This window comes from Camellia sinensis, chromosome 3 (assembly GCF_055761805.1).
Source record: "Camellia sinensis isolate YWXY chromosome 3, ASM5576180v1, whole genome shotgun sequence".
Taxonomy (NCBI): domain Eukaryota; kingdom Viridiplantae; phylum Streptophyta; class Magnoliopsida; order Ericales; family Theaceae; genus Camellia; species Camellia sinensis.
In genome coordinates this window covers 162297931-162442109 of record NC_138963.1, presented here as the reverse complement: position 1 = coordinate 162442109, position 144179 = coordinate 162297931, and positions in this window count along the sequence as shown.

The window sequence follows — 144179 nt, the reverse complement described above, 5'->3', positions numbered from 1 at the left end:
TATGGCTGAACTTCAAGATGAAGTTGCCTACGTATCCCAAAGATGGAAATCAAGCCTTACGTAGTTCAGGCTCGGGTTCACTCGAGTATTTTCACTCTCCTTTTACGCTCTAACTTTTGCCAAGGCCGCCCTTTGCGGGTTTTCAACCATGCGAGCTCAGTTTTTGTAATTTCAAATTTTTCATGCTCTAACTTTTGCCTAGGTCCCCCTTTCGCGTTTTTGGCCTAGTGAGCCACTCAGGGGTAATATTTCTTCAACTTGTCCATGTTGATCGACTGTGAGAACTCTAGGGCATCTAGGTCCATCAAAGCGACAGCTCCGCCCGACCAAATAGAATTAATGATGTAAGGACCAGTCCAATTGGGTTTGAACTTGCCCCTAGGGTCATGAATGGGAGCTCAGTTGTCTTTCAGCACCAAATCTCCTTCTTTCAAATTTCTGGACTTAACTTTCTTGTTGAAAGCCCTAGCAATTCTGCGCTGATAACCCTGAACATGGTACAGTGCTTTCAGTCTTCTTTCATCAAAGAGCATGAGTTCTTCGAATCTGCTCTGCTGCCAATCTACTTCGGCTATCTGACACTCGGCCAATACTCGCAATGACGAAACCTCAATCTCGATAGGTAGAACGGCCTCCATCCCATAAACCAACGAATACAGAGTCGCTCTAGTAGAAGTACTGATTGAAGTCCGGTAGCCCCATAGAGCAAATGGCAGCTTATCTGGCCAGTCCCGGTAGGTTTCCACCATCTTCTGCAATATGTGTTTGATATTCTTGTTGGCGGCCTCGACTGCTCTATTTGTTTGCGGTCGATAGGTGGATGACTTATGAAAAGCCACATTGCATTTTTCCAACAAATCAATCACTTCCTTCTTGAAGTGGGAACCATTATCTGAAATAATCTCGTTTGGGACCCCGTAGCGACAGATGATGTTGTTCCTGATGAACTTTGCAACGTGAACCGAATAAGATTGGGCCTCGATCCACTTCGTGAAATAATCTATCACGACCAGAATAAACTCATGCCCATTAGACCCCTTCAGAGTCACGGCCCCGATCACATCGATTCCCCAAACTGAAAATGGCAATGGGGAAGTCATATTGTACAGCTTCGACGGCGGGATGTTCATGCGGTTTTCATGGATCTGACATTTGTGGCATCGCCGAACAAAGCCAATACAATCCTCCTCCATGGTGGACTAGTAGTAACCCTGTCTGAGGATCTTCCGAGCTAACATTACCCCATTCATATGCGCACCGCATTCTCCTCCATGGATGGCCTACATTAGGTGCTTTGATTCTTCAGCTTTGACACACAGCTTGTGCATTCCCAGATGACCTCTTTTGTATAATTTACCCCCACAGATGATGAACTGAATGACCATTCTTCTGATTGCCCTTTTGTCCTTGGCATTTGCCCCTGGTGGATACGCCTCTTTTTCCAAGAAATTCCAGATATCGTAATACCAAGGGTTCTCATCTTGAACTTCATCTATAGCAGCAATCGACTCGTAGGCAGGCACGAATTTCTGGTCAATGATGATCGGATGCATCCGGACTTTAAAAGGAATGTCTATCATCGAAGATAGAGTTGCTAGTGCATCTGCGAACCTGTTGTTCTCTCTTACCAGATGAGCAAAGTTTAGTTTCTCAAACCGAGGAATTAACAAGTCCAAGGTCTGGTGATACATTATCATCTTTTCTTCTTTGACTTTCCAATCTCCTTTCGCTTGAGATACAACAAGGTTCGAGTCCCCGATGACGTCCAACCTTTTTGCCCCTAGTTCCAAGGCTTCTTCCAAACCAGCATTGCATGCTTCATATTCTGCTTCGTTGTTCGAGACTTTGAACCGGAGTTTGAAGGCTAGAGGGATATGGGAATTGTCGGGTGCTATCAACAGCACTCCTATCCCATACCTGTATTGATTTGACGCTCCGTCAAAGTATATCGTCCAAGTTTCGTCTTTGATATGCAAAATGGCCTCTTCTGGGAATAAGTACTCAACTGCTTCACCTTCTTTCACTGAATGATCGGCTAAGAACTCTGCTACCTCTCTGTGTAATCAGAAACCCCAGTATTTTCCCTGCTGTAACACCGAACGTACACTTCTGAGGGTTTAGCCGCAACCAAAATTCTCTAATCCTTTGGAAGAACTTTTGCAAGGCGGTGTAGTGGCCCTCTCTTTCTTTGGACTTGACAATCATGTCGTCCACATACACCTCAACCTCTTTGTGGATCATGTCGTGCAATATTGTGGTCGCGCCCCGTTGATACGTAGCTCCAGCGTTCTTCAACCCAAATGGCATCACCGTGTAACAGTAAGTCCCCCATGGGGTGGTGAAAGCAGTCTTCTCCCGGTCTTCAGGCGCCATCACTATCTGATTATAGCCCGAAAATCCATCCATGAACGAAAGCAAAGCATGCCCCGCTGTGAAGTCCACTAACTCATCAATATGCGACAAGGGAAAGTCATCCTTCGGACTGGCTCTGTTTAAGTCCCTGAAATCCATGCATACTCGGATCTTGCCATCCTTTTTCGGCACCAGAACAATATTGGCCAACCAAGTCGGGTATTCGGATACCAGCAGCAACCCTGCGTCGATTTGTTTAGCGACCTCTTCTTTAATCTTGAGGGCCCAGTCCGGGGGGATCCTTCTCAGTTTCTGTTTAACGGGTCGGGCCTCTGGGTCAAGAGGGATCCGGTGCTATACAATCTCAGGATCGATTCCAAGCATGTCTTCGTAGGACCACGCGAAAACATTTTAGAAATCTTTTAATAAAGCGACTAAGCGCTCGCGTTCCTCCGAAGACAACGTGAACCCGATCTGGACCAGCCGCGGGTCCTCCTCAGTACGCACATTAACAGTAGTGATTTCATTAACTATAGGCTTAACAAATTTTTCCTGCTCTTGATCAATTAAGTGTTGCAAAACCAGAGGAATTTCTTCCTCGTCGTTTTCATCAAAATTTTGAAAGTCCTGATTAATATAATAAATCAAGGGCAAAGAAAAGTACTCAGAAACCACATTCATTTCATTCTCATTAAGCATTTCCAAATTGTCCGATTCCTCGGATACAACAGACTCAAAAGAGAAAGAAAAAGACGACCTAGACAGGACTGTGGCATCCAGGTTATCACCCCCAGGAATACCGGACTCAAACTCAGTCGAGCTGGAACCTGATTTCGACTCAACAGATTCGTTGGAATCAGATTCCGGCTCACTTCCTGACCCGGTGCTGCTTGACAAAAATCCCTCCTCGTACTGCCAAATGAGAGAGGGTGCGATGGATGCATCCAAAATGTTTGACGGTAGGCCCGCAGCCGTTTCATTCCCAATCATGGACACCGAAAAGTTATCCCTCAAGCACTTCCGGTCGATCAGAGGATCTGAAAGCAGACAAGCCAGTGCTACCCCCATTTCAACTTCGGTGTCCTCAGAATTCCCTTTTCCACACTGGTCAACCTCGCTGATGGGTCTGTCTGCTCCTCGGCAACATCATCCCCAGATAACTGCAGGTCGAAAAAGATCTCAAAACCTAGCACGTGCTTGCTCTACGCGTTCAACCATGGCTCTGGGAAGCCACAAAATGGAAAATCCTCCCCCTCCCGGACAAAGCGTCCATTTAGGGTACCCTGAATGGGTCGGTGCATTAACTCAAAAGGCCTCCCTGCCTGCTTTGCCCTGGCTCTCCCAGTCATTTCCTTGCCTTTCCTTACCCAGTCCTCTTTGGTGGGAAGATAACCCAAACCAAAGATATGCGGGTTGTGCGGCACTTCGGCCGATACTGCGGTGCCTTTCCGGCCACTCTTTCCCAATCCCATCCCGGGGATGTGTTGAAGCTTATTCATGAGGTATATTTATTGGGCGTTAACATAAACGCCCTCATCAACAACCAAAATATTCTGCATGACCCGGGCCTCAGCCAAAGTAAACCCTGATAAGAACACATCCTCGGTGTCGTGCTCGATTTCCAAGACTGGTGCAGACACCTCCGGTAGCGAATGGATTGACGAATTTCCAAAAACTATGGCCACCCCCTTCCCGTGACGGTATTTCAACATCTAATGCAAGGTGGAAGAGACTGCCTTTACTTGGTGAAGCCACGGCCGCCCCAAGAGTAGGTTAAAGGTTACGGGAACGTCCAAGACATGGAAATCAATCTCGTGTTGTCCCGGACCAACCTGGGTCTGAATTTTCATTGTCCCCATCACCTTCCTGCTTGTGTTATCATATGCCTGAATCACCTGGGCAGTTGGCACGAAGTCCGCGGGCTTTAATTCGATTGCATGTTGTGGACGTCCCCGAACGCCCTGGGAGGGAAACTCCCGTTCTGTTCATTTGGGTTCACTACAGTTCAGGACTCAATGTCACGGTTCTGTATCTAATCTCGCGGAGTGCAATGCAAGACCAATGAATCATCAAAGAGTCCAAATTCGGCAAATCATTTTGAAAACATAATTTTTTTGAAAGAAGTGCCAGACGTGGACTGCTTTGCCAAATACAGAGTCGCCACCTAAATATTTTTTATGGGGGAATTTAGGAAACCCTGACTCATTTTCCTAAGGCCACGTGTCCGTCATCACCAAAGTTGCCTCGGCTCGGGAACTTGGGTACGATTGGGGAAGGTCAGGTATGAGCACCCCCTCTCACCCGATCTGAAGATCGGCCTCTACTAACCCTGATATCTAGTTTTGAAAACGTTATGCGTTCATATTTTGATTAATTAGCTAATCTTACTATGTGATGCGCACAACACAAAAGTATAGACTAGATCGCCTAATTTGGAACAAAGCATCGCATATCCGTTTGCTTGGAAATTGGTTTGAAATTTGCTACTCGCAAGTAGGCTAAAACATGGATTTTGACGAGTTGTTCCAACTCAAACAATCCAACCTTCATCCACAGGCATTCAGGCAGTTTACATCACATAAGCATATAGCCACATTGTAAGCATGTTGTCATGTTAACACTCACATACATGCAAGATGCTAAAGCATAAATACTTACATCATACTCTAAGCCAAAACAAGGAACTTGTTAGCAATCAAATGTATGATCCAAATCCATGTTAAATGGCTAATGCATCGCATATAAATGCAACTAGAATAGGCTCGACTAATCTAGCGATGGCATGTGAAATGCAACAGATAACACGTATTCAAGTTAGATTTGAGATACTATGCAATTAGTATGATGTACCAAGCCCGTTGCATGTAATACAAATGAATGAATGCACGCATGCATAACATAAGGATGCTAAATTAAATATGCCCCAATACTAACCATCAAAAGCAGGTAAGTAAAAGGGAGAAAGAAGTGGGGGTTGGAAGACATGCACACACGCACCCACACTTATTACAAATTCGCCCTCACTCGGAGGGGCCAAAAGAATAATACAATTTAATTAACCTACAAGCTAATTAATTATTACAAACCACTTAACTAGTTAAGCAAATTAACTAAGCTAAGAAAGCAATAAAATAGCCTCAGGAAGAGGGTCCAATGCATGCGTGCTCGGGTTTGCTCGGAAATCCGTCACCATGCACAAGCTGCCTCTGTTTACCCTGCTTTGCTCTTCTGAAAATTGCACAAGTCCCAAGGAACACTCTCTGAACACTGTGGAGCATCACTGACCATGGTAGAAGGGTCATCGACCAAATATTCAGCTCTCGGTCTTCCATCATTGGTCGATCGGCACTTTGTGCAGCCGAACGGCCATATTTATCTGTAGAATCCGGTTTTGACAGCAGCAAATGGCAAACATGGCATGGCAATGCATTTCAAGCAAATGTTTGCACAAACACCCTCCTTATCATGTTCATGACTCAAAGGAGGATGGCCCTCGACCCTCGGGCCACCAATCGCGCATTTCAATGCGTGATGGCCAAATGAGTCAAGTTGTGCATTTGGATTTCAAATGTAATGCAAAACCAAACAAACACATAAGGCCCAACCTCTATCATGGTGATTTCAAGAGGCAAGACATGCATGCTCAATGCAACGCAACCTAGACATGTGAGCTAAGTATGCAATCATAAGCATGAAAGCAAGTAATGTGTACTAAGCACACAACCTAAACAAACAAACGTGCAAGGCATGTAACAACATGTGCAAGCTAATAAACATGTGCAAGCACACAACCTAAACAAACAAACGTGCAAGGCATGTAACAATGCGAACATGCAAACATGCAAGACACGTAACATGTTAAGCAACCAAGACAAAAGGAAAAAAACATGCTAAATGCAATGTGATTCAAGCATGCAACACATGCGATAGGCCAAGTATGCAACAACACACAAGGCTAGCATGCAACAACATGTAAAGGAGGGACTTACACCAAGATGGACGGCTCTCTACTAGGTCCAAAACAGTGGTCAAATAATAAGGAAATGAAGGCCAAAATACATACAAACATGCATGCACACATGGCCCAACTCTTAAGCATAAAGAAGCAACTTTTAAGCACACTTAAAAGAGGATAAACATGGACTAATGGCAAGCATAGCAAGCTCTGAAAATACATGAGGAATGATGCCAAATCAACCTATCAATGCAAGCAAGGTATGCAACTATGTCCAAAACTCAAGGTAAGCTAAGGGGCTTAAACCATAGCTATATGAAGCAAGTCCCAAAGGGCCATGGGGACTCAAAACCACCCCAAGGCAGACCAAAACAAGGTCAAAGGCACAACTAGATGGCATCTAAATGGCCGAAGTCTAAAGGCATGCAAAAGGGTCCAAACATGGAGCATGAAACACCAACCTTTTAAAGCATTAAAGGAGCATCAAATGCAAGCATACAAGCATGCCACAAGGACTGAAATGATGCTATAAGTGGTGCTGAACCACTGAAACAAGCCAAGTAATGCATGCTCAACACTCACACACCCAAGGCTAACAAGCCAAAATGCAAGGTGGCTATGCAAAGCATGTTATGGATGGCCAAAATAACTCCAAACAGACCTTAAGTATACTAAGACATGCATAAAAGCTTCACAAAGCTAAGCCAAAACAAGTAAGCATAATGGTCTAGATGCTAAGTACATGTTAAGGCAAATAATGGCATTACAAGACAAGTATGCAAGGCAAGCATGGTGTGTCTAAACCAACTTAAAACAGTGCTATATCATGGAAAAATAAGCACAAATACTAGCTAAGACATGGCTAACATGAACTCGACAATGGTGCTCACACATGAGACTAAAATGACAACTTTCAAAGACAGCAAGGAGAGGGGATGACCCTCTCCTTCTTAGGACCTTAAAGCACCATCCCCACCACTGAAATCCCTCTGGATTTCAGTGGTGAGGAGACCCAAACAAGGTGGTCCCAGAGCTCACCAAAATAGCACAAAATGGGGGCCAAACAAGGCCTAAGAGGGGTCAAACAACCCAAAATGCCAAAACAACCTTAAACAACTATTTTAAGCACATAAAATTAGAACTTTTATATGTTATAAGTTAAACTTAAAAACAGATGCAAGGATGGCTAAAAGCCAATGCAAAAATGGGGGATAAAGGGGTAAAGTTCTTACCCTTGAAGACCTTCTTCACAAGGACCATTCCAGCCCCTTCTCCAAGCTTAGATCAACTCAAGAACTCTGAAAATCACTCCTTAGTACCTCAGTAGCTAAAGGAAAGTGTAACTCTAGGTGTTTGTGTGCAAAACTATGAACAAAACACCTTAATACACACACAAAGAGCAAAAGAGAGGGAGATATAGAGATAGATAGATACACAAGACCTAACCCTAATTCAGACCTTTGGAACTCTTTTTTGTAACCCTTGAGGAGGGAGGAGAAGGCCTCCCTTTATAGAGGATCACTCTTGCAAAGCTTACAAAACAAGCTAAGCAAGAGTGAAATCCCTCCATACACGTGTATGGAGGGGGTGCAAAGTGGGTGCCAGCTAACACAGTTGGCACAAAATATCTGCCAAAAGCAGATGCACAGTGGCCGGCCAGCCAAAAATGACAATTTGACCAAAACAATGATCGGTCGGCCACAAAGAGTGCCGGCCGGCCAAACATTTGGCCGATGGCAACAAAACAATGGCCGGTGGCCTCAAGCCATGGCCGGTGAGGTGTGGGGATGGCCAATAAGCCATTCCCTGCTCCTCAAAAGCAAAACACAAATGTTTGGTGCAAAACCAAACACAAAACAGGCAAGTCTAGAGGTCTTGAGGCAAGGCGCGTGGCCGAGACCTCCGAGAACTCAAGACGAACACGAACATGGATGATCACCGAGTGTTCAAACGGTGACGTCCAAGTCTTGAGGATGGTCAAAGATGGGGTGTCTACACATATGCCGTCCTTGACGGGCACACATTAATGGCAGATCCAGTGTCGATAAGAACTACTGGTATCTATTTGTTTCAACACTCCACAGAGATGTAGAGTGGCTTGTTATGGTTCGCACCCTCAGGTGGTAGTTCCTTTTCGGAAAAGTTCAACATCAGGGGAGCCCCTCCCGAGAAAACCATTCCCACCAGCTGTTCAGGCGTGGTGTCTATTGAGAGCTTGGCCTTATCCGTTGCCATTAAGACAGCTTGTCTATGAACACGTGAAGCCATAAGCAGTCCCCAAATGGAGATGTCTACTTGTATCTTTTTCAACTGTTTTAACACGGCCTCTTCTTCGAGTTGCTTCTCTTTCTGTTTCTCCACCTCCTTATCCTTCCCCGACGTTTCTGGCTGATCCAGGTGCGGGGGCTTGAAATGTCGCCCGCTCCTGGTCATATGATCGACTTCGCCGATGTACCAGGTGTCGTCTGGTTGATTGCTCCCCCAATCCTCATCCGTGTGGGCAAGACATAGATCATCGTCCTTCCACCACATTCCATCGACAGCCGACAAACACCTGTCCGGCACCGTTACAAAAATCTCCGTGCTCGCAGCACCTTGCTTTCCTGTACTCACAGTACATTCTGTTTTTATGCACACAGCACTCTCAATCCCCACAGGAGCTTTAGCCTTTCTAGCCCTTTCGAAATCTTCAATCCCTTCTTGTTCTAACTGCTTCAACACAGCCTGCTCAATATTTTTTGCATTCACAATGCCCAAGTCCTGATCGAAATTCTTAGCACCGACGCTCTTCGTCGATGCACTCTGATCTCCGGCCCTTCCAGCCACAACTGATGTCCTTGCCCCTGACGGGCCCTGTTTCAGCTGAGCTTCTTCAACAACGTCTGGTTGATCATCAAGCCACCCGATAACCTCTGCTAATTCCTCAAAATCAAGCCAGTTGACTGCCATGTCCCCTGGATCTTGTTCATTGAAAAATTGGAGGTTAGCAAAGTCCTCTTCCACAGCTGCCAAGTCATCTATCCCTTGGTCACATCCATCTCCCTGTATGACACAAAACTCTGCCCCTGCTGGCAATTCAAAGTTTGGCCTAGCCTGGCCCACTGATGTGATGTAGCCACTTGGATTGTATACCCCCTCAGCGAAGCTCTTAGATTCCTCAAACTCTGACTCAACTGTCTCATTCTCCTCTGAAATCTTCCCCGTTCTGTCTTCGACAGTCACCACCATTGGTTCGGGTTGGGCTCGGGAGATGTCCATCATGCACAAGTCAGTGCTGTCGAGAATGAACACCTCCAGCTTAGGTAGGTGAGAAGGAGTGATATAGATGCTAGGATCATAAAACATGACCCCAGTTTGGATAAAATTGATGCGTTTGGGAGGTGGAGCTTGGTTGTGTGGAGAGAGAGGGTTGGTTGTGACATTGGGTTTCTCTGGAGGCATAATCACCTGTTTGTCAATGAGATCTTGAATCTCATGACGCAACGTGAAACACTGGTCAGTGTCATGACCATGTTGTTGGTGATATGCGCAATATTTGGCTGGGTTATGTGAGGGGGAAGTGGATTTGGCAATGGCCTTGGCTCCAAGGGCTTCAAATGCCCCTTCTTAACTAAAACCCCCAGAGCCTTGGACAGGGGCATATATAAAGGCGTGAAGGTTCTTTGGCCTCGAGGTTGGAACTTGGTTGTTTGTGGGTTGCTTCCGAACGCACCGGAGAAAGGGGTAGCTGCAAGGGCTCTTGGAGTGGTGGTGGTGACCATGCTTACTTCCGAAGCTCTAGCAGTTACAGCACTGCTTGTGCCTGCATTGTTGTTTCGGTTGAAGGTTCTCCGGGGTTGCTCTTTATCGTTGTCAATCAAGCCCCGCTTCAAGGCATCCTCAATCTGTACTCCCATCTCATGCACATCTGAAAAGGTAGGGAAGGGGAGCACGATCATTTTCTGCATCAGTTTGGGTTGGAGGTTGCGCACAACCATCCGTATTTGATCCTTATCTGTTGGCCTTATGGTCATCATTGGGGCCTTGGCCCTCCACCGGGTTACGAATTCAGAAAAACTCTCCTAAGGCTCCTGCCTTGTTGTCTCAAGATCACGGGTTGTAATCTCGATTTGCGTATTATAGGAGTACTGTGCAATGAAAGCCTCGGCCATCTCATCCCAGTTCCTGTTGACATCGTCTTCTAATTTTGCGTACTAGATGGCCGCCACACCCAATAGGGTCCGGCCAAACAATGAAAGCTTCTGTAGTCTTGTGAGGCCCATTGGCCTTAGTATGTCTGAAAACAAACGTAGATGCACCATGGGATCCCCGGACCCATCAAAGCGGTCGATTTGTGGCATCTTGAATCGATCGGGCAGCGTCACAGCCGCGTCGGTATACCCATCCTCAATGTCTGGGATAGACTTTACCCCTTGAGATTTCTTGAATAGCTTCTCAAGTGTGCTCAACTTCAATGCCGTAGGGTCGACCTCGAACTGAAAGGGAGAGTCCGGCAGGTTGATAGGCGTGGGTGCTTTGGATAGTTGAGGTGGAATTGGGGGCGGAGGCGGCCTCGTCGGAATGTCCGTGTCTGCCTGGACATTTGGTGTCTCCCCGGGTGCTGGAACTCCTGGTGGGGGAGGAACCTGGTATGAAGCAGATGCTCCGGTTTGTTGTTGCAACCTGGCGATCAACTCCGTCTGCTGAGCCATGATCTCGGCTTGTCGCTTGGCAAATTCATCTCGACGAACAGCGTCCTGCTGCATAGCCCTCATACTTTTTTCAAGTTGGCGTATCATGTCCTCCATTCCTGCCATAGTACCCTGATCTAGCTGAACTACCAGTATATGTTTCCTCTCTGCAGGGGAAAAAGGACTCTGATCCCTACCAAACTCAGGTAGGGTAGACAGGGCCCTCTGAACTGACTGCTGAACTGATATTCTCTGCTTGGTTGCCCTCCTTCTGGTAACCGGGGGTAGAGAATGAAACACAGGCTGTCTGTCGACCAGATTTGCAGATCGATTGAGTCGGCGACCGCTTGTCCAGATTGCTTGGGGAATATCTATTTGGTTAGAAGCAATTGTGCTATACTACCTAGCAAAAAGATAAATAAAGCAATAATAAGGAAAGAAACAACCAGACAAACGGACAGCATAACAGCGTAAATAAACACACACTACACAGTTGGGCATCGCAACACACAGTTGATAAGCTGCATAAACCGTTCTCCAACACTAATCATTGCTCCCAAATCACTGCCTCCAAAACTGAATCTGATACTCGCAGAAAATTGATTCCCAAAATACTGAACTGGTGCCCGCAGGCCTGAAACCTAAACTTGTAGACTGATACATGCCTTCCTGTCGAGACGCACTCTAAAGCACATAGCAAACAAGTGAGAGCCAAAACACCCCTATGTTGGGGTAAGGTTTCCCTGTCCTATTTTGTCAGGAGCTAGGGTTTCACTATACACGCAGCGGTTTCAAACAACCTATAATCGGGTAAGCAACCTGTCCTAGTTTGGAATGGTCACTATGGATTCCGAATATGCACTAGGTCGAATCATCAAAAAAGGTGCCCCGGTAAAAATCGGGGTTTGTGTTCCCATCATGGCAGAGCCCATAACTGGTCAGCCTTATGGCACGCAGCCTCTGGCAAACCGTTTAGGAATAGCAGATGGCAAACACGGTGTCCTTGGCGCACCAATGCACATGGAATGCAAAGAAACACATAAGTGAAAACAAAACAAGATATCATGAGTTCGAGTCAAGTTCTCTAAGTCCCCAGCGGAGTCGCCAGAAATTGTAGACGTCCCCGAACGTCCCGGGAAGGAATCCTGCTTTGTTCATGTGGGCTCACTACGGTTCAAGACTCAATGTCACGGTCTATTATCTAATCTCGCAGAGTGCAATGCAAGACCGATGAATCATCAAAGAGTCCAAATCCGGCAAATCGTTTTGAAAACAGATTTTTTTGAAAGAAGTGTCAAACATGGACTGCTTTGCCAAATACAGAGTCGCCACCTAAATATTTTATTTTGGGGAATTTAGGAAACCCTGACTCGCTTGCCTAAGGCCACATGTCCGTCATCACCAAAGTTGCCTCGGCTAGGGAACTTTAGTACGATTGGTGAAGGTCACTTCATGAGCACCCCCGCTCGCCTGATCAAAGATCGGCCACTACTAAACATGATATCGAGTTTTGAAAACATATGTGCTCTTATTCTGGTTATTAGCCTAGAATTACTATGTGATGCGCACAGTATACAAGTATAGACTGGGTTGCCTGAATTGGAACAAAACATCTCATGTTCGTTTTGAAAAACGGTTTCGAGGTGCTACTCGCAAGTAGGCTAAGATGTGAATTTTGTCACCCTCGGGTGGACTTAGAAAACATGATTTTGCCACTCTCAAGTGGGCTTAAAACTCTCAATTGGTGAATTGTTCCAATTCAAATAACCCAACCTTCACCCACAGGCATTCAGGCAGTTATATCACATAAGCAAATAGCCTCATGGTAAGCATGCTATCATGGCAGTCACTCGCACACATGCAAGGATGCTAAAGCATAAATACATACCGAGTACTCCAAGTCAAAGAAAGAAGCTAATTAGAAATCATGCATGAATCCTACTTATGCTGAGAATGCCTAATGTAACATATGCAAAAATGCAACTACGATAGGCTCAGCTATGCTAAGATGGCATATGAGATGCAACAATCGATACATGTATTCAACTTGGAATTGAAATATAATGCAGTTAGCATGATACGCCAAGCCCAGTGCATACAAGACATATGAATGGATGCAAACATGCGAGGATAAGTATGCTAATTGAAACATGCCCTAAATCACACACACGCACACTTATTACAATTGTGCCCTCGCTCGGAGGATTTGAATAAATAATACAGTCTGAAGTCTGTCAATAATTTTCATCGGCTTCTCCTCGTAGCCTAAATCGTCATTAACCATAATCCCGGAATAATCAATTACATGCATTGGATCCCGAATATACTTCCTCAACATCAAAATGTGGAACACATTGTGGACTTGACTTAGTTCTGGTGGTAAAGCAAGTCTATAGGCAGCTCGGTTAACTTTCTCAAGTATTTCAAACGGCCCGATGTAACGAGGTGCTAACTTACCTTTCTTCCCAAATCTAGAAACTCCTTTCATTGGTGAAACCTTCAGGAATACATGATCCCCAACTTCAAATTCCAACTCCCTTCTTCTCTGGTTGGCATAACTCTTCTGTCGACTCTGAGCAGTTTTGATCCCTTGTCGAATGAGCTTAATCTTCTCGGTTGTAACTTGAACTAGCTCAGGACCAATCAAAGCTTTATCTCCCACTTCCGTCCAACATATCGGCGATCTGCACTTCCTTCCATACAAAGCTTTGTACGGTGCCATGCCAATGCTAGCTTGGTAACTGTTGTTGTAAGCGAATTCTACTAGCGGTAGATGTACTTCCCAACTTCCCTTGAAATCTAACGCACATAGTCTGAGCATATCTTTGAGCGTCTGAATCGTTCTTTCGGTTTGTCCATCGGTCTGGCGGTGAAAAGCTGTGCTAAACTTCAACTCGGTTCCCAAGGCTCTTTGTAAACTCTGCCAAAATCTAGAAACAAACTTCGGATCTCGGTCTAACACAATGGACATCGGTACTCCATGAAGTCTCACAATCTCATTCATATACAATACAGCAAGTCGGTCAGCATTGAATGTGGTTTGAACAGGTAAGAAGTGTGCTGACTTAGTTAATCTGTCAACGATAACCCAAATCGAATTCATACCCTTCTGCGTCCTTGGCAAGCTAACAACAAAATCCATGGAGATGTGCTCCCATTTCCACTCAGGGATTGGCAAAGGTTGAAGAAATCCTGCTGGTCTTTGATGTTCTTCTTTCACTTGCTGGCAATGCAGACATTAGAATACAAACTCTGCTACCTCTCTCTTCATGTTTGGCCACCAAAAAGTCTACTTCATGTCTTGGTACATTTTGGTGCTCCCTGGATGAACGGCGAACTTGGAACCATGGGCTCCCTGCAAAATCTTATTTTTCAACTCCGGGACGTTGGCCACGCACAATCTTCCTTCAAACTTGAGTACCTGATTTTCAATGGCATACCCTGACCTCGGCTTAGAGATAATCTCATCAATTACTTTCCTGAAGAATCTGTCTTCTATCTGTCTGGTCTTTATTTCCTCGATGATGGTCGGCTCCACTGAAATCATTGACAAACATGTTGAATTCCCAACTACCTTTCTGCTCAACGCGTCGGCCACTGAGTTTGCTTTACCTGGATGATATTGAATCTGCATGTCGTAATCTTTTAGTAATTCAGGCCATCTCCTCTGCCTCATATTTAGTTCCTTCTGGGTGAACAGGTACTTCAAACTCTTGTGATCTGTGAAAACTTGACAAGAAGCCCCGTACAAGTAATGACGCCAAATCTTCAAAGCAAAGACCACGGCTGCTAGTTCTAGATCATGGGTAGGATAATTCTTTTCGTGAGGTTTCAACTGACGAGATGCGTACGCTATAACCTTACCGCCTTGCATTAATACACAACCCAAACCCTTATGTGAAGCATCACTATTGATCTGAAATTCCTCGTTACCTGATGGTAGGACAAGAACTGGTGCTGTGACTAACCTCGTCTTTAATCCTTGGAAAGCTAACTCTCTATCCTCGGTCCATTCATACGCCGTTCCCTTCTTAGTTAGTTGTGTCAATGGAATTGCAATACTTGAGAAATCCTTCACGAACTTTCTGTAATAACCTGCCAAACCCAGAAAACTACGAACCTCAGACACATTGGTCGGCGTCGGCCAATTCACAACGGCTTCAATCTTGCTGGGATCAACTGAGATGCCCTCCTCATTAATTACATGCCCCAAAAATGAAATGCTGAAAAGCCAGAACTCACACTTGCTCAACTTAGCATACAACTTTCTGTCTCTCAAGATTTGTAGGGCAAGTCTCAGATGATTCTTGTGCTCATTTGTACTCTTGGAATAGATCAATATGTCGCCAATAAAAACAATCACGAACTCATCTAGATACGGCTTAAAGACTCTTTTCATCAAATCCATGAATGTTGCAGGCGCATTATTCACTCCAAAAGGCATTACCAGGAATTCATAGTGACCATATCTTGTCCGAAAAGCAGTCTTCTCAACATCCTCGGCTTTAACCTTAAATTGAAGGTAGCCCGACCTAAGGTCAATTTTTGAAAAGACTCGTGCTCCTTGTAGTTGATCAAGCAAATCATCAATCCTAGGCAACGGGTACTTATTCTTAATGGTCACCTTGTTAAGTTCTCTATAATCAATGCAAAGGCGAAGTGTGTCATCCTTCTTCTTCACAAATAGAACGGGTGCTCCCCATGGTGAAGTGCTCGGCCTAATGAATCCCTTATCCAACAATTCTTGTAATTGTAGTTTCAGTTCCTTAAGTTCAGCTGGGGCCATTGTATAAGGTGTTTTGGAGATAGGCTGCGTTCCCGACATGATGTCAACGGAAAATTCTATTTCTCTATCGACTAAGTGGCCAGGCAAGTCATTTGGAAAGACGTCAGGGAATTCTCTAACCATGGGGATGTCGGCTAACTCAACATTTCCATTCAAATTACTTAATATACTACACAGATATCCTTGGCACCCCTTTTGGATCAACTTATAGGCTTTCACGGATGAGATCAAGTAAGGTGGGGATACTACTCCTTTACCTTGGAAAATAACCTCGGCTTGGTTTGGGGGTTTCAGTGTGACACTCTTAGAAACACAATTTTATGGATGCATGGTTTGCTATTAACCAATCCATTCCGAAAATGACATCGAAGTGAGTTATGTTCAACGACATCAAATCAACTAATAATTCTACATCCTCAATCACAACAGCACACGCCCTATAAATGGATGCAACAATCATAGTTCTCCCCGTTGGAGTAGACACATATAACACATAATCAAGGGGTTCTTGTTCTCTATTTAACTTCTCGGCAAAGTTAACAGATACGAATGAATGTGTAGAGCCCGAGTCAATCAATATGTATGCATCGTGAGAGCAGATTGGGAGTATACCTGACACGACTGTCTCAGCATTCTGAGTGTCTCCTGGTACCAATGCAAAAACTCTGCCCTGTCTCGTCTGGGGCCTCACGATGTTATTTCTCTGTGCAGAGCCCGAGGAATTCCCATTCTTCTTACCATCATCAGTCCTTGCCTTCGGACAGTCTTTCACGCGATGACCCATTTCGCCACATTCGAAACAGGCTCCTGATGCCCAACGGCAAACTCCGGAATGCGGTTTCCCACAACTTGCACACGTCGGCTTAGCATTACCTTCCTGGTTCGAGTTGCTGGAGCTGCCCACATTCGCTTTCTTCTTGGCGTTAAACGGAACTCGGCGAGTGTCATAGCTCTGTCTCTTCCTCTGGCTCTCTCCTGAATTCTGATATCAGTTCAAATTAGCTTCTGCAAGGATGGCCTTATCCAATACTCCGGCGTAGGTCAGCATGTTGAGCATGTTAACTCGATCTTGTATCGGCCCACGAAGCCCGCTTTCAAACTTCCTGGCTTTTCTATATTCATCATCGACCATGTGAGGCGCATATCTCACCAACTCGGTAAAAGCACAGTCGTATTCTGCCACTGTCTTCTTGCCTTATGTCAGAGTCTGGAACTCTGTGGTCTTGCGATCTCGGACACTAAGGGGGAAATGCCTGTTGTAGAACAATTCCAAAAATCTAGCCCAAGTCAACCCTGGGTTACCTTCCCTGGTCATCATCCACCATCTTCATGCGTCGTCGTCTAACGTGAATGCTGCTAATGACACCTTCTGGGCGTCGGTGCTGGAAAAAATCTCAAATAACTTCTTTATTTCCAAAACCCATGCTTCGGCTTTCATCGGTTCAATAACCCCAGAGAATCTCGGCAGTTTCATTTTCTTAAACTCTCGGATCAGGGCTATGGTGCCGTCCCCATATAAAGCTTGCTGTGGAGGCACTTGCGGCGCTGGAGGAGGTGGAGGTGGAAGTGGAGCTGCATGTCGGCCGTTTGTCTGCTCGGCCTGGGTAGAAGTAGTACTAGTGTCTTGAGGTCTAGATTGTCTCAACTCGTGGACCAAACCTTCGACCAATCTCTCTAATCTATCCAACTTATCTTCGGAATGATCTCGGCCAACTGGTGGTCTCCCCCTTCTCATGATGCTAAGAGTATGCAAATATAACTTTTAAAACAAAACGATCAAATAGACATTTATGCAAGTAACAAACAGTCAAGCCGAGATGATGCACACTTTGTCAAATAGCAAGTAACATGATGCAATCCTAATATCTTTCTAAGGGAAATCCTATGCTCTTGAGGACTCAAAGTGTGTAAATAACGTACTTTAAGGTACTTGTGCTCTGATACCAATCTGTCACGACCCCATTCCGCCCCTAGTAAAATGGTGCCATTATGGCCAGTAATCCAAGATTACCAAAGGCCAACTTTCAAAATTCACACACAATCAGAGTATTACACATGGGGCTTACAAATGCGGAAGTAATAAATTAAAATCCAAGTGGTCCATAAGAGCTGTGCATAGATCAAATGAAATGACATACATAATATGGTTTTAGAATCGATCGATTAATAAACAAAATACATCTTGACCAAAAGGCTTCTCAAGCCATCATATACAAAACACAATGAAATGCGAGCTAAGAAGCATGATCTTCAAGATGCCACAAAATGCGAATCCAAAACAAGTTGCAAGGCACATCGAGGCGTCACTGCCGTCCTGCTCATCACCTACATATATATAGAGAGTGTGAGCTTGGATACTCAGTGAATGGTACAAGTAATAAAGGGTTTGCATGAATGGTATCCGAGATCTTTTAACAAAGAATACATCATCATAGCTTGAAACAAAACATGGGATGAATCAAGTTCATTTAACAAATCTTTCGAGTTTCAAGGGATGACATTAACAAAGGATGCTACAAAAGCTTAGAGTCCTCTAGCACGTAAGGACTTCCAAAGGTTGTGCTACAAATGCTTATAGTCCCCTAGCACGTACGGACTTTCAAAGATTGTGCTACAAATGCTTATAGTCCCCTAGCACGTACGGACTTTCAAAGATTGTGCTACAAATGCTTATAGTCCCCTAGCACGTACGGACTTCCAAAGATTGTGCTACAAATGCTTATAGTCCCCTACCACGTACAGACTTTCAAAGATTGTGCTACAAATGCTTATAGTCCCCTAACACGTACGGACTTTCAAAGATTGTTATCAAAACCAAAGCTAATACTCGATACACCAAAATGGGGATAGTCATTCATGCTTAACAAATACTTTCCAAAACAATGCAACACAAAGTTTATCAAACATTATAACATAGCTTTATTAAAAATACCACTCACATAGTTTTTCAAACGTCGGGGTCAAGCGAGAGTCCAAGTCCTACAAACACATGGCAAGGTCTATTGAATGCACTATCAAACAAGCTTTACATGAATGCAGATGATCTCAGCATTCTTTCGAAGCCAAGGCAAACCAAAACAAAACACTGTTTCTCATCTCGGGAGGACATGCTGGGCACCAACCAGGTCTTGGCCGAGGTCCCACACCTCCTGATCGAGGTGTGGTCCTATGGGCTGCATTCAAGGGAATGAAGTCGGGAAAATCTGGGTTTCCCTTTCTTGAAGAACATGACGAACAAGAAGAACATGAACATGACGAAGATGAATGCAAGGATCATAACCCGCTATTACAAAATCTGAGATTTCATGCTATGAGTTCGAAAACATGGACCTGGGTACCCATGCTTGAAGATCTTATGAGAACAAACACAAAAACATGGTTCTTGATATAAACTTTCAAATCAAAACAAGGCTTTTCTTCAGGAACATATGAACACTATTTTCTCTTTCTAAAACCAACTTTAAATCAATGCATGGCGTGCAGAACAGGTTCAATCGTGCAATGCAGCTAGATGATCAATAAGAACAACAAGAGTAGTTTAAGATTCTAACCTTAAAACTCGAATCTAACGGTTCAAACTCCAAAGATCAAGCTTGGAAGTCCACTCCCTCCCTCAAGAACTTCTTCTTCTTCCTAGAGGCTCTCTCTCCAAAAGACAAAGATGTGATACAAAAATGATGTGTTTTCTCGACAATCACTGACTTAACCCTCTGCTGGGACACGTGGCATCGGCTGATTGGCTCACTTCAAAAAGGTGACTAATTGAAAAGACAAGACTATGACAAAGTGTGTTCAACAAGCTAGCTAGCAAAACACTCCGGCAGGTAATGATCTCGGCTAAGGACAAAGGCTTCAGTAAGTAAGGTCTCAATGATCTCGGCTAAGAAGGATAACACTTGGCCAAGCTGTGCCACACCTTGGCCTAGATGTGCCACACCTCGGTCTAGGTCATTCCAGTCCCGGAACAAGATCACTAGGTGCAAGGATTAAGGATCTCGGACGCCTAGATGATAACATCTCAGCTAATACGCCTAAGTGATGGTGGAGGTCAACCAAAGAGATTCCAAGATGGTCCTAGACACAAGAGGTTCAAGGGTGCGACTTAGGCTTAAGATGACCTCGGCCAAACTCACACCAAGCAAGGTACAAAACATGCAAGAAACACTTAAGCAAAACAAATCATGGTTCACAAAATGCAACATATCAAGACAAGATCATGTAATATATGCAAGCATGACTAGAGTAGAGTGAGGGTTGTTACACAGCGAATGTATGTATCATTTATGAAGTATGGAAGTGTTTTGATGTGGTATTGATACAGCAAGTATGTGTATCTATTGTGAATTATAGAAGTGTTTTGATATGAGTTATAGTCTCATTAAATTATTGGCCAGGTTCTGAGCCTTATTCATAAATTGAGAACTAGATGAGTAATGGAAAATGGAATAAAACATGGACATATTTGTCATGGAATTGAAATGTGTTATAAGTTGGTATACATGAGTTAAACATTTATCGAATGCTAATGTTTTAGTTATTGCTCATATTATGTTTAGCATATCTTTACTGGGCGTTGGCTCACCCTATATGAGACATCATTTTTCAGGTTCAGGTATTATGCCGCCTCCGAGGTCTTAGCTTGGATGGTTGTGGGAGTTAAAGGCTCTTGTTTATTTTGTGTATTACATGTAAATCAAGCCAAGGGCTTATTTTGTGCTTTGAGTTAGTACTCTTTTTTTGTAACCAAGTGTTGACTTGGAAAGTTGTAAGCCCGTAGGACATTTACTTTTGATATCAACATGTAATACTTTTGTAATGAATACTCTGATAAATAGAATTATGCTTTGTTCTCTTAAGTATATGGATGTCTCGAATGTATGATTTATGGGTTTATTTTGAGGGCGTTACAATAAAAGCCACTCCCTCTCTAAAGTTTTGTAACAATCTCTACATCTTTGTCTTTTTTCCCAAGAATTACAATGGATCAGAAAGTTCTTTTTTCTCAATAACCACCACAATCCAAAAAATACTCAAAATTTTCTCGATTTCTATAGCGATCCCGATTTTTCCTTCCTTATTTACTGTATTTCGGACTCGGTTTCGTTAATAGTTGTGGTTTTCTGTATTTCATTCCTGTCCTTTAATGCTTTGGATTGGAGTTTAGAAATGTCTTGGGCGTGTTTCGAACAGGTTGGTTGAGCTTTAGTCCCATTCCCTGTTACCCCGATTTTTGGTGGTCCGCTCGAACGGACTCATTCACGCTCGAGCGGAGTTTGCACACTTCAGTAGTTTGTCCATCTGACAAAATATTGCAGATGTGTTTTTCACGCTCGAGCGGGTCACGCTCGAGCAGACCTTTTTGCGCTCAAGCGGGTGTTCTTTGTCTGTAAAAGTACTGGAAGAGTGTAATCTACGCTCGAGCGGGTTTCCCTTTGCGCTCGAGCGGGTGTGTTTTGCAGTTGTGTCTTGACGCTCGAGCGGGTATTCTTGCGCTCAAGCGGGTCCAGTTTTTGTGCTTGATGCTCGAGTGTCCTATTCTCTGCTCGAGCGAACTAGTCGTATATCAGATGGCAGTTGGGTGATTTTAAATCACTTTTTCAACTCTCACTCTCTCTCTTACTTTTCAAAACCTATTTTGAGAGCTTCTCTCACTACATTTCACCTTCTCTCTAAGGTTTGATCTAGTTCTAGTGTGTTTCTAGGCTAGTCCCTTTGTAAAAAAGGTTGTGCTTGGTGTGAGCTTTACTTTGATATGAAAATCTCTTGGTTTGGAGCACTTCGAGTTTTCTTCAACTTCTCCATTTGGACTCATCTTTTGAGGTAGTGATAACTACTCATTTTTATGAGCTTTAACCAAAATGTTGAGTTTTTTGTATAAATGGTTTGGTTTGGGAAGTTAGGGTTTGAGATGTGTTATATTTGAAAGAGGGGTTTTATTCTTTTCATTCAAACATTTGTGTTTTGGGTCTAAAAAGGAGGCTATTGATGTAGTTGATAATATTAAGACCTTTGGATCAATGTTGAGAAAAGGAGGAAAATGCCATGGTTGGGTATATGTGGGTCATTAGTGTAATTAATGACATTTATTATGGGAATATGAAATTGAGTAGAGAATAATGAAATTGTCTCGTTATTTAGTAGAATGGTGGAGTTGGACTTAATAATCACTCACCTTTGAGAATTATTGATAATTTATCTGTTAGTGCATTTATTATCTGTTTAGAAATAGCTGCTTTGGGCTATCGATGGAGGATAGTCTTGATTGTTGTAGACACTGCATGATGATTAGGTGAATTAAAACTAATCAATTTGAGTATGTAATTGAGTATGACGGTTGGAATAATACAACGAATTTGTGTATTGATTGATCGTTGTATATGATGAGTATTTGTATACATGGGTGCTGAATCCCGCGGATGAAATTTTCGTAAAATGGCAATTCGAAAATAATTATACATGGGTGCCGAATCCCGCGGATGAAATTTCCGTAAAATGGCAATTCGATAATATCTATACATGGGTGCCGAGTCCCGTGGATAAAATTTTCGTAAAATGGCCATAAGAAAATAATTACACATGGGTGCCGAATCCCGCGGACGCAATTTCTGTAAAATGGCAGTTTGGAGTATTGTTGGCATGAGATGTAGTCTCATCTAAGTTGTTTGGCCGGGTTCTGAGTCGTGTTTATAAGTTGAGAATTGGAAAAGTAAAGGATTATGGAACTGGATTGTACTGTATGTTGGTTTATATGGGTTAAATGTTTATCAAGTGCTAATGTTTTAGTTACTGGTCATATTATGTTTAGCATATCTCTACTGGAAGTTGGCTTACCCTATTTGGGACATCATTTTCAGGTGCAGGTGACATGCCACCTCCAAGGACATAGCTTGGGAGGCTTAGTGGCTGAGGGCCCTTTTTGTTTACTTTTTGTATTACATGTATATCAAGCCAAGGGCTTATTTTGTGTAGAGTTAGTACTCTCCTTCTTGTAACCAAGTGTTGACTTGCAAAGTTGTAAGCCCGTACGGCATTTACTTTTGTTGTCAACATGTAATACATTCTGTAAGAATACTCTGATTTATGAAATGCGATATCTCTTTCTTGTATCATGGATGTTTGTTTTAGGGTTTATTTTGAGGGCGTTACAGTTTCTACGAACCATTTCCGGCAGCTGAGGCGGGATTTCGATCCAACACGTGGCCATCGCGAATTCTTCCACAGATTTGACCATAATTTATATGGATTTGTACTTATCTTTAATAAATATTTATGATAATTACACTTTGGCCCAGTTTTCTAATATAACTATATGAATAAATTAATCCCTAATTGAATTACACTATATCATATACTAACAGAAAATTAATTATTTATTTTACTACCACACCGATTATTATTATTATTATTATTATTATTATTATTATTATTATTATTATTATTATTATTATTCTTGATGTTGTTGTTGTTGTTGTTGTTGTTGATGATGATGTTGTTGTTGTTGTTATCAATATTGTTATTTAATTACTCATACTTTTATATTTATTTATTTACTGTCTTTAACTTTAGTTTGGCCCAACTAGTATTATAATTCCATATTTCTATTAATTTGGCCCCGAATAATAATCCCAAATTAATCCCATATTTGATAATCCAATGCCAAATGTGATTCTGTATTTATTTTATTTATTTCATAATATATCATACAATACAACCATAATACAAGTACAAAATTTAAGGGACAACTTAAATTTTCAGGTTGTTACACCTGTAAAAATTTGGCTCTATGAATTGCTTGCTTTTCTATGGAGAGTTACTAGTGAAGGAAATGAAGTTGAAATGGAAATGTCAAAACTTTCCACATTGATACCCCAACTTTATATAGAAAAAATGAACCTACCTTTCCAGGTAAACGCCAAGAATATTGAAAAATTGAACCTATCTTTCACAATAAAAGCCAATCCCTCTCTAAAGCTATGTAACAATCTCCACATCTCTGTCTTTTTTCTCAAGAATTATAATGGAACAGAAAGTTCTTTTTTCTCAACAACCACCACAATCCAAAAAATCCTCAAAATTTTCTCAGTTTCTTCGATCCATTTTCGGTAGCTAAGGCGGGATTTCGATCCAACACGTGGCCAGCGCGAATCCTTCCACAGATTTGATCATAATTTATATGGATTTATACTTATCTTTAATAAATATTTAAGATAATGACACTTTGGCCTAGTTTTCTAATATAACTATATAAATAAATCAATCCCTAATTAAATTACACTCTATTGTATGCCAACAAAAAATTAATTATTTATTTTACTACCACACCCATTATTATTATTATTCTTATTATTATTATTATTATTATTCTTATTATTATTATTATTATTATTATTATTATTATTATTATTATTATTATTATTATTATTATTATTATTATTTCTATTTATTTACTCATACTTTTATATTTATTTATTTACTATCTTTAACTTTCATTTTGGCCCAACTAATATTATAATTTCATATTTCTATTAATTTGGCACCAAATAATAATCCCTAATTAATTCCATATTTGATAATCGAATGCCAAATTAGATTATGTATTTATTATTATATATTTAATAATATATCATCACATACAACCATAATACTAGTATAAAATTTAAGGGATAACTTAAATTTTCGAGTTGTTAAAACTGTAAGGATTAGGCTCTATGAATTGCTTGCTTTTCTATGGAGAGTTACTAGTGAAGGAAATGAAATTGAAATGGAAATGTCAAAATTTTCCACATTGATACCCCAACTTTATATGGAAAGAATGAACCTAACTTTCAGGTTAAACGCCAAGAATATGGAAAAAATGAACCTCCCTTTCACGATAAAAGCCACTCCCTCTCTAAATTTTTTTAACAATCTCAACATCTCTGTCTTTTTTTCCAAGAATTACAATGGATCAGAAAGTTTTTTTTTTCTCAACAACCACCACAATCCAAAAAATCCTAAAAATTTTCTCGGTTTCCTCGATCCATTTTCGGTAGCTAAGGCGGGATTTCGATCCAACACGTGGCCAGCGCGAATTCTTCCATAGATTTGATCATAATTTATATGGATTTATATTTATCTTCAACAAATATTTAAAATAATTACACTTTGGCCCAGTTTTCTAATATAACTATATAAATAAATTAATTCCTAATTATATTACAGTCTATCGTGTACCAACAGAAAATTAATTATTTATTTTACTACCACGCCCATTATTATTATTATTATTATTATTATTATTATTATTTAATTACTCATACTGTTATATTTATTTATTTGCTATCTTTAACTTTAATTTGGCCCAACTAGTATTATAATTCCATATTTCTATTAATTTGGCCACAAATAATAATCCCTAATTAATCCCATATTTGATAATCCAATGCCAAATTTGGTCCTGTATTTGTTATTATTTATTTAATAATATATCATCACATACAACCATAGTACTAGTATAAAATTTAAGGGACAACTTAAATTTTCGAGTTGTTACAGCTCTGAAGATTAGGCTCTATGAATTGCTTGCTTTTCTATGGAGAGTTGCTAGTGAAAGAAATGAAGTTGAAATGGAAATGTCAAAACTTTCCACATTGATACCCCAACTTTATATGGAAAAAATGAACCTATGTTTTAGGGTAAACGCCAAGAATATGGAAAAAATGAACCAACCTTTCACGATAAAAGCCACTCTCCCTCTAAAATTGTGTAACAATCTCTACATCTCTGTCTTCTTTTCCAAAAATTACAATGGATCAGAAAGATCTTTTTTGTCAATAACCACCACAATCCAAAAAATCCTCAAAATTTTCTCGGTTTCTTCAATCCATTTTAGGTAGCTGAGGAAGGATTTCGATCCAACACGTGGCCAGCGCGAATCCTCCCACATATTTGATCATAACTTACATGGATTTGTACCTATTTTTATTAAGTATTTAAGATAATTACACTTTGGCCCAGTTTTCTAATATAACTATATAAATACATTAATCCCTAATTAAATTGCACTCAATCGTATACCAACAGAAAATTAATTATTTATTTTATTACAACACCCATTATTATTATTATTATTGTTATTGTTGTTGTTGTTGTTGTTGTTGTTGTTGTTGTTGTTGTTGTTTATTTAGTCATACTTTTATATTTATCTATTTACTATCTTTAACTTTAATTTGGCCCAACTAATATTATAATTCCATATTTCTATTAATTTGGCCCCAAGTAATAATCCTTAATTAATCCTATATTTTATAATCCAACGCAAAATTAGATTCTGTATTTATTGTTATTTATTATTTATTTAATAATATATCATCACATACATCCATAATAGTGGTATAAAATTTATGGGACAACTTAAATTTTCGGGTTGTTACAGCTGTAAAGATTAGGCTCTATGAATTTAATACTTTTCTATGGAGAGTTACTAGTGAAGGAAATGAAATTGAAATGGAATTATCTAAACTTTCCACATTGATACCCCAACTTTATATGAAAAAATTGAACCTACCTTTCAGGGTAAACACCAAGAATATGGAAAAAATGAACCTACCTTTCCCGATAAAAGCCACTCCCTCTCTAAAGTTGTGTAACAATCTCTACATCTCTGTCTCTTTTCCCAAGAATTACAACGGATTAGAAAGTTTTTTTTTCTGAACAACCACCACAATCCAAAAAATATTCAAAATTTTCTCGGTTTCTTCGATCCATTTTCGGCAGCAGAGGCGGGATTTCGATCCAACATGTGGCCAGCTCGAATTCTCCCACAGATTTTATCATAATTTATATGGATTTGTACTTATCTTTAATAAATATTTATGATAATTACACTTTGTCCCAGTTTTCTAATATAACTATATAAATAAATTAATCCCTAATTAAATTACACTTTATCGTATACCAACAGAAAATTAATTATTTATTTTGCTACCACACCCATTATTATTATTATTGTTGTTGTTGTTGTTGTTGTTGTTGTTGTTGTTGTTGTTGTTGTTATCAATATTATTATTTATTTACTCTTACTTTTATATTTATTTGTTTATTATCTTTAACTTTAATTTGGCCCAACCAGTATTATAATTCCATATATCTATTAATTTGTCCCCAAATAATAATCCCTAATTAATCCCATATTTGATAATCCAGTGCCAAATTAGATTATGTATTGATTATTATCTATTTAATAATATATCATCACATACAACCATAATACTAGTATAAAATTTAAGGGACAACTTAAATTTTCGAGTTGTTACAACTGTAAAGATTAGGCTCTATGAATTGCTTGCTTTTCTATGGAGATTTACTAGTGAAGGAAATGAAGTTGAAATGGAAATGTCAAAACTTTCCACATTGATACCCCAACTTTATATGGAAAAAATGAACCTACCTTTCAGGGTAAATGCCAAGAATATGGAAAAAATGAACCTACCTTTCACGATAGAAGCCACTCCCTCTCTAAAGTTGTGTAACAATCTCTACATCTTTGTCTTTTTTCCCAAGAATTATAATGGATCAGAAAGTTCTTTTTTACCAACAACCACCACAATCCAAAAAATCCTCAAAATTTTCTCGGTTTCTTCGATCCATTTTCGGCAGCTGAGGCGGGATTTCGATCCAGCACGTGGCCAGTGCAAATCCTCCCACAGATTTGATCATAATTTGTATGGATTTATACTTATCTTTAATAAATATTTAAGATAATTACACTTTGGCCCAGTTTTCTAATATAACTATATAAATAAATTAATCCCTAATTAAATTACACTCTATCGTATATCAATAGAATATTAATTATTTATTTTACTACCACACCCATTATTATTATTATTATTATTATTATTATTATTATTATTATTATTATTATTATTATTATTTATTTACTCATACTTTTTATTTATTTATTTACTATTTTTAACTTTAATTTGGCCCAACTTATATTATAATTCCATATTTCTATTAATTTGGCCCCAAATAATAATCCATAATTAATCCCATATTTGATAATCCAATGCCAAATTTGATTCTGTATTTATTTTTATTTATTTAATAATATATCATCACATAAAACCATAATACTAGTATAAAATTTAAGGGACAACTAAAATTTTCGGGTTGTTACAGCTCTAAAGATTAGGCTCTATGAATTGCTTTCTTTTCTATGGAGAGTTACTAGTGAAGGAAATGATGTTTAAATGGAAATGTCAAAACTTTCTGTAATGCCCTCAAAATAATACATATAAACCATTCATTCAAGACATCCATTGCCGTAAGAGAATAACACATATTTCCATTTATCAGAGTATTTAGTACAAAAGTATTACATGTTGACAACAAAAGTAAATGCCCTACGGGCTTACAACTTTTCAAGTCAACACTTGGGTTCGACAAAAGAGAGTTCTAACTCTAAACATATTAAGCCCTTGGCTTGAATTACATGTAATACAAAAGATAATCACAAAAGTAAGCCTTCAGCTTCTACAACCTCCCAAGCTATATCCTTGGTGGCGGCATATCACCTGCACCTGAAAATGATGTCCTATATAGGGTGAGCCAAAGCCCAGTAGAGATACGCTAAACCAAATATGAGCAATAACTAAAACATTAGCATTTGATAAATGTTTAACTCATATAAACAAACGTACAATCTTTCATAACCAATCCATATTCACAAATATATTTCAATCCTCCTTCTGTTTCATTGTCCAAACCAATTCATAGATATGGTTCTCTGTTCATCAGGATCGTTTATAATGAGACTACAACTCATATTAACAATGCTTCGATCATGATCACTTAATATGAGACTACAACTCACATTATTAACAACACTTCAATTCATATTCAAACATTTCAAATGAGACTACAACTTATATTATTAACATTTCAATGCTTCAATTCAGCTACGTTATGCAAACGCAATTGGGATTTCGGGACTTTCACCCTGGACACTCCGGCCAACTTAGTTATCAATGGAGTCCATCCCCTATCTCCTCCCAAACAGGTTTGAGAGTACATCCCCTATCTCCTCTCAAACCATGGAGTACATCCCCTATCTCCTCCCAAACAAGATACATATACAATGTATTTAAACACTATATCATATACAATGATTAATTCAGGTACATATTCAATGTGTTGATTCAACCGTCATATTCAATGACATAACTCATTTGATTAGTTTCAGTTTTTCCAAATCAACATACAGTGTCTACAACAATCAAGACTATCCTCCACCGATAGCCCAAAACAATTATTTCTAAATAGATAATAAATTCATCAAACATATAAATTATCAACAATTTCATAGGTGAGTGATTAACTAATCCAACTACACCATTCAATCTCATAACTTCCCAATTTCATAACTTTCAACCCAATTTCATACTTCCATATTCCCCAAAGTAATTATACAAATTAATCTATCACATTGAATTAGGGCGTTTTTCCCATTTTCTCAAATATTGATCCTAAGACCAAATTCCACCAATTCGACTCACAAACCCTCATTCCCAAGGCCTTATATGCACATGGAGCTTTAAAACACAAAACCCTTATTTATATAGTTTCAATACAAACCCTAACTTCGCAAATTAGCAAAACTTCACCATTCATACAAAATGACTAAAATTTAGGTCAAAACTCATAGTAAAGAGTAGATCATCCCTACCTCAAAAGAAAAGACTCAAAGGAGATGTAGGTGAAAACCTAAGATGCTCTAAACCCAATGTTTTTCGGATCAAAGCGAAGCCCACACCAAGCTCAATCTTTTCTTCAAAGAGACTGGGTTAGAGACAGCCAAGAACCAAGTGTTTTTCCAGAGAGAAGATGTATTATAGAGAGAGAGACAACTGATCTAAGGTTTGAGAAGAAAAGGAAATCAAAAGTGAGATAGAAGACTGGTGCTGCGATCTGATATATTCGAGCCTCGCTCGAGCGAAGGAGTGGTCGCTCTAGCGACCAGACACAAAGAAACCTCACTCGAGCGCACAAAGCCTCGCTCGAGCGAACAACATGAAGCTTCAGGTCTGTAACCCAGAAGCACGCTCGAGTGAAGAAAAGCTCGCTTGAGCGAAGAAACGCAAAACAGAGTCCTCGCTTACTCGAGCGAAGGAAAGCTCGCTCGAGCTAAGAAACACAACCTTCAATTCCAAACTAGACGCAAACGCACGCTCGAGTGCAAGAATGCTCGCTCGAGCCAACAAACTGGAGACCTACACGGTCGACCATACAAGGCCTCAAACAGTGCCATACCAATACTGGATTGAAAACTATTGTTGTAGGCAAACTCCACCAAGGGAAACTGTCCCTCCCACGACCCACTAAAGTCAAGGACACAACCTCGAAGCATATCCTGAAGGATCTGAATAGTTCGCTCGGACTGCCCGTCAGTGTGAGGGTGATAAGCCGTGATAAAGGTGAATCTAGTGCCCAAGGCACTCTGCAAACTCTGCCACAACCTAGCAATGAAATGCGGATCTCTATCTGAGACGATCGTCACTAGGACCCCGTGCAAGCTCACTATGTCCCGAATATACAAGTCGGCAAGATGATCTACCGAATCTCTCATGCGGATAGGAATGAAGTGCGTCGACTTAGTCAACCGGTCTACAATCACCCAAATAGCATCACTACCCCGCTGAGTCCTCGGAAGACCTACAACGAAGTCCATAGTGACATACTCCCACTTCCACTCGGCAATAGGCAAGAGTTGCAACAAACCCGCTGGCCTCTGATGTTCGGCCTTTACTTGTTGACAAGTAAGGCACTTAGACACAAAAACTGCCACATCTCTCTTCATACCCCGCCACTAAAACTGGCGACCCAGATCACGATACATCTTAGTGCCTCCAGGATGCACTGCAAGGCGCGAATGGTGAAACTCTCGGAGTACTTCCTCTCGGCAAGATTCCGGCACAAACAGACGGTCTCGGTATCTCACACTCAGGTTGGGATACACAGTCAAACCCTTCTCAGCCTTCCCGTTGGAGATCTTCTCTCGGAGGGATTCTACCTCAAGGTCACTTCCCTGTGCCTCTAACACTCGATTGTTACACAGCTTTAGAGAGGGATTGCCTTTTATCATAAAAGGTAGGTTCATTTTTTCCATATTCTTGGCGTTTACCCTGCAAGGTGGATTCATTTTTTCCATATAAAGTTGGGATATCAATGTGGGAAGTTTTGACATTTCCATTTCAATTTCATTTCCTTCACTAGTAACTCACCATAGAAAATCAAGCAATTCAGAGAGCCTAATCATTGCAGCTGTAACAACCCGAAAATTTAAGTTGTCCCTTAAATTTTATACTAGTATTATGGTTGTATGTGATGATATATTTTGAAATAAATAATAATAAATACAGAATCAAATTTGGCATTGGATTATCAAATATGGGATTAATTAGGAATTATTATTTGGGGCCAAATTAAAGTTAAAGATAGTAAATAAATAAATATAAAAGTATGAGTAAATAAATAATAATATTGATAACAACAACAACAACCACAATAATAATAATAATAATAATAATAATAATAATAATAATAATAATAAAGAGTGTGATAGTAAAATAAATAATTAATTTTCTGTTGGTATACGATTGTGTGTAATTTAATTAGTATAGTGAACCCAGTTTTCCCTCTCATGTTTACTGTATTCCGGACGCGGTTCCGTGGATAGTTGTTGTTGTCTGTATTTCATTTTCGTCCTTTAACTCTTTGTATTGGAGTTTAGAATTGTCTCAGGCGTGTTTCAAACAGGTTGGTTGAGCTTTTGTCCCAATTCTTGTTGCCCAGATTTTTATTGATTCGCTCGAGCGGGTCTTCTTGCACTTGAGCGGAGTTTGCACACTTTCAGTAGTTTGTCCGTCTACAAAAGTACTGCAGATGTGTTTTTCACGCTCGAGCGGGTCGCGCTCGAGCGGACCCTTTTGCACTCGAGCTGGTGTTCAATGTCTGTAAAAATTCTGGGAGAGGGTAATCTACGCTCGAGTGGGTTTCTCTTTGTGCTCGAGCGGGTGTGTTTTACAGTTGTGTCTTGGCGCTCGAGCGGGTCTAGTTTTTGTGTTTGAAGCTCGAGCATCCTATTCTCCGCTTGAGCGGGTCATACGTATATCAGATCGTAGCTGGGTCATTTTAAATCACTTTTTCAACTTTCTCTCTCTCTCTAACTTTTCAAAACCCTAATTTTGGCAGCCTCTCTCTCTACTCTCTCTACTCTCTCTACTCTCTCTACTCTCTCTCTCTCTCTCTCTAAGAATCCATCTAGCTCTAGTGTGTTTCTAGCCTAGTCTCTTTGTAAAAAAGGTTGTGCTTGGTGTGAGCTTCACTTTGATCCGAAAATCTCTTGGTTTGGAGCACTTCGAGTTTTCTTCAACTTCTCCATTTGGTCTCATCATTTGAGGTAGGGATAACTACTCATTTTTATGAGCTTTAACCTAAATGTTGAGCTTTTTGTATAAATGGTTTGATTTGGGAAGTTAGGGTGGAGATGTGTTATATTGGAAAGAGGGGTTTTGTTCTTTGGGGCCAATACATGTGTACTTGGGTTCTAAAATGGGATTGTAGTTGTTTAAGGTTAATATTTGGACCTTTGGGTCAATATTGGAAAAAAGGAAAAAATGTCATGTTTGGGTATATTTGGGTCATTAGTGTAATTAATGACATTTGTTATGGAAATATGAAATTGAGCTAGGAATAACGAAATTGGCTCATTATGTAGTAGAATAGTGGAGTTGGACTTAATAATCACTCACCTTTGAGAATTATTGATAATTTATCTATTGGTGTATTTATTATCTATTTAGAAATAACTGCTTTGGGCTATCGGTGGAGGATAGTCTTGATTGTTGTAGACACTGCATGATGATTAGGTGAATTAAAACTAATCAATTTGAGTATGTCATTGAGTATGACGGTTGGAATAATACAACGAATTTGTGTATTAATTGGTCATTGTATATGATGAGTATTTGAATACATGGGTGCCAAATCCCGCGGATGAAATTTCCGTAAAAAGGCAATTCGAATATAATTATACATGTGTGCCTGGTCCCGCAGATGAAATTTCCATAAAATGGCTATAAGAAAATAATTACACATGGGTGCCGAATCCCGCGAACGCAATTTTCGTAAAATGGCAGTTTGAAGTATTATTGGCATGAGATGTAGTCCCATTTAAGTTTTTTGGCCAGGTTTGGAGCCATGTTTACAAGTTGAGATTTTGTTAAGTAAAGGATTCTGGAATTGGATTGTACTGTATGTTGGTTTATATGAGTTAAACATTTATCAAGGGCTAATGTTTTAGTTATTGCTAATATTATGTTTAGCATATCTCTACTGGCCGTTGGCTCATCCTATTTGGGACATCATTTTCAGGTGCAAGTGACATGCCACCTCCAAAGACGTAACTTGGGAGGCTTAGTGGCTGAGTATAGCGATCCCGGTTGCCCCTTTTCGGTTCTGTTGTATTCCGGACTCGGTTCCGTGAAGTTGGTAGTGGTATCTATCTTGTTGCCGTCCTTTGATTCCACTTGATTGAGTTTTAGGATGTTTTGGGTAGGTTTGTTACAGGTTGGTTAGGCCTTGGTTTCAATTCCTTGTTGTTCAGTTTTTAGGCGATCCGCTCGAGCAGGTCTTCTTGCACTCGAGCGGGGATTGCACTCCTCCAGTATTTCGTGTTCCTACAAAACTTCTGCATATGTGATTTTTACGCTCGAGTGGGTTTGTTTACGCTCGAGCGGTGGCGCTCGAGCGGGTAGTACCTTCTGGATATAAGTTCTGGGAGGGGGAAATCTACGCTCGAGCGGACTGGTTTTCGCGCTCGAGCGGAAGTGCTTTATTCTTGTGTCTTAGCGCTCGAGCGGGCATTATTGCGCTCGAGCGTGTTCAAATTTTTGTTTTTGGCGCTCGAGCGTTGTGTTCTCTGCTCGAGCGGGTCATACGTATATGAGTTATCCGCTGGGTGATTTTAAATCACTTTTTGCTTTTCTTTCTCACTCCTACTTTTTCTAAAAACCATTTTTGAGAGCCTCTCTCTCTAGAAACTCCCTTATCTCTAGGGTTTGATCTAGTTAGAGTGTCCTCCTTCTCTTCGGCCTTTGTAAAAGTTCTGTTGATCGTCGAGGGCGTCGTTTTGATCCGAGAATCTTGGTCTTTGAAGCACTTCGGTTTTGGTCTCTTCCCCATCCGAGCTTTAACTTTGAGGTAGGGATAACCTACTCCTTAATATGAGCTTTGTCATTAAATTTTAGTATTTTGAGATGTTGGGGTTGGTTTGGTAATTTTGTGAAAGTTTGGGACTTTTGTGTAAATTTACAAAAAGTTGGGGTTTTAGCTATATAAAACCTAGATGCACGTTTGGCATGAAAAAGTGAAGTTAATGTTGAAACATTAATGAAAATGGAACCTAAGGGTTGTAATGTTGATTATGGAAAATGGCCAAATTACATTGGTTAATTAATTTGCACAATTAATTATGGGAAATGAGGAATTGATTTGGAAAGATATGGGATTAAAGGGTGTAGTTGGATTATTTATCACTCACCTAGTTAGAATGTTGATTATATATCCATCATTGTATTTATTTTCTGTATAGAAATAACTGCTTTGGGCTATCAGTGGAGGGTAGTGTTGATTGTTGTAGACAATGCATGATGATTAGGCAAACTGAAACTAATCACTGGAATGCGTCATTGAGCATGACGGTTGAAAGAATACATTAAATTTATGTGTTGTGGGATGATGTGTATAATTATTATTTATATGCATTGTGTTGTTTTGGAGGAGATAGGGGATGTACTCCACGGTTCAGAGGAAGATAAGGAATGGACCTCTAAACCGGATGTTGTTGGGAGGAGATAGGGGATGGACTCCATAGATAGAGCTCATATGCTTATCTATTAATGTGTTGACAGAGCTCATATGCTTGTCATTGGAAGTGTGATAGTGCTCTTATGCATATCTATGGAAGTGATGATATAGCTTGTATGCTTATCTGTTGGTGTGTGATATAGCTAATATGCTTATCTATTATGAAATGGGAAAGTGTTTAATATGAGTTACTGTCTCATATGAATTGTTTGGCCAGGTTCTGAGCCATGGTTATAAATTGAGAATTGAAAGGAATTGGAAAATGGGTTATAACATGGACTTGTATGTCATGAAATCATAAAGTGTGTTAAGGGAAAGTATCAGTGTTGGCCATCTATCAACTGCTAATCTTTTAGTCATTGTTCATATTTGGTTTAGTGTATTTCTACTGGGCTGTGGCTCACTCTATATGGGAATATCATTTTCAGGTACAGGTAGCATGCCACCTCCAAGGACATAGCTTGGGAGGCTAGAGGCAAGCGGACTTTTGTTGTTTTATTTCTTTGACGTATTACATGTATATTTAAGCGAAGGGCTTAATGTGTAAATGAGTTAGCACTCTTTTGTTGTAACCAAGTGTTAACTTGGAAAGCTGTAAGCCCTTAGGGCATTTGCTTTTGTTGTTAACATGTAATACTTTTGTAATGAAGTACTCTGATGAATAGAATAATGTGAAGCTTTTGTATATCAATGCATGTCTGTATTAATGGGTTTAATGTTGTTATTTTGAGGGCGTTACAACTTGGTATCAGAGCGTACCGGGTTCGAATACTTTGGGTACGTGGGAAGTGATTAGGATCACAATGGGTTTGTCTCGCTTGATAGAGACTTAGATGTAGTGTCATATGCTATGTGCTTAATTGATAACATGCTTATGTGACTATGTGGGTATGGGATTTAATTTGTAGGATGTTGGTTGGATCATTGGGTTTCTGTGAGTCTTGTTGGAAAGGCACTTGATCAATGCTGTTTCTAACTGGAACTCAAGTAACGCCTCGGGACTATCATTATCCGGAAATGAAATTTGTAAGTGCTTATGTGTTTATGTGCTTACGGGGAATGAATTACAGTTGTCCATGCATTAGGACGTGAGTGTTTAGTTTCAGCACATTTATGAATGTGCTAACGTTATGAGTTACCTTTATTAGGATGTCAGGACGAGGGCGTGGCAGGCGTGGTAGGCAGGAGATGCCGTTACCGGAGGAGGTTCCGGCAGTGCAGGAGGGAATTGGTCAGGCCAATGTGGCCGAGCCAGCGGGTCAGCAAGCTATGAGTGCTTTGGCACGAGAGATAGCAGGAGCTTTGGGTATTCTCAGAGCTGGGAATCAGATAGCTGAAGCAGGGCCTTCTTTCTTGAAGAGGGAGTTCTTCCGGTCTAATCCGGACGAGTTTGTTGGAGATCCAAAGGAACCACTGAAGGCTGACGAGTGGTTAGAACAAATGAGTAAGACGTTTGAGATGCTTGGCAATGAGGACGAAGCTTTGAAAGTGACCTTGGCATCCTTCCAGCTGAAGGGAGATGCGGGTCAATGGTGGAAATACGAGAAGGCTCGTGTGGGTGGTACTTGGGAGGCGTTTGTGAATGCTTTCCAAGAGAGGTTCTTATCTGTAGTTGCTAGGGAGAAGTTGAAGGATCAGTTTAGCCGGCTTAATCAGCAGGGTATGTCTGTGGCAGAGTTTGAGGCCACTTTCACTAGTTTGTCCAGGTTTGCACCTGAGTTGGTGGCGTTCGAAGAACGCCGTTGCTATGAGTTTGAGTGGAAGTTGAGGCGGGGCCTCAAGTTGAGGGTTGGTGGGTCTTACATCCGAAAGTATAGACATTTAGTGGATGCTGCAGCTCATATGGAGCTTATGATGCAGGAGGAAGACGAAGAGAAGCATAGAGGCTCCAAGCGGGGCCAGGAGGGTCAGGGTGATGGCAGGAGACAGAGGGGTTATAACCCTCAGCAGTCCCAGGGTGGAGTTGTTAGATCGACCTTTCCGGTGCCGAGTGCAGGCTCGGGAAGAGGCAGTCAGAGAGGCTTGACTTGTTTTGCGTGTGGCCAGCTGGGTCACAAGTCTTCGGTTTGCCCGTAGAAGGGCGGAGGTCAGAGAGCTGCTTCTTCTTCAGCTAGACCCCAGAGTCAAAGTTCGGGGAGGGGGCAGCCCTTATCTTGCTATCAGTGTGGGCAGCCTGGGCACCTGAAGAGGTTTTGCCCACAGTTGAGTGCCACTTCAGGAGCGTCTGGTTCTAGACAAACGCAGGGATTTCAGCCAGCTCAGTCTGTGCAGGCCTCGAGGGCCAATTTGGGGGCTTCGTCGTCCTAGTCTGTGCAACAGTCGTATGCTCCGAGAGGAGAGTAGGTGGATCAGGGGCCTACAGGGCGCGTGTATGCTGTTACAGCGCAGGACCTAGTACCGGCTCCATCAGTAGTAAGAGGTACTTTTCTGTTTTGCAACTCGGTTGCTAATGTGTTGATTGACACGGGTGCATCTCAATCTTTTGTATATGCTGCATTTGCATCTGTTTTGGAGTTGGAGTTAGCACAGTTAGCATCTCCTATTTGTGTAGTGTCACCTCTTGGGGGTGAACTGATCTTGAAACAAGGTGTTAGAGGTTGTGATATAGAGGTCGCCGACCATAGGTTTCCTTTTCCGTTTGTTGTCATGCCCATGAAGGGTTTTGATGTTATTTTGGGTATGGACTGGCTATCGTCATATCGGGCTGTTATAAATTGCTACCGCCAGAGGGTCACGTTATGTACTTTGAGCGGGGAGTGGTTCCATTTCTTGGGAGACCAGGTTGGTAGTGTTTTGCCACCGGGGTATGATTCGCGAGGGCGAAGTGAGCTCAGTGGTCTACTTGCTAGCTTTGAGAGCGGTGAGTGTGATGAGACCCAGCTTGTGTTGCCGAGGGTGGTTTGTGAGTATTCGAATGTTTTTCCCGAGGACCTTGTTAGTTTGCCACCTCACCGAGAGATAGAGTTCTATATTGATTTAGTGCCCGGCATGGCGCCGATTTCTATGGCACCTTACCGTTTTGCTCCAGCAGAGTTGGTTGAGTTGAAAGTTCAGCTCCAGGAATTTGCTAGATAAGGGTTTTGTCCGCCCTAGTGTGTCGCCGTGGGGAGCACCGGCCCTCTTTGCTAAAAAGAAAGATGGTGCCTTGAGATTGTGTATCGACTATCGAAAGTTGAATGAGGCTACGGTCAAGAATAAGTACCCTATGCCCCGTATAGAAGATTTGTTTGACCAGTTGAAGGGTTCCCGTTGTTTCTCTAAGATAGACTTGAGATCGGGTTACCACCTGTTGAGGGTCAGGGAAGAGGATATTCCTAAGACGGCATTCCGTACGCGGTATGGCCACTATGAGTTTCTGGTGATGCCATTCGGGCTTACCAATGCACCGGCAGTTTTTATGGACTTGATGAACCGGATCTTCCGGGAATTCTTGGATCGATTTGTAGTCGTTTTCGTGGACGACATTCTTATCTATTCGTCTTCAGAGGAGGAGCACGAGGAACACTTGAGAGTGGTGCTTGAGTTGCTTAGAGCCTATAGGCTGTATGCCAAGTTTGGGAAGTGTGAGTTCTGGCTAGAAGATGTGAAGTTCTTAGGCCATGTGGTATCCAGGGAAGGGGTGTCTGTTGATACATCCATGATTGAGGCAGTGCAAGATTGGGCACAGCTTAAGAGTGTGTTTGAGATCCGCAGTTTTCTGGGATTAGCTGGGTATTACTGTCGGTTTGTGAAAGATTTCTCCAGGCTAGCTTCGCCGTTGACTAGATTGACGCAGAAAGGGGTCAAGTTTGTATGGAGTGAGACTTGTGAAAAGTCGTTCCAAGAGTTGAAGGTTAGATTGACCACCGCTCCGATTTTGATTATTCCGGAGAGAGGATCGGGTTACGCAGTTTATTGTGATGCCTCACGAGAGGGTTTGGGTTGTGTATTGATGCAAGAGGGGAAAGTGGTAGCTATGGCTCACGTCAGTTGAAAATACACGAGAAGAATTACCCTACACACAACCTAGAGTTAGCAGCGGTGATCTTTGCCTTGAAGATGTGGAGGCACTACATGTATGGTGAGAAGTTCGAGGTGTTCTCGGACCACAAGAGTTTGAAGTATCTGTTTACACAGAGAGACTTGAATTTGAGGCAGAGGAGATGGATGGAGTTCATTGAGGACTATGATTTTGAGTTGCACTATCACTCGGGGAAGGCCAATGTTGTGGCCGATGCCCTTAGTAGGAAATCCATTAGTGATGTAGCTTGTGTAGCCATCCGGGAATGGGGGATGTTGGGTGTACTTGGTGAGTTTGATTTGCATTTGGGCGAATCTGTTGAGGCTGCGGCCTTGTTTTCTGTTGTTGCGCAGCCTACACTCGTGACTAGAGTGCTAGAGGCACAGAGAGGTGACCTTGAGGTAGAGTCCTTCCGAGGGAAGATCTCCAGTGGGAAGGCTGAGAAGGGTTTGACGGTGTATCCCGACCTGAGTGTGAGATACTGAGACGGTTTGTTTGTGCCAGAGTCTTGCCGAGAGGAAGTACTCCGAGAGTTCCATCATTCGCGCCTTACGGTGCATCCGGGAGGCACTAAGATGTATCGGGATTTGGGTCGCCAGTTTTGGTGGCGGGGTATGAAGAGAGATATGGCTGTTTTCGTATCTAAGTGCCTTACTTGCCAGCAAGTGAAGGCCAAGCATCAGAGGCCAGCGGGTTTGTTGCAACCCTTGCCTACTGCCAAGTGGAAGTGGGAGCATGTCACTATGGACTTCGTTGTAGGTCTTCCGAGGACTTAGCGGGGTAGTGATGCTATTTGGGTGGTTGTAGACCGGTTGACTAAGTCGGCGCACTTCATTCCCATGCGTGTGAGAGATTCGGTAGATCATCTCGCAGACTTGTATATTCGGGACATAGTGAGATTGCACGGGGTCCCAGTGACGATCGTCTCAGATAGAGATCCTCGTTTTACTGCTAAGTTGTGGCAGAGTTTGCAGAGTGCCTTGGGTACTAAGTTGACCTTTAGTACGACTTATCATCCTCAGACTGACGGGCAGTCCGAGCGTACTATTCAGATCCTTGAGGATATGCTTCGAGGTTGTGTCCTTGACTTTAGTGGGACGTGGGAGAGGCACTTACCATTGGTGGAGTTTGCCTACAACAACAGCTTTCAGTCTAGTATCGGTATGGCACCGTTTGAGGCCTTGTATGGCCGACCGTGTAGGTCTCCAGTTTGTTGGGCCGAGGTGGGTGACGCACCTTTGTTGGGTCCGGAGTTGGTTAGGGAGACAACGGAGAAAGTTGAGCTTATCCGTAGGAGGCTTGTTACAGCCTAGAGTCGTCAGAAATCTTATGTCGACCGTAGGAGGAGGCCTTTGGCGTTCGAGGTAGGTGATCATGTCTTCTTGAAAATATCACCTAGGCGAGGTTTGATGAGGTTTGGCAAGAGTGGGAAGTTATCCCCTCGGTTTATTAGGCCTTTTGAGATCCTTGAGAGGATTGGCGAGGTTGCTTATCGTTTGGCGTTGTCGCCACAGTTGTCCGGTGTTCATGACGTGTTTCATGTGAGTATGCTTCGGAAGTATGAGCCGGATCCATTGCATGTATTATATTGGACCGACTTAGAGGTAGATGAGGATGCCTCGTATGAGGAGAGACCGGTTCGGGTCTTGGATAGGCGGGATCAAGTCCTGCGTGGCAAGACCATCCCTTTGGTTAAGGTTTTGTGGAAACATCACGGAGTGGAGGAAGCCACTTGGGAACGTGAGTTGGAGGTCCGAGAGAAATATCTGGACTTGTTTATTGATGAATAATCTTGTATTTAGATTTTGTAATGTTGTTGGACTTAAGAGCTTTACATATGTCTTAAGTTGTAAAACATCGGTATTGTTTTGGTATTAATGGAAGTATGTTGTAGAACTTACCTTGATATGGGAGTTTATTATGATATTGCATATGTTGGCTATATTGTAGAATTGGAGTTGTATCATGTATATTGATTATGATATGAACTATGAACCATGTACATTGGAAATGGTTGGAAATGGAAGAAAATTGCATGTTGATAATGCACTTGCAATATATGTTGTGAAATGCCTCTTGAAAAGAGATGGAATTGACCGGTAAATGCTTAACATTTTGTCGTAATATTGTTGAGAATGGAGAAAACCTGTTTTTGAAAAACTTGTGTTTAATTTCGGGGACGAAATTCTTTAAGGAGGGGAGGTTATGGCGATCCCGGTTGCCCCTTTTTTGTTCTATTATATTCCGGACTCGGTTCCTTGAAGTTGGTAGTGGTATCTATCTTGTTGCCGTCCTTTAATTCCACTTGATTGAGTTTTAGGATGTTTTGGGCATGTTTGTTACAGGTTGGTTAGGCCTTGGTTTCAATTCTTTGTTGTTCAGTTTTTAGGCGATCTGCCCGAGCAGGTCTTCTTGCGCTCGAGCGGGGATTGCACTCCTCCAGTATTTCGTGTTCCTACAAAACTTCTGCAGATGTGATTTTTACGCTCGAGCGGGTTTGTTTACGCTCGAGCGGTGGCGCTCGAGCGGGTAGTACCTTCTGGATATAAGTTCTGGGAGGGGAAATCTACGCTCGAGCGGACTGGTTTTCGCGCTCGAGCGGAAGTGCTTTATTCTTGTGTCTTAGCGCTCGAGCGGGCATTATTGCGTTCAAGCGTGTTCAAATTTTTGTTCTTGGCGCTCAAGCGTTGTGTTCTCCGCTCGAGCGGGTCATACGTATATGAGTTATCTGCTGGGTGATTTTAAATCACTTTTTGCTTTTCTTTCTCTCTCCTACTTTTTCTAAAAACCATTTTTGAGAGCCTCTCTCTCTAGAAACTCCCTTCTCTCTAGGGTTTGATCTAGTTAGAGTGTCCTCCTTCTCTTCGGCCTTTGTAAAAGTTGTGTTGATCGTCGAGGGCGTCATTTTGATCCGAGAATCTTGGTCTTTGAAGCACTTTGGTTTTGGTCTCTTCCCCATCCGAGCTCTAACTTTGAGGTAGGGATAACCTACTACTTAATATGAGCTTTGTCTTCAAATTTTAGTATTTTGAGATGTTGGGGTTGGTTTGGTAATTTTGTGAAAGTTTGGGACTTTTGTGTAAATTTACAAAAAGTTGGGGTTTTAGCTATATAAAACCTAGATGCACGTTTGGCATGAAAAAGTGAAGTTAATGTTGAAACATTAATGAAAATGGAACCTAAGGGTTGTAATGTTGATTATGGAAAATGCCCTAATTACATTGGTTAATTAATTTGCACAATTAATTATGGGAAATGAGGAATTGATTTGGAAAGATATGGGATTAAAGGGTGTAGTTGGATTATTTATCACTCACCTAGTTGGAATGTTGATTATATATCCATCGTTGCATTTATTTTCTGTATAGAAATTATTGCTTTGGGCTATCGGTAGAGGGTAGTCTTGATTGTTGTAGACAATGAATGATGATTAGGCAAACTGAAACTAATCACTGGAATGCGTCATTGAGCATGACGGTTGAAAGAATACATTAAATTTATGTGTTGTGGGATGATGTGTATAATTATTATTTATATGCATTGTGTTGTTTTGGAGGAGATAGGGGATGTACTCCACGGTTCAGGGGAAGATAAGGGATGGACCTCTAAACCGGATGTTGTTGGGAGGAGATAGGGGATGGACTCCATAGATAGAGCTCATATGCTTATCTATTAATGTGTTGACAGAGCTCATATGCTTGTCATTGGAAGTGTGATAGTGCTCTTATGCATATCTATGGAAGTGATGATATAGCTTGTATGCTTATCTGTTGGTGTGTGATATAGCTAATATGCTTATCTATTATGAAATGGGAAAGTGTTTAATATGAGTTACTGTCTCATATGAATTGTTTGGCCAGGTTCTGAGCCATGGTTATAAATTGAGAATTGAAAGGAATTGGAAAATGGGTTATAACATGGACTTGTATGTCATGAAATCGTAAAGTGTGTTAAGGGAAAGTATCAGTGTTGGCCATCTATCAACTGCTAATCTTTTAGTCATTGTTCATATTTGGTTTAGTGTATTTCTACTAGGTTGTGGCTCACCCTATATGGGAATATCATTTTCAGGTACAGGTAGCATGCCACCTCCAAGGACGTAGCTTGGGAGGCTAGAGGCAGGCGGACTTTTGTTGTTTTATTTCTTTGACGTATTACATGTATATTCAAGCCAATGGCTTAATGTGTAAATGAGTTAGCACTCTTTTGTTGTAACCAAGTGTTAACTTGGAAAGCTGTAAGCCCTTAGGGCATTTGCTTTTGTTGTTAACATGTAATACTTTTGTAATGAAGTACTCTGATGAATAGAAGAATGTGAAGCTTTTGTATATCAATGCATGTCTGTATTAATGGGTTTAATGTTGTTATTTTGAGGGCGTTACACTGAGAGACCTTTTTGATTACTTTTTGTAGTACATGTATATCAAGCCAAGGGCTTATTTTGTGTAGAGTTAGTACTCACCTTTTTGTAACCAAGTGTTGACTTGAAAAGTTGTAAGCCCGTAGGGCATTTACTTTTGTTGTCAACATGTAATACATTCTGTAAGAATACTCTGATGTATGAAATGTGATATCTCTTTCTCGTATCATGGACGTCTGTTTGTGGGTTTATTTTGAGGGCGTTACAATTAGGGATTAATTTATTTATATAGTTATATTAGGAAACTGGGCCCAAGTGTAATTACCTTAAATATTTATTAAAGATAAGTATAAATTCATATAAATTATGATCAAATCTGTGGGTGGATTCGCGCTGGCCACGTGTTGGATTGAAATCCCGCCTCGACAGCCGAAAATGGATCGAAGAAATCAAGAAAATTTTGAGAATTTTTTGGATTGTGGTGGTTGTTGAGAAAAAAGAACTTTCTGATCCATTGTAATTTTTGGGAAAAAAGACGGAGATGTAGAGATTGTTACAAAACTTTAGAGAGGGAGTGGCTTTCATTGTGAAAGGTAGGTTCATTTTTTCTATATTCTTGGCATTTACCCTGAAAGTAGGTTCATTTTTTTCATATAAAGTTGCGTTATGAATGTGGAAAGTTTCGACATTTCCATTTCTATTTCATTTCCTTCACTAGTAACTCTCCATAGAAAAGCAAGCAATTCGTAGAGCCAAATCTTTACAGCTGTAACAACTCGAAAATTTAAGTTGTCCCGTAAATTTTATACTAGTATTATGGTTGTATGTGATGATATATTATTAAATAAATAATAATAAATACAAAATCTAATTTTGCCTTGGATTATAAAATATAGGATTAATTAGGGATTATTATTTGGCGCCAAATTAATAGAAATATGGAACTATAATATTAGTTGGGTCAAATTAATGTTAAAGATAGTAAATAAAAAAATATAAAAGTATGTGTAAATAAATAATAATATTGATAACAACAACAATAATAATAATGGGTGTGGTAGTAAAATAAATAATTAATTTTCTGTTGGTATACGATAGAGTGTAATTTAATGAGGGATTAATTTATTTATATAGTTATCATAGAAAACTGGGCCAAATTGTAATTATCTTAAATATTTATTAAAGATAAGTATAAATCCATTTAAATTATGATCAAATCTGTAGGAGGATTCGCGCTGGCCACGTGTTGAATTGAAATCCCGCCTCAGCTGCTGAAAATGGATCAAAGAAACCGAGAAAATTTTGATTTTTTTTTTGGATTTTGGTGGTTGTTAAGAAAAAAGAACTTTCTGATCTATTGTAATTCTTGGGAAAAAAGATATAGATGTAGAGATTGTTACAAAACTTTAGAGAGGGAGTGGCCTTTATCGTGAAAGGTAGATTCATTTTTTTCCATATTCTTGGCGTTTACCCTGAAAGGAAGGTTCATTTTTTTCGTATAAACTTGGGGTATCAATGGGGAAAGTTTAGACATTTCCATTTTAATTTCATTTCCTTAACTAGTATCTCTATGTAGAAAAGCAAGCAATTCATAGAGCCTAATCTTTACAGTTGTAACAATCCAAAAATTTAAGTTGTCCCTTAAAATTAATACTAGTATTATGGTTGTATGTGATGATATATTATTAATTAAATAATAATAAATACAGAATCTCATCTTAAGGAATTATAATATTAGTTGGGCCCAATTAATGTTAAAGATAGTAAATAAATAAATACAAAAGTTTGAGTAAATAAATAATAATAATAATAATAATAATAATAATAATAATAGTAATAATAATAATAATGGGTGTGGTAGCAAAATAAATAATTAATTTCTGTTGTTATACAATAGAGTGTAATTTAATTAGTGATTAATTTATTTATATAGTTATATTAGAAAACTAGGCCAAAGTATTGTTATCTTAAATATTTGTTAAAGATAAGTATAAATCCATATAAATAATGATCAAATCTGTGGGAGGATTCGCGCTGGCCACGTGTTGTATCGAAATCCCGTCTTAGATACCGAAAATGGATCGAACAAACTAAGAAAATTTTGACGATTTTTGGGGTTGTGGTGGTTGTTGAGAAAAAAGAACTTTCTGATCCATTGTAATATTTGGGAAAAAAGACAGAGATGTAGAGATTGTTACATTGTTTTAAAGAGGCAGTGGCTTTTATCATGAAAGGTAGGTTCAGTTTTTCCATATTCTTGGCGTTTGCCCTGAAAGGTAGGTTCATTTTTTCCATATAAAGTTGAGGTATCAATGTGGAAAGTGTTGACATTTAAATTTCAACTTCATTTCCTGCACTAGGAACTCTCCGTAGAAAGGCAAGCAATTCATAGAGCCTAATCTTTAGAGCTGTAACAACCCGAAAATTTAAGTTGTCCCTTAAATTTTATACTAGTATTATGGTTGTATGTGATGATATATTATGAAATAAATAATAATAAATACAGAATCAAATTTGGCATTGTATTATCAAATATGGGATTAGTTAGGGATTATTATTTGGGGCCAAATTAATAGAAATATTGAATTATAATACCAGTTGGACCAAATTAAAGTTAAAGATATTAAATAAATAAATATAAAAGTATTAGTAAAATAATAATATTGATAAAAACAACAACAACAACAATAATAATTATAATAATAATAATGGGTGTGGTAATAAAATAAAAAATTAATTTTCTGTTGGTGTACGATTGAGTGTAATTTAATTAGTGATTAATTTATTTATATAGTTCTATTAAAAAAGTGGGCCAAAGTTTAATTATCTTAAATATTTATTAAAGCTAAGTATAAATCCATATAAACTATGATCAAATCTGTGGGAGGATTCGCGATGGCCACGTGTTGGATCGAAATCCCGCCTCTGCTGCTGAAAATGTATCGAAGAAACAGAGAAAATTTTTAGAATTTTTTGGATTGTGTTGGTCGTTGAGAAAAAAGAACTTTATGATCCATTGTAATTCTTGGGATAAATGACAGAGATGTAGAGATTGTTACAAAACTTTAGAGAGGGAGTGGTTTTATCGTGAAAGGTAGGATCATTTTTTCCATATTCTTGGCGTTTACCATGAAAGGTAGGTTCATTTTTTCCATGTAAAGTTGGGGTATCAATGTTGAAAGTTTTGACATTTCCATTTCAACTTCATTTCCTTAACTAGTAACTCTCCCTACAAAAGCAAACAATTCATGGAGCCTAATCTTTAAAGCTGTAACAACTCGAAAATTTAAGTTGTCCCTTAAATTTTATACTAGTATTACGGTTGTATGTGATGATATATTATTAAATAAATAATAACAAATACAGAATCTAATTTGGCATTGGATTATCAAATACGGTACTAATTAGGGAATATTATTTGGGGCCAAATTAATAGAAATATGGAATTATAATACTAGTTGGGTCAAATTAAAGTTAAAGATAGTAAATAAATTAATATAAAAGTATGAGTAAATAAATAAATAAATAAATAATAATAATAATAATAATAATAATAATAATAATAATAATAATAATAATAATAATAATAATAATAATAATAATAATGGGTGTGGCAGTAAAAAAAATAATTAATTTGTTGTTGGTATACGATAGAGTGTAATTTAATTAGGGATTAATTTATTTATATAGTTATATCAGAAAACTAGGCCAAAGTATAATTATCTTAAATATTTATTAAAGATATGTATAAATCCATATAAATTATGATCAAATCTGTGGGAGGATTCGCGCTGGCCATGTGTTGGATCGAAATCCCGCCTCAGCTTCCGAAAATGGATCGAAGAAACAGAGAAAATTTTGAGGATTTTTTGGATTGTGGTGGTCGTTGAGAAAAAAGAACTTTCGGATCCATTGTAATTCTTGGGATAAAAGACCGAGATGTAGAGATTGTTACAAAACTTTAGAGACGGAATGGCTTTTATCGTGAAAGGTAGGTTCATTTTTTCTATATTCTTGGCGTTTACCATGAAAGGTCGGTTCATTTTTTCCATGTAAAGTTGGGGTATCAATGTTGAAAGTTTTGACATTTCCATTTCAACTTCATTTCCTTTACTAGTAACTCTCCCTAGAAAAGCAAACAATTCATGGAGCCTAATCTTTAAAGCTGTATCAACTCGAAAATTTAAGTTGTTCCTTAAATTTTATACAAGTATTACGGTTGTATGTGATGATATATTATTAAATAAATAATAATAAATAAAAAATCTAATTTTCCAATGGATTATCAAAGATGGGATTAATTAGAGATTATTATTTGGGGCCAAATTAATTGAAATATGGAATTATGATACTAGTTGTATCAAATTAAAGTTAAAGATAGTAAATAAATAAATATAAAAATATGACCAAATAAATAAATAATAATAATAATAATAATAATAATAATAATAATAATAATAATAATAATAATAATAATAATAATAATAATAATAATAATAATAATAATAATAATGGGTGTGGTAGTAAAATAAATAATTAATTTTCTGTTGGCATACGATAGAGTGTAATTTAATTAGGGATTAATTTATTTATATAGTTATATTAGAAAACTGGGTCAAAATGTAATTATCTCAAATATTTATTAAAGATATAAATCCATATAAATTATGATCAAATCTGTGAGATGATTCGCGTTGGCCACCTGTTGGATGGAAATGCCGCCTTAGCTGCCGAAAATGGATCGAAGAAACCGAGAGAATTTTGAGGATTTTTTGGATTGTGGTGGTTGTTGAGAAAAAAGAATTTTCTGATCCATTGTAATTCTTGGGAAAAAAGACAGAGACGTAGAGATTGTTGCAAAACTTTAGAGAGAGAGTGGCTTTTATCGTGAAAGGTAAGTTCATTTTTTCCATATTCTTGGCTTTTACCCTGAAAGGTAGGTTAATTTTTTCCATATAAAGTTTGGGTATCAATGTGGAAAGTTTTGACATTTTCATTTCAATTTCATTTGCTTCACTACGAACTCTCCACAGAAAAGCAAGCAATTCATAGAGCCTAATCTTTAGAGCTGTAACAACCCGAAAATTTGAGTTGTCCCTTAAATTTTATACTAGTATTCTGGTTGTATGTGAAGATATATTATTAAATAAATAATAATTAATACATAATCGAATTTGGTATTGGATTATCAAATATGTGATTAATTTGGGATTATTATTTGGGGCCAAATTAAAGTTAAAGATAGTAAATAAATAAATATAAAAGTATGAGTAAATAAATAATAATATTTATAACAACAACAACAACAACAATAACAACAACAACAACAACAACAACAACAAGAATAATAATAATAATAATAATAATAATAATAATAATAATAATAATAATAATAATAATAATAATAATAATAATAATAATAATAGGTGTGGTAGTAAAATAAATAATTCATTTTCTGTTGGTATACGATAGAGTGTAATTTAATTGGGGACTAATTTATTTATATAGTTATATTAGAAGACTGGGCCGAAGTTTAATTATCTTAAATATTTTATGAAAGATAAGTATATATCCCTATAAATTATGATCAAATCTGTGGAAGGATTCGCGCTTGCCACGTGTTGGATCGAAATCCTACCTCAGCTGTCGAAAATGGATTGAAGAAACCGAGAAAATTATCAGGATATTTTGGATTGTGGTGGTTGTTAAAAAAAAAGAACTTTCTGATCCATTGTAATTCTTTGGAAAAAAGACAGAGATGTAGAGATTGTTACACAACTTTAGAGAGGGAGTGGCTTTTATCATGAAAGGTAGGCCATTTTTTCCATATAAAGTTGGGGTATCAATGTGGAAATTTTTAACATTTCCATTTCAATTTCATTTTCTTCACTAGTAACTCTCCATAGAAAAGCAAGCAATTCATTGACCCTAATCTTTACAGCTGTAACAACCCGAAAACTTAAGTAGTCCCTTAAATTTTATACTAGTATTATGGTGGTATGTGATGATATATTATTAAATAAATAATAATAAATACAAAATCTAATTTTGTATTGGATTATCAAATATGGGATTAATTAGGGATTATTATTTGGGGCCAATTTAACCGAAATATGGAATTATAATATTAGCTGGGCCAAATTAAAGTTAAAGATAGTATAGCGATCCGGGGTTTACCCTTGTTGTACAGTGATCCGGACATGTGTCCGTGGATGTTGGTAGTTGTTTATTATCTTGTTTACATCCTTTTTACTTTGTATTTGAGTTTTGGGATGTGTTGGGCAGGTTTGTTATAGGTTGGTTGAGTTTAGAAACCAAAACTAGTTGCCCAGATTTTGACCTGTCCGCTCGAGCCGGGGTTTGGGCGCTCGAGCGGGAATTGCACCTATCCAGTATTTCCTGTGCAGTGTTGGACGCTCGAGCGTGTAGTTGGCCGCTCGAGCGGGGTTGTGTGAGTGCCGCTCGAGCGGGGAGTTGGAAGCTCGAGCGGAGACCTGGTTCGGTAAAAGTTCTGGGAGTGTGTATCCGCCGCTCGGGCGGGATTGTTGACGCTCGAGCGGGAGTCTGTGAGTGACGCTCGAGCGGGGTGTTTGACGCTCGAGCGGGGCGACTGGGTTTAAGTTCCGAGTTTTGACTTTTCAAATCACTTTTTCACTTTCTCTTCTCTCTCCTACTTTTCCAAAAACACCATTGTTGAGCCTCTCACTCTAGAACTCTACCTTCTCTCTAGGTTTTGATCTAGTAGGAGTGATTTGCTCATCTTTGGCCTTTACAAAAAAGTTGTTGATCGTCGAGAGCTACATCTTTGGCCTTTACACGTTGGGTTTTGTCATCTTCTCCCTTGGAGCTCCGAATTTGAGGTAGGGATATCCTACTCCTCTCTATGGATTTTGTCTTTAAATTTTGGTATTTTGAGATGTTGGGGTTGGTTTGGTAAGTTTGTGAAGGTTTGGGGCTTTTGTGTTATTTTACAAAGGTTGGGGTTTTATTTATAATAAACCTAGATGCATGCTTGGTATAGAGAAATGGAATAAATGTTGAATCATTTATGAAATGGGACCTAAGGGTTGTAATGGTAATTATGGAAAATGACCTAATTACATTGTTTGATTAATTGAGATAATTAATTGTGAGAAATGAGGAAATGAAATGGAATTGTTGAGATTGGGAATGTATGGGGTAAAAGGGTGTAGTTGAATTATTTATCACTCACCGAATTGAAATGTCGATTGAATATCCATTGTGCATTTATTTTCTGTTTAGAGATAACTGCTTTGGGCTATCGGTGGAGGATAGTCGTGATTGTTGTAGACAATGCATGATGATTAGGCAAATGAAAACTAATCAATGGAATGTATCATGGAATTTGACGGTTGATAGAATACATTAACTGTATGTATTGAGTGATTGTATATAGAACCAATGTGTTTGTATACGTTATGTGTAGAGCAGGAGATGGGGGATGTACTCCGCGGTTTAGGGGAAGATGGGGGATGTACCTCTAAACCGGATAGTATTGGGAGAAGATAGGGGATGAACTCCGTAGATACAACTCATATGCTTGTCTAGAGAAGTGAAGATAGAGCTCATATGCTTATCTTTGTGAAGTGTGGATATAGCTTATATGCTTATCTGTGAATATGGGATATTGTTGTTATACATATCTGTTGGGAAGTGTGGATATAGCTTATATGCTTATCTGTGAATGTGGGATATAGTTTTTATACATATCTATTGAGATGATGATAGAGCTAATATGCTTTATCTGTTGAAAATGAGAAAATGAAAGTAACTTGGACTCATAAGTCGTATGACATAAATATGTGATTTATGTGAATGTATCAGTGTTGGCCATCTATCAATTGCTAATCTTTTAGTCATTGTTCATGGTTGGTTTAGTGTATTTCTACTGGGCTGTGGCTCACCCTATATGGGAATATCATTTTCAGGTACAGGTAGCATGCCACCTCCAAGGACATAGCTTGGGAGGCTAGAGGCGGACATACTTTTGTCGTTTTACTTTTGATGTATTACATGTAAATTCAAGCCAAGGGCTTAATATGTAAATGAGTTAGTACTCTTTTGTTGTAACCAAGTGTTAACTTGGAAAGCTGTAAGCCCGTAGGGCATTTTGCTTTTGTTGTTAACATGTAATACTTTTGTAATGAAACTCTGAAGAATAGAAGAACGTGGAACTTTTATATATCAATGCATGTTTATTTGATGGTTTGATGTTATTATTTTGAGGGCGTTACAGATAGTAAATAAATAAATATAAAAGTATGAGTAAATTAATAATAATAATAATAATAATAATAATGGGTGTGATAGTAAAATAAATAATTAATTTTCTGTTGGTATACGATAGAGCGTAATTTAATTAGGGATTAATTTATTTATATTGTTGTATTAGAAAACTGGGCCAAAGTGAAATTATCTTAAATATTTATTAAAGATAAGTATAAATCCATATGAATTATGATCAAATCTGTGGGAGGATTCGCGCCGGCCATGTGTTGGATCGAAATCCGGCCTCAACTGCCGAAAATGGATTGAAGAAATCGAGAAAATTTTGAGGATATTTTGGATTGTGGTGGTCGTTGAGAAAAAAGAACTATCTAATCCATTGTAACTCTTAGGAAAAAAGTCAGAGATGTAGAGATTGTTACACAACTTTAGAGAGGGAGTGGCTTCTATCTTGAAAGGTAGGTTCATTTTTTCCATATTCTTGGCGTTTTCCCTGAAAGGTATGTTCATTTTTTCCATATAAAGTTGGGGTATCTGTCACGCCCTCAAAACGATAACATTAAACCCATCAATAGAAACATACATTTATATACAAAAGATCCACATTCCCTCAATTAATCAGAGTACTTCATTACAAAAGTATTACATGTTAACAACAAAAGTAAATGCCCTACGGGCTTACAGCTTTCCAAGTTATCACTTGGTTACAAAAGAGAGTATTAACTCAGTTACACATTATGCCCTTGGCTTGAATTTACACGTAATACATCATAAGGAAAAATAAGGCAACAAAAGTATGTCTTGCCCCTAGCCTCCCAAGCTATGTCCTTAGAGGCGGCATGCTACCTGTACCTGAAAATGATGTTCCCATATAGGGTGAGCCACAGCCCAGCAGAGATATACTAAACCAACTATGAACAATGATTAAAAGATTAGCAACTGATAGATGGTCGATACTTACACTTCCATTTACATCTTATTTCAATTCCATGACAACCAAACCTATGTTACAATTCACTTTTCATTTCTTATTCAACTTTGAGTTTGAAAACAGGGTTCAGTACTCTGGCCAAAACATTTTGATGAGATTATAGTTCATCATTAGAACATTTTCAAAATTTGCGGTGGATACACATTTTGGTGTTGTATCAATAACACATAAACTACATCCATACTTTACAAACGATGATGATATACATTTTAGTGCTATATCAATCAAACAAACTTTTCAATAGATAAGCATATGAGCTATAACAACATTCCAATAGATAAGCATGTTACACATCAACAGATAAGCATATTAGCTGTATCCACACTTCACTAGACAAGCCTATGAGCTATATCTACACTTCACTAGACAAGCATATGAGCTGTATCTACACTTCACAAAGATAAGCATATGAGCTGTATCTTCACTTCTCTAGACAAGCGTATGAGCTGTATCTACGGAGTTCATCCCCCATCTCCTCCCAATCCTATCCGGTTTAGAGGTACATCCCCCATCTTCTCCTAAACCGCGGAGTACATCCTCCATCTCCTCCTCTATACACAATGCATATAAACACAAGGGTTCTATACACAATCAATCAATACATAAAATTAATGTATTCTATCAACCGTCATACTCTATGACACATCCGATTGATTAGTTTTAGTTTGCCTAATCATCATGCATTGTCTACAACAATCATCACTACCCTCCACCGGTAGCCCAAAGCAATTATTTCTAAGCAGGAAATAAATGCACAAATGGATAACATATCAACATTACAACTAGATGAGCAATAAAAGATTCGTCTACACTCTTTAATCCCATACATCCCCAATTTCAACATTCTCAATTCAATTCCTCGCTTTCTTCAATTAATTATACGCATTAATTCATTAAACCAATTAGGGCAAATTACCATAATTCACAAAACAACCCTAAGGTTCCATTTCCATCAATGTCCCAACATTAATCTCATTTCTCTATGCCTAACATGCATATAGGTCTATATATATTTAAAACTCCAACTCTTGTAGAATTACACAAAGGCCCAAACTTTCTCAAAGTTACCCAACAACCCCCAACATATCAAAATGCTAAAATTCAAAGACAAAGCTCATAAAGAGGAGTAGGATATCCCTACCTCGAATGATGGGGCTCAACGAAGGAGACGAAGAAACGAAAATGCTCTAAATCCCGAAATTTTCAGATTAGAGAATAGCCCTCGACGATCAACACAACTTTTGTGAAGGCCCAAGGTGAGAAAACAACTCCTACTAGATCAATCCTAAGAGAGAAGTTAGGGTTTTAGAGTGAGGTGCTCTCCAATGGAGGTTTTGAAAAAGTAAGAGAGAGAAAGGAAATCAAAAAGTGATCAAAAAGGTGATTTTACGGACTGATATAAAAACAGGCCCGCTCGAGCGTACAACACCCCGCTCGAGCGTCAGACACAGGTTCACGCTCGAGCGTCCCAAGATCCGCTCGAGCGCCGGATGCACTCTCCCAGAATTTTCTGCAGATGTCCAAAATACTGAGAGAAGGAGATTCACGCTCGAGCGTCCAAACTGCCGCTCGAGCGGAGAGGCAACAACAAAATCCCGCTCGAGCGTCAAATCGCCGCTCGAGCGGAGAGACCAAAACCTGGGCAAAATTTCTAAGTTTTAAAACACGACCCACTTATTCCCAACTTGCCCAACACAACCCAAAACTCTAATTAAAAGAGTAAGGGATAGAAATGAGGATAAGATAACAACGAATCTACGGAACCGAGTTCGGATTATAGTTAAACAACAACAGGAAATACCGGGACTGCTATAGTATCAATGTGAAAAGTTTCAACATTTCCATTTCAATTTCGTTTCCTTCACTAGTTACTCTCAATAGAAAAGCAAGCAATTCATAGAGCGAAAATCTTTACAGTTGTAAAAAACCGAAAATTTAAGTTGTGCCTTAAATTTTATACTAGTATTATGGTTGTATGTAATGATATATTATTAAATAATTAATAATAAATACAGAATCTACTTTGGCATTGGATTTCCAAATATGGTATTAATTAGGGATTGTTATTTGGGGCCTAATTAATATATATATATATATATGGAATTATAATACTAGTGGACCAAATTAAAGTCAAAGATAGTAAATAAATAAATATAAAAGTATGAGTAAATAAATTATAATATTGATAACAACAACAATAATAATAAGAATATTAATAATAATAATAATAATAATAATAACAACAATATTGGGTGTGGTAGTAAAATAAATAATTAATTTTCTGTTGGTATACGATAGAGTGTAATTTAATTAGGGATTAATTTATTTATATAGTTATATTAGAAAACTGGGTCAAAATGTAATTATCTCAAATATTTATTAAAGATATAAATCCATATAAATTATGATCAAATCTGTGGGATGATTCGAGCTGGCCACCTATTGGATGGAAATCCCGCCTTAGCTGCCGAAAATGGATCAAAGAAACCGAGAGAATTTTGGGGATTTTTTGGATTGTGGTGGTTGTTGAGAAAAAAGAATTTTCTGATCCATTGTAATTCTTGGGAAAAAAGACAGAGATGTAGAGACTATTGCAAAACTTTAGAGAGGGAGTGGCTTTTATCGTGAAAGGTAAGTTCATTTTTTCCATATTCTTGGCTTTTACCCTGAAAGGTAGGTTAATTTTTTCCATATAAAGTTCGGGTATCAATGTGGAAAGTTTTGACATTTCCATTTCAATTTCATTTCCTTCACTACGAACTCTCCATAGAAAAGCAAGCAATTCATAGAGCCTAATCTTTAGAGCTGTAACAACCCGAAAATTTGAGTTGTCCCTTAAATTTTATACTAGTATTCTGGTTGTATGCGATTAATTTGGGATTATTATTTGGGGCCAAATTAATAAAAATATGGAATTATAATATTAGTTGGGCCAAATTAAAGTTAAAGATAGTAAATAAATAAATATAAAAGTATGAGTAAATAAATAATAATATTTATAACAACAACAACAACAAAAACAACAACAACAACAATAAAGACAAGAACATAGTCTCGGAGTATATCCTCAAGGATTTGAATAGTACATTCGGACTGCCCGTCAGTCTGAGAGTGGTAAGCTATGCTAAAGGTCAACTTAGTGCCCAAGGCACTCTGCAAACTTGCCACAATCTAGTAGTAAAACACAGATCTCTATCTGAGACAATCGACACTGGGACCCCGTGTAACCTCACTATGTTCCGAATATATAAGTCAGCAAGTTGATCTACCGAATCTCTCACGCACATAGGAATGAAGTGCGCTGACTTAGTCAGTTGATCAACTACCACCCAAATGGCATCACTACCCCATTGAGTCCTCAGAAGACCTACAACGAAGTCCATCGTGACATGCTCCCATTTCCATTCGGCTATAGGCAAGGGTTGTAACAAACCCGCTGGGCTCTGATGCTCGGCCTTCACTTGTTGATAAGTAAGGCACTTTGACACAAACACCACCACATCCTTCTTCATACCCCTCCACCAAAACTGGCGACTCAGATCATGACACATCTTTTTGCCTCCCGGATGCACCGCAAGGCGTGAATGGTGAAACTCTCGAAGTACTTCCTCTCGGCATGATTCTGGTACAAACAGACGGTCTCGGTACCTCACACTCAGGTTGGGATACACAATCAAACCCTTCTCTACCTTCCCACTAGATATCTTTCCCCAGAGGGATTTTACCTCAAAGTTACCCTTCTGCGCCTCTAATACTCGGTTCATAAGTGTAGGTTGTGTAACAACAGAAAACAAGGCTACAGACTCCACGGACTCGCCCAGATGCAAGTCAAACTCGCCAAGAGCACCCAACATCTCCCATTCTCAGATAGCAATACAAGCTACATCACTAATGGACTTCCTACTTAGGGCATCGGCCACAACATTGGCCTTCCCCGGATGATAATGCAACTCGAAGTCATAATCCTCTATGAACTCCATCCACCTTCTCTGCGTCAAATTTAAGTCTTTCTATGTAAACAGATATTTCAGACTCTTGTGATCCGAGAACACCTCGAACCTCTCACCATAAAGATAGTGCCTCCAAATCTTCAAGGCAAATATCATAGCTGCTAACTCTAGGTCATGAGTAGGGTAATTCCTCTCGTGTGTTTTTAACTGCCGCGAGCCATAGGCTACTACTTTCCCCTCTTGCATCAATACACAACCCAAACCCTCTCGTGAGGCATCACAATACACTGTATAACCCAAACCTCTCACCGGAATAATCAAGACTGGAGCGGTGATAAGTCTAATCTTAAGCTCCTGGAATAACTTTTCACAAGTCTCAGTCCAAACAAATTTTACTCCTTTTCGCGTCAATCTAGTCAATGGCGAAGCTAGTCTGGAAAAATCCTTCACAAACTGACGGAAATACCCAGCTAAACCTAGAAAACTACGAATCTCAAAGGCATTCTTAGGTTGTGTCCAATCTTGCACTGCCTCTATCTTGGACGAATCTACACTCACCCATTCCTCGGAAACTACATTGCCTAAGAATTTAACCTCTCTTAGCCAGAGCTCACACTTCCCTAATTTAGCATACAGCTTATGGGCTCTAAGAACCTTAAGAACCACTCGCAAATGTTCCTCGTGCTCCTTCTTAGAAGGTGAATAAATCAAGATGTTGTCGACGAAGACAACCACAAAACGATCTAAGAACTCCTGGAAAATCTGGTTCATCAAGTCCATAAACACAGCTGGGGCATTGGTGAGCCCAAAAGGCATCACCAAAAATTCGTAATGGCCATACCGCGTACGGAATGCCATCTTCGGAATATGTTCCTCCCTAACTCTCAACTGATGGTAACTCAATCTCAAGTCTATCTTAGAGAAACAACAGGATCCTTTCAACTGATCAAACGGATCGTCTATACGAGGCATAGGGTATTTGTTCTTAACCGTAACCCGGTTCAATTTTCGATAGTCAATGCAAAGTCTCAAAGCCCCATCTTTCTTTTTAGCAAAGAGGGCCAGTGCTCCCCACGGTGAAGTACTAGGGCGAATAAACCCTTATCTAGCAACTCCTGGAGTTGAATCTTCAACTCACTCAACTCGGCTGGGGCAAAATGATACGGTGCCATGGACATCGGTGCCGCGCCAGGCACTAAGTTAATAGAGAACTCGATCTCTCGATGGGGTGGTAAACTAACAAGGTCCTCAAAAAAGACATCCGAGTACTCACAAACCACTCTGGGCAATTCAGTCCTGGTCTCATCACACTCACTACTCAGAAGGCTAGCGAGAAGACAACTAAGCTCACTCCACCCTCGCGGATCATACACCGGTGGTAAAACCCTACCAACCCGATCTCCCAAGAAATGAAAACAATCCCCATTCAAGGTACATACAGTAAACCCTCTGACGGTAGCAATCTATAACAGCCCGGTATGACAATAACCAGTCTATATCCAAAATTACATCAAACCCAGAAAACAACTCACCCCAACAGGTGATACTACACAAATAGGAGAAGCTAACTATGCCAATTCCAATCCCAAAATAGATGCAAAAGCAGCAGATATAAAGGAGTGGGATGCACCCCTATCAATCAACACATTAGCAACCAAGTTATAAAACAAAAAGGTACCTCTCACAACAGACGGATTCGGTACAAGATCCTGCACTGCAACGGCATACACACGCCCTGTAGGTCTCCGATCTACTTGCCCGCACTGATAACAAGTGAGCGGCTGTGTAACAACCCTCACCTTACTCTTGCCATACTTGCATACATTCTTGCATGGTCTTGCTTGTTATGTTGATTTGAAGGTTTTGCCTTGTCTTGATTTGCTTAAAGTTGTTTACATGATTTTGTTCCTTGCTTAGTGTGTGTGTGTGCGTAGCCGAGATCATCTTGAGCTTAGTCCGCCTTTGACCCCTTGTACTTGAAACTATCTTGAGATCTTGTTCAACCCCATCTTCACCTCGGGCATCCTTTGCCGAGATGTTTTACACTTGAACCTTGTCCGCAGGCAGGTATGACCTAGGCCGAGATGTGGCACACCCCGGCCAAGGTGTGGCACAGCTTAGTCAAGTGTCGTCCTCCCTAGCCGATGTTTTGTTATCCTGTTGCCGGATCCTTGTTTTGAGCCGATGTCATCTTGTTGCCGATATGTCTTACCCGAGCTTGCTGCATAAGCTTTGTCAGAGACTTGTCTTGTCCATCAATCACCTTTTTGGAGCTGAACCAACCCGATAATGCCACGTGTCCGAGCTGTTTGTTAAGGCAGCCGGCAAACCTTGAAACAAATCATTTCTTGTCTCAAATCTTTGTTTTAGAGAGAGAAGCTCTAGAGAGGAGGAAGAAGAATCCTTGAGTGAGAGAGTGTCTTCCAAGCTTGATCTTTGAGGCTTAAACCGTTAGATCCGAGTTTCGAGGTTAGAATCTTGATCTCCTTTGGTTGTTCTTGCTAAATACCTAGCTGCATTGCATGATCGGATTTGTGTTGCATGTCATGCATCGTTTTGAAGTTGGTTTTGGAAAGAGAAAATGGTTTCCCATGTGTTCTTGGAAAAGGTCTCATTTTGATCGAAAAGTTTAGAACGAAAACCATGTTTTGTGTTTGTTCTTGCATGACTCTCTTTAATGGGTACCCAGGTCCCTATATTTTGAACTCTTGGCATGAAAACTCAGATTTTTGTAACAAGTTGTGAGCTTGCATCCATCTTTCAATGATCATGTTCTTCATACTCTTCAAAGGAAAACCCAGGTTTTCTCCTGACTTTGTTTAACGGGACCTCGGCTTAGTCCTGAGCAGTACCCAGTGTGTTTTCGAAAAACGGGAGCAGTGATTAAGCTCCCAGCTTGTTTTGTTTTGTCTTTGACTTGGATCTGGCAAGAATGCCGAGATCATTTGCATGTACATATAGAGCTTGTTTTGAGGATGTGACTTGCCATGTGATTGTAGGTCCTTGATAATTGCTTTGAGTCTACACCTGAAGAACTAGGTGAGTGGTATTTCTAATAAAGCTATGTTACACTTGCTTTGATAAATCTTGTTTTGTTTGTCTTAACGTGGTATTTGCTAAGCATGAATAAATGGCCTTGTTTGATTGTTAACCCCGGAAAGTCCCTTGTGCTGGAGGACTCTAAACTTTCGCAGTACTAAGTATAAAAGGATACGGTCCTTGTTAAATCGGGCTACGGGCCTAAGTAACACAAGTCCCTTGTGCTGGAGGACTCTAAACTTTCGCATTACTAAGTATAAAAGGATACGGTCCTTGTTAAATCGGGTTACGGGCCTAAGTAACACAAGTCCCTTGTGCTGGAGGACTCTAAACTTTCGCAGTACTAAGTATAAAAGGATACGGTCCTTGTTAAATCGGGCTACGGGCCTAAGTAACACAAGTCCCTTGTATTGGAGGACTCTAAAATTTCGCAATACTTTTGACCAAACGATTACGGATCGTACAGCCTTATGTTACTTGAATGATGAATACGGTTCATCCCTTGCTTCGCCGATGTTACGATACTTGAATGATGAATACGGTTCATCCCTTGCTTCGCCGATGTTACGATACTTGAATGATGAATACGGTTCATCCCTTGCTTCGCCGATGTTACGATACTTGAATGATGAATACGGTTCATCCCTTGCTTCGCCGATGTTACGATACTTGTAATAATTGATTGATGAATACGGTTCATCCCTTTCTTCGCCGATGTTACGATACTTGAATGATGAATACGGTTCATCCCTTGCTTCGCCGATGTTACGATACTTGTAATAATTGATTGATGAATACGGTTCATCCGTTGTCTTGTTAAAGTTTTGATGTGTTTCGTTTTGAAGGACCTCGGCTATATTCATGCAAAACCTTTATTTTTAGTACCATTCACTGAGTTTTGTACTCACCCCTCTGTATATATGTAGGTGATGAGCAGGACGGCGGCGACGCCTAGTTCGTTTTGGATGTTTGTTTTGGATTCGTGCTCATGTCGGCTTTACTTTTGTATTTACGTCGGCGATGCCCTGCTTTGCATGTCGGCAAATCTTGAAAATCATGCTTCTTGACTTGTATTCCTTGTATCTTTTGTATATGTCGGCTCGAGAAGCCTTTTGATCAAGATGTAACATGTATTTTATCTTGTTGTATTCAAGTTGTAAGTTAATTGGAAATGTTTGGCATTGCTTTTGATCTACGCACAGCTCTTATGGACCATTCGCAACTGATTTATTGCTTCCGCATTTTGTGAGCCCCCTATATCCACACTCTGATTGTGTTTAGTTTTGAAAAGTTGGCCTTCGGTAATTACGGATTACTGGCCATCACGGCACCAAACTACTAGGGGCGGTTTGGGGTCGTGACAGTGTGGTATCAGAGCACAAGTTCCTCGGTATACGCTATTCACACACTTTGAGTCCTGAAGAGCATAGGATTTCCCTTAGAAAGATGTTAGGGTTGCATCATGGTGTTTGCTAATCGAACAAGGTGTGCATTGTTTTGATATGCTTATTTGCTACTTGCCTATGTGGTTATTTGCTTAATTGTTTTAAAATCATACCTTGCACACTCATAGTATCATGAGGAGAGGTAGACCACCGCTTGGCCGAGATCAGCCCGAAGATAGAATGGACAGATTGGAAAGATTAGTTGAAGGTTTGGCCCGCGAGTTGAGGCAAACCAGACAGCAGTTCGCTAGTGCTACGTCGACTCAGGCCGAGCAGACCAACGGCCGAAATGTAGTTCCACCTCCACCTCCCCCAGTGCCGCATGTTCCCCCGCAACCAGCCTTATATGGGGATGGCACGATAGCTTTGATCAGGGAGTTCAAGAAGATGAGACCACCGAGATTCTCCGGGGGTATAGAGCCGATAAAGGCCGAAGCATGGGTTTTGGAAATGGAAAAGTTATTCGAGATCTTCCCTAGCACCGACGCTCAGAAAGTGACGTTGGCAGCATTCACGTTAGATGATGACGCCCGAAGGTGGTGGATGATGGTTAGAGAGTGCAATCCAGATTTGACCTGGACCCGATTCTTAGAGTTGTTCTACAAGAAACATTTTCCCCTAAGTGTTCGAAACCGGAAGGCTACTGAATTTCATACTCTGACGCAAGGCAGCAGAACAGTGGCGGAATATGACCGCGCTTTTACTGAATTGGTGAGGTTTGTACCTCACATGATCAACGATGAATACATGAAAGCCAGGAAGTTCGAGTGTGGGCTTCGTGGACCGATTCAAGACCGGGTCAATTTGCTTGATATGCCGACTTATGCCGAAGTATTGGACAAGGCCATTCAGGCCGAAGCTAATCTGAACCGATACCAGAGCACGGGAGAAAACCAGCGAAAGAGGCAGAACTATGACAATCGCCGAGGACAGCTGGGTACCAAGAAGAAAATGAACATGGGCAGTACTAGTAACCTAAGGCAGGAAGGGAGTGCCAAACCGATGTGTTCGGATTGTGGGAAGCAACATTTCGGAATTTGTCGTCGGACGTCTGGAGCCTGTTATGAATGTGGCGAGATGGGCCACTATGTGAGAGATTGCCCCAAGGCAAAGACTGATAACAACAAGAAAGGAGAGAATACCTCGGGTTCCGTTCAGAAGGGAAATGCTGGGAAAGGACAGATGAGGCAGGGCAGAGTGTTTGCGTTAGTACCAGGAGACACTTAGAATGCTGAGGCAGTAGTGTCAGGTATGTTACTAATTTGCTCCCAAGATGCCTATGTGTTAATTGATTCGGGTTCTACTCATTCATTTATATCTACCAAGTTTGCCAAGAAAATTAATAGGGAACTAGAGCCCCTTGATTATGTGTTGTCGGTATCTACTCCATCTGGGAGATCCATGTTTGTTGTATCCATTTACAGAGCATGTGTTGTTGTGATTGAAAATGTTGAATTGCTAGTAGATCTAATGCCTCTAGACCTAGCTCATTTTGATATTATACTGGGAATGGACTGGTTGGTTGCAAACGATGCATCTATCAATTGTGTCTCGAAAAGCGTCACACTGAGACCCCCACACCTAGCCGAGGTTATTTTCCAGGGTAAAGGGATAGTGCCCCCACCGTACTTGATTTCGTCTATTAAGGCTTGTAAGTTAATTCAGAAGGGGTGTCGAGGTTACTTGTGTAGTATACTGAGTGATCAGAATGGAAACGTTAGTTTAGCCGACATCCCAGTTGTTAGTGATTTCCCCGACGTCTTTCCGGACGAATTGCCTGGCCACCTAACTGATAGAGAAATAGAGTTTACTGTTGACACCATGTCGGGAACACAGCCGATCTCCAAAACACCTTATAGGATGGCCCCAGCTGAACTTAGAGAATTGAAACTACAACTGCAAGACTTGTTAGATAAGGGATTCATTAGGCCGAGCACTTCACCATGGGGAGCACCTGTTTTATTTGTTAAGAAGAAGGATGGCACACTCCGTCTTTGTATCGATTATAGAGAACTTAATAAGGTCACTATCAAGAACAAGTACCCGTTGCCTAGGATCGATGATCTGCTTGATCAATTACAAGGAGCACGAGTCTTTTCTAAAATCGACCTTAGGTCTGGTTACCATCAGCTTAAAGTTAAAGCCGAAGATGTTGAGAAGACTGCCTTTCGAACAAGATATGGCCACTACGAGTTTTTAGTGATGCCTTTTGGGGTGACCAATGCCCCTGCTGCATTCATGGATTTAATGAACAGAATCTTCAAACCATATTTTGATGAATTTGTAGTTGTCTTCATTGACGATATATTGATCTATTCCAAGAGTGATGTTGAACATGAGAACCATTTGAGACTTGCCTTACAGATTTTGAGAGAACGGAAATTGTATGCGAAGTTTAACAAGTGTGAGTTTTGGCTTTGTACCATCTCATTTTTGGGTCATGTGATTAATGAAGAGGGTATCTCAGTAGATCCTAACAAAGTTGAAGCCGTAGTAAATTGGCCGAGGCCGACTAATGTGTTCGAGGTTCGTAGTTTTCTGGGTTTGGCAGGATATTACAGAAAGTTTGTGAAGGATTTCTCAAGGATTGCAATTCCATTAACGCAACTGACTAAGAAAGGAACACTGTATGAATGGACTGAAAATTGAGAGTCAGCCTTCCAGGAACTGAAGACGAGGTTAATTACAGCACCAGTACTTGTACTTCCATCAGGTAACGAAGAGTTTCATGTCTATAGTGATGCATCGCATAAGGGTTTGGGTTGTGTATTAATGCAAAAGGGTAAGGTTATAGCTTATGCATCTCGTCAGTTGAAACCTCATGAGAAGAACTATCCTACCCATGACTTAGAATTGGCGGCCGTAGTATTTGCTTTGAAGATTTGGCGTCACTATTTGTATGGAGCTACTTGTCAGGTTTTTACAGATCATAAGAGCTTAAAGTATCTATTCACTCAGAAGGAATTGAATTTGAGACAGAGACGATGGCTTGAGTTGTTGAAAGACTACGATATACAGATTCAATATCACCCCGGGAAAGCTAACAGTGTAGCCGACGCTTTAAGCAGGAAGTCAGATGGAAATTTGGCATGTTTAACTGTGATGACAGCAGAGCCGACTATTGTTGATGAGGTAAAGACAAGACAGATGGAGGATAACTTCCTCAAGAAAATAGCCGAGGAAATTGGCACGAAGCCGAGACCAGGGTATACCATCGAAAACCAAGTACTCAAGTTTGAAGGGAGGTTATGCGTGGCCGACATTCTAGAGCTGAAGAAAAAGATTTTGCAGGAAGCTCATGGTTCCAAGTTTGCTGTCCACCCAGGGAACACCAAGATGTATCAAGATGTGAAGCAGACCTTCTGGTGGCCAAATATGAAGAGAGAAATAGCCGAATTTGTGTCCCAGTGTTTACATTGTCAGCAAGTGAAGGCAGAACATCAAAGACCAGCAGGACTTCTTCAACCTTTGCCGATTCCTGAGTGGAAATGGGAGCACATCTCCATGGATTTTGTGATTGGTTTGCCGAAAACACCAAAGAGTATGGATTCAATTTGGGTTGTTGTTGATAGGTTAACTAAGTCAGCACACTTTCTACCTGTCAAGACTACCTTCAACGCCAATAAACTTGCCTTGCTATATGTGAACGAGATTGTCAGATTGCATGGAGTGCCGATGTCAATTGTTTCAGACCGAGATCCTAAATTTGTTTCTAGATTTTGGCAGAGCCTTCAGAGAGCTTTTGGAGCCGAGCTGAGATTTAGTACAGCCTTTCATCCCCAGACAGATGGGCAGACAGAGAGAACCATTCAGACACTTGAAGATATGCTTAGACTTTGTGTGTTGGACTTCCAAGGAAGTTGGGGGACACATTTGCCCTTAGTGGAATTTGCTTACAACAACAGTTATCAAGCTAGCATTGGCATGGCGCCATATGAAGCCTTGTATGGAAGAAAATGTAGGTCGCCGATATGTTGGACCGAAGTCGGAGACAAAACTCTGCTTGGTCCCGAATTGATTCAAGTGACAACAGAAAAGATTAAGCTTATCCAACAGAGGATTAAAACTGCCCAGAGCCGACAAAAGAGCTACGCCGACCAGAGAAGGAATGAGATAGAGTTTGAAGTTGGGAATCACGTATTCCTGAAGGTCTCACCAATGAAAGGAGTTTCCAGGTTTGGAAGGAAAGGTAAGTTAGCACCTCGCTATATTGGGCCATTTGAAATTCTTGAGAGAATTAACCCCGTTGCCTACAGGCTTGCTTTGCCGCCAGATTTGAGCCAAGTCCACAATGTGTTTCATATTTCGATGTTGAGAAAATACATCCGAGATCCACTACATGTAATTGACCATTCCAAGATCACAGTTAATGAAGATTTGGGCTACGAGGAGAAGCCAATGAGGATTATTGACCGACAAGTGAGGCAATTGAGGAACAGATCGATACCGATGGTAAAGGTCGAATGGAAAGAGCATTATGGCACAGAAGCCACGTGGGAAAAGGAAGAGGATATGAGAATCCGTTACCCGGAGTTGTTCTGAGCAAGGTAATCTAAGTTTGGGGACCAAACTTCTTTAAGGGGGGTAGGATGTAACAACCCTCACCTTACTCTTTCCATACTTGCATACATTCTTGCATGGTCTTGCTTGTTATGTTGATTTGAAGGTTTTGCCTTGTCTTGATTTGCTTAAAGTTGTTTACATGATTTTGTTCCTTGCTTAGTGTGTGTGTGTGCGTAGCCGAGATCATCTTGAGCTTAGTCCGCCTTTGACCCCTTGTACTTGAAACTATCTTGAGATCTTGTTCAACCCTATCTTCACCTCGGGCATCCTTTGCCGAGATGTTTTACACTTGAACCTTGTCCGCAGGCAGGTATGACCTAGGCCGAGATGTGGCACACCCCGGCCAAGGTGTGGCACAGCTTAGTCAAGTGTCGTCCTTCCTAGCCGATGTTTTGTTATCCTGTTGCCGGATCCTTGTTTTGAGTTGATGTCATCTTGTTGCCGATATGTCTTACCCGAGCTTGCTGCATAAGCTTTGTCAGAGACTTGTCTTGTCCATCAATCACCTTTTTGGAGCTGAACCAACCCGATAATGCCACGTGTCTGAGCTGTTTGTTAAGGCAGCCGGCAGACCTTGAAACAAATCATTTCTTGTCTCAAATCTTTGTTTTAGAGAGAGAAGCTCTAGAGAGAAGGAAGAAGAATCCTTGAGTGAGAGAGTGTCTTCCAACCTTGATCTTTGAGGCTTAAACCGTTAGATCCGAGTTTCGAGGTTAGAATCTTGATCTCCTTTGGTTGTTCTTGCTAAATACCTAGCTGCATTGCATGATCGGATTTGTGTTGCATGTCATGCATCGTTTTGAAGTTGGTTTTGGAAAGAGAAAATGGTTTCCCATGTGTTCTTGGAAAAGGTCTCATTTTGATCGAAAAGTTTAGAACGAAAACCATGTTTTGTGTTTGTTCTTGCATGACTCTCTTTAATGGGTACCCAGGTCCCTATATTTTGAACTCTTGGCATGAAAACTCAGATTTTTGTAACAAGTTGTGAGCTTGCATCCATCTTTCAATGATCATGTTCTTCATACTCTTCAAAGGAAAACCCAGGTTTTCTCCTGACTTTGTTTAACGGGACCTCGGCTTAGTCCTGAGCAGTACCCAGTGTGTTTTCGAAAAACGGGAGCAGTGATTAAGCTCCCAGCTTGTTTTGTTTTGTCTTTGACTTGGATCTGGCAAGAATGCCGAGATCATTTGCATGTACATATAGAGCTTGTTTTGAGGATGTGACTTGCCATGTGATTGTAGGTCCTTGATAATTGCTTTGAGTCTACACCTGAAGAACTAGGTGAGTGGTATTTCTAATAAAGCTATGTTACACTTGCTTTGATAAATCTTGTTTTGTTTGTCTTAACGTGGTATTTGCTAAGCATGAATAAATGGCCTTGTTTGATTGTTAACCCCGGAAAGTCCCTTGTGCTGGAGGACTCTAAACTTTCGCAGTACTAAGTATAAAAGGATACGGTCCTTGTTAAATCGGGCTACGGGCCTAAGTAACACAAGTCCCTTGTGCTGGAGGACTCTAAACTTTCGCAGTACTAAGTATAAAAGGATACGGTCCTTGTTAAATCGGGCTACGGGCCTAAGTAACACAAGTCCCTTGTGCTGGAGGACTCTAAACTTTCGCAGTACTAAGTATAAAAGGATACGGTCCTTGTTAAATCGGGCTACGGGCCTAAGTAACACAAGTCCCTTGTATTGGAGGACTCTAAACTTTCGCAATACTTTTGACCAAACGATTACGGATCGTACAGCCTTATGTTACTTGAATGATGAATACGGTTCATCCCTTGCTTCGCCGATGTTACGATACTTGAATGATGAATACGGTTCATCCCTTGCTTCGCCGATGTTACGATACTTGAATGATGAATACGGTTCATCCCTTGCTTCGCCGATGTTACGATACTTGAATGATGAATACGGTTCATCCCTTGCTTCGCCGATGTTACGATACTTGTAATAATTGATTGATGAATACGGTTCATCCCTTGTCTTGTTAAAGTTTTGATGTGTTTCGTTTTGAAGGATCTCGGCTATATTCATGCAAAACCTTTATTTTTAGTACCATTCACTGAGTTTTGTACTCACCCCTCTATATATATGTAGGTGATGAGCAGGACGGCGGCGACGCCTAGTTCGTTTTGGATGTTTGTTTTGGATTCGTGCTCATGTCGGCTTTACTTTTGTATTTACGTCGGCGATGCCCTGCTTTGCATGTCGGCAAATCTTGAAAATCATGCTTCTTGACTTGTATTCCTTGTATCTTTTGTATATGTCGGCTCGAGAAGCCTTTTGATCAAGATGTAACATGTATTTTATCTTGTTGTATTCAAGTTGTAAGTTAATTGGAAATGTTTGGCATTGCTTTTGATCTACGCACAGCTCTTATGGACCATTCGCAACTGATTTATTGCTTCCGCATTTTGTGAGCCCCCTATATCCACACTCTAATTGTGTTTAGTTTTGAAAAGTTGGCTTTCGGTAATTACGGATTACTGGCCATCACGGCACCAAACTACTAGGGGCGGTTTGGGGTCGTGACAGGCTGGCCTCTGCCCTGACTCTGGCCTTGAGAACGAGCCGAAGATGAAGCTGCTCGTTGCCCTCCCCCTCTATGTGGGCAAGCTGGAGACTTGTGGCCTAACTGACCACATTTGCAACAAGTGATGTCTCCCTGACCACCTCTCCTAGAACCCGAACTCAGTACTGGAAAGGTAGATCTCGAATGTGCTCCCTGGGACTACTGAGGGTTAAAACCCCTCTGCGTCTTGTTGTCCCCCTGACCATCCTGACTCCTCCTAGAGCCCCCTCATCCTTTCCTCCTCAACATGCATAATGGTCTCAAGATAGGCTGTAGCCTGCACAAGGCGCCCATACTCCCTAATCATGGACCCAGCCACTCAAAGCATGAGTCCGTTCCTCAATTTCTTCTCAAACTCCAAACACCTACGCTCCTCAGTCACCACCAACTCTGGTGCAAATCTTGGCAAACTGGTAAAAGCGACCTCAAACTCTGTCACATGTGTATTCAGCTGCTTGAGCTGACAGAACTGATCCTTCAACTTCTCCCTTACAGTGGGAGGCAAAAACTTCTCCTGGAAGGCGTCAACGAAAGCCTTCCAAGTCCCCCCAATATGCCCCCGAACAAACTTCCACCACTAACCCGCGTCTCCCTTCAACTGGAAGGACGCCAAGGTCACCCATAACCTCCGCCTTCAATGCCAAGCATCTCAAATGTCTTTGTCATCTACTCCAACCACTCATCAGCCTTTAGTGGCTCCTTTGGATCACCCACAAACTTGTCCGGATTCGACCGAAAAAACTCCCTCTTTAGAAAAGACGGCCCTGCCTCAGCTACATGGGCCTGGACTTGATTCTCAGCCCTGAGAATGTCCATGGATTCCCTCAATGCTCCTTCCATCTCGCAGGCTAAGGCGCCCATGGCCTGCTGACCTACTGGCTCGGCCACATTGGCCTGACCAACTCCCTCCTCCTATGCTGGAATTTCATCCGGTATAGGCATCTCCTGTCTTCTAGGCCTACTACGCCTACCACCACGTCCTCGCCCTAACATCCTAATAAAGGTAACAAAGACATTAGCACATTCACAAATGTGTCGAAGCTATTTCACTCGCGTCCTAATACAATGGACAATAATAATTCACCCCACGTAAGCATATAATCACATAAGCACTTATGAATTTTATTCCCGGATAATGACCATCCCGAGGCGTCGCTAGAGTTCCAGCTAGAAACAACAGTGATCAAGTGCCTTTCCAACTGGACTCCTAGAAATCCATAGACCCGATCAACATCCTAGAAACGAAATTCCATACCCATATAGTCACGTAAACATGTTATCACGTAAGCACATAACATTACACTTCAGCCTCTAACAAGCGAGACAAACCCATTGTGGTACTAACCACTTCCCACGTACCCAAAGTATTCAAACCCGGTACGCTCTAATACCAAGTTGTATGTTTGAATGCTGATATGGGTTTTTCTAGTCTGAGGTAATAAAATCAAGTGCTAGAGAAAAGGTGGATATGAAGTGTAATTTTCTAGTCTGAGGTAATACAATCTTAATTTTATTGACATTTCCATTTCAACTTTCATTTCCTTCACTAGTACATTTCCATTTTAACTTCATTTCCTTCACTAGTAACTCTCTCTCTCTCTCTCTCTCTCTCTCTCTCTCTCCATGAGAGTGTGTGTGTATGTGTGTGTGTGTCTTCAACACTTCTTAAACTACAAGTTCTCCATTGCAGACTTTTGGGTGGTTTTTAATTGAGTTAATATTACACTCCGGCAACTTGCATTTTTTATAATTTCACTAATGACCTTTCACTATCAATTGTGACAATTAATTTCTTTACATTTTAAGTGAAGTTACAATGGTTTAGAATGTTGGTTTATTATTTTTTTTATGAAAAGATGTGTAATGTGCAACAAAGAGCAATGACCATACAATTACTTGTGACTCAATTCAAGTCAAAGATGTCATAAAAGAAACGGGTAGGAAAAAATTAATGTGGATAGAAAATTTTGACAGACATGATGGCATTTCAAAAGAAAGTATGGGTCATAGTGGAGCTGAATGAAAGAAGGAAAAAAAGAAAAAGAAAAAAAAAGAAGCGATGCAATCAAGGTTGAAGACCAATTTTTGATATTGAAACACACATGATCAAGGTATTGAAACACACATGATCAAACCCATTGTGGTACTAACCACTTCCCATGTGCCCAAAGTATTCAAACCCGGTACGCTCTGATACCAAGTTGTATGTTTGAATGCAGATATGGGTTTTTCAAGTCTGAGGTAATAAAATCAAGTGCTAGAGAAAAGGTGGATATGAAGTGTAATTTTCTAGTCTGATGTAATACAATCTTAATTTTATTGACATTTCTATTTCAACTTTCATTTCCTTCACCAATACATTTCCATTTTAACTTCATTTCCTTCACTAGTAACTCTCTCTCTCTCTCACTCTGTGAGAGTGTGTGTGTATGTGTGTTGTGTGTCTTCAACACTTCTTAAACTACAAGTTCTCCATTGCAGACTTTTGGGTGGTTTTTAATTGAGTGTGGTAGTAAATAATAATAATAATAACAATAATAATAATGAATGTGGTAGTAAAATAAATAATTAATTTTCTATTGGTATATGATAGAGTGTAATTTAATTAGAGATTAATTTATTTATATAGTTATATTAGAAAACTGGGCCAAAGTGTAATTATCTTAAATATTTATTAAAAAGAAGTATAAATTCATATAAATTATGATCAAATCTGTGGGAGAATTCGGGCTGGCTACGTGTTGGATCGAAATATCACCTCAGCTGCCGAAAATGGATCGAAGAAACCGAGAAAATTTTGAGGATTTTTTGGATTGTGATGGTTGTTGAGAAAAAAGAACTTTCTGATCCATTGTAATTCTTGGGAAAAAAGACAGAGATGTAGAGATTGTTACACAACTTTAGAGAGGGAGTGGCTTTTATCGTGAAACGGAGGTTCATTTTTTCCATATTCTTGACGTTTACCCTCAAAGGTGGGTTCATTTTTTCCATATAAAGTTGGGGTATCGATATGGAAAGTTTTGACATTTCCATTTCAATTTCATTTCTTTCACTAGTAACTGTCCATAGAAAAGCAAGCAATTCATAGAACCTAATCTTTAAAGCTGTAACAACCCGAAAATTTAAGTTGTCTCTTTAATTTTATACTAGTATTATGGTTGTAAGTTATGATATATTATTAAACAAATACAAAATCAAATTTGGCATTGCATTAACAAATATGGGATTAATTAGGGATTATTATTTGTGGCGAAATTAATAGAAATATGGAATTATAATACTAGTTGGGCCAAATTAAAGTTAAAAATAGTAAATAAATAAATATAAAAGTATGAGTAAATAAATAAATAATAATAATAATAATAATAATAATAATAATAATAATAATAATAATAATAATAATAATAATAATAATAATAATAATAATAATAATAATGGGTGTGGTAGTAAAATAAATACTTAATTTTCTGTTGGTATACGATACAGTGTAATTTAATTAGGGATTAATTTATTTATATAGTTATATTAGAAAACTGGGCCAAAAGTGTAATTATCTTAAATGTTTATTAAAGATAAGAATAAATCCATATAAATTATGATCAAATCTGTGGGAGGATTCACACTGGCCACGTGTTGGATCGAAATCCCGCCTCAGCTGCCGAAAATGGATCGAAGAAACCGAGAAAATTTTAGGGATTTTTTGGATTGTGGTGGTTGTTGAGAAAAAAGAACTTTCAGATCCATTGTAATTCTTGGAAAAAAAGACAGAGATGTAGAGATTGTTACACAACTTTAGAAAAGGAGTGGCTTCTATCGTGAAAGGTAGGTTCATTTTTTTCCATATTCTTGGTGTTTACCCTGAAAGATAGGTTCAGTTTTTCCATATAAAGTTGGGGGTATCAATGTGGAAAGTTTTGACATTTCCATTTCAACTTCATTTCCTTCATTAGTAACTGTCCATAGAAAAGCAAGCAATTCATAGAGCCTAATCTTTACAGTTGTAACAACCCAAAAATTTAAGTTGTCCCTTAAATTTTATACTAATATTATGGTTGTATGTGATGATATATTATTAAATAAATAATAATAAATACATAATCTAATGTGGCATTGGATTGTCAAATATGGGATTAATTAGGGATTATTATTTGGGGACATATTAATAGATATATGGAATTATAATACTAGTTGGACCAAATTAAAGTTAAAGATTGTAAATAAATAAATATAAAAGTATGAGTAAATAAATAATAATACTGATAACAACAACAACAACAACAACAACAATAAGAATAATAATAACAATAATAAAAATAAAAATAATAATAATGGGTGTGGTAGTAAAATAATTTTTGTTAGTATACGATCGAGTGTAATTTAATTAGGGATTAATTTATTTATATAGTTATATTAGAAAACTGGGCCAAAGTTTAATTATCTTAAATATTTATTAAAGATAAGTACAAATCTATGGGAGAATTCGTGCTGGCCACGTGTTGGATCGATATCCCACCTTAGGTGGCAAAAATGGATCAAAGAAACCGAGAAAATTTTGAGTATTTTTTGGGTTGTGGTGGTTGTTTAGAAAAAAGAACTTTTAGATCCATTGTAATTCTTCAAAAAAAAGACAGAGATGTAGAGATTGTTATAAAACTCTAGAGAGGGAGTGGATTTTATCGTCAAAGGTAGGTTCATTTTTTCCATATTCTTGGCGTTTACCCTAAAAGTTAGGTTCATTTTTTTCATATAAAGTTGGGGTATCAATGTGGAAAGTTTAGACATTTCCATTTCAATTTCATTTCCTTCACTACTAACTCTCCATAGAAAAGCAAGCAATTCATAGAGCCTAATCTTTACAGCTGTAACAACCCGAAAATTTAAGTTATCCCTTAAATTTTATACTACTATTATGGTTATATGTGATGATATATTATTAAATAAATAATAATAAATACAGAATCTAATTTTGCATTGGATTATAAAATATAGTATTAATTAGGGAATATTATTTGGGGCCAAATTAACAGAAATATGGCATTATAATATTAGTTGGGCCAAATTAAAGTTAAAGATAGTGAGTAAATAAATATTAAAATATGAGTAAATAAATAAATAAATAATAATAATAATAATAATAATAATAATAATAATAATAATAATAATAATAATAATAATAATAATAATAATAATAATAATAATAATAATAATAATAATAATAATGGGTGTGGTAGTAAAATAAATAATTAATTTTCTACTGGTATACGATAGAGTGTAATTTAATTAGGGATTAATGTATTTATACAGTTATATTAGAAAACTAGGCCAAAGTGTAATTATCTTAAATATGTAATAAAGATAAGTACAAATCCATATAAATTATGATCAAATCAATGAGAGGATTCGCGCTGGCCACGTGTTGATAAAATCCTTCCTCAGCTACCTCAAATGGATTGAAGAAACTGAGAAAATTTTGAGGATTTTTTGGATTGTAGTGGTTGTTTAGAAAAAAGAACTTTCTGATCCATTGTAATTCTTGGAAAAAAAGACAAAGATGTAGAGATTGTTACATAACTTTAGAGAGAGAGTGGCTTTTATCGTGAAAGGTAGGTTCATTTTTTTCATATTCTTGACGTTTACCCTGAAAGGTAGGTTCATTTTTTCCATATAAAGTTTGGGTATCGATGTGGAAAGTTTTGACAATTCCATTTCAACTTCATTTCTTTCGTAGTAACTCTCCATAGAAAAACAAGCAATTCATAGAACCTAATCTTTAAAGATGTAACAACCCGAAAATTTAATTTGTCTCTTTAATTTTATACTAGTATTATGGTTGTAAGTGATGATATATTATTAAATAAATAAAAATAAATACAGAACCAAATTTGGCATTGCATTAACAAATATGGGATTAATTAGGGATTATTATTTGTGGCGAAATTAATAGAAATATGGAATTATAATACTAGTTGGGCCAAATTAAAGTTAAAAATAGTAAATAAATAAATATTAAAGTATGAGTAAATAAATAATAATAATAATAATAATAATAATAATAATAATAATAATAATAATAATAATAATAATAATAATAATAATAATAATAATAATGGGTGTGGTAATAAAATAAATAATTAATTTTCTGTTGGTATACTATAGAGTGTAATTTAATTGGAGATTAATTTATTTATATAGTTATATTAGGAAACTGGGCCAAAGTGTAATTATCTTAAATATTTATTAAAGATAAGTATAAATCCATATAAATTATGATCAAATTTGTGGGAAGATTCGCACTGGCCTCGTGTTGGATCGAAATCCTGCCTCAGCTGTTGAAAATGGATCGAAGAAATCGAGAAAATTTTGGAGATATTTTGGATTGTGGTGGTTGTTGAGAAAAAAGAACTTTTTGATCCATTGTAATTCTTGGGAAAAAAGACAGAGATATAAAGATTGTTACACAACTTTAGAGAAGGAGTGGCTTCTATCGTGAAAGGTAGGTTCATTTTTTCCATATTCTTGGCGTTTACCCTGAAAGGTAGGTTCATTTTTTCGATATAAAGTTGGGGTTTCAATGTGGAAAGTTTCGACATTTCCATTTCAACTTAATTTCCTTCACTAGTAACTGTCCATAGAAAGGCAATCAATTCATAGAGCCTAATCTTTACAGTTGTAACAACCCGAAAATTTAAGTTGTCCCTTAAATTTTATACTAGTATTATGATTGTATGTGATGATATATTGTTAAATAAATAATAATAAATACAGAATCTAATTTGGCATTGGATTATCAAATATGGGATTAATTAGGGATTATTATTTGGGGACAAATTAATAGATATATGGAATTATAATACTAGTCGGACCAAATTAAAGTTATAGATAGTAAATAAATAAATATAAAAGTATGAGTAAATAAATAATAATATTGATCACAACAACAACAATAATAATAATAATAATAATGCGTGTGGTAGTAAAATAATTTTCTGTTAATATACGATAGAGTGTAATTTAATTAGGGATTAATTTATTTATATAGTTATTTTAGAAAACTGGGCCAAAGTGCAATTATCTTAAATATTTATTAAAGATAAGTACAAATCCATATAAATTATGATCAAATCTGTGGGAGAATTCGCGCTGGCCACGTGTTGGATCGAAATCCTGCCTTACCTGCTGAAAATGGATTGAAGAAACCAGGAAAATTTTGAGTATTTTTTGGATTGTGGTGGTTGTTGGGAAAAAAGAACTTTCTGATCCATTGTAATTTTTCGGAAAAAAGACAGAGATGTAGAGATTGTTACAAAACTTTAGAGAGGGAGTGGCTTTTATCGTCAAAGGTAGGTTTATTTTTTCCATATTCTTGGTGTTTACCCTGAAAGGTAGGTTCATTTTTTTCATATAAAATTGGGGTATCATTGTGGAAAGTTTAGACATTTCCATTTCAATTTCATTTCCTTCACTAGTAACTCTCCATAGAAAAGCAAGCAATTCATAAAGCCTAATCTTTACAGCTGTAACAACCTGAAAATTTATGTTATCCCTTAAATTTTATACTACTATCATTGTAATGACTCGGATTTTAATTCGCATTGTATTGATGTGGTGCCCGTCACCTTAAAACTTGTGCGGTTGTCAGATTCTTGATATTGATGGGTTGGCAAGTGAACTTTAAATATTATAATTGAGGACCCTTGGGTGATGTTTGGAACCTTGATTGAAGCCTTAACAAGGTATTTAGGTAAGATTAGATAAAAAAACCCCAAGTTTGAGTTTGAGTTTTTGACCAGCCATCACTCTTTTGCCCTTTTCTCCTTCCATACTTTGAATTTGAATGTGAGGCTTGAACCATTTGAAATATTGTTTCCGGGGCTTCAATTTGGACACAAGAATGACCTAAAACGAAGTCCGAACGAGAGAGTTACACCTGTTTGAATTTTGAGTTTCTCTGTTGAAAGCATTCTCGCTCGAGCAAGCTTTTCTTAGCTCGAGCGACCAAGTCGCTAACAGACTGTATAAAGTGATATTTTGACCAAACAACTTCATTTTTTTCATCCTCTCTTCTTCTCCCCTCCTCCATGTCCGAAACCCTAGCCCCCAAAACTTTGATATCATCCATTCTTACCAACAATCCACCATGGATCTTGCACCAAGGTTCAAGAACAAGCAAGGATCAAGGCGTTGATCGATTATTTTGGGGATTTCATTGAAGTTTGAAAATGGGTCTTCACCCATAGCTTCCAATCTTGAGGTAGGGGTCCTAGTTCTCTTTCAATGTTTACATTAATAGATAGATTAGTGGTATTTTGGATTATATAAATGCAAAATCTACATTTGGAGCATATAGTGTTAAATCATGAAATTTTGGGGTTAGGGTTTGAAATGTTGGGGTTCTATTATTGGGTTTAAATTATGGATTTATGGGCCTAGGGTGTATAATCAATGGAAAAATTGGAATAAAAAGTAAAGGTTTAAGAAGTTTGAATTTTTTCTTGAAATTCTAGTTTTTTCTTGAAAACCCTAAGTTGATTCATGATGATAAATAATGAGTTTTCCCAAATTGAAAGTAGAATCATGAAATTGAGGTATTGAATTGTATATATACAAGTTTAATTGAATCTTGGAAGTGTTTGAAAATCATGTTAAAAATTAGCGATTGAACCTTATTTATGGATATTGTAAATCATGCTATGATATGAAATGAAATTTGGGAAAAATGATTAGTTAATGATGTGGATAACATGAACCTTGGGATGAAATGATGAAATGAAAATTTAAGAGTACACCTTGAATTATGTTGAATTATATTTAGTGGTGTTGAGTTAAAATATGTTGAATTGTGGCGATTATGTAGAATCGTATTGATTATATTGAAGTGTATGTTGAATTGTGTAGACTATGTTGAATTGTGTTGATTTAAGTTGAGTTGTGTTGGGTTGTATTAAGTTTTGGTTGATATAAGAAGGGAGTTTTGCCCTAATCGGATCAAATTGTCATTTTGTATAAATAATTGAAATTGTCATTGTAAATGTGAAATTGGGGGATTATTAATGGTGATGGTGGAGCTTGATATGCATTATCACTCCCACATGAGATTTTGGAAAAGCTTATCATTAAAGGAATTTATTTATCAGTTTAGATATATTTGTTTTGAGCTATCGGTGGAGAATAGCTATGATTGTTGTAGAAATTGCATGTTGACCAGGCAAACCGGACTATTTATAAATCATGCATATCATGGAGCACGCAATGGATTTTGAGGATTTAAACTGTATGTTTTGGAAAAATATTTTGGAAATTCTTGTCCTATGTTTTTAGTGCACTTGTTTCATTCTAAAAATCATGTTTTGGATCACATGTATTGTGCTAGTTAAAAAGAGTAAATAATATGATAAGTCTAAGAAATGGTTGTCATTGAATATGACTGTGTGTTTTAATACATTGCATATGTATGATTGTTTGGGAGGAGAAAGGGGATGTACTCCATGTGTGATTATGTGTTTAAATACATTGTATGTGTATGTTTGTTTGGGAGGAGAAAGAGGATGGACTCCACTGTTTGGGAGGAGAAAGGGGATGGACTCCATTATAACTAAGTTGGCTGGAGTGTCCTCGATGAAAGTCCCGAAATTTATACATGGGTGCCAATCTCACGGACGAAATTTTTGTAAAATGGCAGTTTGAAGTGTTTATGTGTGCTGTGTATGATTGGAAAACCACTGAGTTGTAGCCTTAGTTTGGTTGTTGAAAGATAGCGAAATTGACTCATGAATTGAGAAGAATAAATAAACTAAAAATGAACTGAAGGAAAATGGATTAAGGATTGAAATTGGCATCATGTGGGTAATTGGATTAGGGGCTAGTGATGATGAACTCAATGGGTTGCTTGTGACAAAAGGGAAGATTATGAGTATTGTTTTGTAAGTAAATGGGAGATTGAATTAAAAAGGGGTTTGTGATTCTTGTGTCATGTTGAACTCTAATCCTTTGGATTTTGATGTTATGGAGTATGGTAATTGGAAATGGAAATGAAATGTGTAATATTAGAATGGAAAAGGAATGTGAAATATTAAAATGTAAACGAAATGAGGAATAATTTGGAATTGAGTTGATAAATTTAAGATGATGTTCTTCCTTAAGTGTACTTGTTTTCAAAGAGAATCTATGGATTCCTAATGAGGAGAGACTACATTTATGGCAGGGAGTTTTCTTAAAGGCTCAGGCGAAATTTTAAGAAAGGATACTTTCTGTATATTGTTTTGAACTTACAAAATGTCATCTTAGTATATGGTATCACCTTGCATGCATGATCATTTCTATCTATGTGTTAATTATTGATTGAGAACTATGAGATTCCTACAGGGCATTAGTGCTCACCCCGTTATTGTTTTATCTTTTTACAGGAAGGAAGCTTGGATTATTTGATTGAAGATTTATGGGGTTCTTGAGTTTTTTTGTATAATTTCATGGTAGATGTAAAAGGAAGTGGATTTTGTATTTGTATTTATTTATTTGTAGCACAGTAGGAGATTGGCATGTATTGTTGCCATTGTAATATTTATTGAGAGAGAGAGAACATGTATCATTGTGATTCTATTACTCAAGTGTAATAGATACTTGTAAATGTATTTTAAAAAAAAAATGGACCTAAATTTACAGGCTTTGGTAATATTTCTGAGTAATTAAAACTGGGGCATGACAATTATGGTTATATGTGATGATATATTATTAAATAAATAATAATAAATATAGAATCTAATTTTGCATTGGATTATAAAATATAGTATTAATTAGGGATTATTATTTGGGGCCAAATTAATAGAAATATGGCTTTATAATATTAGTTGGGCCAAATTAAATCTAAAGATAGTAAATAAATAAATATAAAAATATGAGTAAATAAATAATAACATTGATAATAATAATAATATTGATAATAATGGGTGTGGTAGTAAAATAAATAATTTATTTTCTACTGGTATACGATAGAGTGTAATTTAATTAGGGAATAATGTATTTATATAGTTATATTAGAAAATTGGGCCAAAGTGTAATTATCATAAATATGTAATAAAGATAAGTACAAATCCATATAAATTATGATCAAATCTACGGGAGGATTCGCGTTGGCCACGTGTTTAATCGAAATCCTTCCTCAGCTACCTAAAATGGATTGAAGAAACCGAGAAAATTTTCAGGATTTTTTGGATTGTGGTGGTTGTTGAGAAAAAAGAACTTTCTGATCCATTGTAATTCTTCGGAAAGAAGACAGAGATGTAGAGATTGTTACACAATTTTAGAGAGGGAGTGGCTTTTATTGTGAAAGGTAGGTTCATTTTTTCAATATTCTTGGCGTTTGCCCAAAAAGGTTGGTTCATTTTTTCCATATAAAGTTGGGGTATCAATGTGGAAAGTTTTGACATTTCCATTTCAACTTTATTTCTTTCACTAATAACTCTCCATAGAAAAGCAAGCAATTCATAGAGCCTAATCTTTAGAGCTGTAACAATCCGAAAATTTAAGTTGTCCCTTAAATTTTATACCCGTATTATGGTTGTATGTGATGATATATTATTAAATAAATTATAATAAATACAGAATCAAATTTTGCATTGGATTATCAAATATGGGATTAATTAAGGATTATTATTCTGGGCGAAATAAACAAAAATATGGAATTATAATACTAGTTGGGCTAAATTAAAGTTAAAGATAGTAAATAAATAAATATAAAAGTATGAGTAAATAAATAATAATATTGATAACAACAATAAGAACAACAACAACAACAACAACAACAATAATAATAATAATAATAATAATGGGTGTGATTGTAAAATAAATAATTAATTTTCTGTTGGTATACGATAGAGTGTAATTTAATTAGGGATTAATTTATTTATATAGTTATATTAGTAAACTGGGCCAAATTGTAATTATCTTAAATATTTATTAAAGATAAGTATAAATCCATATACATTATGATCAAATCTGTGGGAGGTTTCACACTGGCCACGTGTTGGATCGAAATCCCGCCTCAGCTGCCAAAAATGGATTGAAGAAACCGAGAAAATTTTGAGGATTTTTTGGATTGTGATTGTGGTGGTTGTTGAGAAAAAAGAACTTTCTGATCCATTGCAATTCTTGGGAAAAAAGACTAAAATGTAGAGATTGTTACAAAACTTTAGAGAGGGAGTGACTTATATCGTGAATGGTAGGTTCATTTTTTCCATATTATTGGCGTTTACCTTGAAAGGCAGGTTCATTTTTTCCATATAAAGTTGGGGTATCAATGTGAAAAATTTTGACATTTCAATTTCAATTTCATTTCTTTCACTAGTAACTCTCCATAGAAAAGCAAACAATTCATAGAGCCTAATCTTTACAGTTGTAACAACCCGAAAATTGAAGTTGTCCCCTAAATTTTAAACTAGTATTATGGTTGTATGTGATGATATATTATTAAATAAATTATAATAAATACAGAATCAAATTTTGCATTAGATTATCAAATATGGGATTAATTAAGGATTATTATTTGGGGCGAAATAAACAAAAATATGGAATTATAATACTAGTTGGGCCAAATTAATGTTAATCATAGTAAATAAATAAATATAAAAGTATGAGTAAATAAACAGTAATATTGATAACAACAATAACAACAACAACAACAACAACGACCACCACAACAACAACAACGACAACAACAACAACAACAACAACAACAATAATAATAATAATAATAATAATAATAATAATAATAATAATAATAACAATAATAATAATAATAATAATAATAATAATAATAATAATAATAATAATAATAATAATAATAATGGGTGTGATTGTAAAATAAATAATTAATTTTCTGTAGGTATACGATAGAGTGTAATTTAATTAGGGATTAATTTATTTATATAGTTATATTAGAAAATTGGGCCAAATTGTAATTATCTTAAATATTTATTAAAAATAAGTATAAATCTATATATATTATGATCAAATCTATGGGTGGTTTCACACTGGCCACGTGTTGGATTGAAATCCCGCCTCAGCTGCCGAAAATGGATTGAAGAAACCGAGAAAATTTTGAGGATTTTTTCGATTGTGGTGGTTGTTGAGAAAAAAGAACTTTCTGATCCATTGTAATTCTTGGGAAAAAAGACTGAAATGTAGAGATTGTTACAAAGCATTAGAGAGGGAGTGGCTTTTATCGTGAATGGTAGGTTCATTTTTTCCATATTCTTGGCGTTTACCCTGAAAGGCAGGTTCATTTTTTCCATATAAAGTTGGAGTATCAATCTGAAAAATTTTGACATTTCCATTTCAATTTCATTTCCTTCACTAGTAACTCTCCATAGAAAAGCAAGCAATTCATAGAGCCTAATCTTTACAGTTGTAACAACCCAAAAATTTAAGTTGTCCCTTAAATTTTATACTAGTATTATGGTTGTATGTGATGATGTATTATTAAATAAATAATAATAAATACAAAATCTAATTTGGAATTGGATTATGAAATATAGGATTAATTAGGGATTATTATTTGGGGCCAAATTAATAGAAATATAGAATTATAATATTAGTTGGGCGAAATTAAAGTTAAAGATAGTAAATAAATAAATATAAAAGTATGAGTAATAATAATAATAATAATAATAATAATAATAATAATAATAATAATAATAATAATAATAATGATGGGTGTGGTAGTAAAATAAATAATTAATTTTCTGCTGGTATACAATAGAGTGTAATTTAATTAAGGATTAATTTATTTATATAGTTATATTAGAAAATTGGGCCAAAGTGTAATTATCTTAAATATTTATTAAAGACAAGTATAAATCCATATAAATTATGATCAAATTTATAGCGATCCCGATTTTTCCTTCATTGTTTATTGTATTCCGGACTCGATTCCGTGGATGATTGTTGTTGTCTGTATCCCGTTTTCGTCTTTTAACTCTTTGTATTTGAGTTTTTGGTTGAGTTGGGCAGGTTTGAAACAGGTTGGTTATGTTTACAAGCAAATTGTTTATACCCAGATTTTGGCCTCCACTGTAATAACCCTCACACTATCCTAACCATGCTCATATGCTTTCATATGATTTTTGTCTTGTTAAGCTTGCATTTCATGTCTTGTCCTTGTTCGCTTAAGTGTTACCGCATGCTTTGTACCTTGCTCGGTGTGAGTTTAGCCGAGGTGACTCAGAGCCTAGGTTAGTTTTGAACCTCTTACATCTAAGACCATTTTGGAATTTACTTTGGTTGACTCCACCTTCGCTCTAACATGTTGGCCGAGATGTCACTATCTAGACCGAGGTGTTCATCGCCAAGGCTGAGATTTGTATTATCTAGGCCGAGATGTCACCGTTGAACCCAGTGGCCTTACTCCTGGATTGGTACGACCTAGACCGAGGTGTGGCACATCTAGGCCAAGGTGTGGCACAGCTAGGCCAAGTGTTGTCCTTTCTAGCCGATGTCCTTGTCCCTTGCTTGCCGAAGTCTTGTTGTTAGCCGATGTCGTTACTTGTCGGAGTGCTCTTGCCACCTAGCTTGTTGAGTACACTTTGTCATAGTCTTGTCTTTTCACTCAGTCACCTTTTTGAGAAGAACCAACCAGCCGCTGCCATGTACCCCTGCAGAGGGTTAAGCCAGCCGACATACCCAGAAAATATACATTTTCGTATTATATCTTTGCCTTGTAGAGAGAGAGAAGCTCTAGGAAGGAGAAGAAGTTTTAGAGTGAGAGAGTGGGCTTCGAGCTTGATTCTTAGAGATCAAATCGTTAGATTCGTGTATTGAGGTTAGATTTTTGATTTACTCTTGTTGTTCTTTGTGTTTATCTAGCTGCATTGCACGATCGAACCTGTTCTGCACGTCATGCATTGATTTAAAGTTGGTTTTAGAAAGAGAAAATAGTGTTCATGTGTTTTTGAAGAAAAAGTCTTGTTTGATCCGAAAGTTTACATTAAGATTCTTGTTTTTGTGTTTGTCCTCACAAGATCCTTGAATATGGGTACCCAGGTCCATGTTTTTGAATTCATAGCATGAAATCTCAGATTTTGTAATAGCAAATTATGATCTTTGCATTCATCTTTCTCATGTCCATAGCATGAAAGTTTACTAACTCATTTACATATTTAGCCCTTGGCTTGAATTTACATGTAATACATCAAAAATAGAACGACAAAAGTATGTCCGCCTCTAGCCTCCCAAGCTATGTCCTTGGAGGTGGCATGCTACCTGTACCTGAAAATGATATTCCCATATAGGGTGAGCCACAGCCCAGTAGAAATACACTAAACCAACCATGAACAATGAATAAAAGATTAGCAATTGATAGATGGCCAACACTGATACATTCACATAAATCACATATTTATGTCATACGACTTATGAGTCCAAGTTACTTTTCATTTTCTCTTTTTCAACAGATAAGCATATTAGCTCTATCATCCTCTCAACAGATATGTATAAAAACAATATCCCACATTCACAGATAAGCATATAAGCTATATCCACATTCTCAACAGATATGTATAACCACAATGTCCCACACTTCACAAAGATAAGCATATGAGCTCTATCTTCATTTCTCTAGACAAGCATATGAGCTGTATCTACGGAGTTCATCCCCTATCTTCTTCCAACACTATCCGATTTAGAGGTACATCCCCCATCTTCCCCTAAACCGCGGAGTACATCCCCCATCTCCTCCTCTACACATAACTATACAAACACATTGGTTCTATATACAATCACTCAATACACACAGTTAATGTATTCTATCAACCGTCAAATCCCATGACACATTCCATTAATTAGTTTCCGTTTTCCTAATCATCATGCATTGTCTACAACAATCACGACTATCCTCCACCGATAGCCCAAAGCAATTATTTCTAAACAGAAAATAAATGCACAAATGGATATTCAATCAACATTTCAATTCGGTGAGTGATAAATAATTCAACTACACCCTTTTTCCCATACATTCCCAATCTCAACAATTCCATTTCATTTCCTCATTTCTCACAATTAATTATCTCAATTACTCAAACAATGTAATTAGGTCATTTTCCATAATTACCATCCCAACCCTTAGGTCCCATTCTCATCAATGATTCAACATTTATTCCATTTCTTTATACCAAACATGCTTCTAGGTTTATTATAAATAAAACCCCAACTTTTGTAAAATAACACAAAAGCCCCAAACTTTCACAAAATTACCAAACCAACCCCAACATCTCAAAATACCAAAATTTAAAGACAAAATCCATAGAGAGGAGTAGGATATCCCTACCTCAAAGTTTGAGCTCCAAAGGAGATGAAGACCAAAATCAAAATGCTCCAAAGACCAAGATTCTCGGATGAAAACGACGCCCTCGATGATCAACACGACTTTTACAAAGGCCGAAGGTGAGGAATTCACCCTAGCTAGATCAAAATCTAGAGAGAAGACAAGATTTTAGAGAGAGGAGCTCTCAAAATGGCTTTTGGAAAAAGTAGGAGAGAGAAAGAAAAGAAAAAAGTGATTTGAAATCACCCAGCGGATAACTCATATACGCATGACCCGCTCGAGCGGAGAACACGACGCTCGAGCGCCAAGAACAAAAATCTGGACACGCTCGAGCGCCAAGACACAAGAATGAAGCACTTCCGCTCGAGCGCGAAAACCAGTCCGCTCGAGCGTGGATTTCCCCCTCCTAGAACTTATACTCTGGAAGTACTACCCGCTCGAGCGCCAACCGACCCGCTCGAGCGCCACCGCTCGAGCGTGAACAAACCCGCTCGAGCGCAAAATCACATCTGCAGAAGTTTTGCAGAGACACGAAATACTGGAAGTGTGTAATCCCCGCTCGAGCGCAAGAAGACCCGCTCGAGCGGACAGGCCAAAATCTGGGCAACTAGTTTTGGTTTCTAAACTCAACCAACCCATAACAAACCTGCCCAACACATCCTATAACTCAAATACGAAGTAAAAAAAGATGTAAACAAGATAATAATCAACTACCAACATCCACGGACACATGTCCGGATCACTGTTCAACAAGGGTAAACCCGGGATCGCTATATTCTTCATGTTCGTCGTGTTCTTCAAGAGAGGGAAACCCAGATTTTTCCCGACTTCATTTCCTTGAATGTGGCCATCGAGGCCACACCTCGACAAGGAGGTGTGGGATCTCGGCATAGACCTGGTAGTTGCCCAGCATGTTTTCCCGAGATAAGAAACTGTGTTTTGTTTTGATTTGACCTAGTTTTGAGGAATGCCGAGATCATTTGCATGCATGTGAAACTTGTTTGAAAGTGCATTCTACAGACTTTGTCATGTGTTTGTAGGACTTGGACTTGCCTTGACCCCGACGTTTGAAGAATTAAGTGAGTGGTATTTCTAGTAAAGCTATGTTATAATGCTTTGATAAAAGTCTTGTTTTGCTTTGTTTTGAAAGGTATTTGTAAGCATGAATGGTTATTCCTAGTTGGAAAATATGTACTATCTTGTTTTGATGACATTTTTGGAAAGTCCTTACGTGCTGGAGGACTCTAAGCATTTGCAGCACAAAGTTTGAAAGTCCTTACGTGCTGGAGGACTCTAAGCATTTGCAGCACAAAGTTTGGAAGTCCGTACGTGCTAGGGGACTCAAAGCATTCGTAGCACAAGTCCTTAGTGCCAGGGGACTATAATGCAACTGCACCATTAAATTGAGATATCTCCCTTGTCTTGCCTTGTCTTGCCTTGTTTGCCACTGACGGTTTACCACGTGGGTTGTTTGCCGAGATGTCATCACTTGTATTTTATGATGCTAGTAAGCATCCTTTGAAACTTGACGGATTTGCTAGATGGACTTGGTTCATCCCTTGACTTGCACTAATTATGTTATGTATCGTTTGATAAAGATCTTGAATACCAGTCATGCAAACCCCTTTATTATTTATACCATTCACTGAGTATCCAAGCTCACCCTCTCTATATATATGTAGGTGATGAGCAGGAAGGCAGTGACGCCTAGGTGTGATTCGCGAGCTTGTTTTGGGTTTTTGTTATGTTGGCTTGACTTGTATTTACGTCGGCAGTCTTGAAAATTATGCTTCTCGGCTCGTAATACTTGTAATTTGCACATGTCGGCTTGAGAAGCCTTTTGATCAAGATATAATATGTAATTTTGTAATTCGTTTTATTTGTATTCAAGTTGTAATGTTATTTAAAGTTGTATGCCATTCCATTTGACTTATGCACAGCTCTTATGGACCACTTGTATTGTAAATTATTGCTTCCGCGCTTGCGAGCCCCATATATTTATACTCTGATTGTGTGTGAATTTTCAAAGTTGGCCTTCGGTAATCTCGGATTATTGGCCATCACGGCACCATTCTACTAGGGGCGGAATGGGGTCGTGACAGATTGGTATCAGAGCACAAGTTTCTTATAGTGCGCTATTCACACACTTGAGTCCTAAAGAGCATAGAATTTCCCTTAGAAAAATGTTAGGATCACATCATATTGCTTGTTATTTGACAAGGTGTGCATCATCTCGGCATGACCATTTGTTATTTGCATACATGATTCTTGGTCCAGTTTGTTTTAAAGTTGCATTTTGCATACTCATAGCATCATGAGGAGAGGTAGACCACCAGTTGGCCAAGATCAATCAGAGGATAGACTGGACAGACTAGAAAGACTGGTTGAAGGTTTAGCCCGTGAGTTGAGACAAATGAGGCAACAGAACGCTAGTGCTACATCTACCTAGGCTGAACAGATGGATGGCCGACATGCAGCTCCACCTCCTCCAGTGCCCCAAGTGCCTCCACAGCCAGCCTTGTATGGGGAAGGGACGATGACTTTGATTAAGGAGTTCAAGAAAGTGAACCCACCGAGATTCTCAGGGGGTATAGAGCCGATGAAGGCCGAGGCGTGGGTTTTGGAAATGGAGAAGCTGTTTGAGATCTTTCCCAGCACCGACACTCAGAAGGTGACATTGGCAGCATTCACACTAGACGACGACGCTCGAAGGTGGTGGATGATGATTCGGGAAGCTAACCCTGGTTTAACTTGGGCCAGATTTTTGGAACTGTTTTACAACAAGCATTTTCCCCTTAGCGTTCGAGATCGCAAGACCATAGAGTTCTAGGTTCTGACACAAGGCAACAGGACAGTGGCAGAATACGACCGTGCTTTCACCGAATTGGCGAGATACGTGCCTCATATGGTCAGTAATGAATATAGGAAAGCCAGGAAGTTTGAAAGTGGACTGCGTGGACTGATACAGGATCGAGTCAACATTCTCAATATGCCGACTTACGCCGAGGTGTTAGACAAGGCCATTCTGGCGGAAGCTAACTTAAACGGATATCAAAATTCAGGAGAGAGTCAGAGCAAGAGACTGAACTATGAAAGTCGTCGGATGTTGTTTAATGCCAAGAAGAAGGCGAACGTGGGCAGTTCCTGCAACTCAAATCGGGATGGTAATGTTAAGCCGACGTGTGCGAGTTGTGGGAAGCCGCATCTCGGGGTTTGCCGTTGGGCAACAGGAGCCTGCTTTGAATGTGGCGAGATAGGCCACCGCGTTAAAGACTGTCCGAAGGCAAGGGCTGATGATGGTAAGAAAAATGGGAGCACCTCGGGCTCTACACACGGAAGCAACGTCGGAAGGACACAGATAAGACAGGGCAGAGTTTTTGCTCTAGTGCCAGGAGACACCCAGAATGCTGAAACGGTAGTGTCAGGTACACTCTCAATTTGCTCTCAAGTTGCATACATCTTGATTGATTCGGGCTCTACACATTCATTTGTATCTGTTAAATTTTCCGAGAAGTTGAACAGACCGCTAGAACCCCTTGATTATGTGCTATCTGTATCTACTCCATCTGGGGGAACTTTAAATATTGCATCCATATATAGGGCGTGTGTTGTGGTGATTGAGGGTGTAGAATTATTAGTTGATTTGATGCCATTAAGCATGACTCACTTCGATGCCATATTGGGAATGGATTGGTTAGTAGCGAATCATGCATCTATTAATTGTGTTACTAAGAGCGTCACATTGAAGACCCCAAACCAAGCCGAGGTCTTTTTCCAGGGTAAGGGAGTAGTACCCCCACCTTACTTAATCTCATCCATGAAAGCCATAAGTTGATTCAAAAAGGGTGTCAGGGTTATTTGTGCAGTATATTAAGTGATTTGAATGGAAGTGTTGAGTTAGCCGACATACCATTTGTTAAGGAATTCCCCGACATCTTTCCAAATGAGTTGCCCAGCCACCTAGTCGATAGAGAAATAGAGTTTACCGTGGACATCATATCGGGAACGCAACCTATCTCCAAAACACCCTATAGGATGGCCCCAGCTGAACTTAGGGAACTGAAACTGCAATTACAAGAATTGTTGGATAAGGGATTCATTAGGCCGAGCACTTCACCATGGGGAGCACCCGTTCTATTTGTTAAGAAAAAGGATGGCACACTTCGCCTTTGCATTGATTACAGAGAACTTAATAAGGTAACCATTAAGAGCAAGTACCCATTGCCTAGGATCGATGATTTACTTGATCAACTACAAGGAGCACGAGTCTTTTTCAAGATTGACCTTAGGTCGGGCTACCATCAGCTGAAAGTTAAAGCCGAGGACATTGAGAAGACTGCTTTTCAGACAAGGTATGGCCACTACGAATTTTTGGTAATGCCTTTCGGAGTGACCAATTATAGCGATCCCGATATTCCCTGTTGTTGTTGAACTGTAATCCGGACTCGGTTTCGTAGATTTGTTGTTGTTGTCTCATTCTCTTTTCTGTCCCTTACTCTTTATCTTAGAATTTTGGGTTGTGTTGGACTTGTTGGGTTTTGTTGGTTGTGTTTTAAAACCTAGAATCTTTGTCCAGTTTTTTGACCTCTCCGCTCGAGCGGGGGTTTCGGTGCTCGAGCGGGAAAATCACCTTCCCAGTATTTCCTCTGTAGTGTTGGACGCTCGAGCGTGAGGTTTGACGCTCGAGCGGGAGTTTGTGTGATACGCTCGAGCGGGGAGTTAGACGCTCGAGCAGGGGCCTGTTCTGCAAAACTTCTGGATGGTTGTATCCGCCGCTCGAGCAGGGTTTTTGGCGCTCGAGCGGGAGTCTGTGAGTGAGGCTCGAGCGGGGGTTTCCACGCTCGAGTGGGGCGACCTGTATAACACACCGAGATTCAGCTTTTTGAATCACTTTTTGATTTCCTTTCTCTCTCTTACTTTTCCGAAAAATCCATTGGAGAGCACCTCACTCTAAAACCTAACTTCTCTCTTAGGATTGATCTAGCTAGAGTGTTTTCCTCACCTTGGGCCTTTGCAAGAAATGTGTTGATCGTCGAGGGCTTCGTTGTGATCCAAGAAATTTGGGATTTGGAGCACTTTGATTTCGGGTCATCTTCTCCATTTGAGTTCTCCATTTGAGGTAGGGATTCTCCTTGTTCTTTTTCAATACTTCGTCTATAGATAGACATGTGGTAGTTTCGTATTGCATGAAAACCATACCTATGTTGGGTTTGTTTGAAAATCATGGGGGAACCTAGAGTTGGTTGATTAAAAATGGATTTATTGTCCTTGGGTGTTCATTGGACTATTTGTGGCGTGAAATAGCATGTTGTGGTTGAAATATAGAAAAACCCTAACTTAATGATTATGATTTAATTTGCATAATTAGTTTGGAAGATTATGGAAGGAATGGAATCGATTTTGGGAAAATGAGAAAAGTGTTTTTGGAATAAGTGATGGAACATATTGATTTGGAAAATTATGAAAGTTGATTTTGAAAGTGAAGAATGAAACTTTAACTCTATGTGAGTCATAGAAAATAAATATGGGAATTGGATTGTTGTATCATGCGTGTCGAGTGTACACATTTGGGGGAATAAATTGTAACTACCATGCTTGGGTTGTTAATGGGTTTGTGATCTCATGATAATTGAGTCTGTTAATAGATGTACAATATATTTGCATCTAGAGGTTCTGTCCTTGGTCATCGGTGGAGGATGATATGGTTGTGTTGAATTGTCGTGTATGCATTATACCATTGTTAATGGAACACCGTATGTGATGAATTGTTGAGATACATTAGATATGTATGCTTGCTCGGGAAGAGGTAGTTATGTGTTCATATACTTTAACACATTGTTTGTATCCGGATGGTTTATGTATATGCATTATACATGTTGGTTATGCCTTGATGTGCTGTGATTGTTGGTGTTATACCCTGCGCTAATAATCAAAGGTACCGTTACCTTCCTGCTAGCGCCTGGAGAACTGTCTGCGCTAATAATCGAAGGTACCATACCCCTCCAGCTAGCGCCTGGTAAACTGGCTTGTTGTTGTAAAAGGTGTATTGTTGGCTTACTACGCACATAGCTAGTAGAGCGAAGTTGGTTGTAGTTATTTCCGTATATTGTTGGCTTACTACACACATAGCTAGTAGAGCAAAGTGGGATTGTTGTTGTTTCGTTGTAACTGAAAATATCATGGATTTTGATTGGTTACAGTTCGGAGGACCGAGTTACTCCATTGGTTGATTGTATACATGTTGGTGGGTTGTAAATTTATATTTTTACAAAGATATGCATGTATAGTTATGATAGTAATGGAAACGAACCAAAATGTCTTTTTGTCTTTTGGAAAGTGTGGAGGAGAACGTATGTTTTAAAGATAAACATGTTTGAAAAGGTACATCTGAGTATGTATAGGAAATGGAAGAGAGTATCGGGCTTAGTGTGATTACTTCCTAAGTATTTGTTAATGTTATGACAGATTGGGAACGGGGGTTAATGAAAGGAAAAAGGAAAGACAAACCACTTGTAGCGTTGAATGAAACGGTTGTTTTCGAGAAAAGTTCATACATATATATTTTGTATAAACTGTCACATTACTATTCTAGTATGAGAATGAGTGTTCATGATCATAGCTAACTGTAAGTTGTTATTGTTGAGGATCATGTTGAGATCCCTACTGGACTATATGTTCATCCCACGTTGTTGAATCTTTTTCAGGTATTAAGCAGGTTGAGCTGCAAGATTGGGATCTACTTATTTACTGGCCACGGGGCCTCAGTTATGTTGGCGGAATGCCATTGTTGTAAAAGGGTTACACCCTTCTTCTTGTACCTTAAGTGATGTAAGCCCAAGGGCAATTTATTAAGTATGTCCATGTAATATTTACTTTGCATACGAATGAGAGTATCATTAATCACTTCTACGGATTGAATATATGAGTTTATTTCCGCATGTTATCCTTGTAATTGAATTAAGCTAATGAATTTGGTAATGACTTCGAGTAATAAAAAGTGAGGCGTGACACCAATGCTCCTGCAGCATTCATGGACTTGATGAACAGAGTCTTTAAGCCGTATCTAGATGAGTTCGTAGTTGTTTTTATTGACGACATATTGATCTATTCGAAGAGTACAGTTGAGCACGAGAATCATCTGAGACTTGCCCTGCAAATCTTGAGAGACAAGAAGTTGTACGCCAAGTTGAGTAAGTGCGAGTTTTGGCTTTTCAGCATTTCATTTTTAGGGCATGTGATTAATGAAGAGGGTATATCAGTTGATCCCAGTAAGATCGAAGCCATTGTGAATTGGCCGATGCCGACCAATGTGTCCGAGGTTCGTAGTTTTCTGGGCTTGGCAGGTTATTACAGAAAGTTTGTGAAGGACTTCTCGAGGATTGCAGTACCATTGACACAACTAACTAAGAAGGGAGCAGCATATGAATGGACCGATGATAGAGAATCAGCCTTCCAAGAGTTCAAGACGAGGTTAGTTATGGCACCAGTTCTCGTACTCCCATTAGGTAATGAGGAATTTCAGATTTTCAGTGATGTTTCACATAAGGGTTTGGGTTGCGTATTAATGCAAGGGGGTAAAGTTATAGCATATGCATCTCGTCAGTTGAAACTTCATGAAAAGAATTATCCAACCCATGATCTAGAGTTAGCAGTCGTGGTGTTTGCCCTGAAGATTTGGCATCACTACTTGTATGGAGCCTCTTGCCAAGTTTTTACAGATCACAAGAGCTTGAAGTACTTGTTCACTCAAAAAGAACTAAATTTGAGGCAGAGAAGATGGCTTGAATTATTGAAAGATTACGACATGCAGATTCAGTATCACCCAGGTAAAGCAAACTCGGTAGCCGACGCATTGAGTAGAAAGTCAGTGGGAAGTTTGGCATGCCTAGCCATGATTTCAGTGGAGCCGACTACTATTGGGGAAGTAAAGGCAAGGCAAATGGAAGATGAATTCCTGAAGAAGGTAGCCGACGAGATTATCACCAGGCCGAGGTCAGGTTACACCCTTGAGGATGGAGTGCTTAAGTTTGAAGGAAGATTGTGCGTGGCCGATGCCCCAGAGTTGAAAGAAAAGATTTTGCAAGACTCTCATGGATCCAGACTTGCAGTTCATCCAGGGAACACCAAGATGTATCAAGATATAAAACAGACTTTTTGGTGGCCGAATATGAAAAGAGAGACAGCCGAGTTCATGTCTCAGTATTTGTATTGTCAACAAGTGAAAGCAGAACATCAGAGGCCAGCAGTGTAACAACCCTCACCTTACTCTTGTCATACTTGCATACGTTCCTGCATAATCTTGCCTTGTTGTGTTAATTGGAAGGATTTTTGCTTGCCTTGTTTTGTTTGTATTGCTTGCGTAGTTTTGTTCCTTGTTTGGTGTGTGTGTGGCCGGGGTCCTCTTGAGCTTAGTTCGCCTTTGAACCCATGTACTTAGAACTGTTTTGAGACCTTGGTCGACCCCCACCTACACCTCGGGCATTATTGCCGAGATGTTTTACACGTAGTGAACCTTGTCCGCAGGCAGGTATGGCCTAGGCCGAGATGTGGCACACCCCGGCCAAGGTGTGGCACAGCTTAGTCAAGTGTCGTCCTCCCTAGCCGATGTCTTTGTTATCCTGTTGCCGGATCCTTGATTTGAGCCGATGTCATTTCTTGCCGATGTGTCTTACCCGAACTTGCTGCATACGCTTTGTCAGAGACTTGTCTTATCAATCAATCACCTTTTTGAGCTGAACCAACCCGATAGCGCCACGTGTCCGAGCTGATTGTTAAAGCATCCGGCAGACTAAGAAGCAAATCATTTTGTCTCAAATCTTTGCCTTTAGAGAGAGAAGCTCTAGAGAGAAGGAGGAGAAGTTCTTGAGTGAGAATAGATTTTCCAAGCTTGATCTTTGTGGTTCGAGCCGTTAGATTCGAGCTTTGGGGTAAGAATCTTGATCTACTTTGGTTGTTGTTGTTGATCATCTAGCTGCATTGCATGATCGGAATCGTTTTGCATGTCATGCATTGCTTTGAAGTTGGTTTTGAAAAGAGAAAATGGTTTTCATATGTTCTTGAAGAGAATCTCGTTTTGATCTGAAGGTTTGGAACGGAAGCCACATTTTTGTGTTTGTTCTTGCATGACCTTCTTGTATGGGTACCCAGGTCCATGTTTTGAACTCTTGGCATGAAATCTCAGATTTTTGTAACAAGTTTTGAACTTGCATTCATCTTTCTCATGATCATGTTCTTCATGTGCTTCAAAGGGAAACCCAGGTTTTCCCGACTTTGCTTTCGAATGAGGCCAGCGGGACCACACCTCGGCAAGGATGTGTGGGACCTCGGCAAAGACCTGGCTGGTACCCAGTGTGTTTTCGTGAGACGGGAGCAATGTCTAAACTCCCAGCATGTTTTGCTTTGATATTTACTTGGATCTGGTGAGAATGCCGAGATCATTTGCGTGCATATAGAGCTTGTTTTGAGAATGAGATTTGCCATGTGATTGTAGGTCCTTGATATTTGCTTTGAGTCTACACCTGAAGAACTAGGTGAGTGGTATTATTGATAAAGCTATGTTATACTTGTTTTGATAAATCTTGCTTTGCTTTGTTTTGACGAAAGTATTTGTTAAGCATGAATGAATAGCTCTATTTTGATGTATCCAGTATAAGCTTCGTTTGATGTTAACCTTGGAAAGTCCCTCGTACTGGAGGACTCTAAACTTTCGCAGTACTAAGTATAAAAGGATACGGTCCTCTCTTGGAAAGTCCCTCGTACTGGAGGACTCTAAACTTTCGCAGTGCTAAGCATAAAAGGATACGGTCCTTGTTAAATCGGGCTACGGGCCTAAGTAACACCAGTTTTGCTATGTTAAATCGGCCTACGGGCCTAAGTAACACCAGTTTTGCTATGTTAAATCGGGCTACGGGCCTAAGTAACACAAGTCCCTTGTGCTGGAGGACTATAAACTACCGCAGTACCTTTGACTAAACGATTACGGAACGTACAGCCCTCATTTTGATGAGCTTGATGTGTTTTGTCGATGTCAGTAAGCATCCCTTGTGACTTGTGATACTTGATTGATGAATACGGTTCATCCCTTGTTTTGCCGATGTCAGTAAGCATCCCTTGACACTTGTAATATTCGACAGATGAATACGGTTCATCCCTTGTTTTGCCGATGTCAGTAAGCATTCCTTGAGACTTGTGTGACTTGACAGATGAATACGGTTCATCCTTTGTTTGTTCGGAAAGCTCGATACTTGTAAGATTTGATTGATGAATACGGTTCATCCCTTGTCTTGATAAAGTTTGATGCGTTTGTTTTGAAAGACTTCGGCTATATTCATGCAAAACCTTTATTTCTAGTACCATTCACTGAGTATCCAAGATCACCCTCTCTATATATATGTAGGTGATGAGCAGGACGTCGGCAACGCCTAGATTGTTTGAAAGCTTGTTTTGGACTCATGATTATGTCGGCTTTGTTTCGTATTTACGTCGGCAATGTCATTTATCTTTATGTCGACAATTCTTGAAAATCATGCTTCTTGGCTTGTATTAACTGTATTTTGTATATGTCGGCTCAAGAAGCCTTTTGATCAAGATGTAACCCGTCTTTTACTTTGCTGTATTCAAGTTGTAAAGTTAATTGGAAATGTATGGCATTGCACTTGATCTATGCACAGCTCTTATGGACCACTCATATTTGATTTATTGCTTCCGCATTTGTGAGCCCCCTATAGCCATACTCTGATTGTGTTAAGTTTTTGAAAGTTGGCCTTCGGTAATTACGGATTACTGGCCATCACGGCACCAAACTACTAGGGGCGGTTTGGGGTCGTGACAGAATGGTATCAGAGCACAAGTTCCTCGGTATACGCTATTCGCACACCTTGAGTCCTGAAGAGCATAGGATTTCCCTTAGAACGATGTTAGGGTTGCATCCTGGTATTTGTTATTTGAATGAGGTGTGCATTGTCTTGATACGCTTATTTGTTGCTTGCCTACGGGGTTATTTGCTTACTTGTTTTAAAGTCATACCTTGCACGCTCATAGCATTATGAGGAGAGGTAGACCTCCAATTGGCCGGAATCAACCCGAAGACAGAATGGATAGACTGGAAAGATTAGTTGAGGGTTTGGCCCGTGAGTTGAGGCAAACAAGACAACAGTTCGCCAGTGCTACGTCGACTCAGGCCGAGCAGACCAACGGCCGAAATGTAGTTCCGCCTCCACCCCCTCCGGTGCCGCAAGTTCCCCCGCAACCAGCCTTGTATGGGGATGGCACGATAGCTTTGATTCGGGAGTTCAAGAGAATGAGACCACCGAGATTCTCTGGGGGTATAGAGCCGATGAAGGCTGAGGCATGGGTTTTAGAAATGGAGAAGTTGTTCGAGATCTTCCCTAGCACCGACGCTCAGAAAGTGACGTTGGCAGCATTCACATTAGATGATGACGCTCGCAGATGGTGGATGATGGTTAGAGGGAGCAATCCAGATCTGACCTGGACTCGATTCTTAGAGTTGTTCTACAAGAAACATTTTCCCCTAAGTGTTCGAAACCGCAAGGCTACCGAATTTCACACTTTGACGCAAGGCAACAGAACAGTGGCGGAATATGACCGCGGTTTTACTGAATTGGTGAGGTTTGTACCTCACATGGCCAACGATGAATATATGAAGGCTAGGAAGTTCGAGTGTGGGCTTCGTGGACCGATTCAAGACTGGGTTAGTTTGCTCGATATGCCGACTTATGCCGAAGTATTGGACAAAGCCATTCAGGCCGAAGCTAATTTGAATCGATACCAGAGCTCGGGAGAGAACCAGCGAAAAAGGCAGAACTATGACAACCGCCGAGGACAGTTGGGCACCAAGAAGAGAACGAACAGGGGCAGTACTAGTGACCTAAGACAGGTAGGGAGTACTAAGCCGACGTGTTCGGACTGTGGGAAGCAACATTTCAGGATCTGTCGTCGGACGTCTGGAGCCTGCTATGAATGTGGTGAGATGGGCCATTATGTGAGAGATTGCCCCAAGACAAAGGCTGATAACAACAAGAAAGGTGAGAATACCTCGGGTTCCGTTCAGAAGGGAAATGCTGGGAAAGGACAGATGAGACAGGGCAGAGTATTTGCGTTAGTACTAGGAGACACTCAGAATGCTGAGGCAGTCGTGTCAGGTATACTCCTAATTTGCTCCCAAGATGCTTATGTGTTGATTGATTCGGGATCTACGCATTCGTTTATATCTACTAAGTTTGCCGAGAAAATTGATAGAGAACTAGAGCCCCTTGATTATGTGTTGTCTGTGTCTACTCCATCTGGGAGACCTACGATTGTTGCATCCATCTATAGAGCATGTGTGGTTGTGATTAAGAATGTGGTATTGTTAGTAGATTTAATGCCTCTAGACATAGCCCATTTTGATGTTATACTGGGAATGGATTGGTTGGTCGCAAATCATGCATCTATTAACTGTGTTTCGAAAAGTGTCACATTGAGACCCCCAAACCTAGCCGAGGTTATTTTCCAGGGTAAAGGGATAGTGCCCCCACCTTATTTGATTTCGTCCATTAAGGCCTGTAAGTTAATTCAGAAGGGGTGCCGAGGCTACTTGTGTAGTATATTGAGTGATCAGAATGGAAATGTTAACCTAGCCGACATCCCAGTAGTTAACGAATTCCCCGACGTTTTACCAAACGAATTGCCTGGCCACTTGACCGATAGAGAAATAGAGTTTACTGTTGACATCATGTCGGGAACACAGCCGATCTCCAAAACACCTTATAGGATGGCCCCAGCTGCACTTGGAGAGTTGAAACTGCAATTGCAAGAGTTGTTAGATAAGGGATTTATTAGGCCGAGCGCTTCACCATAGGGAGCACCTGTTTTATTTGTTAAGAAGAAGGATGGCACACTCCGTCTTTGCGTCGACTATAGAGAACTTAATAAGGTCACCATCAAGAACAAGTACCCATTGCCGAGGATCGATGATCTGCTTGACCAATTACAAGGAGCACGAGTCTTTTCTAAGATCGACCTTAGGTCTGGTTACCATCAGCTTAAAGTTAAAGCCGAAGATGTTGAGAAGACCGCTTTTCGGACAAGATATGGCCACTACGAGTTTTTAGTAATGCCTTTTGGAGTGACTAATGCCCCTGCTGCATTTACGGATTTGATGAACAGAGTCTTCAAACCGTATTTAGATGAGTTTGTAGTTGTCTTCATTGATGATATATTGATCTATTCCAAGAGTGAAGTTGAACATGAAAATCATTTGAGACTTGCCTTACAGATCTTGAGAGAACGGAAATTGTATGCTAAGTTTAACAAGTGTGAATTTTGGCTTTCTACTATCTCATTCTTGGGTCATGTGATTAATGAAGAGGGTATCTCGGTTGATCCTAGCAAAGTTGAAGCCGTAGTAAATTGGCCAAGACCGACTAATGTATCCGAGATTCGTAGTTTTCTTGGTTTGGCAGGTTATTACAGAAAGTTTGTGAAAGATTTCTCAAGGATTGGAATTCCATTAACGCAACTGACTAAGAAGGGAACACTGTACGAATGGACTGAAGATCGGGAATCAGCTTTCCAGGAACTAAAGACGAGGTTAGTTACAGCACCAGTACTCGTACTTCCATCAAGTAACGAAGAGTTTCATGTCTATAGTGATGCATCGCATAAGGGTCTGGGTTGTGTGTTAATGCAAGGGGGTAAAGTTATAGCTTATGCATCCCGTCAGTTGAAACCCCATGAGAAGAACTATCCTACCCACGATTTAGAGTTAACGGCCGTGGTATTTGCTTTGAAGATTTGGCGTCACTATTTGTATGGAGCTTCTTGTCAGGTTTTTACAGATCATAAGAGTTTGAAGTATCTATTCACACAGAAGGAATTGAATTTGGGACAGAGAAGGTGGCTTGAGTTGTTGAAGGACTATGATATGCAAATTCAATATCACCCGGGTAAAGCTAACAGCGTAGCCGATGCTTTGAGCAGAAAGTCAGATGGAAACTTGGCGTGTTTAACCATGATAACAGTGGAGCCGACTATTGTTGATGAGGTAAAGACAAGACAGATGGAAGATAACTTCTTCAAGAAAACAGCCGAGGAAATTGTCACAAAGCCGAGACCAGGGTATACCATCGAAAATGAAGTACTCAAGTTTGAGGGAAGGTTATGTGTGGCCGACATCCCAGAGTTGAAAAGGAAAATTTTGCAGGAAGCTCACGGTTCCAAGTTTGCTGTTCATCCAGGGAACACCAAAATGTATCAAGATGTGAAGCAGACCTTCTGGTGGGCAAACGTGAAAAGAGAGATAGCCGAATTCGTGTCCCAGTGTTTACATTGTCAACAAGTGAAAGCAGAACATCAAAGACCAGCAGGACTTCTTCAACCTTTGCCGATTCCTGAGTGGAAATGGGAACACATCTCCATGGATTTTGTGACCGGTTTACCGAAGACACCGAAAGGTATGGATTCGATTTGGGTTGTTGTTGATAGATTAACTAAGTCAGCACACTTTTTACCTGTTAAGACTACCTTCAACGCCGATCAACTTGCTTTGTTATATGTGAACGAGATCGTCAGACTTCATGGAGTGCCGATATCAATTGTGTCAGACCGAGATCCTAAATTTGTTTCTAGATTTTGGCAGAGCTTACAGAGGGCTTTCGGAGCCGAGCTGAGATTTAGTACAGCTTTTCATCCCCAGACAGATGGGCAGACAGAGAGGACAATTCAGACACTCGAAGATATGCTTAGACTTTGTGTATTGGACTTCCTAGGGAGTTGGGGAACACATTTGCCCTTAGTGGAATTCGCTTACAATAGCAGTTATCAAGCTAGTATTGGCATGGCGCCGTATGAAGCCTTGTATGGAAGAAAATGTAGGTCGCCGATATGTTGGACCGAAGTTGGAGACAGAACTCTGCTTGGTCCCGAATTGATTCAAGTGACAACAGAAAAGATTAAACTTATCCAACAGAGGATTAAAACTGCCCAGAGCCGACAAAAGAGCTACGCCGACCAGAGAAGGAATGAGATAGAGTTCGAAGTTGGGAATCATGTATTCCTGAAAGTTTCACCAATGAAAGGAGTTTCCAGATTTGGAAAGAAAGGTAAGTTAGCACCTCGCTATATTGGGCCATTTGAAATTCTTGAGAGAATTAATTCCGTTGCCTACAGACTTGCTTTGCCGCCAGATTTGAGCCAAGTCCACAATGTGTTTCATGTTTCAATGTTGAGAAAATACATCCGAGATCCACTGCATATAATTGATCATTTCGGGATTACGATTGATGAGGATTTGGGCTACGAGGAGAAACCAATAAGGGTTATTGACAGACAAGTGAGGCAGTTGAGAAACAAATCGATACCGATGGTAAAGGTCGAATGGAAGGAACATTATGGCATAGAAGCCACGTGGGAAAAGGAAGAGGATGTGAGAATCCGTTATCCAGAGTAGTTTTCAGAGCAAGGTAATCTAAGTTTGGGGACCAAACTTCTTTAAGGGGGGTAGGACGTAACAACCCTCACCTTACTCTTGTCATACTTGCATACGTTCCTGCATGATCTTGCCTTGTTGTGTTAATTGGAAGGATTTTTGCTTGCCTTGTTTTGTTTGTATTGCTTGCGTAGTTTTGTTCCTTGTTTGGTGTGTGTGTGGCCGGGGTCCTCTTGAGCTTAGTTCGCCTTTCAACCCTTGTACTTAGAACTGTTTTGAGACCTTGGTCGACCCCCACCTACACCTCGGGCATTATTGCTGAGATGTTTTACACGTAGTGAACCTTGTCCGCAGGTAGGTATGGCCTAGGCCGAGATGTGGCACACCCCGGCCAAGGTGTGGCACGGCTTAGTCAAGTGTCGTCCTCCCTAGCCGATGTCTTTGTTATCCTGCTGTCGGATCCTTGATTTGAGCCGATGTCATTTCTTGCCGATGTGTCTTACCCGAACTTGCTGCATACGCTTTGTCAGAGACTTGTCTTATCAATCAATCACCTTTTTGAGCTGAACCAACCCAATAGCGCCACGTGTCCGAGCTGATTGTTAAAGCAGCCGGCAGACTAAGAAGCAAATCATTTTGTCTCAAATCTTTGCCTTTAGAGAGAGAAGCTCTAGAGAGAAGGAGGAGAAGTTCTTGAGTGAGAATAGATTTTCCAAGCTTGATCTTTGTGGTTCGAGCCGTTAGATTCGAGCTTTGGGGTAAGAATCTTGATCTACTTTGGTTGTTGTTGTTGATCATCTAGCTGCATTGCATGATCGGAATCGTTTTGCATGTCATGCATTGCTTTGAAGTTGGTTTTGAAAAGAGAAAATGGTTTTCATATGTTCTTGAAGAGGATCTCGTTTTGATCCGAAGGTTTGGAACGGAAGCCACATTTTTGTGTTTGTTCTTGCATGACCTTCTTGTATGGGTACCCAGGTCCATGTTTTGAACTCTTGGCATGAAATCTTAGATTTTTGTAACAAGTTTTGATCTTGCATTCATCTTTCTCATGATCATGTTCTTCATGTGCTTCAAAGGGAAACCCAGGTTTTCCCGACTTTGCTTTTGAATGAGGCCAGCGGGACCACACCTCGGCAAGGATGTGTGGGATCTCGACAAAGACCTGGCTGGTACCCAGTGTGTTTTCGTGAGACGGGAGCAATGTCTAAACTCCCAGCATGTTTTGCTTTGATATTTACTTGGATCTGGTGAGAATGCCGAGATCATTTGCTTGCATATAGAGCTTGTTTTGAGAATGAGATTTGCCATGTGATTGTAGGTCCTTGATATTTGCTTTGAGTCTACACCTGAAGAACTAGGTGAGTGGTATTATTGATAAAGCTATGTTATACTTGTTTTGATAAATCTTGCTTTGCTTTGTTTTGACGAAAGTATTTGTTAAGCATGAATGAATAGCTCTATTTTGATGTATCCAGTATAAGCTTCGTTTGATGTTAACCTTGGAAAGTCCCTCGTACTGGAGGACTCTAAACTTTCGCAGTACTAAGTATAAAAGGATACGGTCCTCTCTTGGAAAGTCCCTCGTACTGGAGGACTCTAAACTTTCGCAGTGCTAAGCATAAAAGGATACGGTCCTTGTTAAATCGGGCTACGGGCCTAAGTAACACCAGTTTTACTATGTTAAATCGGCCTACGGGCCTAAGTAACACCAGTTTTGCTATGTTAAATCGGGCTACGGGCCTAAGTAACACAAGTCCCTTGTGCTGGAGGACTATAAACTTCCGCAGTACCTTTGACTAAACGATTACGGAACGTACAACCCTCGTTTTGATGAGCTTGATGTGTTTTGCCGATGTCAGTAAGCATCCCTTGTGACTTGTGATACTTGATTGATGAATACGGTTCATCCCTTGTTTTGCCGATGTCAGTAAGCATCCCTTGACACTTGTAATATTCGACAGATGAATACGGTTCATCCCTTGTTTTGCCGATGTCAGTAAGCATCCCTTGACACTTGTAATATTCGACAGATGAATACGGTTCATCCCTTGTTTTGCCGATGTCAATAAGCATTCCTTGAGACTTGTGTGACTTGACAGATGAATACGGTTCATCCTTTGTTTGTTCGGAAAGCTCGATACTTGTAAGATTTGATTGATGAATACGGTTCATCCCTTGTCTTGATAAAGTTTGATGCGTTTGTTTTGAAAGACTTCGGCTATATTCATGCAAAACCTTTATTTCTAGTACCATTCACTGAGTATCCAAGCTCACCCTCTCTATATATATGTAGGTGATGAGCAGGACGTCGGCGACGCCTAGATTGTTTGAAAGCTTGTTTTGGACTCATGATTATGTCGGCTTTGTTTCGTATTTACGTCGGCAATGTCATTTATCTTTATGTCGGCAATTCTTGAAAATCATGCTTCTTGGCTTGTATTAACTGTATTTTGTATATGTCGGCTCAAGAAGCCTTTTGATCAAGATGTAACCCGTCTTTTACTTTGCTGTATTCAAGTTGTAAAGTTAATTGGAAATGTATGGCATTGCACTTGATCTATGCACAGCTCTTATGGACCACTCGTATTTGATTTATTGCTTCTGCATTTGTGAGCCCCCTATAGCCATACTCTGATTGTGTTAAGTTTTTGAAAGTTGGCCTTCGGTAATTACGGATTACTGGCCATCACGGCACCAAACTACTAGGGGCGGTTTGGGGTCGTGACAAGCAAGACTTCTCCAACCTTTGTCGATTCCTAAGTGGAAATGGGAAGACATCTCCATGGACTTTGTGATTGGTTTGCCGAAGACACAGAAAGGAATGGATTCGATCTGGGTTATAATCGACAGGTTAACTAAGTCAGCACACTTCTTGCCGGTTAAGACCTTTTTTAATGCTGATCGACTTGCTGTGTTATATATAAACGAGATCGTTAGACTTCATGGTGTGCTGATGTCCATTGTGTCAGACCGAGATCCAAAGTTTGTTTCTAGATTTTGGCAGAGTTTACAAAGGGCTTTGGGGACCGAATTGAGGTTTAGTACATCTTTTCATCCCCAGACCGATGGCCAAACAGAGAGAACAATTCAAACACTTGAAGATATGCTTAGACTATGTGTATTGGACTTCAAAGGAAGCTGGGAAGTGCATTTACCATTAGTAGAATTCGCTTACAACAATAGTTATCAAGCTAGCATTGGCATGACGCCGTATGAAGCCTTGTACAGGAGGAAGTGCAGATCGCCGATATGTTGGACCGAGGTAGGAGATAAAGCTTTGATCGGCCCCGATCTAGTACAAAGGACAACCGAAAAGATCAAGCTTATCCAACAGAGAATCAGGACCGCTCAGAGTCGACAAAAGAGTTACGTCGACCAGAGAAAGAAAGAGTTAGAGTTTGAAGTTGGGGATCATGTATTTCTGAAGATCTCGCCGATGAAAGGAGTTTCAAGATTTGGGAAGAAGGGTAAATTGGCAACCCGTTACATTAGGCCGTTTGAAATTCTTGAGAAAGTTAACCCGGTTGCCTACAGACTTGCTCTACCACCGAGATTAAGTCAAGTTCATAATGTATAGCGATCCCGGTTGTCCCTTTACTATTCTGTTGTATTCCGGACTCGGTTCCGTGAAGTTGGTAGTTGAATCTATCTTGTTGTCGTCCTTTAATTCCGTTTGATTGAGTTTTAGGATGTTTTGGGCAGGGTTGTTACAGATTGGTAAGGCCTTGGTTTCAATTTCTTGTTGCCCAGTTTTTAGGCGGTCCGTTCGAGCGGGTCTTCTTGCGCTCGAGCGGGGATTGTACACCCCCAGTATTTCGTGTCCCTGCAAAACTTCTGTAGGTGTGATTTCTACGCTCGAGCGGGTACTCTGGCGCTCGAGCGGGTAGTACCTTTTCGGTGTAAGTTATGGGAGGGGGAAATCTACGCAAGAGTGGGCTGGTTTTTGCGCTCGAGCGGATGTGCTTTATTCTTGTGTCTTGGCGCTCGAGCGGGTCTTTTTGCGCTCGAGTGTACCTAGTTTTTGTTCTTGACGCTCGAGCGTTGTCTTCTCCGCTCGAGCGGGAATGTCGTATATCAGTTGGCAGCTGGGCGTTTTAAATTCACTTTTTACATCCTCTCTCCCTCTCTCTTACTTTCTAAAAAGCCATTTGAGAGTTTCTCTCTCTAGAACCTTGCCTTCTCTCTGAGTGTTGATCTAGCTAGGGCGTTTTCCTCACCTTTGGTCTTCACAAAAGTTGGGTTGATCGTCGAGGGCTATCTTTTGATCCGAGAAACTCGTGGTTTGGAGCAACTTCGTTTCCACCATCTTCTTCGTTGGGTGTCATCTTTTGAGGTAGGGATTCCTACTCACTCTTATGGGTTTTAACCTAGATTTTGAGCCTATTGTTTAAATGGTTGATTTTGGGACTTAGGGTTTCAAAATGTGTTAAAGAGGGTTTTGTGATTTTGGGCTCATAATATGTATTTTGGGTTTCAAAATGATGATATAGTTGTTGGTTGGTGATATTGGAACCTTTGAGTTGATATTGAGAGTTGGGGGTAAAAGCCCTAATTTGTTGTTTAAAATTAATTGGTATAATTAATTTCGAAAAATTGTGGACTTATGGAATTGAGTTGGAAATAATGAAATTGGCTCATTATGTTGTGAAATGATGGAGTTGGATTTATAAATCGCTCACTTTTGAAAACATTGATATTTTATCTGTTGGGGCTTTTATTATTTGTTTAGGAATAATTGCTTGGGCTACCGGTGGAAGGTAGTTTTGATTGTTGTAGACAATGCATGATGATTAGGCAAACTAAAACTAATCAGTTGGATATGTCATAGAGTATGATGGTTGATAGAATACATTAACGTTATGTATTGATTGATTGTGTATATGACCTATGTATATATACATTGTGTGTGTGGGAGGAGATAGGGGATGTACTCCACGGTTTAGGGGAAGATAGGGGATGGACCTCTAAACCGGATGTTGTTTGGGAGGAGATAGGGGATGGACTCCACTGATACAGCTCATATGCTTGTCAGAAAATGTGTTGATACAGCTCGTATGCTTATCTTGGAAGTGTTGATACAGCTCATATGCTTATCTTGGAAGTGTTGATATAGCTAATATGCATATCTGTTGAAATGTGGATACAGCTTGTAGGCTTACCTATTGATATGTTGATACAACTAATATGTTTATCTATTGTAAAATGGGAAGTGTTTAATATGAGTCATTGTCTCATATAAGTGGTTGGCTAGGTTCTGAGCCGTTGATGCAAACGTGAAATTGATAAGAAATGGAAACTGAAATAAGACATGAACATAGTGGTCATGAAATGGAAATGGGTTATGAATTGGTTTATGGAAATTGAACATTTATCAATTGCTAATGTCTTAGTTATTGCTCATACTGTGTTTAGCATATCTCTACTGGGCTGTGGCTCACCCTTTATGGGACATCATTTTCAGGTACAGGTAGCATGCCACCTCCAAGGACATAGCTTGGGAGGCTAGATGCAGGCAGATTGTTTGGTTTATTTTCTTTTGGTGTATTACATGTAAATTCAAGCCAAGGGCTTTATGTGTATTGAGTAAGTACTCCTTTTTGTAACCAAGTGTTAACTTGGAAAGCTGTAAGCCCGTAGGGCATTTGCTTTTGTTGTTAACATGTAATACAATTATAAGAATTACTCTGATGAATAGAAATAGTTGGTTTCTTGTATATCAATGCATGTCTAAAATGATGGGTTTTATGTATTATTTTGAGGGCGTTACAACTTGGTATCAGAGCATACCGGGTTCGAATACTTTGGGTACGTGGGAAGTGATTAGGATCACAATGGGTTTGTCTCGCTTGATAGAGACTTAGATGTAGTGTCATATGCTATGTGCTTAATTGATAACATGCTTATGTGACTATGTGGGTATGGGATTTAGTTTCTAGGATGTTGATTGGATCCTTGGGTTTCTGGGAGTCTTGTTGGAAAAGCACTTGATCAATGCTGTTTCTAACCGGAACTCTAGTAACGCCTCGGGACTATCATTATCCGGAAATGAAATTCGTAATTGCTTACGTGATTATGTGCTTACGTGGAGTGAATTACAGTTGTCCATGCATTAGGACGCGAGTGTTATAGCTTCGGCACATTTGTGAATGTGCTAATAGTCTTGGTTACCTTTATTAGAATGTCAGGACGAGGACGTGGTAAGCGTGGCAGGTGTGGTAGGCAGGAGATGCCTTTACCGGATGACGTTCCGGAAATGCAGGAGGGAGTTGACCAGGCCAACGTGGCCGAGCCAGCGGGTCAGCAGGCTATGGGCGCCTTGGCCCGAGAGATAGCGGGAGCCTTGGGTATTCTCAGAGCTGAGAATCAGGTTGTTGAGGCAAGGCTTTCTTTCTTGAAGAGGGAATTCTTCTGGTCTAACCCGGACGAGTTTGTTGGGGATCCGAAAGAGCCACTTAAGGCTGACGAGTGGTTGGAACAAATGGAGAAGACGTTCGAGATACTTGGCATCGAGGACGGGGCTTTAAAGGTGACCTTGGTATCCTTCCAACTGAAGGGAGATGCGGGTCAATGGTGGAAGTATGAGAAGGGCAGTGTTGGTGGTGCATGGGAGGCGCGTGTGAATGCTTTCCAGGAGAAGTTTTTATCTTCAGCTGCAAGGGAGAAGCTGAAGGAACAGTTTTGCCAGCTTAAACAGCAGGGCTTGTCAGTGGCCGAGTTTGAGGCTACTTTTACTAGTCTGTCTAGGTTTGCACCTGAACTGGTGGCGTTCGAGGAACGCCGTTGCTTTGAGTTTGAGCGGAAGTTGAGGCGCGGACTCAAGTTGAGGGTTGGAGGGTCGTTTATCTGGGAGTATAGACGTTTGGTGGATGCTGCAGCTCATATGGAGCTCATGATGCAGGAGGAGGATGAGGGGCAGAGAGGCTCCAAGAGGAGCCAAGATGGTCAGGGTGACGGCAGGAGACAGAGGGGTTCTAACCCTTAGTAGTCTCAGGGTGGTGCGGCTAGATCGACCTTTCCAGTGCCGAGTACGGGCTCTGGGAGAGGTAGTCAGGGAGGCTTGACTTGTTTTGCGTGTGGCCAGCTGGGTCACAAGTCTTCGGTTTGCCCGCATAATGGAGGGGGTCAGCGAGCTGCTTCTTCTTCAGCTAGACCTCAGGGCCAGAGTCAAGGCAGGGGCCAGCCTTTGTCTTGCTATCAGTGTGGTCAGCCTGGGCACCTGAAGAGGTTTTGCCCACAGTTGAGTGCCACTTCGGGCGCGTCTGGTTCCAGGCAGACGTAGGGTTATCAGCCAGCTCAGTCTGTGCAGGCCTCAAGGGCCAATCCGGGAGCTTCGTCGTCCTAGTCAGTGCAGCAGTCTTTTGCTCCTAGAGGTGAGCAGGTGGATCAGGGGCCTACAGGGCGCGTGTATGCTGTTACCGCGTAGGACCTAGTACCGGCTCCATCAGTAGTGAGAGGTACCTTTCTATTTTGCAACTCGGTTGCTAGTGTATTGATTGATACGGGTGCATCTCATTCTTTTGTGTCTGCTGCATTTGCATCTGTTTTGGAATTGAAGTTGGCACGGTTAGCATCTCCTATATGTGTAGTATCGCCTGTTGATGGTGAGTTGATCTTGAAACAAGGTGTTAGAGGTTGTGATATAGAGGTCGCCGACCATAGGCTTCCTTTTCCTTTTGTTGTCATGCCCATGAAGGGTTTTGATGTTATTTTGGGTATGGACTGGCTATCGTCATACCGGGATGTTATTGATTGCTACCGCCAGAGGGTCACGGTTTGTACCTTGAGCGGGGAGTGTTTCCATTTCTTGGAGGATCGGGTTGGTAGTGTATTGCCACCGATGTATGATCCGCGAGGGCGGAATAAGCTTAGTGGTCTACTTGGTAGCTTTATGAGTGGTGAGTGTGATGGGACCTAGATTGTTTTGCCGAGGGTGGTTTGTGAGTATTTGGATGTTTTTCCCGAGGATCTCGTTAGTTTGCCACCTCACCGAGAGATAGAGTTCTCTATTGATTTAGTGCCCGGCACAGCGCCGATTTCTATGGCACCTTATCGTTTTGCCCCAGCCGAGTTGAGTGAGTTAAAGATCCAGCTCCAGGAATTGCTAGATAAGGGTTTTGTTCGCCCTAGTGTTTCGCCATGGGGAGCACCGGCCCTCTTTGCTAAAAAGAAAGATGGTGCCTTGAGATTGTGTATAGACTACCGGAAGTTGAATCGGGATACGGTCAAGAATAAGTACCCTATGCCCCATATAGATGATCTGTTTGACCAGTTGAAGGGTTCCCGTTGTTTCTCTAAGATAGACTTGAGATCGGGTTACCACCAGTTGAGGGTCAGGGAGGAGGATATTCCTAAGACGGCATTCCGTACGCGGTATGGCCATTATGAGTTTCTGGTGATGCCATTCGGGCTTACCAATGCACCGGTAGTCTTTATGGACTTGATGAACCGGATCTTCCGGGAATTCTTGGATCGATTTGTAGTCGTTTTCGTGGACGACATTCTTATCTATTCGCCTTCTGAGGAGGAGCACGAGGAACACTTGAGAGTAGTGCTTGAGTTACTTAGAGCCCATAGGTTATATGCCAAGTTTGGAAAGTGTGAGTTCTGGCTAAGGGAAGTCAAATTCTTAGGCCATGTGGTATCCGGGAAAGGGGTGTCTGTAGATACATCCAAGGTTGAGGCAGTGCAAGATTGGGCACAGCCTAAGAGTGTGTTTGAGATCTGCAGTTTTCTGGGATTAGCTGGGTATTACCGTCGGTTTGTGAAAGATTTCTCCAGGCTAGCTTCGCCATTGACTAGATTGACGCGGAAAGGGGTCAAGTTTGTATGGAGTAAGACTTGTGAAAAGTCGTTCCAAGAGTTGAAGGTTAGATTGACCACCGCTCCGGTTTTGATTATTCCGGAGAGAGGGTTGGGTTACGCAGTTTATTGTGATGCCTCACGAGAGGGTTTGGGTTGTGTGTTAATGCAAGAGGGGAAAGTGGTAGCTTATGGCTCACGTCAGTTGAAAATACACGAGAAAAATTACCCTACACACGACCTAGAGTTAGCAGCAGTGATGTTTGCCTTGAAGATTTGGAGGCACTACCTTTATGGTGAGAGGTTCGAGGTGTTCTCGGACCACAAGAGTTTGAAGTATCTGTTTACGCAGAGAGACTTGAATTTGAGACAGAGAAGGTGGATGGAGTTCATTGAGGACTATGATTTTGAGTTGCACTATCACCCGGGAAAGGCCAATGTTATGGCCGATGCCCTTAGTAGGAAATCCATTAGTGATGTAGCTTGTATAGCCATCCGGGAATTGGAGATGTTGGGTGCGCTTGGCGAGTTTGATTTGCTTTTGGGCGAATTCGTTGAGGCTGCGGCCTTGTTTTCTGTTGTTGCGCAGCCTACACTTGTGACTAGAGTGTTAGAGGCACAGAGAGGTGACCTTGAGGTAGAGTTGTTCCGAGAGAAGATCTCTAGTGGAAAAGTTGAGAAGGGTTTGACGGTGTATCCCGACTAGAGTGTGAGATACCGAGACCGTTTGTTTGTACCGGAGTCTTGCCGAGAGGAAGTACTCCGAGAGTTTCACCATTCACGCCTTGCGGTGCATCCGGGAGGCACTAAGATGTATCGGGATTGGGGTCGCCAGTTTTGGTGGTGGGGTATGAAGAGAGATGTGGCTATTTTCATATCATTGTGCCTTACTTGCCAGCAGGTGAAGGTCGAGCATCAGAGGCCAGCGGGTTTGTTGCAACCCTTGCCTATTGTCGAGTGGAAGTGGGAGCATGTCACTATGGACATCGTTGTAGGTCTTCCGAGGACTCAGCGGGGTAGTGATGCCATTTGGGTGGTTGTAGACTGGTTGACTAAGTCAGCGCATTTCATTCCTATGCGCATGAGAGATTCGGTAGATCATCTCGCCGACTTGTATATTCGGGACATAGTGAGATTGCACGGGGTCCCAGTGACGATCATTTCAGATAGAGAGCCTCATTTTACTGCTAGGTTGTGGCAGAGTTTGCAGGGTGCCTTGGGCACTAAGTTGACCTTTAGTACGGCTTATCATCCTCAGACTGACGGGTAGTCCGAGCATACTATTCAGATCCTTGAGGATATGCTTCGAGGTTGTGTCCTTGACTTTAGTGGGACGTGGGAGAGGCACTTGCCCTTGGTGGAGTTTGCCTACAACAACAGTTTTCAGTCTAGCATCGGTATGGCACCGTTTGAGGCCTTGTATGGCCGACCGTGTACGTCTCCAGTGTGTTGGGCCGAGGTGGGTGATACACCTTTGTTGGGTCCGGAGTTGGTTAGGGTGATGACGGAGAAAGTTGAGCTTATCTGTAGGAGGCTTGTTACAGCCCAGAGTCGCCAAAAGAGTTATGCCGACCGTAGGAGGAGGCCTTTGGCGTTTGAAGTAGGTGATCATGTCTTCTTGAAAATATCACCTAAGCGAGGTTTGATGAGGTTTGGGAAGAGTGGTAAGTTATCCCCTCGGTTTATTGGTCCCTTTGAGATCCTTGAGAAGATTGGCGAGGTTGCTTATCGTTTAGCCTTACCGCCGCAGTTGTCCGGAGTGCATGACATGTTTCATGTGAGTATGCTTCGGAAGTATGAGCCGGATCCATCCCACGTGTTAGATTGGACTGACTTGGAGGTAGATGAGGATGCCTCGTATAAGGAGAGACCAGTTCGGGTCTTGAATAGGCGGGATCAAGTCCTGTGTGGCAACACCATTCCTTTGGTGAAGGTTTTGTGGAAACATCACAGAGTAGAGGAAGCCACTTGGGAACGTGAGTTAGAAGTCCGCGAGAAATATCTGGACTTGTTTGTTGATGTGTAACCATGTATTGGTAATTTTGTAACATCGTTGAACTTTAAGAACATTATATGTGTCTTAAGTTGTAAAACATTGTGAATGTTTTGGTTAATGGAAGTTTGTTTTAACATTGCTTATGTTAATGTATTGTGGAAATGCAAGCATAATATTAATGTTGCATGTGTTAAGAAATTGTGAGAAACAGGTTGAAATTGGTAGATTTCAAAGGAATGCATGTTGATAATGCAGGTTGTTACGTGTAATGTGAAATGCCTCTTGAAAAGAGATGGAATTGACTGGTAATGGGTCGGGTTGTTTAATATTATGTTGCAATATTGTTGAGAATGGAGAAAACCTGTTTTTGAAAAACTTGTGTTTAATTTCGGAGACGAAATTCTTTAAGGGGGAGGTTATAGCGATCTCGGTTGTCCCTTTACTATTCTGTTGTATTCCGGACTTGGTTCTGTAAAGTTGGTAGTTGTATCTATCTTGTTGTCATCCTTTAATTCCGCTTGATTGAGTTTTAGGATGTTTTGGGCAGGGTTGTTACAGGTTGCTTAGGCCTTGGTTTCAATTCCTTATTGCCCAGTTTTTAGGCGGTCCGCTCGAGCGGGTCTTCTTGCGCTCGAGTGGGGATTGCACACCCCCAGTATTTCGTGTCCCTGCAAAACTTCTGCAGATGTGATTTTTACGCTTGAGCGGGTTTCTTTACGCTCGAGCGGTGTCTGGGAGAGGGAAATCTACACTCGAGCGGGCTGGTTTTCGCGCTCGAGCGGATGTTCTTTATTCTTGTGTCTTGGAGCTCGAGCGGGTCTTTTTGCGCTCGAGTGTACCTAGTTTTGTTCTTGACGCTCGAGTGTTGTGTTCTCCGCTCGAGCGGGAATGTCGTATATCAGTTGGCAGCTGGGCGTTTTAAATTCACTTTTTACATCCTCTCTCTCTCTGTCTTACTTTCTAAAAAGCCATTTGAGAGCTTCTCTCTCTAGAACCTTGCCTTCTCTCTAAGTATTGATCTAGCTAGGGCGTTTTCCTCACCTTTGGTCTTCACAAAAGTTGGGTTGATCGTCGAGGGCTATCTTTTGATCCGAGAAACTCGTAGTTTGGAGCAACTTCGTTTCCACCATCTTCTTCGTTGGGTGTCATCTTTTGAGGTAGGGATTCCTACTCACTCTTATAGGTTTTAACCTAGATTTTGAGCCTATTGTTTAAATGGTTGATTTTGGGACTTAGGGTTTCAAAATGTGTTAAAGAGGGTTTTGTGATTTTGGGCTCATAATATGTATTTTGGGTTTCAAAATGATGATATAGTTGTTGGTTGGTGATATTGGAACCTTTGAGTTGATATTGAGAGTTGGGGGTAAAAGCCCTAATTTGTTGTTTAAAATTAATTGGTATAATTAATTTCGGAAAATTGTGGACTTATGGAATTGAGTTGGAAATAATGAAATTGGCTCATTATGTTGTGAAATGATGGAGTTGGATTTATAAATCGCTCACTTTTGAAAACATTGATATTTTATTTGTTGGAGCTTTTATTATTTGTTTAGGAATAATTGCTTGGGCTACCGGTGGAGGGTAGTTTTGATTGTTGTAGACAATGCATGATGATTAGGCAAACTAAAACTAATCAATTGGATATGTCATAGAGTATGATGGTTGATAGAATACATTAACGTTATGTATTGATTGATTGTGTATATGACCTATGTGTATATACATTGTGTGTGTGGTAGGAGATAGGGGATGTACTCCACGGTTTAGTGGAAGATAGGGGATGGACCTCTAAACCGGATGTTGTTTGGGAGGAGATAGGGGATGGACTCCATTGATACAGCTCATATGCTTGTCAGAAAATGTGTTGATACAGCTCGTATGCTTATCTTGGAAGTGTTGATACAGCTCATATGCTTATCTTGGAAGTGTTGATATAGCTAATATGCATATCTGTTGAAATATGGATACAGCTTGTAGGCTTACCTGTTGAGATGTTGATACAACTAATATGTTTATCTATTGTAAAATGGGAAGTGTTTAATATGAGTCATTGTCTCATATAAGTGGTTGGCCAGGTTCTGAGCCGTTGATGCAAAATGTGAAATTGATAAGAAATGGAAACTGAAATGAGACATGAACATAGTGGTCATGAAATGGAAATGGGTTATGAATTGGTTTATGGAAATTGAACATTTATCAATTGCTAATGTCTTAGTTATTGCTCATACTGTGTTTAGCATATCTCTACTGGACTGTGGCTCACCCTTTATGGGACATCATTTTCAGGTACAGGTAGCATGCCACCTCCAAGGACATAGCTTGGGAGGCTAGAGGCAGGCGGATTGTTTGGTTTATTTTCTTTTGGTGTATTACATGTAAATTCAAGCCAAGGGCTTTATGTGTATTGAGTTAGTACTCCTTTTTATAACCAAGTGTTAACTTGGAAAGCTGTAAGCCCGTAGGGCATTTGCTTTTGTTGTTAACATGTAATACAGTTGTAAGAATTACTTTGATGAATAGAAATTGTTGGTTTTTTGTATATCAATGCATGTCTAAAATGATGGGTTTTATGTATTATTTTGAGGGCGTTACATAATGTGTTCCATATCTTGATGTTGAGGAGGTATATACGGGATCCACTGCACGTGATTGATCATTTTGGGATTGTGGTTGATGAAGACTTAAGCTATAAAGAGAAACCGATGCGTATTATCGATAGACGAGTGAGGCAACTGAGAAACAAGGCAATATCGATGGTGAAGATTGAATGGAAAGAGCATTACGGCAGGGATGCTACATGGGAAATGGAAGAAGAAATGAAAGTCCGATACCCGGAATTATTTTCGAATCAAGGTAACTCAAGTTTGGGGACCAAACTTCTTTAAGGGGGGTAGGATGTAATAACCCTCACACTATCCTAACCATGCTCATATGCATTCATATGATTTTTGTCTTGTTAAGCTTGTATTTCATGTCTTGTCCTTGTTCGCTTAAGTGTTATTGCATGCTCTGTACCTTGCTCGGTATGGGTTTAGCCGAGGTGACCCAGAGCCTAGGTCAGTTTTGAACCTTTCACATCTAAGACCATTTTGGAATTTACTTTGGTTGACTCCACCTTCGCTCTGACATGTTGGCCGAGATGTCACTATCTAGACCGAGGTGTTCATCGCCGAGGCCGAGATGTGTATTATCTAGGCCGAGATGTCACCGTTGAACCCAGTGGCCTTACTCCTGGATTGGTACGACCTAGACTGAGGTGTGGCACATCTAGGCCAAGGTGTGGCACAGCTAGGCCAAGTGTTGTCCTTTCTAGTCGATGTCCTTGTCCCTTGCTTGCCGAAGTCTTGTTGTTAGCCGATGTCGTTACTTGTCGGAGTGCTCTTGCCACCTAGCTTGTTGAGTACACTTTGTCATCGTCTTGTCTTTTCACTCAGTCACCTTTTTGAGAAGAACCAACCAGCCGCTGCCATGTACCCCTGCAGAGGGTTAAGTCAGCCGACATACCCAGAAAATATACATTTTCATATTATATCTTTGACTTGTAGAGAGAGAGAAGCTCTAGGAAGGAGAAGAAGTTTTAGAGTGAGAGAGTGGGCTTCGAGCTTGATTCTTAGAGATCAAATTGTTAGATTCGTGTATTGAGGTTAGATTCTTGATTTACTCTTGTTGTTCTTTGTGTTTATCTAGCTGTATTGCACGATCGAACCTGTTCTGCACGTCATGCATTGATTTAAAGTTGGTTTTAGAAAGAGAAAATAGTGTTCATGTGTTTTTGAAGAAAAAGTCTTGTTGAATCTGAAAGTTTACATTAAGATTCATGTTTTTGTGTTTGTCCTCACAAGATCCTTGAATATGGGTATCCAGGTCCATGTTTTTGAATTCATAGCATGAAATCTCAGATTTTGTAATAACAAATTATGATCTTTGCATTCATCTTCCTCATGTCCATGTTCTTCATGTTCGTCGTGTTCTTCAAGAGAGGAAAACCCAGATTTTTCCGGACTTCATTTCCTTGAATGTGGCCATCGAGGCCACACCTCGACAAGGAGGTGTGGGACCTCGGCCTAGACCTGGTAGATGCCCAGCATGTTTTCCCGAGATAAGAAACTGCGTTTTGTTTTGATTTGACCTAGTTTTGAGGAATGCCGAGATCATTTGCATGCATGTGAAACTTGTTTGAAAGTGCATTCTACAGACTTTGTCATGTGTTTGTAGGACTTGGACTTGCCTTGACCCCGACGTTTGAAGAATTAAGTGAGTGGAATTTCTAATAAAGCTATGTTATAATGCTTTGATAAAAGTCTTGTTTTGCTTTGTTTTGAAAGGTATTTGTAAGCATGAATGGTTATTGCTAGTTGGAAAATATGTACTATCTTGTTTTGATGACATTCTTGGAAAGTCCTTACGTGCTGGAGGACTCTAAGCATTTGCAGCACAAAGTTTGAAAGTCCTTACGTGCTGGAGGACTCTAAGCATTTGCAGCACAAAGTTTGGAAGTCCGTACGTGCTAGGGGACTCTAAGCATTCGTAGCACAAGTCCTTAGTGCCAGGGGACTATAATGCAACTGCACCATTGAATTAAGATATCTCCCTTGTCTTGCCTTGTTTGCCACTGACGGTTTACCGCGTGGGTTGTTTGCCGAGATGTCATCACTTGTATTATATGATGCTAATAAGCATCCTTTGAAACTTGACAGATTGCTAGATGGACTTGGTTCATCCCTTGACTTGCACTAATTATGTTATGTATCGTTTGATAAAGATCTTGAATACCAGTCATGCAAACCCCTTTATTATTTATACCATTCACTGAGTATCCAAGCTCACCCTCTCTATATATATATAGGTGATGAGCAGGAAGGCGGTGACGCCTAGGTGTGATTCGCGAGCGTGTTTTGGGTTTTTGTTATGTCGGCTTGACTTGTATTTACGTCGGTAGTCTTGAAAATTATGCTTCTCGGCTCGTAATACTTGTAATTTGCACATGTCGGCTTGAGAAGCCTTTTGATCAAGATATAATATGTAATTTTGTACTTCGTTTTATTTGTATTCAAGTTGTAATGTTATGTAAAGTTGTATGCCATTCCATTTGACTTATGCACAGCTCTTATGGACCACTTGTATTGTAAATTATTGCTTCCGCACTTGTGAGCCCCATATATTTATACTCTGATTGTGTGTGAATTTTCAAAGTTGGCCTTCGGTAATCTCGGATTATTGGCCACCACGGCACCATTCTACTAGGGGCGGAATGGGGTCGTGACATCCACGCTCGAGCGGGCCCTTTTGCATTTGCTCCTCTGCTCGAGCGGGAAGTCTAACGCTCGAGCGGGATTCTTCAACCTTCAGTGTTTTTTCCTACAGGTTAGCGGACGCTCGAGTGTCCACTTTCACACTCGAGCGGGGACCTTCGTCTGCAGAACTTCTAGAAGTGTGCATTCCACGCTCGAGCGGCGCTTTTCACGCTCGAGCGAGAGTCTGTGTCTGATGCTCGAGCGGGGCATCCCATGCTCGAGTGGACTATGATGTATATCAGTCCGAGAGAAGCCATTTTAAATCACTTTTTCGACCAACTCTCTCTCTAGCACTTAAAGACCCTAATTTGAGAGCTTCTCTCTCTAGAACTCTCTCTCTCTCTACATTTTGATCTTGGTTTAGTGAGACCCAACCCTTGTGCCTTCATTAAAGTGTTGGAACTTTTCAAGACCTCCATTTTGATCCGAAAAGTTGTGGGTTTGAAGCAACTTCGAGTTTCTTCATCATCTCCTTTGGATCTCTTCACTTGAGGTAGGGATAACCTACTCCTTTCTATGAGTTTTGATACAGATGTTATGTATTTTTGTATAAATGGTGATATTTGGGGTTTTTGAGAGAAACTAGGGTTCGAAACTGAAATTATAAAAGAGGGGTTTTCTATTTTTGGGTTCCCAAGTGTATGAGTGGCCCCTAAAATGAAATTTGGCCTTGGGTGCAATATTTGGGAAAAGAGGGAAAAAGTCCTAATTTATTGTGATTGATTAATTTGTATAATTAATTTGGGAAAGTTATGGAAATATGAAATTGAGTTGAAAAGCATGAAATTGGGAAATTATGAGATTTAATGGTGGAGTTGGATCGATTAATCACTCACCTTTGAAATTGTAGATAATTTATCTGTTTGATAATTTATTATCTGTTTAGAAATGATTGTTTAGACTATTGGTGGAGGATAGTCTTGATTGTTGTAGACACTGCATGTTGATTAGGGAAATTGAAACTAATCATCTAGAATATATCATTGAATATGACCAGTGGATTATAACATTGAATATGTTAGCGAATTGGTCATTGTATATGACGACTTGTTTACATACATTGCATATGTATCTTGTTTGGGAGGAGATAAAGGATGTACTCCATGGTTTGGGAGGAGATAGGGGATGTATTCCTAAACCTGTTTGGGAGAAGATAGGGGATGGACTCCAGTAATAACTAAGTTGGCCGGAGTGTCTAGGGTGAAAGTCTTGAAATCTTAATTATGTTTGTATAACGTAGATAAGTGAAGTGTTGAAGTATTAATGCAATGAGTTATAGTCTCATATTAATTGATCATGATCGAAGTATTGTTAATATGAGTTGTAGTCTCATTATAAACTGCCTGGATGAATAGAGAACCATATCTATGAATTGGTGCGAATAATGAAATGGAAAGAGATGACGTTTGTTTATACGAGTTAAACATTTATCAAAATGCTAATGTTTTAGTTATTGCTCATATTTGGTTTAGCATATCTCTACTGAGCTTTGGCTCACCCTATATGAGACATCATTTTCAGGTATAGGTGATATGCCGCCTCCAAGGATGTAACTTGGGAGGTTGTAGAGGCTGAAGGACTATTTTTTTGATTATCTTTTGGTATTACATGTAAATTCAAGCCCAGGGCTTAATGTGTTTTGAGTTAGTATTCTTTTTTTGTAACCAAGTATTGGCTTAGAAAGTTGTATGCCCGTAGGGCATTTACTTTTGTTGTCAACATGTAATACTTTTGTAATGAATACTTTGATAAATGGAAATATGCTTTATTCTCTTATGTCTATGGATGTCATGAATGTTGGGTTTATGTGTATTATTTTGAGGGCGTTACAAAATATGTGGGAGGATTCGCGCTGGCCACGTGTTTGATCGAAATCCCGCCTTAGTTACCGAAAATCAATCGAAGGAACTGAGAAAATTTTGAGAAGTTTTTGGATTGTGGTGGTTGTTGAGAAAAAAGAACTTTCTGATCCATTGTAATTATAGCGATCCCGGGTTTACCCTTGTTGTACAGTGATCCGGACATGTGTCCGTGGATGTTGGTAGTTGTTTATTATCTTGTTTACATCCTTTCTTACTTTGTATTTGAGTTATAGGATGTGTTGAGCGGGTTGGTTACAGGTTGGTTGAGTTTAGAAACCAAAACTAGTTGCCCAGATTTTTGGCCTGTCCGCTCGAGCGGAGGTGTTGGCGCTCGAGCGGGGAATACATCCATCCAGTATCTTGTTGTGCAGTGTTGTGAGCTCGAGCATAGGGTTGGGAGCTCGAGCGGAGGCCTGGTTCTGCAAAAGTGCTGGGCGAGTGCATTCTGCGCTCGAGCGGGAGGTTGGCCGCTCGAGCGGAAGTCTGTGAGTGGCCGCTCGAGCGGGGTGTTTTACGCTCGAGCGGAGACCTGGGTTAAAGTCCCGAAATTGTGACTTTTCAAATCACTTTTTCACTTTCTCTTCTCTCTCTTACTTTTCCCAAAACACCATTGTTGAGTCTTTCTCTCTAGACTCTACCTTCTTTCTAGGTTTTGATCTAGTAGGAGTGATTTACTCACCTTTGGCCTTTACAAAAAAGTTGTTGATCGTCGAGGGCTTCATCTTAATCTGAAAATCTCGGGTTTTGGAGCACGTTGGGTTTTGTCGTCTTCTCCTTTGGGACTCCGAATTTGAGGTAGGGATAACCTACTCCTCTCTATGGGTTTTGTCTTTAAATTTTGGTATTTTGAGATGTTGGGCTTGGTTTGGTAATTTTGTGAAAGTTTGGGGCTTTTATGTAATTTTATAAAAGTTGGGGTTTTATTCATAATAAACCTAGATGCATGTTTGGCATAGAAAAGTGGAATGATTGTTGAATCATTGATGAAAATGGGACCTAAGGGTTGAAATGGTAATTATGGAAAATGGCCTAATTACATTGTTTAATTAATTGGGATAATTAATTGGTGAGAAATGAGGAAATGAAATGTTGATTGAATATCCATTTGTGCATTTATTTTCTGTTTTAGAAATAACTGCTTTGGGCTATCGGTGGAGGATAGTCGAGATTGTTGTAGACAATGCATGATGATTAGGTAAACGGAAACTAATCAATGGGATGTGTCATGGAACTTGACGGTTGATAGAATACATTAATTGTGTGTATTGTGTGATTGTATGTAGAACCAATGTGTTTATATACGTTATGTGTAGAGGAGGAGATAGGGGATGTACTCCGCGGTTTAGGGGAAGATAGGGGATGTACCTCTAAACCGGATAGGTATTGGGAGGAGATAGGGGATGAACTCCGTAGACAGAGCTCATATGCTTGTCTAGAGAAGTGAAGATAGAGCTCATATGCTTATCTTTGTGAAGTGTGGATACAACTTGTATGCTTATCTGTGGATATTGTTGATATACATATCTGTTGAGAATGTGGATATAGCTTTTATGCTTATCTGAATGTGAGATATAGTTTTTATACATATCTGTGGAAATGATGATAGAGCTAGCATGCTTATCTGTTGAAAAAGGGAAAATGAAAAGTAATTGGGACTTGTAAGTCGTTGACATAAATATGTAATTTATGTGATTGTATCAGTGTTGACCAACTATCAATTGCTAATGTTTTAGTCATTGTCCATGGTTGGTTTAGTGTATTTCTATTGGGCTGTGGCTCACCCTATATGGGAATATCATTTTCAGGTGCAGGAAGCATGCCACCTCCAAGGACATAGCTGGGAGGCTAGTGGCGGGCATAGTTTTGTCGTTTTACTTTTGATGTATTACATGTAATTTCAAGCCAAGGGCTTAATGTGTAAACGAGTTAGAACTCTTTGTTGTAACCAAGTGTTAACTTGGAAAGCTGTAAGCCCGTAGGGCATTTTGTTATGAGGTTAACATGTAATACTTATGTCTTGGAATTCTAATGAATGAAAGGAATGCAGTTAGTTTAAATGTAAATGCATGTCTTATCTGATGGGTTTATTGTTATTTTTTGAGGGCGTTACAACTTGGTATCAGAGCTTACCGGGTTCGAATACTTTGGGTACGTGGGAAGTGATTAGTATCACAATGGGTTTGTCTCGCTTGATAGAGACTTAGATGTAGTATCATATGCTATGTGCTTAAATGCTAACATGCTTATGTGACTATGTGGGTATGGGATTTAATTTCTAGGATGTTGATTGGATCCTTGAGTTTCTGGGAGTCTTGTTGGAAAAGCACTTGATCAACGCTGTTTCTAACCAGAACTCTAGTAACGTCTCGGGACTATCATTATCCGGAAATGAAATTCGTAAGTGCTTATGTGTTTATGTGCTTATGTGGAGTGAATTACAGTTGTCCATGCATTAGGACGTGAGTGTTTAGTTTCGGCACATTCGTGAATGTGCTAATGTTCTGTGTTGCCTTTATTAGGATGTCAGGACGAGGAAGAGGAGCTAGGCGTGGTAGACCTGCGAGGCAGGAAGTACCGTTACAGGGTGAGATTCCGACAGTGCAGGAGGGAGTTGGTCAGGCCACTGTGGCTGAGCCAGTAGGTCAGCAGGCTATGGGTGCCTTGGCCAGAGAGTTAGCAGGAGCTTTGGGTATTCTTAGGGCTGAGAATCAGGAAGCTGAGGCAGGGCCGTCCTTCTTGAAGAGGGAGTTCTTTCGGTGTAATCTGGACGAGTTTATCGGGAATCCTAAAGAGCCGCTTAAGGCAGATGAATGGCTCGAACAGACAACGAAGACGTTTGAGATGCTTGGCATCGAGGACGGAGCACTGAAAGTGACCTTGGCATCCTTCCAACTGAAGGGAGATGCAGGTCAATGGTGGAAGTACGAGAAGGCTCGTGTTGGTGGTACTTGGGAGGCATTTGTGAATGCTTTTCAGGAGAGGTTTTTGTCTGCAGTAGCTAGGGAGAAGCTGAGGGATCAGTTTAGCCGGCTTAATCAGCAGAGCTTGTCAGTGGCCGAGTTTGAGGCTACTTTTACCAGTCTGTCTAGGTTTGCACCTGAACTGGTGGCGTCTGAGGAACGCCGTTGCTATGAGTTTGAGCGGAAGTTGAGGCGGGGCCTCAAGTTGAGAATTGGTGGGTCTTATATTCGAGAGTATAGACACCTAGTGGACGCTGCAGCTCATATGGAGCTTATGATGCAGGAGGAGGATGAGGGTCAGAGAGGCTCCAAGAGGAGCCAGGATAGTCAGGGTGATGGTAGGAGACAGAAGGGTTATAACCCTCAGCAGTCTCAGGGTGCAGTCTCTAGATCGACCTTTCCAGTGCCGAGTGTAGGCTCGGGGAGAGGCAGTCAGGGGGAATTCACTTGTTACAAGTGTGGCCAGCTGGGTCACAAGGTTTCGGTTTGCCCGCTGAAGGGTGGGGGTCAGAAAGCTGTTTCTTCTTCAGCTAGACCGCAGAGTCAGAGTTTGGGCAGGGGGCAGCTCGTGACTTGTTATCAGTGTGGACAACCTGGGCACATGAAGAGGTTTTGCCCACAGTTGAGTGCCACTTCGGGAGCGTCTGGTTCTAGGCAGACGCAGGGTTTTCAGCCAGCTCAGTCTGTGCAGGCCTCGAGGGCCAATCCGGGAGTTTCGTCATCCCAGTCTGTGCAGCAGTCTTTTGCTCCGAGAGGTGAGCAGGTAGACCAGGGGCCTACGGGGCGCGTGTATGCTGTTACCGCGCAGGATTTAGTACCGACTCCATCAGTAGTGAGAGGTACTTTTCTGTTTTGCAACTCAGTTGCTAATGTGTTGATAGACACGGGTGCATCTCATTCTTTTGTATCTGCTGCATTTGCATCTGTTTTGGAATTGGAGTTAGCACAGTTAGCATCTCCTATTTGTGTGGTATCGCCTTTGGGTGGTGAGTTGATCCTGAAACAGGGTGTTAGAGGATGTGATATAGAGGTCGCCGATTATAGGCTTCCTTTTTCGTTTGTTGTCATGCCCATGAAGGGTTTTGATGTTATTTTAGGTATGGACTGGCTATCGTCATACCGGGCTGTTATTGATTGCTACCGCCAGAGGGTTACATTGTGTACCTTGAGCGGGGAGTGGTTCCATTTCTTGGGAGACCGGGTTGGTAGTGTTTTGCCACCGGGGTATGATTCGCGAGGGCGAAGTGAGCTTAGTAGTCTACTTGCTAGCTTTGAGAGTGGTGAGAGTGGTGAGACCCAGGTTGTGTTACCGAGGGTGGTTTGTGAGTATTCGGATGTTTTTCCCGAAGATCTTGTTAGTTTGCCACCTCACCGAGAGATAGAGTTCTCTATTGATTTAGTGCCTGGTACGGCGCCGATTTCTATGGCACCTTACCGTTTTGCTCCAGCAGAGTTGGTTGAGTTGAAAGTTCAGCTCCAGGAATTGCTAGATAAGGGCTTTGTTCGCCCTAGTGTTTCACCGTGGGGAGCACCGGCCCTCTTTGTTAAAAAGAAAGATGGTGCCTTGAGATTGTGTATAGACTACCGGAAGTTGAATCGGGCTACGGTTAAAAATAAGTACCCTATGCCCCGTATAGATGATTTGTTTGACCAGTTGAAAGGTTCCCATTGTTTCTCTAAGATAGACTTGAGATCGGGTTACCATCAGTTGAGGGTCAGGGAGGAAGATATTCCTAAGACGGCATTCCGTATGCGGTATGGCCATTATGAGTTTTTGGTGATGCCATTCGGACTTACCAATGCACCGGCAGTCTTTATGGACTTGATGAACCGGATTTTCCGGGAGTTCTTAGACCGATTTGTGGTTGTTTTCGTGGACGATATCCTTATTTATTCGTCTTCTGAGGAGGAGCACGAGGCACACTTGAGAGTGGTGCTTGAGTTACTTAGAGCCCATAGGCTGTATGCCAAGTTTGGGAAGTGTGAGTTCTGGCTGAGGGAAGTCAAATTCTTAGGCCACGTGGTATCCGGGGAAGGGGTGTCTGTTGATACATCCAAGGTTGAGGCAGTGCAAGATTGGGCACAGCCTAAGAGTGTGTTTGAGATCCGCAGTTTTCTGGGATTAGCTGGGTATTACCGTCGGTTTGTGAAAGATTTCTCCAGGTTAGCGTCACCGTTGACTAGACTGACTCGGAAGGGAGTCAAGTTTGTGTGGAGTGAGACTTGTGAAAAGTCGTTCCAAGAGTTGAAAATTAGATTGACCACCGCTCCGGTGTTGATTATTCCGGAGAGAGGGTTGGGTTATGCGGTTTATTGTGATGCTTCACGAGAGGGTTTGGGTTGTGTGTTGATGCAAGAGGGGAAAGTGGTAGCCTATGGCTCACGTCAGTTGAAAATACACGAGAAGAATTACCCCACACACGACCTAGAGTTAGCTGCTGTGATCTTTGCCTTGAAAATCTGGAGGCACTACCTTTATGGTGAGAAGTTCGAGGTATTCTCGGATCATAAGAGTTTGAAGTATCTGTTTACACAGAGAGACTTGAATTTGAGGCAGAGGAGATGGATGGAGTTCATCGAGGATTATGATTTTGAGTTGCATTATCATCCGGGAAAGGCCAATGTTGTGGCCGATGCCCTTAGTAGGAAGACCATTAGTGATGTTGCTAGTATAGCCATCCGGGAATGGGAGATGTTGGGAGCACTTGGCGAGTTTGATTTGCTACTGGGCGAATCTGTTGAGGCTGCGGCCTTGTTTTCTGTCGTTGTGCAGCCTACACTTGTGATTAGAGTGTTAGAAGCACAGAGAGGTGACCTTGAGGTAGAATCCCTCCGAGAAAAGATCTCCAGTGGGAAAGTTGAGAAGGGTTTGACGGTGTATCCCGACCTGAGTGTGAGATACCGAGACCGTTTGTTTGTACCGGAGTCTTGCCGAGAGGAAGTACTCCGAGAGTTTCATCATTCGCGCCTTACGGTGCATCCGGGAGGTACTAAGATGTATCAGGATTTGGGTCGCCAATTTTGGTGGCGGGATATGAAGAGAGATGTGGCTGTTTTCGTATCGAAGTGCCTTACTTGCCAGCAAGTGAAGGCCGAGCATCAGAGGCCAGCGGGTTTGTTGCAACCCTTGCCTATTGCCGAATGGAAGTGGGAGCATGTCACTATGGACTTCGTTGTAGGTCTTCCGAGGACTCAGCGGGGTAGTGATGCTATTTGGGTGATTGTAGACCGGTTGACTAAGTCGGCGCACTTTATTCCTATGCGCATGAGAGATTCGGTAGATCATCTTGCCGACTTGTATATTCGGGACGTAGTGAGATTGCACGGGGTCCCAGTGACGATCGTCTCAGATAGAGATCCTCGTTTTACTGCTAGGTTGTGGCAGAGTTTGCAGAGTGCGTTGGGCACTAAGTTGACCTTTAGTACGGCTTATCATCCTCAGACTGACGGGCAGTCCGAGCGTACTATTCAGATCCTCGAGGATATGCTTCGGGGTTGTGTCCTGGACTTTAGTGGGACGTGGGAGAGGCACTTGCCATTGGTAGAGTTTGCCTACAACAATAGTTTTCAGTCTAGCATCGGTATGGCACCGTTTGAGGCCTTGTATGGCCGACCGTGTAGGTCTCCAGTTTGTTGGGCCGAGGTGGGTGATGCACCTTTGTTGGGTCCAGAGTTGGTTAGGGAGACGACGGAGAAAGTTGAGCTTATCCGTAGGAGGCTTGTTACAGCCCAGAGTCGACAAAAGAGTTATGCCGACCGTAGGAGGAGGCCTTTGGCGTTTGAGGTAGGTGATCATGTCTTTCTGAAGATATCACCTCGACGAGGCTTGATGAGATTTGGGAAGAGTGGGAAGTTATCCCCTCGGTTTATTGGTCCTTTTGAGATCCTTGAGAGGATTGGTGAGGTTGCTTATCGGTTAGCCTTACCACCGCAGTTGTCCGGAGTGCATGACGTGTTTCATGTGAGTATGCTTCGGAAGTATGAGCCAGATCCATCACATGTGCTGGATTGGAGCGATTTAGAGGTAGATGAGGATGCCTCGTATGAGGAGAGACCGGTTCGGGTCTTGGATAGGCGGGATCAGGTCCTGCGTGGCAAGACCATTCCTTTGGTGAAAGTCTTGTGGAAACATCACGGAGTGGAGGAAGCCACTTGGGAACGTGAGTTGGAAGTCCGTGAGAAATATCCGGACTTGTTTGTTGATGTGTGATCTTGTATTTAAATTTTTCGTTTTGTTGAACTTAAGAACTTTTATATATGTCTTAAGTTGTGAAACATTGAAAATGTTTGGTTTAATGAAAGTACGTTTTGGAACTTGCCTCATATGGAAGTTGAATGTAACATTATATCTGTTGAATATATTGTTGAAATTGGAAAGATTGTGCATAATGTTAATGCATGTTGAAAGTACATATGTTGTTTACATATTGTGATATGTCTCTTGTTAAAGGGATGGGATGACCGGTAATGGGTCGAATTGTTGACTGTTCAAGTGTAACACTGTTTAAAATGGAGGAAAGCTTGTTTTGCAACTTGTGCTTAATTTCGGGGGCGAAATTCTTTAAGGGGGGGAGGTTATAGCGATCCCGGGTTTACCCTTGTTGTACAGTGATCCGGACATGTGTCCGTGGATGTTGGTAGTTGTTTATTATCTTGTTTACATCCTTTCTTACTTTGTATTTGAGTTATAGGATGTGTTGAGCGGGTTGGTTACAGGTTGGTTGAGTTTAGAAACCAAAACTAGTTGCCCAGATTTTTGGCCTGTCCGCTCGAGCGGAGGTGTTGGCGCTCGAGCGGGGAATACATCCATCCAGTATCTTGTTGTGCAGTGTTATGAGCTCGAGCGTAGGGTTGGGAGCTCGAGCGGAGGCCTGGTTCTGCAAAAGTGCTGGGCGAGTGCATTCTGCGCTCGAGCGGGACGTTGGCCGCTCGAGCGGAAGTCTGTGAGTGGCCGCTCGAGCGGGGTGTTTTACGCTCGAGCGGAGACCTGGGTTAAAGTCCCGAAATTGTGACTTTTCAAATCACTTTTTCACTTTCTCTTCTCTCTCTTACTTTTCCCAAAACACCATTGTTGAGTCTTTCTCTCTAGACTCTACCTTCTCTCTAGGTTTTGATCTAGTAGGAGTGATTTACTCACCTTTGGCCTTTACAAAAAAGTTGTTGATTGTCGAGGGCTTCATCTTAATCTGAAAATCTCGGGTTTTGGAGCACGTTGGGTTTTGTCGTCTTCTCCTTTGGGACTCCGAATTTGAGGTAGGGATAACCTACTCCTCTCTATGGGTTTTGTCTTTAAATTTTGGTATTTTGAGATGTTGGGCTTGGTTTGGTAATTTTGTGAAAGTTTGGGGCTTTTATGTAATTTTATAAAAGTTGGGGTTTTATTCATAATAAACCTAGATGCATGTTTGGCATAGAAAAGTGGAATGATTGTTGAATCATTGATGAAAATGGGACCTAAGGGTTGAAATGGTAATTATGGAAAATGGCCTAATTACATTGTTTAATTAATTGGGATAATTAATTGGTGAGAAATGAGGAAATGAAATGTTGATTGAATATCCATTTGTGCATTTATTTTCTGTTTTAGAAATAACTGCTTTGGGCTATCGGTGGAGGATAGTCGAGATTGTTGTAGACAATGCATGATGATTAGGTAAACGGAAACTAATCAATGGGATGTGTCATGGAACTTGACGGTTGATAGAATACATTAATTGTGTGTATTGTGTGATTGTATGTAGAACCAATGTGTTTATATACGTTATGTGTAGAGGAGGAGATAGGGGATGTACTCCGCGGTTTAGGGGAAGAGAGGGGATGTACCTCTAAACCGGATAGGTATTGGGAGGAGATAGGGGATGAACTCCGTAGACAGAGCTCATATGCTTGTCTAGAGAAGTGAAGATAGAGCTCATATGCTTATCTTTGTGAAGTGTGGATACAGCTTGTATGCTTATCTGTGGATATTGTTGATATACATATCTGTTGAGAATGTGGATATAGCTTTTATGCTTATCTGAATGTGAGATATAGTTTTTATACATATCTGTGGAAATGATGATAGAGCTAGCATGCTTATCTGTTGAAAAAGGGAAAATGAAAAGTAATTGGGACTTGTAAGTCGTTGACATAAATATGTAATTTATGTGATTGTATCAGTGTTGACCAACTATCAATTGCTAATGTTTTAGTCATTGTCCATGGTTGGTTTAGTGTATTTCTATTGGGCTGTGGCTCACCCTATATGGGAATATCATTTTCAGGTGCAGGAAGCATGCCACCTCCAAGGACATAGCTGGGAGGCTAGTGGCGGGCATAGTTTTGTCGTTTTACTTTTGATGTATTACATGTAATTTCAAGCCAAGGGCTTAATGTGTAAACGAGTTAGAACTCTTTGTTGGAACCAAGTGTTAACTGGGAAAGCTGTAAGCCCGTAGGGCATTTTGTTATGAGGTTAACATGTAATACTTATGTCTTGGAATTCTAATGAATGAAAGGAATGCAGTTAGTTTAAATGTAAATGCATGTCTTATCTGATGGGTTTATTGTTATTTTTTGAGGGCGTTACAGTAATTCTTGGGAAAAAAGACAGAAATGTAGAGATTGTTACTAAACTTTAGAGAGGGAGTGGCTTTTATCGTTAAAGGCAGGTTCATTTTCTCCATATTCTTGGCATTTACCCTGAAAGGTAGGTTCATTTTTTTCATATAAATTTGGGGTATCAATGTGGAAAGTTTAGACATTTCCATTTCAATTTCATTTCCTTCACTAGTAACTCTCCATAGAAAAGCAAACAATTCATAGAGCCTAATCCTTACAGTTGTAACAACTTGAAAATTTAAATTGTCCCTTAAATTTTATACTACTATTATGGTTGTATGTGATGATATATTATTAAATAAATAATAATAAATACAGAATCTCATTTTGCATTGGATTATAAAATAAAGGATTAATTAGGGATTATTATTTGGGGCCAACTTAACAGAAATATGGAATTATAATATTAGTTGGGCCAAATTAAAGTCAAAGATAGTAAATAAATAAATATAAAAGTATGAGTAAATAAATAAATAAATAAATAATAATAATAATAATAATAATAATAATAATAATAATAATAATAATAATAATAATAATAATAATAATAATAATAATGGGTGTGGTAGTACAATAAATAAATAATTTTCTGTTGGTATACGATAGAGTGTGATTTAATTAGGGATTAATTTATTTATATAGTTATATTAGAAAACTGGGCCAAAGTGTAATTGCCTTAAATATTTATAAAAGATAAATATAAATCTGTATAAACTATGATCTAATATGTGGAAGGATTCGCGCTGGCCACGTGTTGGATCGAAATCCTTCCTCAGTTACCTAAAATGGATTGAAGAAACCGAGAAAATTTTGAGCATTTTTTGGGTTGTGGTGGTTGTTGAGAAAAAAGAACTTTCTGATCCATTGTAATTCTTGTGAAAAAAGACAGAGACGTAGAGATTGTTACACAATTTTAGAGAGGGAGTGGCTTTTATCGTGAAAGGTAGGTTCATTTTTTCCATATTCTTGGCGTTTACCCTAAAATGTAGGTTCATTTTTTCCATATAAAGTTGGGGTATCAACGTGTAAAGTTTAGACATTTCCATTTCAATTTCATTTCCTTCACTAGTAACTCTCCATAGAAAAGCAAGCAATTCATAGAGCCTAATCTTTAGAGCTGTAACAACCCGAAAATTTAACTTGTCCCTTAAATTTTATAGTAGTACAATGGTTGTATGTGATGATATATTATTAAATAAATAATAATAAATACAGAATCAAATTTGGCATTAAATTATCAAATATGGGATTAATTAGGGATTATTATTTGAGGCCAAATTAATAGAAATATGGAATTATAATATTAGTTGGGTCAAATTAAAGTTAAAGATAGTAAATAAATAAATATAAAAGTATGAGTAAATAAATAATAACATTGATAACAACAACAACAACAACAACAACAACAATAATAATAATAATAATAATGGGTGTGGTAGTAAAATAAATAATTAATTTTCTGTTGGTATACGATAGAGTATAATTTAATTACGGATTAATTTATTTATATAGTTATATTAGAAAACTGGGCCAATTTGTAATTATCTTAAATATTTATTAAAGATATGTATAAATCCATATAAATTATGATAAAATTTGAGAAAGGATTCGCGTTGGCCATGTGATGGATTGAAATCCCGTCTCAGCTGCCGAAAATGGATTGAAGAAATCGAGAAAATTTTGAGGATTTTTTGGATTGTGTGGTTGTTGAGAAAAAAAAACTTTCTGATCCATTGTAATTCTTGGGAAAAAAGACAAAGATGTAGAGATTGTTACGCAACTTTAGAGAGGGAGTGGCTTTTATCGTGAAAGGTAGGTTCATTTATTTCCATATTCTTGGCGTTTACGCTGAAAGGCAGGTTCATTTTTTTCCATATAAAGTTGGGGTATCAATGTGGAAATTTTGAAATTTCCATTTCAACTTCATTTCCTTCACTAGTAACTCTCCATAGAAAAGCAAGCAATTCATAGAGCCTAATCTTTACAGTTGTAACAACCCGAAAATTTAAGTTGTCCCTTAAATTTTATACTAGTATTAAGGTTGTATGCGATGATATATTATTAAATAAAAAATAATAAATACAAAATCTAATTTGGCATTAGATTATCAAATATAGGATTAATTAGGGATTATTATTTGGGGCCAAATTAATAGAAATATGGAATTATAATATTAGTTCGGCCAAATTAATGTCAAAAATAGTAAATAAATAAATATAAAAGTATGAGTAAATAAATAATAATATTGTTAAAAAAAATAATAATAATAATAGTAATAGTAATAATAATAACAATAATGGGTGTGATAGTAAAATAAATAATTAATTTTCTGTTGGTATACAATAGAGTGTAATTTAACTAGTGATTAATTTATTTATATAGTTATGTTAGAAAACTGGGCAAAACTGTAATTATCTTAAATATTTATTAAAGATAAGTATAAATCCATATAAATTATGAGCAAATCAGTGGGAGGATTCGTGCTGGCCACGTGTTGGATCGAAATCCCGCCTCAGCTACCAAAAATGGATTGAAGAAACCGAGAAAATTTTGAGTATTTTTTGGATTGTGGTGATTGTTGAGAAAAAAGAACTTTCTGATCCATTGTAATTCTCGGGAAAAAAGACAGAAATGTAGAGATTGTTACAGAACTTTAGAGAGGGAGTGGCTTTTATCGTGAAAGGTAGGTTCGTTTTTTCCATATTCTTGGCGTTTACCCTGAATGGTAGGTTCATTTTTTTCATATAAAGTTGGGGATCAATGTGGAAAGTTTTGACCTTTCCATTTTAACTTCATTTCCTTCACTAGTAACTGTCCATAGAAAAGCAAGCAATTCATAGAGCCAAATCTTTACAGCTATAACAACCCGGAAATTTAAGTTGTCTCTTAAATTTTATACTAGCACTATAATAATATGTGATGATATATTATGAAATAAATAATAATAAGTACGGAATAAAATTTGGCATTGGATTATAAAATATAGGATTAATTAGGGATTATTATTTGCGGCCAAATTAATAGAAATATGGAATTATAATACTAGTTGGGCCAAATTAAAGTTAAAGATAGTAAATAAATAAAAAGAAAAGTATGAGTAAATAAATAATAATATTAATAACAACAACAACAACAACTACAACAACAACAACAATAATAATAATAATAATAATAATAATAATAATAATAATAATGGGTGTGCTAGGAAAATAAATAATTAATTTTCGTTTGGTATACGATTGAGTGTAATTTAATTAGTGATTAATTTATTTATATAGTTATGTTAGAAAACTGGGCAAAACTGTAATTATCTTAAATATTTATTAAAGATAACTATAAATCTATATAAATTATGAGCAAATCTGTTGGGGGATTCGCGCTGGCCACGTGTTGGTTTGAAATCCCGCCTCAGCTGCCGAAAATGGATTAAAGAAATTGAGAAAATTTTGAGTATTTTTTGGATTGTGGTGGTTGTTGAGAAAAAAGAACTTTCTGATCCATTGTAATTCTTGGGAAAAGAGACAGAGATGTAGAGATTGTTACAAAACTTTAGAGAGGGAGTGGCTTTTATCGTGAAAGATAGGTTCATTTTTTCCATATTCTTGGCGTTTGCCCTGAAAGGTAAGTTCATTTTTTGCATATAAAGTTGGTGTATCAATGTCGAAAGTTTAGGCATTTCCATTTGAATTTCATTTCCTTCACTAGTAATTCTCCACAGAAAAACAAGCAATTTATAGAGCCTAATCTTTACAACTGTAACAATCCTAAAATTTATGTTGTCCCATAAATTTTATACTAGTATTATGGTTGTATATGATGATACATTATTAAATAAATAATGATAAATACATAATCTAATTTTGCATTGGATTATAAAATATAGGATTAATTAGGGATTATTATTTGGGGCCAAATTAATAGAAATATGGAATTATAATATTAGTTGGGCCAAATTATAGTTAAAGATAGTAAACAAATAAATATAAAAGTATGAGTAAATAAATAATAATAATAATAGTAATAACAATAATAGTGATAATAATAATAATAATAATAATAATAATAATAATAACAATAATAATAATAATAATAATAATAATAATAATAATAATAATAATAATAATAATGGGTGTGGTTGTAAAATAAATAATTAATTTTCTATTGGTATACGATAGAGTGTAATTTAATTACAGATTAATTTATTTATATAGTTATATTAGAAAACTGGGCCAATGTGTAATTATCTTAAACATTTATTAAGAAAAAGTATAAATCCTTATAAATTATGATCAAATCTGTGGGAGGATTCGCGCTGGCCACGTGTTGGATCGAAATCGCGCCTTAGCTACCGAAAATGGATGAAGGAAACTGAGAAAATTTTGAGGATTTTTTGGATTGTGGTGGTTGTTGAGAAAAAAGAACTTTCTAATCCATTGTAATTCTTGGGAAAAAAGACAGAGATGTAGAGATTGCTACACAGCTTTAGAGAGGGTGTGGCTTTTATCGTGAAAGGTAGGTTCATTTTTCCATATTCTTGGCATTTATCCTGAAAGGTAGGTATATTTTTTCCATATAAAGTTGGGGTATCAATGTGGAAAGTTTTGACATTTCCATTTCAACTTCATTTCCTTCATTAGTAACTCTCCATAGAAAATCAAGCAATTCACGGAGCCTAATCTTTACAGCTATAACAACCCGAAAATTTATGTAACGCCCTCAAAATTAACCCATTATATATATCATTGACATGCATTATTTAAAGAAGACAATTTATTAATTCATTCATCAGAGTATTACTAAATAAAGCATTACATGTAACATTGAATAAAATGCCCTACAGGCTTACATCTTTCCAAGCCAACACTTGGATACAAAAATATGAGTTCTAACTCAATACAAGAAAAGCCCTAGGCTTGAATGTTTACATGTACTAATAAATAAAGACAATTAACTAAAGGTAGTCTTCTTCAAACCAGAAGCCAAACCCTCCCAAGCTAAGTCCTTGGAGGTAGTTTATCACCTGAACCTGAAAATGATGTTCCCATAAAGGGTGAGCCACAGCCCAGTAGAAATATTCTAAACCACATATAAGCAATGAATAAAGCAATAGCATTCAACAGATGGTTAACCAAGATAATCAATTACTTCATTTTACAGCCTCATGACACTATTGTCTAAGATACGTTTTACTTTCCAACTTAATCAACATGGCTCAGAACCTGGCCAAACTTACAACAGTGAATTATATATATCATATTCACATTCTTCCAATATCAACAAACAAATGAGACTCAAGCTCAATTCAAAACACTTCATACTTCCAGATTGATACACATTTTAGTGCTGTATCAATAAAACACTTCTATATAAATAAGCACACATAAAAGTGATGCTAATGGAGTCCATCCCCTATCTCCTCCCAAACAAAATCCGGTTTAGAGGTCCATCCCCTATCTTCCCCTAAACCGTGGAGTACATCCCCTATCTCCTCCCACACACAAAACAATGTATGCAAATGCAATGCTCAATCAATACACGTATTTTCTGTATCAATGCAATAATCAAAATTAATGACTTAACCAATGTGATTAGTTTCAGTTATCCCTAATCCACATGCATTGTCTACAACAATCACGACTATCCTCCACCGATAGCCCAAACAGTTATTTCTAGACTGGAAATAAATATATCAACAATTCAATGGGCGAGCGATTTACATTATCCAACTACACCATTTAAGCAATAAATTTCCCAATTTCATGAGTTTAACCAAATTCCCCAATCCCCTTAAATTAATTACACAAATTAATTAATTTAAACAACTAGGGTTTTCTCAAAATTATCAAAGTAACCCCAACTTATTAAAATACCAAAACTTAGAACGAAACTTATAAAATGGAATAGGAAATCCCTACCTCGAAGAAAACAACCCAAATGGAGAAGACAGAGATGATATCCAAATACCAAAGTGCTCCAAAGTTACCAACTATTCAGATTAAATGGAAGCCCTCGACTCACTCTATCTTTTTAATGAAGGATCTAGGGTAGAAACACTCCCTAAGTGGATCAAATCTAAGAGAGAAGGTGAGTAGGGAGAGAGAGAAGTCGGACCTAGGGTTTGGAATAAAAAAGAAGATGAAAAGGACTGATCAAAACCCGCTGCTGTGTATATAAACTGGACAGGCTCGCTCGAGCGAAGCCTTTGTCGCTCGAGCGACCAGACACAGAAAAGCTACGCTCGAGCCAAGGAAACCTTGCTCGAGCCAACAACCCAAAAGCTCGCTCGAGCGAAAGAAAACTCGATCGAGCGAAGAACTCAAATCCTCAGGTCTGTAATTAGACTCACGCTCGAGCGAAGGAACCATCGGTCGAGCGAAGAACAAACTAACTCACTCGAGCGAAGAAAATCTCGCTCGAGCCAAGAATGCAGAGCTACAGGTCAATACTGGACGCCATCTCTCGCTCGAGCGACCAAACCCCAGCTCGAGCGAAGAACCAAAAACGACATCTCGCTCGAGCGACCAACTCCTCGCTCGAGCGAAGAACCAAAATCCTGGACAACAACACTTGGTTTCTAAACCCAACCAACCTGAAACAAACCTGCCCAACACATCCTATAATTCCAAATGAGAAAATAAAGGACAACAACAACAATTATACAATGACAGAATCTACGGAATCTGAGTCCGGATACAATAATCAAATGGGAAAAGACCGGGGTCGCTATAACCTCCCCCCCTTCAAAGAATTTCGTCCTCGAAATTAAGCATAAATTTTTTTTGAAAACAGGTTTTTTCTCAATTCCCAAAGATATTATAAAACAATAACAAACAACTTAACCCAATACTAGTCACTTCATCTCTTTATCAAGAGGCATCTCACAATATATATATATATATATATAAACAACATATATCTCAACCTGCATCACTATTGTGCATTATTCCTTTCAATGTTAGCAATTCCCATATCGAATTCAATTCCAAAATATAACCATTGACCAAAACATACCCAGTGTTTTACAACTTAAGCCATTTATAAAGCTCTTAAGTTCAACAATATTACAAAATCTAAATACAAGATTACAAATCAATAAACATGTCCGGATATTTCTCGCGGACTTCCAATTCACGTTCCCAAGTGGCTTCCTCCACTCCGTGATGTTTCCACAAAACTTTGACCAAAGGGATGGTTTTGCCTCGCAAAACTTGATCCCGCCTATCCAAGACTCGAATCGGTCTCTCCTCATATGAGACATCTTCGTCAACCACTAAATTAGTCCAATTCAACACATGTGATGGATCCGGCTCATACTTCCGAAGCATACTCACATGAAACACGTCATGTACTCCGGACAACTGCGGCGGCAGAGCTAAACGATAAGCAGCCTCGCCAATCCTCTCAAAGATCTCAAATGGACCAATGAACCGAGGGGACAACTTCCCACTCTTCCCAAACCTCATCAAACCCCGTCTAGGTGATATCTTCAGAAAGACATGATCACCCACCTCAAACACCAAAGGTCTCCTCCTACGGTCGGCATAAGATTTCTGACGACTCTGTGCTGTAACCAGCCTCTTACGGATAAGCTCAACTTTCTCCGTCGTTTCCCTCACCAACTCCGGACCCAACAGAGGTGCATCACCCACCTCGGCCCAACAAACAGGAGATCTACACGGTCGGCCATACAAGGCCTCAAATGGTGCCATACCGATACTAGACTGGAAACTGTTGTTGTAGGCAAACTCCACCAACGACAAGTGCCTCTCCCATGACCCACTAAAGTCTAGAACACAACCCCGAAGCATATCCTCAAGGATCTGAAAAATACGCTCGGATTGTCCGTCAGTTTGAGGATGATAAGCCGTGCTAAAGGTCAACTTAGTGCCTAAGGCACTCTGCAAACTCTGCCACAACCTGGCAGTAAAACGAGGATCTCTATCCGAGACGATCATCACTGGAACCCCGTGTAACCTCACTATGTCCCGAATGTACAAGTCAGTAAGATGATCTACCGAATCTCTCACGCGCATAGGAATGAAGTGCGCCGACTTAGTCAACCGGTCTACAACCACCCAAATAGCATCACTACCCCGCTGAGTCCTCGGAAGACCCACAACGAAGTCCATAGTGACGTGTTCCCACTTCCACTCGGCAATAGGCAAGGGTTGTAACAAACCCGCTGGCCGCTGATGTTCGGCCTTCACTTGCTGACAAGTAAGGCACTTAGATACGAAAGCTGCCACATCTCTCTTCATACCCCGCCACCAAAACTGGCGACCCAAATCCCGATACATCTTAGTGCGTCCTGGATGCACCGCAAGGCGTGAATGATGAAAAACTCAGAGTACCTCCTCTCGACAAGATTCTGGCACAAACAGACGGTCTTGGTATCTCACACTCAGGTCAGGATACACCGTCAAACCCTTCTCAACCTTCCCACCGGAAATCTTCTCACGGAGAGATTCTACCTCAAGGTCACCTCTCTGAGCCTCTAACACTCGAGTCACAAGTGTAGGCTGTGCAACAACAGAAAACAAGGCCGCAGCCTCAACGGATTCGCCCAGAAGTAAATCAAACTCCCCAAGTGCACCCAACATCTCCCATTCTCGGATAGCTATACTAGCTATGTCACCAACAGGTTTCCTGCTAAGGGCATCGGCCACCACATTGGCCTTTCCCGGATGATAATGCAACTCAAAATCATAATCCTCTATAAATTCCATCCACCGCCTCTGCCTCAAGTTCAAGTCTTTCTGTGTAAACAAATATTTCAGACTCTTATGATCCGAGAATACCTCAAATCTCTCACCATAAAGATAATGCCTCCAAATCTTCAAGGCAAATATCACAGCTGCTAACTCTAGATCATGCGTAGGGTAATTCTGCTCGTGAATTTTCAACTGACGTGAGCCATAGGCAACTATTTTCCCTTCTTGCATTAACACACAACCCAGACCCTCTCGTGAGGCGTCACAATAGACTGCATAACCCAACCCTCTCTCTGGAATAATCAAGACCGGAGCGGTGGTCAGTCTAACTTTCAACTCCTGGAACGACTTTTCACAAGTCTCACTCCATACAAATTTGACTCCCTTCCGAGTCAACCTAGTCAAAGGCGAAGCTAATCTGGAGAAATCTTTCACAAACCGACGATAATACCCAACTAACCCCAGAAAATTGCGGATCTCAAACACACTCTTAGGCAGTGCCCAATCTTGCACTGCCTCAGTCTTGGATGTATCAACAGACACTCCTTTCCCAGAAACTACATGGCCTAAGAACTTGACCTCTTCTAGCCAGAACTCACACTTCCCAAACTTAGCATAAAGCTTATGGGCTCTAAGTAACTCAAGCACCACTCTCAAGTGTTCCTTGTGCTTCTCCTCAGAAGGTGAATAGATAAGGATGTCGTCCACAAAGACAACTACAAAACAATCTAAAAATTCCCGGAATATCCGGTTCATCAAATTCATAAAAACTGCCGGTGCATTGGTGAGCCCAAATGGCATCACCAGAAACTCATAGTGGCCATACCGTGTACGGAATGCCGTCTTCGGAATATCCTCCTCCCTGACTCTTAACTGATGATAACCCGATCTCAAGTCTATTTTCGAGAAACAACGGGAACCCTTCAACTGATCAAACAGATCATCTATACGAGGCATAGGGTACTTATTCTTAACCGTAGCCCGATTCAATTTCCGGTAATCTATACAAAGTCTCAAAGCGCCTCCTTTCTTTTTAACAAAGAGGGCTGGTGCTCCCCACGGCGAAACACTAGGACGTATAAAGCTCTTATCTAGCAACTCCTGGAGTTGGATCTTCAACTCAACTAACTCAGCTGGGGCAAAACGATAAGGTGCCATCGAAATCGGCGCCGTGCCGGGCACTAGGTCAATGGAGAACTCAATCTCCCTATGCGGTGGCAAACCAACAAGATCCTCGGGAAAGACGTCCGAGTACTCACAAACCACCCTTGGCAACACAATCTGTGTTTCCTCATCCTCACTAATCGAAAGGTTAGCAAGTAGACCACTAAGCTCACTCCGTCCTCGTGGAACATACCCCGGTGGCAACACATCACCAACCCGGTCCCCCAGAAAATGAAAATACTCTCCGCTCACAGTACAACAAGTGACCCTCTGGTGGTAGCAATCAATAACTGCCCGGTATGACGATAACCAGTCCATACCCAAAATAACATCGAAACCCTTCATAGGCATAACGACAAAGGAAAATGGGATTCTATGGTAATCAACCTCTATATCACAACCCCTAACACCTTGTTTCAAAATCAATTCACCCCCAAGAGGTGACACTACACAAATAGGAGATGCTAACTGTGCTAACTCCAACTCCAAAACAGATGCAAATGCAGCAGACGCAAAGGAATGAGATGCACCCGTATCAATCAAAACATTAGCAACCGAGTTGCAAAACAAGAAGGTACCTCTCACAACTGATGGTGCTGGCACAAGATCCTGCGCGGTAACAGCGTACACGCGTCCAGACGACCTCTGATCAACCTGCTCACCCCTAGGAGCATAAGATTGCTGCACCGACTGGGACGATGAAGCCCCCTGATTGGCCCTCGAGGCCTGACCTGACTGAGCTGGCTGCTGAGCCTGAATCGGCCTCAAACCAGATGCACCAGGTGTGCCACCCAACTGCGGGCAATACCTCTTCATATGCCCTGGCTGACCACACTGATAACACGAGAGTGGCTGGCCTCTACCCTGACTCTGGCTCTGAGATCGAGCCGAAGATGATGCTGCTCTCTGCACTCCTCCCCTCTGAGGACAAACTGGAGACTTGTGGCCCAGCTGGCCACACTTAAAGCAGGTAATGTCTCCCTGACTGCCTTTCCCCAAACTAGCACTCGGCACGGGAAAAGTCGATCTAGAAAAGCTACCCTGAGACTGCTGAGGATTAAAACCCTTCTGTCACCTACCATCACTCTGACCATCCTGACTCCTCTTGGAGCCCTTCTGTCCTTCCTCCTCCTCCTGCATCATGATTTCCATGTGGGCTGCAGCATCAACCATACGCCTATAATCCCGAATCATAGTTCCCCCAACTCTCAGCTTGAGGCCACGCCTCAACTTCTTCTCAAACTCAATACAGCGGCGTTCCTCAGACGCCACCAACTCAGGTGCAAACCTGGACAAACTAGTAAATGCAGCCTCAAACTCGGCCACTGAAGAACTCGATTGCTTAAGCTGACAAAACTGGTCTCGCAGCTTCTCCCTGACTGCTGGGGATAAGAACTTCTCCTGGAAAGCATTCACAAAAGCCTCCCATGTACCTCCTATACGACCCTTAGTAAACTTCCACCACTGACCCGCATCCCCCTTCAACTGGAAAGATGCCAAGGTCACTTTCAACCCCTCGTCTTCGATGCCAAGCATCTCAAACGTCTTCGTTGTCTGTTCGAGCCACTCATCTGCCTTAAGCGGCTCTTTAGGATCACCCACAAATTCATCCGGATTAGACCGGAAGAACTCCCTCTTCAGAAAGGAAGGTCCTGCATCTGCAACAACAACCTGAGCTTGATTCTCAGCTCTGAGAATGCCTACTGACTCCCTGAATGCCCCTGCTATCTCTCGGGCTAGAGCGCCCATAGCCTGCTGACCTACTGGCTCGGCCACATTGGCCTGGCCAATACCCTCCTGAACTACCGGAATCTCCTCTGGCACAGGCACCTCCTGCCTACCCGGCCTACCACGCCTACCGCGTCCTCGTCCTCGTCCTGACATCCTAATAAAGGAAACAGAGACATTAGCACATTAATAAATGTGCCGAAGCTAAACACTCGAGTCCTAATGCATTGGACAACAATAATTCATTCCACGTAAACACATAATCACATAAGCACCTACGAATTTCATTCCTAGATAATGATAGTCCCATTGCGTTACTATAGTTCCAGTTGGAAGCAGCAGTGATCAAGTGCCTTTCCAACAAGACTACTAGAAACTCAAGGGTCCAATCAATATCCTAGAAACTACATTCCATACCCACATAATCACATAAACATGTTATCACATAAGCATATAACATTGCACTAAGTCTCTATCAAACAAGACGAACCCAATGTGATGCTAATCACTTCCCACGTACCCAAAGTATTCAAACCCGGTATGCTTTGATACCAAGTTGTAACGCCCTCAAAATTAACCCATTATATATATCATTGACATGCATTATTTAAAGAAGACAATTTATTAATTCATTCATCAGAGTATTACTAAATAAAGCATTACATGTAACATTGAATAAAATGCCCTACAGGCTTACATCTTTCCAAGCCAACACTTGGATACAAAAATATGAGTTCTAACTCAATACAAGAAAAGCCCTAGGCTTGAATGTTTACATGTACTAATAAATAAAGACAATTAACTAAAGGTAGTCTTCTTCAAACCAGAAGCCAAACCCTCCCAAGCTAAGTCCTTGGAGGTAGTTTATCACCTGAACCTGAAAATGATGTTCTCATAAAGGGTGAGCCACAGCCCAGTAGAAATATTCTAAACCACATATAAGCAATGAATAAAGCAATAGCATTCAACAGATGGTTAACCAAGATAATCAATTACTTCATTTTACAGCCTCATGACACTATTGTCTACGATACGTTTTACTTTCCAACTTAATCAACATGGCTCAGAACCTGGCCAAACTTACAACAGTGAATTATATATATCATATTCACATTCTTCCAATATCAACAAACAAATGAGACTCAAGCTCAATTCAAAACACTTCATACTTCCAGATTGATACACATTTTAGTGCTGTATCAATAAAACACTTCTGTATAAATAAGCACACATAAAAGTGATGCTAATGGAGTCCATCCCCTATCTCCTCCCAAACAAAATCCGGTTTAGAGGTCCATCCCCTATCTTCCCCTAAACCGTGGAGTACATCCCCTATCTCCTCCCACACACAAAACAATGTATGCAAATGCAATGCTCAATCAATACACGTATTTTCTGTATCAATGCAATAATCAAAATTAATGACTTAACCAATGTGATTAGTTTCAGTTATCCCTAATCCACATGCATTGTCTACAACAATCACGACTATCCTCCACCGATAGCCCAAACAGTTATTTCTAGACTGGAAATAAATATATCAACAATTCAATGGGCGAGCGATTTACATTATCCAACTACACCATTTAAGCAATAAATTTCCCAATTTCATGAGTTTAACCAAATTCCCCAATCCCCTTAAATTAATTACACAAATTAATTAATTTAAACAACTAGGGTTTTCTCAAAATTATCAAAGTAACCCCAACTTATTAAAATACCAAAACTTAGAACAAAACTTATAAAATGGAATAGGAAATCCCTACCTCGAAGAAAACAACCCAAATGGAGAAGACAGAGATGATATCCAAATACCAAAGTGCTCCAAAGTTACCAACTATTTAGATTAAATGGAAGCCCTCGACTCACTCTATCTTTTTAATGAAGGATCTAGGGTAGAAACACTCCATAAGTGGATCAAATCTAAGAGAGAAGGTGAGTAGGGAGAGAGAGAAGTCGGACCTAGGGTTTGGAATAAAAAAGAAGATGAAAAGGACTGATCAAAACCCGCTGCTGTGTATATAAACTGGACAGGCTCGCTCGAGCGACCAGACACAGAAAAGCTACGCTCGAGCCAAGGAAACCTTGCTCGAGCCAACAACCCAAAAGCTCGCTCGAGCGAAAGAAAACTCGATCGAGCGAAGAACTCAAATCCTCAGGTCTGTAATCAGACTCACGCTCGAGCGAAGGAACCATCGCTCGAGCGAAGAACAAACTAACTCACTCGAGCGAAGAAAACCTCGCTCGAGCCAAGAATGCAGAGCTACAGGTCAATACTGGACGCCATCTCTCGCTCGAGCGACCAAACCCTAGCTCGAGCGAAGAACCAAAAACGACATCTCGCTCGAGCGACCAACTCCTCGCTCGAGCGAAGAACCAAAATCCTGGACAGCAACACTTGGTTTCTAAACCCAACCAACCTGAAACAAACCTGCCCAACACATCCTATAATTCCAAATGAGAAAATAAAGGACAACAACAACAATTATACAATGACAGAATCTACAGAATCTGAGTCCGGATACAATAATCAAATGGGAAAAGGCCGAGGTCGCTATAATTTAAGTTGTCCTTTAAATTTTATACTACTATTATGGTTGTATGTGATGATATATTATTAAATAAATAATAATAAATACAGAATCGAATTTGGCATTGGATTATCAAATATGGGATTAATTAGGGATTATTATTTGGGGCCAAATTAATAGAAATGTAGAATTATAATACTAGTTAGGCCAAATTAAAGTTAAAGATAGTAAATAAATAAATATAAAACTATAAGTAAATAAATAATAATATTAATAACAACAACAACAACAACAAAAACAACAATAATAATAATAATAATGGGTGTGGTAGTAAAATAATTAATTAATTTTCTGTTGGTATACAATAGAGTGTAATTTAACTAGTGAATAATTTATTTATGTAGTTATATTCGAAAATTGGGCCAAAGTGTAATTATCTTAAATATTTATTAAAGATAAGTATAAATCCATATAAATTGTAATCAATTCTGTGGGAGGATTCGCGCTGGCCACATGTTGGATCGAAATCCCGCCTCAACTGCAGATAGTGGATCGAAGAAACCGAGAAAAATTTAAGGATTTTTTGGATTGTGGTGGTTGTTGAGAAAAAAGAACTTTCTGATCCATTGTAATTCTTGGGAAAGAAGACAAAGATGTAGAGATTGTTACACAATTTTAGGGAGGGAGTGGCTTTTATCGTGAATGGTAGGTTCATTTTTTCCATATTCTTCGCGTTTACCCTGCAAGTTAGGTTCATTTTTTCCATATAAAGTTGGGGTATCAATGTGAAAAGTTTTGACATTTCCATTTCAACTTCATTTCTTTCACTAGTAACTCTCCATAGAAAAGCAAGCAATTCATAGAGCCTAATCTTTAGAGCTGTAATAACTCAAAATTTAAGGTGTCCCTTAATTTTATACTAGTACTATGGTTCTAAGTGATCATATATTATTAAATAAATAATAATAAATACAGAATCAAATTTGGCATTGGATTTTCAAATATGAGATTAATTAGGGATTATTATTTGGGGCCAAATTGATAGAAATATGAAATTATAATACTAGTTAGGCTAAATTAAAGTTAAAGATAGTAAATAAATAAATATAAAAGTATGAGTAAATAAATAATAATATTGACAACAACAACAACAACAACAACAACAACAACAACAACAACAACAACAATAATAATAATAATAATAATAATGGGTGTTGTAACGCCCTCAAAATAATACATAAAATCCCAACTATTATGACATCCATAGACATAAGAGAGTAAAACATATTTCCATTTATCAGAGTATTCATTACAAAAGTATTAATTGTTGACAACAAAAGTAAATGCCCTATGGGCTTACAACTTTCCAAGCCAACACTTGGTTACAAAAAAAGGAGTACTAACTCAAAACACATTAAACCCTGGGCTTGAATTTACATGTAATACCCAAAGATAATCACAAAAATAAGCCTTCAGCTTCTACAGCCTCCTAAGCTACATCCTTGGAGGTGGCATATCATCTGCATCTGAAAATGATATTCCATATAGGGTGAGCCAAAGCCCAGTAGAGATACGCTTAACCAAATATGAGAAATAAGTAAAACATTAGCATTTGATAAATGTTTAACTCATATAAACAAACGTACATCTCTTTCATAATCAATCCATATTTACAAATAGATTCAATTCCTTTCCGTTTCATTATTCAGACCAATTCATAGATATGGTTCTCTATTCATCCAGACAGTTTATAATGAAGCTACAACTCATATTAACAATACTTCGACCATGATCGATTAATATGAGACTACGACTCACATTATTTACACTTCAACACTTCAATTTCAAATGAGACTACAACTCATATTATCATCATTTCAATACTTCAATTTATCTACGTTATGCAAACGCAATTAGGATTTCAGGTCTTTCACCCTGGACACTCTAGCCAACTTAGTTATCACTGGAGTCCATCCACTATCTCCTCCCAAATCCAGTTTAGGAGTACATCCTCTATCTCCTCCCAAACCGTGGAGTACATCTCCTATCTCCTCCCAAACAATATACATATACAATGTATTTAAACATTTATCATATACAATGAACAAGCAAAGCACATATTCAATGTGTTATTCCATCCGTCATATTCAATGACATATTCAATTGATTAGTTTTAATTCACCTAATCATCATGCAGTGTCTACAACAATCAAGACTATCCTCTACCGATAGCCCAAAACAATTATTTATAAACAGATAATAAATTCATCAAACAGATAAATTATCAACATTTTCATAGGTGAGCGATTAATCAATCCAACTACACCATTCAATCTCATAATTTTCCAATTTCATGATTTTCAACCCAAATTTCGTATTTCCATAACTTTTCCAAATTAATTGTACAAATTAATTATTTACTTTCAATTAGGTCTTTTTCCTCATTTTCCCAAATATTGCACCCAAGGCCAAATTTCATCAATCATACGCAATAACTTCATTTTAGGGACCACTCATACACTTGGGACCCCAAAAATAGAAACCCCTCTTTTATAATTTCAATTTCAAACCCTAACTTCACCCAAAAACCCCAAATGCCACCATTTATACAAAATAGTAACATCTATGTCAAAACTCATAGAAAGGAGTAGGTTATCCCTACCTCAAGTGAAGAGACCCAAAGAAGATGAAGGTGAAAACCAAGATGCTCCGAACACCAACTTTTTCGGATCAAAACGAAAACCACGCCAAGCTCCACACTTTTTACAAAGGAACTAGGGTAGAAGATCACTAGAACTGGATGTATTCCAGAGAGAGGAGCTCTCAAACTAGGGTTTTGAAGAGCTAGAGAGAGAGAGAAAGTCGAAAAAGTGATTTAAAAAGCTTCTCTTCGGACTGATATACATCACAGTCTGCTCGAGCGTGGAATGCCCCGCTAGAGCGTCAG